This window comes from Magallana gigas, chromosome 1, assembly GCF_963853765.1.
Source record: "Magallana gigas chromosome 1, xbMagGiga1.1, whole genome shotgun sequence".
NCBI lineage: Eukaryota > Metazoa > Mollusca > Bivalvia > Ostreida > Ostreidae > Magallana > Magallana gigas.
In genome coordinates, this window is record NC_088853.1 from 55,392,167 (window position 1) to 55,510,157 (window position 117,991).

Sequence of the window (117,991 nt, forward strand, 5' to 3'; positions counted from 1 at the left end):
ATCTTAAAACCAATATCCGATCTCCTGTATGAAGTAAATTGTGGAAGGCGGGGAAGAACACAAGTGATACATACAGATAGAATTCGCCTACAGCTTCCCCAGAATTTATATGATGAAGCTGATGACACACATTCATTGTCAGAGAATATGTACATGCCGTTAGATGCGGAAAGTCTTGAGACAAAGCTTGAATCGGCAGATGATCTGAATGATCAGGATGAGAAGTATCCTGTTACCGACAAAGAAGAAAGTCTTGTCACAACACGGAAACGCCGCGCGCCGCGCTGGCATGACGATTATGTACTATAAGCTTGCAAGAACTTGCGCATACTGCTGCGCCACAAACAAAGCAGTGTCAGTGATGATGGGCGTTTTACGTGTCGATGTGTATATACGTAGTTGCGCTGTGTGAACCTGGTCCGGTAGAAAAAGACTGGAGATTTTTTATGATTTTATTTTATGGTTATTTTCATTTTGGATGCAACTTCACCTTTTTGTGAAGAAGGGGTCATAGTTTTAGTTTTTAGTTTTGCGAGGACGCAAAATTCTGAGGTGGGGGTAATGAAGCAGGCAGCTATTTTTCATTAGTCTTTTTGTACATGTATTACTGTATTGAGTTATTGCCCTTGATTTATTGATTTTTGATGATTTAATTAATGTTTCCAATAATAACCAATTAGTGTGATGATTATTTGTTGTACAATAATAAATATCCTTTATAAATAAGTTGTTTGGCATAATTAGTTTTGGGTTAGGCCGGATTAATTTGTTTATTTTTAATTTCTAATTTTTAGATACTATGAATTATTTTTAGGCCGGCACATATATAGGGACAGTGTCAAATGCGTTACGACAACGACTGTTTGGGGTAAAACTTGAACAGGTACGGCTAGATTGAGTGTGTGGACATCCCTGCTCTATCTAATCTTCGTGTTATCTAACCTACGATACAGAGTGTGCGGTCATCCCTGCTCTGTATCGCATTAATACAAGTGTGCGGTCATCCCTGCTTGTATTGGTGGTGGTTGCGGCGGAGCACTAGTGTGTGGTCATCCCTGCTGGTGTTCTGGCCTTTCTAGCGCAAGTCCTGCTTGCGTTAGGTTGCGTTGTTGGCGCAAGTGTGCGGTCATCCCTGCTTGCGTTAATGTTGGTACCTGTTCAGTTGCGTAGGTGTGCGGTCATCCCTGCCTGCGTAACGTTGAGTCCCTATATATGTGCAGGAGCGGTGATTAACGCCTGCACTTGTAAATATTGGCAGCAATCAGGGCTATCCGATTCTATCTCGGGTACGGGCCCGCGGGGATCACAGGCAGTGACCCCCTTGCACGTTACAAGAGTAAAATTTGTAACTTTTAAAACAAGTTGTATTTATATCTGGACTTTGAAAGATAAAAATCCAAGGGTGTCCGATGCATGGTGAAATCCACAAGATTTCTCAGATATGACTGGATAGTTTTTCTTTAAATTTTCAGGGATGATAGATAATGATAATATCTCCAGGCGTTTTCTTTACATTTTGTCAAAGTTCATTTTCAGTCGTCCATTTCCTGTCCCGCAACAAAAAGCTTGTCGCATCGAGATCTCTACAACGATAAAGACTTGAACATCCAGACTTTATGTCTGGATGTTCAGTTATCAGTTATGTATGATAGACCGTGTTTAAACTATTTTGTTTTGTTCGTCGTAACTTCCGGTCGTCACCGGAAGCTCTTCAAAAATAATTTTTTAAGCATTAAATATTCTTTACATAGAATTGAAATATATATAAATATTTACATATGTCATCTATCCGATGTTAAATAAACAACAACACTCTACTTCCGGTGAGATATCTCAATTATCTCGGGTAGCTTTATAAAAGCAAATTTTTGTACCCTAGATATCTTAGAAACTGTAAGTGATCAAGACACGAAACTTACATGGATGATAGACATTTGATTGAACATGTGTTTAAACGGTTTCATTTTGTCGACCATCGCTCCCGGTACACACCGGAAGAGTTCAAACAAATTATAAGCTGTTTATCAGTTTAACTGTTTTCCTTTGATAATTTCAGTTAGCTCTATAAACAATCATGTACGATAGGCAAGTATACAATCAATATTAATTTTAATTTTCATTGAGCACTTCCGTTTGACCGTTTCCTATCCCGAGACAAAAAAACCTTATTTTGCCGAGATCTCAAAATCGGTAACGACTTGAACAACCAAACTTTCTGAAAGACTTATGTATGTAATGTGGCTAGTGGATAAAGGACTAAGTGCGGTTTTATGCAATGTTTGCCCCCCAAAATCAAAGTTTTAGAAAGAGCTTTAAAATAAGGTGAAAGATAGTTTAAATCATATTGGAAATAAAGGTGTAAAAGGTTATCACTAGAGTGACGTCATAATGTAGAAATGACGTCATGAATATTGCATTATTTTGATAAATTGATGTTTTGTAGCAAAATATGGGTGTTTTCGACTGGGAAACATCGAGCGCAGGCCTGCTCAAGTACCATTTTTTAGTATAATATGTATAACTATCTGAAGAAAAACATATGTTAAAATCGCACTTGAGCAGACCTGCGCTCTATACTTCCGAATGCAAAATATAGAGCAAAAATGAGAATATTTTCATTTGTTTGCAAATTTGCGGGAATTTGGTCATTTAAGGTGGAATGTCCCTCTGATAAGAGAGATAACTTCTGTAGAAAATAATATCACTTTGTTTCTGTTAACTCACATTTATTTATGCATGTAACAACAAAGGAGGTGGTGCATGGTCCGAATTTATGTTGGAAGGCGATACACTTATTTTAAATTCAAAGATAGAAAAAGAAAATTAGAACTGAACCCCATGGCTCTTTTGAAGCAGGGGGGGGGCAAAAAAGTAAAGAAAACTTTTACAAAATATTACAAGAAATGTATCATAATGATAAAGTATTTATGAGGCAATATCTACATGACTATTCCTCCCCTCTCCCCTCCCGATGGATTTATTCTTTTTTTAAATATAACCAAATGTTATGTACTTGTTCAGTACATGTACGGTACATGTTTGATGTTTTAGGCCAGATAATATTTAGATTGAATATTTTTATTTCTCTATCTATAGCTCGTTCACAGAGCTGAATGAATTATAATTGGGAAAAATGTGACCAAGACAATTACAAATTCTAGACTTAGTTGAAATCGTTTAATTAAAACTTAAAGATTTCATTTTCATACGATACTATTTAAAAATTGGTTGAAATCGGGGGCAGATATTTGACCATACCGCACATAGTCCTGTACATTAGGTGTCCAAAAATTATGTATTCATTTATAGTTTCGGCGTAATGAGTATAGATTAAAATGATTTGAAAAATTGAATTGTTTAATGATTGTCTTCTTACTAATCGAAAGTCAACACTAAAAAATCATTTTTATTATAGGTGGTGTACTTTTTCCTTTTTGTGTATGTCTACAGATACAAGTCTTTTGTCTGTCTTAGATTAAGAAAAACCTCCGAAGTTAAACACGAAAATATACGCAGGACCGAGTGACTGGGACAAGGTGTGAAAACTGACCACCTGTGGGGGATTAAACAGATGTAAATACCGATCGGCGAAATACAATGTTAAAACAAAATGACTGAATTTTCACTTTTAATAAAAAAAAATTCATTACGGCAGGGTCCATGGGGGTTTTAATTATTTAACCCTTTCGCTGCCACGTCAAAAAAGACGTTATTACGCTTCAGTGCCAAGCATGACGTTATCAAATTCATGTTTTGACGTAACAATCTGACACAACGCGCCGTAACATTTTTTTAGCATTGTGGGATGCAGTTTTGTGTTTAATTGATAATTTCTAATTTTATTTCGAAAACAATGGCTTTTTATCTTTTTCTCTGTCATTTTAAATAAGACGTTACGCCATTCTTTTCTTTCTTTTTTTTTTTAGCGTCGCCAAATGAAAAAGAAATGTACAGAAAACCACGTCTTTCAAAAAATATGAATTACCTCATTAATGATGCATTTTCACAAGCTTTAACAAATACGTGCAATTTTTAAAATAATCACTTTCTTATCCTGTCAATCCTTTATTATAATTCACGCATGCGTACATGTGAATTTTTTATCATTGAAATTGTAATTATTCTAGAAGATCTAACGCATATATCTCTTGTTTCTTTGTTTGCAGATATATGAGACATAAATTTCACGATAAAAAATTAATTTTATCTTATTCCTGAGAGAGAGAGAGAGAGAGAGAGAGAGAGAGTTTGTTTAAGTAGGTTGACTTAAAAAAAACCTCATAATTTATCGGATTTCTTTTTTGTTAACCTTATGTCATGCAATGCAAACTTAATCATGTTTTTCACACCAGAGTTTCCCTCAAATTGTAAAAAATGGAACCACAAATCTTCAGTTGATGGGGCGGAATTATCAAATAGTTATCACGAAAGAATATTGTGTAAATAGCAATAACTAAGTTTTTCCCCCGAATAATGTGGACATTTATTTTTAAAACATCTTCATTCGGTCTCGCACCGTATGGGATTTACTGACCATGTACAAACCATATTAGCACAACAGTAAACTATATGTGTAATTAAGCAAACACCAAATGTTTTAAAGCGATTTTATATAACCTACATTGTTTTAGAGCCTGTATGCATCATTAATACGATATTTTTGTAACAATCATTGTCATTAATAGCTGATAATTTTCAAAAACTAATTAATTAGTATAACACAAATATGTTAGTGGTTAAGAGGCGGGTATTGCTGGCTGCAGCTGTAAAGGTTTATCAATATGCAGTTTAAGAAATTCGCAAAAAAGAATTTAATTTTTAATGTGTGTTAGATAGGCAGACAGACAAAGAATGACATTGCTGGATTGGTAAGCAATTCCTTGTTCGTTTTAATAATCATTTCAAATCGCGCAAGCATAACCGCCCGTCCAAGTTTACTCCTACATTCATTTGGTGGTATTTTCGGGGCGCTAACCATTAGGCACATAGCATTATGGAGGGTTCAGCCCCCCCCCCCCCCCCACACACACACACACTTTTTCTCGCAGGAAACATAATTGTTCCTAAATGTACCTTGAAATGATTAAAATATTGAGAAGTTGGAGTCATAGGCATACTAGCCCCCCCCCCCCCCCCCCTCCCACGGATTAGGAATATCATGATCCCCCCAAAAAATATTTTTTTTTTTTGTTGGAAGTTTACGTATCCCCCCCCCCCCCCCGGATTAGGATTTTCATGATTTTGGGAATTAATTTTTAATTTTTTGTTTGTTTGTCACCATTTCTGAGGATAAGTCTACCCCCCCCCCCATTTCAATTTGCTTCCGACCCAAGTGATTTATGTATATAGAGTTTAAAGAAGAAATGACATACATTAATAAATTATTTTGTGATTAAAATCTTCTCGCTAACCTCGGTAAAGGGAATTTGTGTGATGAAAACGCTGTTTAATATTCATTTCTCATTACATTGTATGCTATAAATTGCTTTATTAAGCGAGAAAATTGATACAATGTATGTTTGTAGCCGCATGCGCGGATCCAGAAAACATGTCCAGGGGGTGTCCGAGGGATAATTTTGTTTTTTAAGGTTGGAGAGGGGGTTTGAGGCCTATTTCGGGAATTTTGCTTGGTAATCTTATTAATTTGAATTTTCCAAGAGGACCAAAACAACGTTGTGTATTAAACATGCGTTTTTACACATATTTTACAATCAAGTTTAACAAAAAGTGTTATTCAAAATGACTTTATTGATTATTTCGTAAATAGAATAATATATAGGCTTATCGTGAAATTTTTAAAGCTGCTATGCCTGATTTCATTTAAAATTTTGTGTTCGCTTTTATACGATGGCTATGCTAAGTATGTATATCATAATAGACATTGCAGGTGTTTTCCAGGTCAACTAAGCCATATTTTAATGAATGTACACAAGTTATTTACAAAACAAACGACATAAATTGTATTGATTTCTTTCGTCTCATAATAAAATTCGCTGCTGAGGTCAAGGCGGGTATATTTGTATTACGACTTTGAAAAAAATTCAAACAAAAAATAAACGTCGGTACATTTTATTCACTAATAATTGGAGAAGTGTTTTGTATACAATCGATACATCACATGTGGGTTGAATAAACCCAATCATTCGGGAACGAAACCAAACGGTTCCCGTTTCTAAACATTCCCATGATGGAATTGGTTTGTTTGTTTGTTTTGTTTTTTTGTGTTCCCATACAGAAATTTTTTATGTACGTTAAATAATTCAAACTTTGAAAAGAGACGGATTTTGCTTGTGTAAATAGGCATCTTTCTAATAAATTTGGACTGTATAGAAAAATATTTGATACACTCATGGCCAAAAAAATTCGGACTATGTAGCTTTAAATTATTCGTATGTTTTAAAATCTTCCTTTTCTCGGACAGGTGAACACTATCTTAATTTTTACATTTTATTCCATACAAAGTAAAAACTTTAACCACATCATAGGTGTAATATTGACAATCACGATCGTCAGTTGTAAACGTTTTAACTCGCGTCTCGGAAAAAGATGTATAATTTTGTTCTTAATGGTCTCTAATATCTTAGCTTATTTATCGATACAACTACGATTGTGATTTATATTATAGTTCTAATATTCAAAGAATCAAAAACAATATAGACCTAAGAAAGTTAACGATTACACCTAGTTCATCATCATATGATGAAATATAACAGTTATGAAATGCAAAACATTTACGATTCTATATCTCGATTCGAGCTAAGGAGTTTTTTTTTTTTTTACCAATATGTGATCTTGCAGTTTTTTAGTGATTAAATCCGCTTGACCAACTGAGTTGTCTAAACAATAATAATAATAAAATTTTGTGATTAAAACATTGATATATTTTATATACTAAAATCATACATAAACTGTCCGTGCGGACAGAACCATCCATGTAAAAATTAAATGTCTATGATGTGCGGTATCCAGTTTTAGAGACACAATTGAAATTTAGTTTCAAGAAAGAATATCTCTGTTTGAAATGCTCTGAAGAAGGAAACAGAAGATACGAAAAAGGTATCAATAGGACTTGAAGCGCGCGCGCGGGGGGTGGGGGTGAGCACTAAAGTCTTGATCTCGAACACGGTCGAAGAAGTATCACCATAAAATGCAGTTCTTGGTTTTTCTGTCCAAAGATTCAGTTTTGTTCTTTCACATGCATGAAAACTACCGTAAAATGTCACCAGATGGAAAATTTTTTAATGTTGATAATCTGGCTAAAAATTTGTTCTAGGATCATATCAAAGTAATTTTTCAGTGCCCCATTCCTCCTTATTTGACATATCGCAGTTTATATTGCCGTTCATTAATTAACTCTGAATGAAAAAAAAATAAATAAAAAGTACATGCTTCCTTTGGTGCTCTGTCAATATTTCAATTCTAAGTAAAAAAAACAACACGGTCTCCTTCAAGCGATTCATATTCTCTCGATCTCTTGCATAATATACAATACCAGAGAACGATGCTGTCTGCAGTAGCTTTTTACCCGATTTATGTTTTAAATTTTAAAAAATGCAAGGATATTACCGATGTGTTTTATTTGATTTTTTAATCAGCACTAACGGCAGCATGAAAGTAAAAAGTCGCGCACACTCGAATTATACTCGGCCTTTGGTTGTGGACTAAAGTATTAGCTCTCGCCATGTTAAAGTTGGATTTAAGACCTTTATTTTGACAGTTTTTAAGATTATCCTAAGATATGACAATTTTATGAGCTATGGTGAGATCTTGTGAAAAATATTTGGTCTTAAGATAAATTTTAGTCAAAAGTCAGTTATGTTAAACGAGCCCCAGGTTTATATGGCAGAGTAGGAAAAAGTAAGATTGGTTTTGCTCTTGTGGGGGAGGGGCATTTCCTTTGGTCCAGGTTGTGCATTAGGACAGATATTATTTTCCGGTTCTGACGGAAAATTCATGGGGATCTATTCACAAAAACCATACGCCACCCATGGTAAAACGCAGACAACGAGTTGGCGCTGTGTGACGTAGTGACGTTATTATTATGATGTCATTTTTTACGTTGTGACGTTATCAGCAGTATTTCACTAGACACATAGATCATACGATGTATATTGATACAAATTTTAAAAATCATTAATGAAAAACAGAACCTGAATATATTTAATATTTTTTTTTTATTTTAATGTATATTTTTTTCAAATTGCCATAGGCCCAAATAGGCCCTGTGGCACTTAACGTAGATATTCAAATAGGCCCAAATAGGCCCTGTGGCACAGAAATGGTTAAATCTTAAGTTTATAATTATTTACAAAGAACTACATACATGATTAATTAATCTCTCTCTCTCTCTCTCTCTCTCTCTCTCTCTCTCTCTCAAAGATGGAACTTTCAAATTTTCAGCGATTTACGATTTTATCTTTAAAACGATCGATTTTCTGTTTTATTTTATGAAAATTATTAATCACAATGATATCGCTTTTTGTCCAGTATAAATATACATGTACTGTGGTTTCATTAATATTCAAGGGTATCAATGTTTGTGGTTAAAGTGAAAATCACAGTTTCAAGGATACGTAAATTCGTGGCCAATGACACTATCAATACAAACTGTTAGTAGAAATTGCACTTCAGTGAACATTTATTTTCATGGATAAACTTAACAACGAAATCCACGAAAATTGGTATTCAACGAATATTGATGAAACCACAGTATGTCTATTTAAATTTTTTGATCGTCACTTCCGGTCCCGAGATATATGTATCAAAGATTTCATGTTTTTGTTTGATCACGATTTTTTTTCAAAAAATTTCAATTAGAAAGTTAAAAATTTCACTGATGATTATTACTCTTTATCCGCAGTGCCCTTCACACTCCGAATGTCCATCGTAACTTCCGGTCGTCATTGAAAGAAACAGAATTCATTTTTTTTTTCACCTTTTCTTGTTTTAAAATATTTGTTCAGTCATGTTACCATACAGACCCTATAATGAATGGAGAATATGTATTTTTGTTCTAGAATCTATCCACGTTAGAGTGTAACACTTTTGTCCGGACGACCCAGGTTCAATCTCCGAGTGCCGACTCTTTTTTTTCCCCTTAATTTTGTTTCGATTGAAAATATTATCTCTAAAATTGTGGATTTTACTAATTTCCGTTTGAATTTTATCATAAATCACAGTAATAGCGCCCTGTTGTAGAATTAAGATATGTCTGTTGAAATCTTTAGAGAGGCTTACTAGAATTTTAGAAGGTGTTGAGAAATAAAAGAAACTATCTCGACAGCCTTTTTAAGGTCCATTCAAACGGAAGACCTCTCGTTGCTCGCAACGAGATTGCATCTAGTTATGTTTTTGTTTTTGTTTTTGTTTTTTTTTTTTTTTTTGGGGGGGGGGTAATTCTTTTATTATTTTTTTTAATTTAAGCAGCCTCTACCAATTAGATTGAGTGTGAGAGAGTGAGCACGCGTGCAAGAATATTTAAAAAACTGTATTGAATTTATTTATTATGTTTCTTGAGAGTAAAAAAAAAAAAAAAAAAAATTTCATTAGCATTGCTACACGAGGCCAAATCAAGCATGTATTTTACTGTTTAACATGTTGTTGTTTTTTTTATCTTATAAAACATACAGTCACTGTTGCTGGCAGGAAATCTTTAAAATCGAACGGGAATATAGGGATTTAATTTGTCACTACCATGATTTGTAGTGAACCGTTCAAAACGGAGAAAAAATGATATTATGTACGGGTTAACAAATCTGCAGACCTTCGCAAAATGTTAATTTATACCTTAGAACATTATTCACGTTTATCAAAATGAATCAAACACATACGACCTTGAATCATATAAGTAATTTGACATTTTAAACACTATCCGTCTTAAATTTATGAGCTAAAAATTGATAATTTTTCATCATAGTGGAAAAAAATACAAGCGACCTAATTAGGATAGAATTAACAATTTGTGGATGTTTAACTACTTTTCGAACTTTTCTGGCAACGTTTTTATTTCCGAATTATTTTTAGGTATTATGAATTCATTGTGTATGTTTTGTTTTCTCTATTGTTTATGATGTATATTGATCAGTAAGTTTTAAAAAAGTATCCCTGAATGCTTATATAATGTTAGAAGGTTTCATTTAAGGTGGAGTAATCCTTCTAGCGCCTCTCTCACAGGTGAATGAAACGTGACACCTGTATTCTGATTGTTATCTATAAACGTATTTGAATTCGTTATTCATTCATAAAATCATTTTTTAAAGTCTCGAAATCACTTGCTGGGCATGTTTGTTTAACAATGAATCCCAGGGTGTATATTTATAAGGGCGTTCACAATTCGTAACCGAAAAAAATTCATCTTTCTTTATAAATTGAAAAAACACATTTTGTAAAAAAAATATCTAAGGGTTGAACTTCCGATATACTTACGTTGGGATAACTGTCTTACGGGAATGTTTGTTTTGTACATCAAAAAGCGAGTATGCTAAAATCATATTGACAAACGATTAATAGTACGATTGCCTAGTAGAGAAGTTTTGATGATGTATAACATAAATGCAATTTATTAAAAACCACTAATTTTTCATCGTCATTAGTTCTGAATTAAATTTTTCAACACATAAGCACAATTAAGGTGAAAACCCCCAAGAAAATACTATGTTTTTTTATATTTTAAAAACACCGTTTGGAGACAATAATGACAAAGAAGTAGTTGATTTCCGTTTTGTCCCTCATTCATTTATCTGAAGTGTTGTATCCAGCAGTACAGCGATTTGTCCCCCTTGTCTGCTTTCTACATTCATCCCGTCGCGTTTCTGCGTGTCGGGTTTGCTAGACTGGTGGAAACCCATTCTTCTGGTGGTCTACATTGAAATATCTGAAGTTTTTCTGGCTTTTTAAAAACAATTTTGATATTTTTTGTGCAAGAAAAACGGAAGAACCAGCGCTACTGCGATAACTGTAAATTCGCCGCCTCGAACTGGAAGCGGCATTCTAGATTCATATATATATAATGTGATAAACACACACATAAAACAACAGTGTTGTTTACCTATTTCTCGCGAGATGTCTAAAATGCACCAATTTATAACAAATGTCATCAGTTCCGTAAAATGTATTCAACAGTCTGTTTGAATAAATGTTTCTGTTTGAATGGGATGAAGGAAACCATAAAAGCGATATTAGTGAGCAGTAAAGTCCTCGTTTTATTAATTAGTTGTGAATGAAACATTTTATTCAACTTGTAAATATTTAAAATCGATCGGAGAATGTTGCCTCCAGTTTGAGGCGACGAATTTCCAGTTCTATAATGGCGCCTGTTCTGGCGTTTTCCTGACATCATTAATGTAAATTTATTTGCAAACCCATCAATTATGACAAGAAAAGTTTTAAGAAGTTTTTTAAAATATTGTTTAAAAACATACTATTTGAAACAATGTTTTACTAAACATAATTACATATTAATGTCAGTGAACACAAATAATCTGAGCACACTTAAGATATATTTTTTCACAATTTAATATTTAAGTCGTTTGACTTTGAAATTGGACTTGGCAAAAATCCATTTGATTCTGGTTTCTTAGGAATTCTTGCCAAACTCCATCTCTTTTATTCGTCACCAACCTTTTTGTCGACTTCAGGCACCAGTTTCCTGTGAGATTCCGAGGGTCGAACTGACATTTACAACGGTTAGTATTTTTTTTAGCGTTATACCTTTATTAGTTACGTAGTCGGTTCAATCTTTCTTTTTCTTTGTTTCATCCCGATTTTGCAATACCCTCCTAATTTTTTTAATAAAAAATATCAATAACGATTTTTCCATATGTAAAAAAAAAGGTATTATTTAAAATACCTATTTTTTCAAAGTTACAAAAAGATATTAATCAAAGGCGTCAAGCTGACATTTTCTTTTATATATTTTCTTTTAAATATAGAATATCAATAATTTTAATTTCTTTACTAATAGTCGTATATCAAATATTAGAATTGCTTTAAAAACAAAAATGAATATAGTTTCTTATAAAATAAGTAGTGATGGGTTTTTAATACAATAAATCTTCATGGTTACAAAAATCGAAGAAATTTCAAAGATCTAAAATAAATTGTCTTTCTGCTTAAACAGTCTTTTCACAATTTTCACAGGTTCATAATTTAAATACATTAACAGTGTGTTATAATAATAAATCATACTTTTATTTATTTCAATTCACTCAAGACATTATTGAAGAAATTACATAGAATATCGTTTATGAAAAAAATATGGGATCTAGAATATCCGAAGACGCTAATGGAAAAAATCCCCCCGTCTTTTACTAATAATATAATAATTCAATAGATGTTTGTTAAAGTAAAAAAACATTTTTTTTAAATAAAGTTGTAAATATTTGATATAATTATTTTTTGCGGAAACAAAAATGAGATAAATCAATCATCATATTTGATAAGAAAAAAAATCAGAAGTACCCAAGGGCGTCATCGGAAATATCGGACACAGTGATAAACGGTTTTTGTACACATTGTCTTCTGTACATTTTCGTCCAAGAGGTAGTTATATAAAAAAAAGGCCTCTTTTTTCCTAATCGCAAACTTTAATGTTACTTTCTGGAATATATTGAAAACTTTTTTTTTTCCAATGTGCTTGGAAATATGAGTCATCACCCCAAAGCAGAATTTTTTTTTTAAATCAATCCATTGCTCAGTCTCCAGATTTCTGGAACTATAGATACCAGTTTTTTTTCTTTCAAGCAATTCAATTGCAATATACACAACTAACAATGCAAACACTTTTAAAAATATTTATTAATTTTAAAACATGTCCATTTTCTCCTCCTGTCTGGGGGGAAGGGGACCTCTGTTTATCTGAAATTAAATCAAACAAAATATTGCTAAATTCATAGGAAAAAAAATACATTTTATTTCTTTGTTTTTTTTTTTCATTTATGTCTTTGAAATATTTGTTTGTTTATTTAAGTTTAGAAATTTATTCAAACAAAACACTGTTAAAGTCATGACAAAAAAAAATACATTTTTTTTTAAGTTATATTTAATTTTTTTTGTTTGTTAATTTTATCTAAGAAATTTAATCAAAGACAATACTGTTAAATTCATGACAAAAAAAACAAGATATCTGTGAGCCAATGCTCACTAGTGATACCCCCGCTCTGATGTGAATATGCAAAATAAGCAAAGTCGACATTTAACAGAAAGCTGGCATCCGATTGGTACAGAAATATATCCCACGATATAGCATGCCTATACAAATAGTGTGTTAAAATTTCAAGCATCTGCGATAAACAGCTGCTGAGAAATCTTTGAGGAAAATTTGTTTGAAAATTTTGGCTAAAATAAACAAAGTACTCATTTAACAGGAAGATGACGTCCAATTGGTACAGAAATATATCCCACAATATGGCATGCCTTAACAAACACTGTGTAAAAATTTCAAGCATCTCCGATAAATAGCTGCAGAGAAATCTTTGACGAAAATTTGTTTGAAAATTTTGGCAAAAAATAAACAAAGTCATTATTTAACAGGATGTTGACGTCCGATAGATACAAAAATATATCCCACGATATGGCATGCCAAAACAAATAGTGTGTTAAAATTTCAAGCATCTGCGAAAAATAGCTGCTGAGAAATCTTTGACGAAAATTTGTTTGAAAATTTTTGCTAAAAATAAACAAAGTCGTCATTTAACAGGAAGTTGACACCCGATTGGTACAGAAATATATCCCACGATATGGCATGCCTATACAAATATTGTGTAAAAATTTCAAGCATCTGCGATAAATAGTTGCTGAGAAATCTTTGACGAAAATTTGTTTGAAAATTTTGGTTAAAAAATAAGCAAAGTCGTCATTTAACAGGAAGTTGACGTCCGATTGATACAAAAATATATCCCACAATATGGCATGCCTAAACAAATAGTGTGTTAAAATTTCAAGCATCTGCGATAAATAGCTGCTGAGAATTCTTTGACGGAAATTTGTTTGAAAATTTTGGCAAAAAATAAACGAAGTCGTCATTTAACAGGAAGTTGACGTTTGATTGGTACAAAAATACATCCCACGATATAGCATGCCTATACAAATACTGTGTAAAAATTTCAAGCATCTGCGATAAACAGTTGCTGAGAAATCTTTGACGAAAATTTGTTAGAAAATTTTGATTAAAAAATAAGCAAAGTCGTCATTTAACAGGAAGTTGACGTCCGATTGGTACAAAAATATATCTTACGATATGGCATGCCTTAACAAACACTGTGTTAAAATTTCAAGCATCTGCGATAAATAGTTGCCGAGATAAATGCGACAGAATTTTTTGTTACGGACGGACAGACAGACGGACAGACAGACAGACAGACGGACGGACAGACGGACGGACAGACAGACACACAAGGGTAAAACAGTATACCCCCTCTCCTTCGGAGCGGGGGTATAAAAATTTCATTTAATTGTTTTTTTAATTACATTCAAAATATTCATTTGTTAATTTTATTTCAGTGCATTCATTTTATTTTCAATCATCAACATAGACTTACTTTTCCAATTATTTCTCGGTCTACTCGGGCTCCTCTTCCTCCATCGCCGCGGAGGAGGTGCTGGCCGAGGCCATGCTTGCGTTTCCCTCAAGCGATCTGAAATTTATTGTACAGTGTCATCCCTATGTAAAAAAAAATAATATAAACCAAATAAAAAATAAAAATAAATAAATATAGAATTAATAAATAAATGAAAGAAAAAAAGAATAAAAATAGACTATCTAATGAAATAATGAATAAATATTTGTTAACAAATAACTGTATTTCATAGTTCTTAATTTACATACACGTAAAAATTTATCATTAATTTTCTCTTTCTTTTTTTTTTTTTAAATGAAATCGTTATTATATAAAATAATAACTCACAGCAGTTGTCTCTCGAGACTAAAATAAAATGATTAAAAGACAGTGTAAAGAAAATGTGCAAAATTGGTTAGATAATGTTATACATAAAAGCATGAATAAATAACGTAAACATCCAAAACCATGACAATTTAAAAATGACATAAATATCATACAGTTAGTATTTGATATAACAGTTATTCTATGGTGATTAAAAAAGACATACATACCTATTTTCCAGAAGACAGTTGGACGAATCGGCGCATTGGGGGGTAATCTAAATGATCATGAGAATTTAGGGTCACATTATATTTACTGCATACCACAATGTATAAATAACGAATTTATTATTTAAAAGGATAAAATCAAAATTAATTTACTGACCCAATCGGCACCGACGGAGTGGAGGGACTAAAGTTAAGAATATATGAAAAAATTAATATATACGTATATTTCTAAGATCATTTACAAGAAATTGTGTTTCTTTAAATATAAAATGTACTAACAGGTTTCCCCTCCTCTTTTTTGACATCGGCGTGCTATATATGTACGGACAGAATATGAAATGCTATTAATTTTGGGAAAAAAATACTAACCCTGACGAACATCCCGGTGAGGAGCTGTACGTCCTCTTTCTGGATGCTAGTGGAGTACTTTACATATGGGGGAAAAATGATGATCAATTTTATTTTTTTTAAGTGTAAATCATAAAGAATAAATAAACAGAACGGAGATTTAAATCATATACACTGGAGAGTACGTTTTATTTTTAAAAACAACACAAACGACACTTACGAAGAAAGAAGTGGATTGGCACACTGCTCCATACTTAAACCCCCCAAAAAATGAAAAGACTAATTTACAACTTCGTTCTACATTCTATTACAGAAGACATTTTCACACAAAGTTGCTTCATATTTCAAGTTATCCTCAAATTTACTTTTTTACTTAACAGTTGTCTGGCTGAAGTTCTCATTGTAATGTGTGTTTTAAAAAAAAATTGACTTACTTGTAGCTAACTTTTTAAGTAAAATCGTGTTATTTTTTTTCTATTATCAATTACTCACGGACATGGCAGGTCGTCCAAGTCGCTAATCGCTTGCGCGAGATTTCTCATTACTTGACGCACTTCCTCGCAAGTACAGCGACTTAAAATTATATTTAAGAGAAATAAATAATGTAATCGCTATTTTTCTTGTGCGCAATTTACTAATTTTATTTCTGAAATAAAAAAAAAATGAAACAAAAATCATAGGTAAAAAAAACAAAACAAAAACTTACATTGCCATGTTTGAATCCTTGTGAATATATTCCAAAGACAATTTTATTTACTGGTTTCTTTGGTTTTAATACAGCTTTGAAAATTCACGTGCTCATTATAATATCTTGTATTTATTTCCTCTAGAATATTTCTAATAATCAAATATTTTTCATCTGTACTTAAACTTTGTACATATTATAATAATTACTTAAATGATAGATGAAAGCTAGGCTCATATTCTTCATCTTCAGAGGAGTCATCCTGGTCACAAGTCAGTTCTGAGGCACTCATTGTAATTCTCCAATAGAAATTGCATAAAATATTCCTGAACACTTCCTCTGCTTTTTCATTAATGGCATACCTGCTTCATGTCCTGCAAGATACCCCCTTGGATAAAAAGAAGAACCATGCTGCATGCCGCTGGATATTGTACATGTAGCTGGGCCATATAGTAGATTCCCATTAGTATTTTTTGAAGACAACGTTGCATCGTATCAGTAAACTAATGACTTCCTCTCTCCCGAATTTCTGGAACATATCCAGGGGAGGATACATTTCTGTACCCCTATCTGACCTGAACAACTTCACTTCTCCTCATATAACGGTGAACCGTCTTAATGCATTTATGAATGAAGATGATGACATCTCTTCAAGTGCTTCTATATGCACTGCCCAAGTCACCAGACAGGTAGACAACGCTGTTTGCAGAGAATCAATTTGTGTAATGACGTCACACGGTCCGAAAATGTCTACGCCCACAGAGGTGAAAGGAGGTTGATCTGGAATCAAACGATTTTCTGGTAAGTCAGACCGATTTTCTAGTAGGTCAGACATCTTCTGTGATTAACATTGTTGTCGCCTCCTCCGGGCAATCACACACTTGTGCAAGATTAAGACAACAAGTCGTCTACTCCCCTTTATCCAATATCCACTGGATCTCACTTTGTTCTCTGTGAAGTAACGTCCTTGGTGACGAACTGACTGATGAAACTTGACAATCAGCAGGGTAGCGATATGATGTTTCCAGGGTTTAAGTATAGGTCGTGCGCAGACAACTTCAGCCAGAGCACTCTTCAGTCGTCCACCTACAATTAGAATGCCATTATTATACCCCCGCTCCGAAAGAGATACTTTGATACTGTTTCCTGGAAATTTATTCACAAATGTTTAGATTTTTTAAACTTTTGAGTATCCATTCAATCTTGGATATCTACTTTTCAATGTAATATAGAATCATCGGTCACACAAGCTGAACATCTTTCACAATTTTTCAAACCTAGCAGAGGATGCCGCCAAGGCGACCCGATCTCCCCGTATTTATTCCTACTGTGTGCAGAAATTTTGGCCTATACGATAAAAAGTAATAAGAATGTACAAGGAATAGTAATAGATGATACTGAATATCTGATATCTCAATATGCTGACGACACTGTACGTACTAATTCTAAATGGCTCAGAAAAATCCCTCAGAACAACTATTGATGAATTGAATAATTTTAATACAATCGCTGGACTCAAGATTAATTTATCAAAAACACAATTAGTCTGGATAGGCAGCAAAAAATATTCTACTGAAAAATTATGTCGTGAAATGAATTTTCATTGGACAACACAATTAAAATTACTAGGTATCCAATTTGACGTAGATCTAGCAAATATTCCAAAACTCAATTATGATAAAAAGTTAGTTAAAATTAAAGAAATCATCAATCAGTGGAACAAAAGACATACAACTCCTATTGGTAGGATTACAAATGAATCATTTGTTTATTTCACTTCCAACACCATCAAGTAAATTTATTAAAGACTTAAATGAAATATTGTTTAATGTTCTTTGGAAATCTAAGGTGGACAAAATAAAAAGAAAACAAATTACACAAGAATACTCAAATTGTGGTCTCAAAATGATTGAAATAAATAATTACATCCAAAGTCTAAAGTCATCCTGGATCAGAAGATTGATAAATAGCCCAAATTCAAAATGGAATATATTATTAAATAAATAAATTAATACGGACATAGTGCTGAAGACTGGGTCAGACTTCATATCCTGTATATAAACTAATTTAGTTAGAAACTCCTTTTGTCCTTAACCTTAAGTCCTCTCTGAGTAGCAAGGTTTATCACATGTGCCAAGCACCGTACATGGAGATGCAAACCTGTTAGTTTGCCAGCATTTATAATATTTCGGACGTTATTTGTCACCAAGGCAGGCAACTCTCCATTTCGTTTCATGTTCCATTCTGCAACAACCTTAATAGGACATTCTGACAAGATTTTGTGGTATGTGATACATCCATAGCTGTTGTTTGAAGCAGAAATGAATTTAATTTCCAACCATTAATAAAATAGGCTGTCACAATATTATAACCCTGTGTTGCCTTAGAAGTCCACGAGTTTGTAATTAATGCAAAAAAACTTGCCTGTTTTAAACATTCAGATACTGTGATTTTGCTGTTCTTTTTCGTAGGTTCGGCTCTTGCTGGGGGTTCGTACATATACGGCTGAATTTCTACCCTCAAAGAAATGTCATCGATGTCATGAAACTCGTTTTCCATGTTTAATCAAAGAAATAAATTACGTAAACTTTACGAAGTCACATCTATCACTAGTATCAGCAGTCAGAGCTATTGCTTCTATGACGTCACGGCACCACGTGACACCCTATCTAATTAACTGGAGATTTCGATCGTCAGAGCTTTAAAATGAATCATCTAGTTAATTAATTTGGGCCCTAATTTCGCATTTTTAGGGCCAATTATTAATGTTTACATAATAAGGAACATATATTGTTTTTTTTCTGAAAAGATTAAAAATCTTGATAATAGCCCTTTTAATTACAAAACATTTTTATAATTTGATTTACAAAAAATTATCAGAATAAAAATAAAAATATGTAATAATGATAAGAAGAATGATCTTTAGTTAGCCAGCACAATACGTTTTCGAAACTAGTTTCCACTGTGGTCATAAGAAATTTACATAATGATCTATAGAAAGTAATTGTATACAGAATCTAAAAGAATAAACATGTAAGTTTTAACAATAAATGTTCATAACATGTAGGTTGAGTGCATATATTATGTAAATTCTTGATATAAAACATGTAAGTTGAGTGCATATATTATGTAAATTCTTGATATAAAACTTCCATTACAAGAATGCACACCACACAGTTATCACCAAAATATTCTGTTTAGTTATAAAACATACTCTCAATAATAACCCCCCCCCCCCCCCCCACAAATATTGCCTTTTCATACATATCATCGCACGTTGATAAAGTGATCAGTAAAAGCACATTACGCTATTTCAAACCTAAAGTAGCAAAACTCTTCTTGCATAACTATATATACGCATTGTTACACAGAAGACAATTTGATTTACCATTTTTTGGAGCAGGTTTTGAGGTCTGCAGAAGGAATTCCTGATGGACATTTAAGGGAATAAACATTAACTACATAAACTTTGACGGCATGATTCATGTTTTGTACAACAAATCTTTTAAAATCATCTTTGTCCTCTTGTTCCACTCTGATGGTAGTTTTTACTTCTTTGATGGTGCAGTGGGAGGGAGCGCAATGGTGAACAAGAGGAACATGGGAAAGAACTCTGTGGAGGGCGACTACACCAGTTTCGTTCTTGAAGTGCACAATAGGGCAACCTAGAAATGATGTTGTCTGCATGTGTCCTTTTTCTACAGTAATCAAAAACTTCCTCTGTTTCTTTAGAAGTATCAAATATCCTCTCTTGTCAAAGAGTCCGATTTTAACCTGAATATGAAATTGTAGACATTATTTGGGAAAGAGCATCCCAGATAGCATGATAACAATGCCCCAACAATGTTGGTTATGTTGGCCCATTGTTGGCTATTTACGTTGGCCCAATGTCCTTTTGCTCATCGGTGCACCGTTGGCCCAACGTGATGGGCCTTGGTATGTACAACATACTTGGTTAATATGTCAATGTTAGTACAACGTTACTCCAACATACTAATATATACCTACTAAATTTTTGTTACGTTGGCCCAACGCTTGAATTCTAATCAAAATTAGATAATAAAGTTTGTCAAACGTTGATACAATGCGGTTTGTTAAATTGCCATCGTTAGTACATTATTTAAATATACCAATTGCCAACTGTATTTTGGGTATGTTCTGTTCAGTTCTGTACATTGGTCCAACATTGCGCCTTTGTCTGCAATGTAAATATGAAGTCCACAATGCTGCCTTATGCCATTGATATGTCGACATAGCATTATACCATTGTATAGCTAAACTGAAATTTCGTGCAAGTTAGACTTTTAATGCTTAAATAACAACAGCGGTTCAAATTATGATAATAATGAAATAATAATGACATTGATGTTTATTACCTGTAACTCTATTACTTATTTTCAAAACAAATTGCATGGAGTTAAATTGAAATGTTTGCTCAATGTTGGGTCTGATCCCCTACACTTTGTTGATCAGTCATTTCGTTTTCTTTCTTTTTCTTCTCTTTTCTTACGCCCCCATCCCTGTCGCTTGCGAATCTTAACCAGTTTTTAGCAACTTCGAATATTTCTGAGTCCGTTGCCGATGAACATAATCTGTTTTTCCGAACTGTAGCTGCAAATGGACAATTCAGAATAAATTATTCTTTTAATAAAAATTAATTTCTTTGTGACATTTACAAAGTCACTTCAAGTGTACAAATATTTAAGAATCAAATTATTTTTGATTAGAATTAATGAAACATGAATCAACTTACCTGTCAAGACATTTTTTTTAATTTTCAAGGTAGAAAATGCCGATTTTCCACCCTTTCCGATCCAATTGATTGCTTTTGCAAGATCTGTTGAAAACATGTAGGCAAGAAGTCGTCAAACATTTGTCTTTATGTTTTCTCCTCCAATTGTAGAAAGAGACCTATCCTTTATCATCAGATTAAAACAATTTTTTTTTCATACACGATTCATACTGGGAAATTGATCTAGCTATTAAATATGTTACCATTATTAATTTGAAATTAATAGGATGGTGTTTGCAACAGAGGTTCATTTACTTATTAAGTGGTTTCGCAGCTCAAAAGAAGATCCTCTAGTTTCTCAAGCTTCTCCTTTGTCTTTAGTGGAAAATATATTTTTATTGAGCTTGAAGTTTCTTGGTCCTCACAATTGCGACCATTAACCACTTCAATTTTTGCATTCATTCTTTGAAGCAACCTGGTATTGATGTTTGTCTGCACTTTAAGTTCTTCAACGTTTGTGAGGAATTTCTCCAAACAATTTAATAGTCTTTTCTCTGTTGCTGCTGTAAAATGGCGTTGTATATAACTTCAATTTCTCTACCCATTTCCTTATTTTTATATCAATTTTTTTACTTGCTCCAAAGAAAGTGGAAAGGGGGGGGGGGGGGCAACTCCAAGATAATTCTTAGGCGCGAGACAAAATGTGCATTCTTGAATTAACAGGTCGAACTGTATTTTATGTATGTTTTCATCTCTCCAGGTTAATGAACTGAAATTAAACTGGGTAAAATGTTACATAAATACTAAACCAAACTTCAAGTTTTTATAAGAATTACTTCTGCAAGCGGAATGTGTGCGCACGTGGAAGCATTTGCCGGATGCCTCATATGGACACAACAGTGATCGGCCGAAGCCGATCACATAAAACAATGTTAGAGACAAAATTTTATTTTGACAAGAACTATGAAGTTGGAAAAATATTGAAAACAGGCTTGCACAATAACATAATTATTTCAAAGGCACGTGAAATTGTAAAATACTGTGTACATTTTCCTTGTATATACTCTGTCAACTGGCTCCTATAAAGCTTTAATAATTAATAGTAGCCAGCAACAGTGCCTCTAAGTGACGGCAGATATAAATGGAAACATGCAAAAAAGAAAAACATAGTACATACAAAGTATATGCCAATATATATTAAATGCTTACTATCAAACATTAAAAAAAACATTGTCTTCCCCTTTAGCCATTGTTTTCATTTTTTTTTTTCATTTCCTGTCCATTATTCATATTTACATCATTGTGGTTGACACATATTTTCACACAAAATCAATTCCAAATATCTTTCTACACATACAGATATAAAACTAGTTACACCTTTTTATTTGTCATCCTCTTGTACAATTTAAATTCAATCCGTGTCACTTGCACTACTTTCATTCTCACTCTCTCGCATGCGTTCCAGTCACTCCCTTGAGCTCAACTCCCAATGCGTAAATTTTGATGCCCTACAAATAAACAAATATGCAAAATAAATTCATGTTTTTTTTAAAATCCGATTGATTCTTAACACGAATAAAGAATAATGTAAATGATTTCATGAACGACTTAGCAAAACACAAACCAAATATGTTTATGTACGAGTTTATACTGATTCTATGTTGAGTTAACTTTAATTTAAGCCTCATTTAAAGAAATTGACAAATGTATGACCATTAAAATAATCAACACTGAATATAAAAGAAATTTTGGACAATACTGTGGACAAAATGAATTTTTAACCGGGTTTTCCAACGGAAAAATCCGGTTATTAAAATGGTGAAAATGGCTGATGGCTGCCAAAAGGGTTTCCTCATTGTACGGATGTTTTCAAGATAGGAAATTGTTCTTTTGCAGATAAATTTTACATATATCAGAGGTGTGCATATCGCTAGGTTTTTGATTTCCGATAATTTATAAAAAAAATACCAGCTTTTGAACTTATTCATTTTTTGGCAAAATATTGCATATAGGGTACCCCCATTGTACGAAAAACTCCTCCTACAGTTCTCAAGATAGGAAGTTGTTCTTTTGCAGATCAATTGTACATATATCAGAAGTGTGCATTTTGCTAGGATTTTGATTTCTGGTAATTTATGAAAAAAATACTAGCTTTTGAACTCAGTCATTTTTGGCAAAATATTGCATATAGGGTACCCTCATTGTACGGTTAACTCCCACTACAGTTCTCAAGATAGGAAGTCGTTCTTTTGCAGGGTACTCCATTTCACTGGATAGGGGTTGACATGGATTACGGATACAGTTCACATACCGCTAAAAGAAAACCCGGTTTGCTGTCACATTGACAGCTTTTTACTTGTTTGACATTTGCTACAAGAAAATGACACGTTCTCATGTCTCGCCTTGAAGTGAACCTTCAGTTCGTTTTAACGTTTAAATGACTTCGGACAATCTAGACATTGCAACGAAGACGACCATACGACAGGCCCCGGTTGTACAGCAAACTCGTCTCTACAATTAAAAGGAAATGTATACAGTCGGTTCAAGCATATCTTTTACAACATACACCATAGCATAGCATAGCATTGAAATCTCATAGCATAGCATTGAAATCTCATAGCATAGCATTGGAATCTCATACCATAGCATACAATCTCATAGAATCGTATTCGTCATATCATACCATAGCCTAGCATACACCATTATTTTAACTCGGTTTTAAATGTTGTTGTTTTTTTTTTTAAATGTTCACAGAATAGATTTTTGGTAAACTTTGGCTTCTTATTATTTTATTTCGAAAAGTGTGGAACTCCCCTGTGTATGGAGGCGTTTTTGTTCAAATCTCATAGCATAGCATAGCATACGATATCATTATGCCCTTCATTTCAATTTCTCATAGCATAGCATACAAATCTCATAGCATACAATTAAAATCGCATACCATAGCATAGCATAACATTGTAAAAGATATGCATGAAATAACTGTAACAGATACATAATAGGCTTAAACTGACCATTATTTAAAATGAAAGTTTATGCATTGAAATATTTTTTTTCAATTTAAATTTTCTTTTGTATTTTAGACAACTGATGTAGAAGAAGAATTCTCTGGATATGTTGAGGGTGTTTCTTTTCAACAGTAAGTTAAATTACTTTAATAGAGCATATACAACAACAGTCAACTCTTATAGACCAAACCACACTTTACAAAAGTTATGTCCCTTGGCCGCCATCTTTGGGGAAAAACCCATATATTTCTCACAGTAGCCTATGTAGTTTAGAGGGTTGTAACTTCGTCATTTGACAACAGAAATCAGTTTCCGCTGTGAATTTGGATTGCCCCAAGTTGGGGCAACCCACACATCGAAGCAATAAATTAAATTCCGAGAGATTTCTTTACAGGGCGCCCAAATATTTGGTTGCATAAAGAAGGGAAAAGTTGTGTTTTTCCCTTTTGACCTTTAGGTTGACCCCGCAAAGGGGGACAACTTTTGCAAAGTGTGGAATGGACTATTTGAAAAAACAGTTGCTGATGTTATTTTCTTAGAGAATTGTTTTGGGATCAAGCCATTAAAAGTACCATAATGCATTGATGAAGGCAACCTTTTTTAATTTTCACATTGGTAGTAATGTTATATATAGATATATAGTTATTTTGCAGAGGCAGTTTGGCTATTTTCCTGAATGGAGAAGTGTTGACATGCACGTTTAGACATAATGACAGTCTATTCCCAACGCATGAGTTTATCGAGAACAGTTATGTTGAAGGAAAGAAAAAAGGATGCATTATGACTGCAGTGTAAGTTTTAACCCTAAATAATAGTTCAGATTTTTTTTATTGTAAAATAAGACATTGAGATTAATTTCAATTTCAATGAAAAAGCTAAATTGACTTACATTTGTCAGTACAGAAGTGTGTCATATATGAGTTAAAATGCAGGAGTTGCGTGAGTTACACATGTAAGCAATAAGCTCTCTGTCGGAGCGCAGCTTACAATGGTAAATCGCCTTTAATAATTAATTGATGAACAATGACGTGGATAAACAAAAAAATCTTAAAGAAAACAAAAATATATATTTTCTTTCAGATGCTGCTTCATCTTCTTCCTAAAACTTCTTTAAACGCGAAAAATGGGGGGGGGGGGGGGGTTGTAGTGACTTAATGTGAAAACATTTCCCTGATCAATGGAGGTGTCTATATGTGTGCATTTTTAGGCGGAAGCGCCTATTGCAATTGCTTTCATGACCTTCTACGTCACAGGTCAAATTCCTGCCCTTTTTCATGGTAGCTCTATCTGATGTTATTTAAACTAAGGGCATACAACTCTCTACCCCCCCCCCCCCCCCCCCCTTCACCGTTCAATCCCCGTTTGAACATTGTTTTGAGGAAAAGAATTTTTCTGGCATAATTTTTTACTCTATCCGTTCATAAATATCCATTGAATATGCCCAATAGCAAAGATACAAATGTAGCAAGTGTTACACGAATAAACAAAGGTTCAGCGTTTCTCAAGCACGGAGTCTGAAGTCTGCTCGTCGGAGATATACGGAGACAGCCGAGCGTCTGGTTGAACGAGACTAGTAGTTAAAATTACGAGGGAAAAAATAGTTCGATATAAAATTGGTTGTTTATGAGCAAAGAAAGAAAAATAACAGGAGCACGGTAATGAATGGTTTTTAAAAACAACTATTTGTATAATTCGATTTGAAAAAAAGATGATTAGAATGATACTTTGTCTGTGTGTAAATTATTTGTAAACATATAATCTTGCGCGTAGTAATATCACACACGATTTTGCTGGATGCACTTCAAGTTGTATACAACCCGAAGAGCGTGATTTTTTTTGTCAACAAACCCAGGTTGAGAACAACAGGTGACCGTCCATCGTCGACATACGCAAGGTAACTAACGTGCTATTCTCATTGTTTAAAATTTTGCCTCATTTTACAGATTTTTATGCTTCGATAATGGTGATATCGTTTTCTTGATCGAGAATCTGGTACATACGTACATCAATTTTTTGACAAATTATTATTGTTTGTGTTAGGCTAACTTTTATATTGTTTTATAAATATAAGCATTCTTTGATAATTCTGAAATTGTGTCGGTCAGTTGTAGTAGAATCGCATAACGGAAGATACCGTTAGCGTACGTACATGTATGCCTTTGATATTTTGTGAAATCTCTGTACGATCTGTTGATCTAGGCCTAGCATTATTCATGTTCATAGGGTGATATGATACTCACTGCTACTGTATTGTGTTATAAAGTTTTAAGGTTTCATTTATTCATTTTGCTTACAGAACGTTTCAAAATGACCTCATGAATATGCAAATGAATTTCCTTTGACAAAATCTCAGAATATATCTTTTATACAAGATACATTTTATTGGTTCATATAACAAGATATGATAGATATTGTAGATATATGAAGATATTTAATTCAATTAACATTGTAAAAATATTTGCCCAATTTACCTTTTTGCCTACTATATCTCAGAATCACATAATTATCATCAATAATATATAATGAAAGTGACTAAACTTTCCTGTGGAATTTTCTTTACATCATAATTTATTGGATAATTTTGATGACTGCTTTTGAATATATTCAATATATATGAGAACTTGGTCTTTGTCTTAGATATTTTACAATTTATGAGAACTTTGAATGAACACAATTTTGAAAACTTGGAGCACAACTATTGAGAACTTTGAATGAACACAATTTTGAAAACTTGGAGCACAACTATTAAGAACTTTGAATGAATACAATTTTGAGAACTTGGAGAACAATTATTGAGAACTTTGAATAAATACAATTTTGAGAACTTGGAGAACACTTATTGAGAACTTTGAATGAATACAATTTTGAGAACTTTGAGAACAATTATTGAGAACTTTGAATGAATACAATTTTGAGAACTTGGAGAACACTTATTGAGAACTTTGAATGAATACAATTTTGAGAACTTGGAGTTGGAGAACAACTATTGAGCACTTTGAATGAACACAATTTTGAGAACTTGGAGCACAACTATTCAGAACCTTGAATGAATACAATTTTGAAAACTTTGAACACTGCTTTTGAATTCTGTTGAATATAAGAATTTAACTTTTACCTGACTGTCAAAATTGAAATTTAACATTTTCTAAGAAATTTCGACAATGCATTAACTCATAACTCATGAATGCCTGTAAAATTTTACAATCCATGAGAAATTGAAAAACTATAATCCTGCAGAAATCTGTTTATTAAAGAAAACTTGAGAATCATATTTAACATGATTGAGTGTGAACAGTTTACATGATATTTGTGTACAACTCCATTATTTATCATTTTGAAATACATGGGTTAGAACTACCTGAGCTACAGACATATTGAAACGATTTGTTTTTTGATAACATGGTTGTTTTGTATTTTTTGCAGAGATTTACAATTTTTTTTCTTTGAGTGATTTATTTGAGTAATTTGATCATTAGTATAGTACTACATGTATTTCAATGAGTAGTTTTCTTTCATACAGCATGGCATTCTCACAGAATCACTTTTTTATACCTATTGTCCCACAATCTGTGCTAAAGGCTGACTATAATCAAGCTTCTTTGATTTTCCCTGAGAGTTCTAGAGGAAAGCAATACATGTGCAACTGTTTCATGTTTCTGATGTTAGCAAGCATTGAGGATGTTTCATCATGTAATAAAGAACTTTTTCACAAAATTTTAATTGCAGGGGATTTTATGTACAATTCCATTCAAAAGTCAAATGACTTATTGCAATTCTCAGATTTACCAAGATACATTCATTATGAGAACAGTTATTTCTCAGTTGTGCAGAAACAAACATATGCTGGTTGTATGTCTCCCAATGTTTTAACAGATATTGGGACTAATCTTGAAAATTGTTTGAATTTGTTTTTTGTCAAACAGTGTGGGTGTATTCTTGTTTTCAATTCATCAGCAATAGCCATTTACTTTGACAGAAAGGACAACAGATACTTTGTATATGATTCACACTGTAGGGGTAACAATGGTTTATGTGATCCTGAAGGAAATTGTATTATGTCGACATTTAGTTCATTTGGCATCTTGTGCGACTTTCTGCGCCAATTATGTATGTCAATTTCCTCAAGTTCATTAGAAACTGTGCAGTTTGAAGCTGCTTCTTTCTCTATAAAGAAATGTTCAAAAAGACCACATTAATCATCAATATTTGTATCTTCACTTTCAACAAAGTTGTCTCTTAAAGTTATTCCTGGAAAAACTGAATCGTTTTTTATTGAGAAAACACCTGCTATTAAAAATTTTGGAAGAAAACGTCAACATCCCCGACATTCTTGTAGTGGAAAAGAAGATGTGTGCTCCCAACAAAAACAGTTTTGTTCAAGAAATCAAGAAAGAGTTCCAGTTTCTCATACATCAATGAGAACATGTATGATGATGAAAGATACATGTAGTTTTGCAATATCAGATGCAGAGGAATTTTCAAAAACAGACCAGTTTGAACAAATGAAAACCACATCAGACTACATAAGTGTTGAAAATGTTCCTGGTGTCAGTAGTTGTGAGTCAGACAGTGAAAATATTGCTTTGACAACAAATGCACTTGATGGGGTAAACTATTTGCAAGAGAGTGAATTCAGTGACATTGTAATTACTCGATTCAAAGATATGGTATCTACTGGACCAGTGTATATTTGCTCTTGCTGTACTCAGACATGGTTTAGACAGAATGTTCAGAAAGCAGATACATTACATACTTTACCACTTGGACAACAATGTTTACAAGGTTTAATAAGTGAAGGTAATATTGAGTGGGTTTGTTCAACATGTTGTAGATCAATAAAGAATGGAAAGGTGCCAAGTTGTGCTGCCATAAATGGGTTTAGATTTCCTGAAAAACCCACAGAGTTGAATATTACAGAAATGGAAGAGAGACTCATCACTCCAAGAATACCATTTATGCAAGTAATGGAAAAACCAAGAGGAGGACAGCGAAGTTTAAAAGGAAATGTTGTGAATGTTCCATCAGATGTAAATACTACTGTTAAGTCTTTGCCAAGAACACTTTCTGAATCTGAAACTATTCAAGTTAAACTCAAAGGAAAAACAAGTTTCAAACATCATGTATTATATGAAGCTATTCGACCAAAGAAATGCATTGATGCATTAAAATGGCTCTTACAGAACAGCAAAATGTTTCAAAATGAAGAAATAACCATAAATGAGAATTGGGATATTTCTAGCGAGCAGTCAAGCTGGTATGGGTTTCATCATGAAAATGTTGATGAAATGAATTCTGGTTCTGAAGATCATAATTTGCTAGATGATGCTAATTCTCAGGAACAGGAAGATGGGCAGGGTTGGAAATAAGAGCCCGCCCGACTGCCCGAGACGGTCTGTTTCTTATGCGGGCGGGGGCGAAACTTCAAAAGACAGCCCGTCGGTCGGGCTAATTTTAATAGCCAGTTCCTAGTTTAAAACCGACAATTTCTATTTTTAAGTTACTTACCTCATTCACAAAAAGTACAGACAATGTCGGTTGTTAGGTTTCGTTGAGAATTAGGTAAGCTCTACAAGTTGTATAGTAATCTATTCACTCATTGGTCTGAATGATTGTTGTAGCCAACCAGTGTTCGCAATACAGTTTTGTTCGGCACTATTGCAATAGAAGCAACGTGCTAGATGATGCGCAAGTTTTTGAGTTTGTCGATTCCCAAAAAGCGTTCCTTGATTGACGCTAAGGGGAAAAAAAGTATACAACCAAAACAAAAGGCGCCGATGTACAGTTCCGGGATGGAAAGTAGAATATGAATGGCTGATAAGTTATGAAACACATGGGAAGCTCTATTGTAAACAATGTCGAGGGTGGATAGTTGTACACCACTATTTTTTTACGATATATTCTGACCAAAATTACGCATATTTAGATGTGGGTAGTTGATTTTAAATCTTCTGGCGAAATCTCCCTTTACAACTTTCAAAACAATAATTCATAAACAATTTGGTAGCAAATAAACACAAAGACACAAGAGTTTACTCGAAGACATCAAAGTTACTCATGTGGTTGAAAATCAAGTACAAGCATGTTCATCCCCTGTGCAAGTAATTGGCATAAGAAAATCAAGTTACCTCGTATTTTTACAAAAGCGGATAAATTATGCGTTTTAACCGTTTTTATCTCATTGAAAATAGAGCCCTGTCACTGGCGGAAAACCCCTCTAAACAAAGGAGAAATCTGGAATTATTTTGCTTTGATCATATTTTGAACCTACAGAAAAATAGTGTTGTGAGACCAAAAGACAATTAGCAGTTAAAAGGCGTGCATCTCACCGAATAAATAAATTTTTATCTCATTTATTCACAGTTGTTTTACTTTAACCCATTTCAATATTTGATATCATATTATTGTCAATCTTTGAAATTGTTTGGAAAGTTCATGATTATGACATTGTTAGCTGGCTTCTGAAGGGGGGTTATAATTATATACATTGATGAATAGTTTAATTTTTTAAGCATGTTAAACTTAATACATGTAATAATCATTCTTTGGGTTATGTTTAGATATGGTTTCAAATACTTGTAAAAGTTAAAGATTTCGAGGGGCCTGTGTTACAGATGTAAATATTAAGCTTTATATATAGTTTATTCATAATAATGAACATTTTTATCAGGACTGGCAGATTTCAGACAGGGCTGGTAACTTTTAAAAGTAGCCAGCCCTGTGGCTGGCTGCTATTTTTGGTGAATTTCCAACCCTGAGATGGGTGGACTGAAGATGTAAATTTTGAAAGTAGATTGACTGGAAACACCGATACATTGTTGCACCCTGCAGATGTAAGGTCGTTAAGCAAAGTCTTTTCATTTGCTCCTGGTGAAAACCAATCTCCTCTTGGACTTTATGAAGATGTAAATGCAGAATATCTTGCTTTCCCAACTATATATTGTGGACAGAGGCGTCCTGACAACAAAGACAGACATACACCTGTTACCTATGCTACAATTTGTAAGTGGGAACTTAGATCACAAGACAGAAGATCAGCTTGCTCTATGCCAAGCTTATTTTTTAAGCTTAAAAGACTGCAAATAAAGCAAATCCAAGATAAAGTTGCCCTTGCCATGCGGAAATGCAAGACTGAAGGAAAGAAAATTACAGTGGGTCAAGTATTGGATGATACTTCCTTTGACCAACTTGTAAGATTGAATGAAGGTTATAGAGTACTTCGAACTCTAAGAGGATCACCTGCCTATTGGGAAAATGCAAAACGAGATGTATTTGCAATGATAAGGCAGCTAGGAATTCCTACCTGGTTCTGCTCATTTTCAGCTGCAGAAACAAAATGGGTTAGTGTGCTTAAAATTTTACACAAGACACTATTCAACAAAATTCTAACAGATGAGGAAATTGGAAACTTAACATGGGAGGAAAAGTGTGATTTAATCAGAAAAGATCCTGTTACTTGTGCAAGGTATTTCAACCACAGATTTCAAGTATTTCTATCACATGTCTTGAAAGGTATTACACATCCACTTGGGAAAATAAAAGACTACTTTTATCGTGTTGAATTTCAACAGAGAGGTTCACCACATGTACACATGTTGATATGGGTTGAAAACGCTCCAATTTTTGAAGTTGACTCTGTGGAAGACATTACAACATTCATTGATAGGCATACTACATGTGCCAAGAATGAGCAGATATCTCAGTTGGTAAACTATCAGACCCGCCGCCATGCTCGCACTTGCAAGAAAAAAGGGGAAAATATATGAAGATTTAATTTCCCCTTGCCTCCTATGCCAAAGACAACAATACTATTGCCTCTTGATCAAAATGAATTGGATGGAAACCCAGATGTAGAGAAAAATTATCTCAAAATATGTGAAGTTCTCAATGAAATAAAACTAGACCAATCTGGATGTCATTTCACGAGTTTTGAAAATTTCCTTTCAAAATTGAATATGTCTGAAGAAATAACATTGGCAGATGGATTCCCGCTGTCATCAAGCAAGTCCAATGATTATCATTGGAAGCATACTAGATTAATGTATAAAATAGCAATTCGATCATCCTTGAAGACTCCGAAAGTTTTCCTAGAACGCAAAGTGTCTGAAATTAGAATTAATGCTTACAATCAGACTTTGTTAAAAGCATGGGAAGCCAATTTAGATGTTCAGTATATACTGGATGGCTATGCTTGTGCTGCTTATATTGTCTCATACATTTCAAAATCCCAAAGAGGAATGTCAAATTTATTGCATGAGGCTTGTGAGGAAGCTAGGAAAGGTAATTTTACCTTGAAACAACAGGTCAGACAAATTGGAAACAAGTTCTTGACACATGTTGAAATAAGTGCACAAGAGGCAGCTTATATTCTCCTGCAAATGCCAATGCGATCGAGCAGTAGATCAGTTGTTTTCATAAACACTAGTGAACAAGGAAAAAGAACATTCTTATTGAAACCTGTGGAAATTTTACAAGACATGCCAGGTGAATCTACAAATATCGAGTCAGACAATTGGATAAAACGCTATCAAAGAAGACCCAGAGCACTTCAAAACTGTTGTCTAGCAGATTTTGTGTCAAAATTTGACATTATATTACCACCGAAAGAAAAAAGACAAAACATAAGCGTTGAATATTTACCCGAACAAGAATTAGAGGAGACAAATGAGGATGATTATCTTCTAGAGCTGACTTCAAAGTCGGGATTGATGGAGCTAGAGAAAGAATATATTATGAGAGATGGTTCAATACTAAAGCAGAGGAATATACAAAAAGTGATTCGCTATGTGAGGTTTAACAAAAACCAAGATCCAGAAAATTATTATAGAGAACAGTTAATGTTGTTTTTACCATGGCGAAAAGAAATCGATGATTTGTTAGGAAGTCATTCAAGTTATGAAAGCAAATTTATTCAAAACAAAGACATCATCTTTAACATCAGGGAAGCTTATGCTCTTGACAAAGGTGTTGCTGATATTGTGGAAGACAATGAAATGGTTTTATTAAATGACAATGCCAATGTTATTTCAGCACTTCAGCATTCTGAAGAGATTGATTTGAATATTGAAGATCAGATGTGTTTGGACCATGGTTGCTTTAATCCAGAGACAGCAGGAGTTTCCTATGACTTGGGATTAGATTTGGGTATTACAAGAAAGCAAGTTGAAATAAATGACTTGGTTTTCAACACAATGAATGATGAAGAGTACAGGAAACTTACTTGTGAACTTAATGTAAAACAGAAACAGTTCTTTTATCACAGTTTACATAGTGTGAAGACTGATCAACTTCCATTGTATTGTTTTCTATCAAGGGGGAGCTGGGGTAGGAAAGAAGAGTGTTTTAACAACTTGCCTTTACCAAAGTATTGTCAGATACTTTTCCAAGAAACTAGCAGATAGACCCGATGAAATAAAAGCTGTTTTGTGTGCCCCAACAGGTAAAGCTGCATTTAATATCCATGGCCAGACAATTCACTCATTGTTTTGCATCCCTGCAAACCAAAATCTGAAGTATACACCCTTAGATGTACAGCAGTTGGACAACATGAGAGTAAAATTCCGTAGTTTGAAAGTACTATTTATAGATGAGATATCAATGGTTGGAAACAAAATGTTCAACTTCATCAATATGCGCCTTCAAGAAATTTTTTCAAATAATCAGCCTTTTGGTGGAATTAGCATAATAGCTATTGGTGATCTTTATCAATTAAAACCTGTATTTGATGGTTGGATCTTTGAAGATTTGGTTGAAGGCTATGGTCCACTTGCACAAAATTTGTGGTGTGACTTGTTCAAAATGTTTGAATTAACAGAAATAATGCGTCAAAAAGGGGATCGAGATTTTGCTGAAATCTTAAATAGACTGCGTGAAGGTGTCCAAACAGATAATGACATGAGTGTTTTGAAAAAAAGACAAAAAGGCTTGATAAATAAGCAGACAGTTGACTATGATACCATACCTCATTTATTTACTACAAATGCAGAAGTCAACAGCCACAATATGGAAGCTTATAGTAATGCTTCTTCTGAAAATAAGTGTCATATATCTGCAATAGATTATGTCACAGGGGATGTTTCAAATGATGTAAAACAGAAAATTTTGACTCAAGTCTCAGATGATCATAACAAAACAATGGGTCTAGTAAAAGATCTCTACCTTGTTCTTGACCTACCTGCTGAAGTCTGTTTGAATATAGATGTAGTTGATGGGCTTACTAATGGATCACCATGTTTAGTGAAAAAGTTTGATTTCCGAGTGACAAACTCTATGAGATGCAGTATAATATGGGTTAAGTTTGAAAACGAAAGTGTTGGTGCTGCAAACAGATCAAAATACTCTCAGTATTACACTGACTCTATTTCGAAAACTTGGACTCCTATATTTGAAGTTTCAAAAAAAAATTCAGTGGGAAGGTACAAAGCCTGTCATGTAACAAGGCGTCAGTTTCCATTACGACTTGCTTGTGCAAAAACAATTCACAAATCTCAAGGTTCCACTATGAAACACGCAGTGATAGATTTAGGGAAAAGGAAACAGGAGCATATGCATTACGTTGCCATGAGTAGAGTGCGTTGTCTATCTGATTTGCATATCCTAAAATTAAATGAAGACAAGATATCAGTCTCCCCAAAAGTTGTTGTTGAAATGGCAAGACTTCGTGAGCAAGCTTCATTGTCCTTGTGTTTACGAAATCTATTGCAAATCAACTCGCGGGGGTGTTAAGGAAGCATATGGAATCTGAGTTACATGTAATTCGGTGAAATCACAAATCTGACTAATTATGTACATATTCAAATATCTAAGCAACGAAACGTAGACCAAAAACGAATTTAAAATACTGAATACAATTTCTTTCAGAAATTAGTTTGTATTACGTAGATTTACACATTGATGACGTCATGACTTAAAGTTGAATGTCGTGTGAATTTGATCGGAAAGCATTGTAAACATAGTCAAAATATAACTAATCTAAGAACTCTTATAAAGTATTGTGGTGTGATTTATTGAGAATTGAACATAAGAATACTGGGAAAGAAGTTAGTTTTATCATTCATTCGCGAAAAGGTATGTAAATTTGCTTTTATTTATCGGCCAGGCTTTCCTCTGTCGTTGTTTACGATATAAAAATCCGCCTAGAACAACACTACCCCGTATATATTGAACTTGAAATTTTATACGTATCGTTAGTTTGATCAATGCTTTATTTGAAAAGTGCTGCTAGAATCCCATGTTTTGTGTTGTTTAGATGGTACATACCGTTTTCCCTGCAAACTTTATAAAAGTTGGGAAGGTTTTACGAGAGCCGGATGAATAACTATTTAATCAAGAAGAACATAGAATTCTAGCAGCGGTTTTGATTAAACTGAGATCATTTGCCTTTACTTGGTATGTTTATTTTATTTCAGAAACCGCGGGGTAGTGTTGTTCTATCACATTTTATGTTAAGGAATATACGTAAGCTATTTATAGTTGTCACGTGATAATGCACCAATGTGGCAGTAATGTACTACCCGATTTTATTGCACAGACATCTGATTTAAAGGATAATACTAAGTGTTTGATCTTATTCAAAATATTTATTTAATTTCACGATTTTGAATATAACAGTCAAAATAAGACGCGAAATTGTCCATATGCTTCCTTAACACCCCCGCGCTCTGACATGAAAATAATTTTCCACAATACGAGGTCTCTTCACAAACACTTTCAAGACTTGAAAAATGATAAAAATATCATGTCTGCTGATATCATTGCAGTTTCGGAAAGCAGGTTAAAGATAACGGACAAAAATGATGATTATAATCTGCCAGGATTTCAAATGTTTAGATTTGATGGTTCTGAAAATTTTGGTGTGAGGTCATATAATGGCATAGTCATTTATACCAGAGAAGAATTCATTGATTTGACTCATTGTGTTTTTGATGGAATTGCAACAGTTCTTGCAACTTTTCTACATAGGGGTCAGATGATTCGTATTTTCTTCTTGTACTGTCCTCCTCAAAAATCATCAAATGCATCTTTTACCAAATATCTTCAAACTATACTTCAAGATATTGATGCAAGTTCAGAGCCTGTAATCATTTTAGGTGACACAAATATTGATTTCTTTGATCAGAAGGTATTGTAATCTTCATTGCACAAATTTTAACTAAGGCAGATTATGCATAGTAGTACAACTGATTATGACACATGTTTGGATCATGTTTACACCAGCTGTATGTCAGATTCAGATATTTCATGTGCAACTCTTGAATCCTACTATTCTGATCATAAACCAATTGTTGTCTATTTACCACATTATTAATTTTTAAAGAGAAGTACATGTACCATATTAATTCTTCATCTATGGTACATGATTAATTGCAATTCCAATCAATTCATATACCTGACATTGCATGATTATGTATAATGACCTTATATATGAATATGATTGAAATATTTTTTTTTTATAACACCTGTACATTCTTTCAGATGAATGTCAAGAAACTGATTAACATTCAACGACAAGAGGAAACAGTGAGAGCCCAACATCATCCTTCATTTCTGCTGAAGGGGAGAGTTGCTAAACTTAGGCACACAGCAAAATTCAAACAGAACACAGAAAAAGACGGTCAGATGCTATAAATGCAGTGTAGCATTGTTGAGAGATGCTTCTCAGTTCATCACTGTTAGAGGGACTAACATTGAACGTTTGGAATCAGGGCATCTAAAATATGCTGCCAGCAGGGACCTTCATCTTGGTGACCTTAACACCATTCTCAAGGTGAGTAAATTACAACTTACAGTTGAACCTCAATATCTTGCAACACTGATATGTTGAATACAATGGATATGTTGAAGTGATTTGTAAGTTCCAACTTCTTATTTTTTAAGTATTTTACTTTTGAAATCTTAACTCAGATATCTGAAAGTTTTTAAACAGTCCAATGGAGTTTGAGATAACGAAGTTTGATGATATTTCCTGTCATTTTCTGGTTAAAGTATGAATTAATTATACCCATGCTCCAAAGGAGAAGGAATACACTGTTTTACCCTTGTGTATATGTCTCTCTGTCAGTCTGTCTGTAACATAAATTTTAATAATAGATTTCTCAGCAACGTTTAATCTCAAATGCTTGAAATTTTAACAAACTCTTTGTTTAGGTATGCCATATGATGGGAATCATTTTTGTAGTGATCGGTAATCAACTTCTTGTTTAATTAAGACTTTGTGTTTATTTAAAGCTCAGATTTTCAAACAAATTTTCATAGCAGATTTCTTAACAAATCTAATCGCAGATGCTTGAAATTTTAACACACTCTTTTTTTTTAAGGTATGCCATATGGTGGATTTCATTTGCTAAAAATTCTGTCACATGTAAATGTTTACTCTGCGTATTTCAATTTGTTTATTCACATCAGAGAGGGGCATCTCTAGTGAGCATTGCCTCACACTTATGTTGTTGCACAAATCTTTGATAACTTTGTTAATTGTTCTTATTCTAAATGCAGTAATGAACTGAGGAATTTGAAGAAAAAAACAACTTTTATTTACAGTTTGATCACTTCATTTTCTATTAATTATATGTAATACACCATAATAACCCTACCAAATATTAATATTCTATATCTTGTGATCTTCTTAATAAAATGTTTCATCTTTTATAAGCCAAATACATGTATGCCTATGAACATAAATCCTTTGGGGAAAACAAACATGAATTCAAAATATTTTACAGGGTTTTTTTATTTTGAAATCCATGTTTTTCTTTATGAAAGTTCAAGTATATTGTAGAAATATATTGCTTGAATACATATCCATAATTCATTTTCATCAACACTTTTTAGGAAAATCCTACTGAGAAAGACAGTTGTCAGGGATATGATGGCAGCAAGACGTCATTAGTCTATTGAAATTGTTGTGCAACAAATGGCATATACCAGGATTATACGCTTTCCAAGGACACGTTTACAGCAGCTATAAAAGGATTCTTTGAAAGTGAATGTTCTACTAGTATCATGGGAAAAGTTCTCTTAAACATTCCATTAGTATTGATATAAAGACATGAAGTTCAAATGTCTTCATTATTAGAGAACTGTGATTTGACTGTACACCCTAGATCAATTGTAAAGGACACATAATACACTTATTTGTACATTATTATTAAATAGCAACCTATAACAAAACTTCTAGCAATATCCTTTGACTACTGCACTTTTATTTCTTAACATTTGTATGTTCATGTATGGTCGATCATTGTTAAATGTGTTTTGGTATACAGTACAGTTAGTAAATAAACTTTTTCTGATTTTTGAACATATGTAAAACTTGAGAATATCGAAAGAAAAAAATTGAAAAACATATGAATCATGACCCATTTTACTACACATTGTCCAGATATTTTGTACATTATTCTATTAAGCTGAATTCCCAATGGCTGTTAAAATTGCTTCTCATGTGAGCAATGTGACACACAAGCTACTTGATTGTTTTAAGTTCTATAATCAAATGATTACATATGTATCTTTGTTATTTTGGTGAAACTATATTGTAAAGTATGAAAAACTGCATTTTCCAAAGTTCAGTTTCCTAAATTCTTTGATATTTTTTCATCATTCCATCCAAATTACACTGAATATATTTAACCTATATAATACTCTGGCCCAAGATATTTATGACACACATTTGGACAATTTTTAATAAAATAAACATATACGCGAAGAAAGTGATCAATAAAGGGCAAATTTCCAAGATATCTTCATTGACACATTATCGTTTTTCAACTTGCATATCAGTGTCAACTGGTTATACAAATATATTTTACAAACTAGAGCAAAGCTCGTTGCAAAGCAACGAGTGGGTCTTCCGTTAATGTCGGAAGTAAAGTTGGAAGTTCCTGTAGGAAGCAAAGCTCTTGAGCCAATAACAAGAGTAACTAAAATAAAAAAGATGAAAAAATCGAATTATTCCTGGTACGACCTAACAAAATCCGAATGATTTTAAGTACGACTTAACAAAAACCTTTCTGATTTCAAGAACGACTTAACAAAAAAATCCGAATGTGTTCAAGTACGACTTAACAATTATTTTTGGTACGAGTTAACTTTACTTTGAACATTCACTATTTTTTAAACCAAGGACGCGGAAACAAAATTTCCGGAAAAATCAATTTTTAAATCCCGTTATCTCTTTAATGCATTGTCCGATTTTAAAACGGATTTCAGCGTTAGATTCAGCTTGATAAGCTCTATAAAACACATATTCATTTTTGATTTGATCAGAAAATTCATTTTCTCGAAAAATTTGTTTCACTTCCGGTTTCGACCGGAAGTGACAGATTTTTATTTCCAGCCTTATTGCACATGTAAATTGACAAATTCATAACCACAGAAAATTTCAAGACTCTATCTTAAAGCGTTTTTGAGAAATGTCGCGGACAAAATGACTTTTTTTAAAGCTTAAAAATGACGTAACGTCAAAAAGGAAGTGACGTTGTTATGGAAACTTTGACATCTTTGAGGCATTATAATTGTACATAATCCCTGAAAGTTTCGTTTAAATAAGTTGAAAACTTTTTGAGTTATGAAGCCAAAAAGGAGTCAGAAAAAAAAGAAAAAGAAAAAAATAATAATAACTAGAGCAAAGCTCGTTGCAAAGCAACGAGTGGGTCTTCCGGTAATGTCGAAAGTAAAGCTAGAAGTTCCTGTAAAATGCAGGGTTCTTAAACCAACATAAGAAACTAAGACGAAAAAAATCGAATTATTCTTGGTACGAATTAACAAAATCCGAATGATTCCAAGTACGAATTAACAAAACTTAACGATTTCAAGAACGACTTAGCAAATACAAATCCGAATGTGTAAAAGTACGATTCAACTATTATCGAATAATTTTAGGTACCAGTTAATTTAACTCTGAACATAAAACTATTTTCTTAACCAAGAATTTGGAATCAAAATGTCCGGAAAAATCAATTTCTAAACCCCTTTATCTCTGTATTGCATCGTCCGATTATAGAACGGATTTCAGTTTTGAATTATGAATAATAAGCTCTTATTTTCTGTTTTTATGATTAATAACAAATTATCGCAAAAAAAGGTTATTATGAAAAGTCTTCGTAGCCCCTTTGGCCCCTTATTTGAGGGGTCACTCCTTTTTTCGTGATATCAAATGAAAGGTCTTTTAAATATAAACATATTTTGTTCTACATGTATTCACGAATTGTTGACTGTTCTAGAGATATCCGAACAATTGTGTTGTAGGGGCCGACCCTTAAACTCCTTACCAGGGCCACCAACATAAATGTTTTAGATACCATATCGTTAAGAACATTATTTTAAGCATTTTTTGTTCTATAATGCTTATCAAAATATTTTTCCTTTTCTAGATATTAATGATCAAAGTTTTGGACATATGGCCCCTTGAAAGCCCTAATTACGTATCATATGACATATGTATGGTACCGTATAGATAAACAGATGTACAATGAACATTTTTGGTTCTATAATTGATAACAAATTATTTTTCAGTAAAGAGTTATTATAAAAAGAATTTCTAGCCCTCTTGGCCCCTTATTTGAGGGGCCAGCCCCTTTTTCTTGATATCAAATAAAAGGTCTTGTAAATATAAACGCATTTTGTTCAACAAGTGTTTAGAAATTGTTGACCGTTCTAAAGATATCTGAACAAATGTATTTTAGGGGCCGACCCTTAAAATCCTCACTAGGACCACCAACAAAAATTTTTTAGGGAGCATATTGTTAAGAACATTATTTTAAGCATTTTTTGTTCTATAATGCTTATCAAAATATTTCTCCTTTTCTAGATATTTAAGATCAAAATTTCGGACTTTTGGCCCCTTAAAGCCCCTAATTACGTAACATATGACTTAGACATGGTACCGTATAGATAAACAGATGTACAATGAACATTTTTGGTTCTATAATTGATAACAAATTATTTTTCAATAAAGAGTTATTGCAAAAATACTTTAGAGCTCTTTTGGCCCCTAATTTGAGGGGCCAGCCCCTTTTTCTGAAATCAAACAAAAGATCTAGTTAATCTGAACAACTTTTGCATTACATGTCTTAACAAAATATTTACACATTAAAAGCTAGGGCCGAAAATGTGCGAAAATTTCGTGAAAAAAATTGGTGCCAATTTTCGAGCTCGGGCGAGCTTCGCCGCCTTGCGCATTTTTCAAAATATAAAATAAATAGGATCATCTACAAACATTCATCTACTATCCCTGAAAGTTTCATATTTCTATCGCAATTAGTTTTTGAGAAGTTACGTGGACAAAATGGTCCTCAAAAAATCACTAAATCCTCAAAATCTCAAACCGGAAGTGACGTCATCGGCCAGAAATTTTATAATATCAAGTTCGTTTGATGCTCAATACGTCCTGTAAATTTCATGCAAATCGGTCAAGTAGTTCACGAGAAATAGAGTTCGAAAAAAGTCAGAAAAAAAATAAAAAATAAAATAATAATAAGGAAAAGAAACAATAGAATAACAAGAGGGTCTTCCGTCGGAAACGGAAGACCCTAATAAATATCTTGATGTTCAATTTGCTTTTCCTGTTTTATCTTTAAGGTATTATACACACTTATCCTGGAAGTTACTGAATATTTCCACATTGACCATCTGTACCATATTAGTACATATATTATGTTCTTTATGATTTGTTTACTATTCCTTCACATTTTTCATTTTAAACTGTAATGCCTTCATAAAATCTCAAATTTTTAAAGGGACTTGGACATGATTTGACTTAAAATTTTCAAATTTTATTTTCCCATTTAAATATTTATACTGATAAATATAGAAGTAACTGTTTATAATGCTATGTCAAAATTTGAAACTCAAAACTCAAATTATAAGCAAGATACAGAGTTTATAATTCTTTGTTTTGTAAACAAAGCTCAAATATTGTCATTTTTTTACATATTCGTTGTATTGGTGTAAATTTCAATCAAATGTAACTTTGTTTTGTTTAAAATAGTATTTAAGAATATATTGAATTGGTTTAAATTGTTTTTTAAATGTCATTTTATCTAAGAAATGGTAATTCTCTACATTACATTTTTTGTAAACAGCTATAAGACTTGAGCTTGTAACTTGACTCTAACATTTAATATTTTGGTCAATCATTTAAAATGCACCAATAAACCATTTTAAACATAAAATATAAAAATAAAATTTTTGATCTCTAATTGTGTCCAAGTCCCTGTATCATAATTCTATCCACAATAAAATAAAATTATTGAACCAATATATATCTGTTCTATTGTATCTTAAGGCAACCAATAAGAGAGGAATTTTTCTCATTCATTAATAAATACCCCTTATCAAACTAATTCTGAAGAAAGTAGTCATAATAACATTGACAATATGCAATGATGCTTCCGCCTATCAGTACTTTCAGTACTTTGATTTTTAAATTCCTTAATGTACTGTATTTAATATAAATATTGCTCAGGTTCAGACTTCCCCAAATATATCTCGTATATTTAAGCCACTCCATCAAACATATACACACATGACACAACACCCCTATACACGTGCAGCTGCCCCGCCAGACGGGGACAGTTTTCGGGAAAGATCAAAGGAGGCGCTGGGTCCTGGGTGACTCGACTTTTAGAAAGGGGCGAGGGGGTTGATTTAACGAAACCGCAACGTTTGTATCTTTAATAAATAAAATAAATTGTTTTTCCGTAAGAATTATTTTAATTTAACGTTTATGTCAACTGCGAAATGATCTACTTGGTTTTAATACATACTTTCAAACCTGTGTGTCTCTTTACCCATATAGATACTTCTACTGGTCAGTGAGAAGTTCCATTTATGGGAGTTGATTTTAATCAACTCTCCTATGCAGTTACTCTGGCAAACCGAAAGTTAAACAGTGTTTGGACCTAAGCACAGATCATCACCGCTGACAAGACTTAGTTCTCGGAAATAATCGATAAATTCGCTGTAATGAATTCTTAAGCATTGTTTTTCAAGGAAACCTATTTATTGATACCTTGAAAATAGTCAGATATTAAATGGTATAAAATGTATGTATTCCTACGCTAGAGTTTACAATAGTATCGTTCAACCAGACGTAAATATTCGACAAGCAGAGAATTTCTCTGTCGGAGATTAACGGAGACAGCCGAGCGTCTGGTTGAACTAGAGTTTAATATTGCTTGGATCCCTACAATTTTTCAGAAATATTTCGATTACTGATACGTACGTTGATGGAATTCTTAGTAGCTCTAAATATTTTTTATACACATGATTCATATGGGATTTTCTCGAAATTCTTTTCGAGAGTCCGAGTATTCATATTATAAAAAATGTGCGTTAATTAAAAACATATAAGAAACCGCTTGCCATGCAAAAAATACATTATCGGTGATTCTAAAATAAATAATAATCGATAAAATTGAATCACGGTAAACGCCTGGACGACGGTGCGAATAGGGTCCCTCACATGCCAGGTAATAATATTTTTTATTTATTTTTTTTTGTATCTATGTCATGAAAACATAACAATAATTTTAAATTTAAAAAAAAAACTTGTCAGGAAAATATATCGTCAAGAATTTTAATTTGATTGATTTTATTAAACAAAATTTAAAAGTAAATAAAATTGAACTTTATCTTTCTTTTTTTAGAACGGCCAGCACAGCAGTGGGGTCACAAACAGTATTACGATGACCACCCTCAGGACCATGGAAATAACAGTCATTGCATTAAGTAAGTTTTGAATTAAAAATGAATAAATTTAAATAAATAAAATAATGGATTACATAAATTACTATTGAAGTTGGTTCTAAAGCCACCCTTTGTTTATTTAGACAAACCTTGGATATATGTTATCCTGGCAGAGTGGCAGGGACGGATGTGGTGGTCTTGATTTTTTCGGTGATGATTGTTTGTGCGATCAAGAGAAATTGTCTGAGGAGACGGGTGGACATCGAGATCGAGTCCTAGTCGCTCACCGAGTTCGACACAGTGTTCATGAGGGACTTTAAAAATAAGGAACTTTTTTTTTAGGAATAATTCTGACGCTATGTGTGAGGAGAAGAGTCCACGATGTACCTATTCAAGTTCGACCCCCCACCAGTTATGCCAGCTCCTCAACCAAGACTACTCCGCCGTTTTACAAGGCAGAGGCGCCCACCCAACACACTTATTGATTTCTCCAACCTCCTTTTGTAATGATAAACTTTTTAGCAGGTTGACTTTTCTGAAATTATTTATGTATTTAATAAACGAAATATAAATATTTGAATTATTTGTAATCTTTGTATTAATGTGTCAGTGGTTATTTTGTAAATATTGAGTACATTGCGACAGACTGTTTCAACAGTTAATAGAATTGAAAAAGACATGTTGAATTTGTTTCACATTTCAATTTTTGCAAAAATTGCATACATTTAATTTCCGGAGGATTCTCCTCCCTTGCAGGTCCTGTCTCAGAGCTTCCAAGCTCTCTTCAAGCTTCAGCACGCGATGCTGAATGCTTTCTTCTGCGCTTGTATGAAAAAAGATAAAATACCTGAATACCCTGAGTCAACATTCATTACACAAAAGTAGTTTCGTAGTATAAATGCATAACAGAGGTCACCACACAAGAGAATATATTTCTTAAATATACACTGAATGAGTAACATGTAATTTCGCAAACAGTAATTACGGATTAATAAAGCACATTCGATATATTTAGCAAGACCAAACAAGCAGATATGTGATCTGAACCCAACAAGTGATGTAATTTAATTGGAGACTTATAATAATACTCGCTTAAATATATTTTTTCTTATTTTATATTAGTTTGGACACAATGCTAAAAAATATACAGAAATTTTTATTTAAGATATGCAAGTCAGTGCCAGGCATTTGTATTTAATATCAATTATCATATTGAACAATTGTAAACAACCTTCAAATTTTTTAACAAAACGTATCAATGCATTTTTCCATAGTTTATGGAGCATCAACATTAACTTTTTTTGTATTGATTCATTAAAAATGATTTTCCATTGAAAAAATCAATAAATTTATTGAAAAAAATATGTCCAAGTATCCCAGTACAAAAACAGCATCGAGGATAAGACTTGCAGTGATGACGCCCATAGACAATTTTAAAAACCAAATTATCAATTTTGTTCCACTCTTAAATAATTTCCAGACCATTTAAATACAATGCAATCTTCAACATGATTAGTAACTTAAAACAGTATTAAAAAAAGAACATTTTGTCACCGACATTTTTTTTTTTAAAATACATTTTTTCCAAAAAAAATTATGAAAGTTTTATGTTTTATGAAAAAATCAATATATAGAGAATAAAACATGACAAATCACAAAATCTATATCACATCCCATATCAACCCAAGACTCCAATACATGTATCAGATTGTGGGCCGAAGATTGTTAAGGTCCGAGGTAATCCGAATGAAAAGTACAAAGGTGGTACGAAAGGTGTAATAAAAGGGTGATGATTCAGGGTGTGTGAAAAAAGCGCATGCCACTGCTCATATCTGGGGTGCAAAAACACTGTATATTATACCGAGTATATATAAAGAATAAATTATATTGAACAATTCTTAGATAGCCTAATTTTTATCAACCTCTACAAAAATGCAACAGACGGTATATTCTGAAATGGCCTAAAAATTACCTTCATGAAAATCTTCCATCATGCAAAACAAGCCTTCCAGGCTCTCTTCTGGTGTATCGCCATCTAATCGTGCCATATAAGCTCCTCGAATTCTTTCACATGTTAATTGATCACCTCCTACATGTATTTGTCGCATTTCAGCACTTGTGTCATCCCTAATTTATAAATTACACAAGTAAACACAGTTCTTTCAATAAATACTGGTACATCATAAAAAAAAACAGCAACAAACTAATGTGTCCGATTCATTATCTCTAAAATTGCTTAAGATGTTCTGTAGATGGAGGACTGTTTTCGTTGACGGTGGTAGCTTGCAAGTTGGTCTTTCTGCAGCATATTCCTGTAAAATGGTTCTTTTGTCTATTTCCATTTCAGGCCCCATTTTCCCGCTAGGATCACCATGGACTTGCCGGTGCCATGCGAGGAGGAGTGGACTGCAGAGTGGCACATGGCTGTGAAGTTCCTGGCCCACGTCGTGTTCTTGGGCGCGTACGTGAAGACACGCTGGTGTAGATTCTCGCACCTGTTAGTGGTTGCCAACTTGCAAACTTTCCGGAGACCATCATCGCGGAAATGCTTGCAGATGACGGACTGAATGGCATCCATGTCGGCAAAGTCCAGGTCCAGGTGTTTTCCATACGGAAAGTAGTGTAGCCAGGAAGATGGGCACAACAGGTAAATGAACTTCTCCTACACTTGTCTTGTATGCCCGAAAAGCAGGGTAAAACAGCATTCTGTGTATGACGTAGGAATGTAGCATCCACCCTGCACAGTCTGCGAATCTTCACCAGCTTATACCTGATCCTGGCACGGATGCAGGTGGCTAGTCGCTGGATAAAGGCTTCTCGGTCTTGTCCCGCAGCCAGTCTGGTTTTGAGTCGAATGCTTCGGAGATTCTTCTGGAGGGTCCTCAGCTTGTGGATGAAGCAGTGGTAGTGCTTTATGTTCAGGTTGTGGTCCTCCGAATAGTCTCTGATGTTTTTTTTCACTTGGGCCGAGGCATCACTGGTAACTGAGCGGGGGGTCAAGATATTCTTGTTTGAATTAAGTCCAGATTCTTCCGCAGCAGTTTTGCTTCGCTCGAGGAAATGGAGTCCTCGGTGTAGTAATTATTTTTACAGTTGGTGTGATTTTCACATTTCCTCTTGCAGCATAACTTGTTTGCAGTCTGCAGGGACACAACCAGTTTCCTAGGTGTGCTTGCCTCCACCATGGGACTAAAGCTCTGCGTCGCTGCTTCAAATCCAGCCTGGGGCCGGTTGTTGTATGAGGTGTCCGTCTCCAGGTCCACGGCGTCCCCTTCACCCCTGAGTGTGTTTACCCGCCGTACGTACTGCTGATTTTCCACCATGGATGCTTTGTTGATCGCCTCCACCCGGTCACACATCTGGTTCAACTTGCGCTGCAGACCACGGCCGTCAGGTGGGTTGATGTTTAGGCAGCTCATCACCAGTTTCGCGTCCGCAACTTCAAGTTTGGATTTCGTCAGGGCCAGAGCGAGTCCGTCATTCAAGGTACCGGTTTCAGGCCCTCTCTTTTTCTTAAATGTGGTATGAAGCTTCACTTCTGTGGACTTGAAATGGCAGTAGGAGCACTCTGCTCTGCCAGTAATGCATAGGCCCTGTCTCTTTGTGATGTAAAAATTCATTGCTGGATTTTCACAATGATGATCACTATAGTTTTGTAACAGTGACCCTAGTGACTGTATGTTCACAATAATGTTCTCTTCACAACTTATGTCTTCTTCTAACCTAAAATTTGCAGACTTTGCTGGCCTGAGTTTGGTGGGTCGGAGGGAGTCGTCACCCGCTGACATATGCACCGCATCCCAGTACTCTTCAAAGCTTGGACGAAGCCACTGTGGCTGGTGTACTTCTTTGCCGCCTGATGCAGTACTTGCTTGGACTTCGTTTCCAGAGGCTGAGACCCGAGGAGGTAAATAGGTATGTCCCGCCTTAAATTGGACTTTCTTTTTCCTGGACTGATTTTTCTTTTAACTGTTAGTCTTCATTGTTAGAGGTGTGAAATGGTCATTTAAAATGTCGATTCTGTTAGGGGGATGCTTGTGAGGCTGGGGTTGGATGTGTGGACATTAATATTAGTTATTCTAAGATAAGAACTGAGCTTGATTCAGATAGGATGTTCATTGCTTGTCCTTTTCAAAACACATTTCCCTTAATTTGGGCATTAAGGAGATAAGCTATTTCAGTTTCAGAGACTAGTCTTGTCAAGGTCACGGTGGCGGACCACGTGATACGCGTATGATCAGTTCCACGAAAAAATGGCGATTTGGAGTTCCACCTGAAGGAAAATTTAAACGGTAAGAAACACTTTCCTTTACGTTTTTAATCATTTTACCTTCACCAAAGTGTAATAATTTCAGCAATGGATACTTTGTTATTCTCAGAATATCATAGTTTTGCGCGTACTGCTAGAACATTCGTGCACAATCCCCGGCTCGATCAACATTTCACGGGATAGTATCCACGATCATAACCTGATTGACAATTTATTTCCAGTTCAATCGTATTCAAGGTGTTTAATAACGTGAAAAGTACAAATACTTTACCCTCTTTGTAGTGGGGATGCTCAATATATTTAGATTTTGAATGCATGATATGAAAAACACGTACAAAGTTAGTTTGATAAATATGATCAGTAACCACGATACGAAATAGTAAAGATCAGTTCCACGGTCGATTTAAAATATATATGTAAGAATTGTGCGTGTAAGCACGACAGAGTAAGTTTTACATTATTTTATATATTTTGAAGGTTAAATGGATAATAAACTCTGCAAGTTTTGTGGAATTTAAGAGTAGATCTGCTGTATATGACCATGAAAAGGGACACGTAGGGAAGGCACCATATATGTCTTGCTCCAAGAGGTTTTACAGCAAAGCTAATCTTAAACGACATAGGTAAGAATATATTGTGCCGATATTTGACTCGAACATTGAAATCTTCATGTGTACAACTATGTAAATCTAATTTCTATTATGAAGTAAAAAACGCGTTTTGTCAGAGAGGCATCAGTTTATTCTCTTACTTATTAGAGAGAGAGAGAGATTCAGAGAGAGAGAGAGAGAGAATATTAATTTAGTTTTAGCGAGAGAGATTAGGTGAGGGCACAGCGCTGGCGTTGCTATCTTAGTAAATGTCATTTGAGGCATTTCATAATAATATATGGATGAATATTAAACGTGTAAACATGTATCTATCATTTTCTATAGTAATATGTGTTTTCTTTTAAACTTTACAGATGTGCAGTGCATGATGAAGAAAAAACATTTGCATGTGATCACTGTGGAAAAAAGTTTGCTATAAAAGCAGATTTGAACCGACACATGAAAAGCCATGGAGACCCCCAGTTTAAGTGTGAAATTTGTGGGCTGTCGTCAAGAAAAAAACAGGAGCATAAAGATCATATGACAACCCATACTGGCGAAAAAATTCATAGATGTCCTTGTGGTAGATCGTTTAGGCATCAAAAAAACCTATATCGCCATAAACGAACGTGCAAATCAATCTGAATCTGACATTTTGTCCATTCATGGTCTGGAATGTAAACTCTTCATTAAAGTAAATGGAGATGTAAACTTTCGTTATTACTATTTGATAAGTTAATATTATTAATTTTGTTTATTTACATACAGATTTGACCAGATCTGTTAGAAATTTTCAATGATATGCTATAATAAAGTTTGTAGTAATTTATTATAGACTCATATTTTACATGAACTTGTGCAATTTTATACATGCAACATGAAATTACAATAATCCCATTTTAACAGTTGGTAAGATTTTTGATTGATCACAACGTGCTTTTTCCCAGCGAACACCCAGAGATCCCTTCTGTAACGAATTTCGCTCTGTCAGGACCGTTCCCTCTTTACGTTTTCCACAAACGCGTTTCCGCAGTTGTGTATCAAAATGATGATCTCTGAAATTAAAGTGAAACTATCTTGAAGAAAATGGTCTCAATATCAAATTGATTATTGCAATGAAAGTTTGATTTTAAGAATATGTGATAATTGAGAGACCTACCTGAATGTGATATTTGTTGGTATTTCATCCAAACTATTTCTGCTGTGGTCTTGAATGCTTTCCATCTGATCTACAGAGTCAGTATCGTCAACCAAATTGTAGACTGTAGCCCTCTTAGTACGATAAGAGAATGTCCTGAAAGGTATGTTATATAGATGATCAAAAAGATAAAAACAAGAGCGTTATGTGTGACCGAGAAATAAATTGTTACTATAAAAGATAATCGATTTTTCAAGCTCACCTTTCTGGATCTAATCGAATCTGAACTTGTTCTATTGTATTTCCGATGAATTGACCAAACTCTTGACAAGAAACTGTTCCCTGTCCTCTCCTATCATTCATGGTCAGTTCAGAGAAAAATGTCTCCCCTATCATACTGCTAAATGCTCTAACATTGTAAGTACCTCCATGACAAAAATAATACAGCCATGCTTTTGCATCTATACTGGAAATAATTGCTTCCCACAACTGACATGGCCACCCCCAAATGTACATAGTGGGTGGAGGAAATTCGTTGAATTTTACATGGTTTAAGAGCCGCGTTCTCAAGTTCATTCTCATATTGTGCCTTTTCGCTGAGCTGATTCCTGGTTCATCCTCTGCCTGCCACCACATGCGTACGTCACGGCAAAGATCAGCGCTGGCGATATCTCCGTTTAATCTCATAACTGATTCTACTTGTTCTGAAAAATGAGTTATAGCCATTGACGCTGACATTGGGTCCACAATTTCTTGAATCATTACTGGGGTCAAGAGAGTCTTCCCTGAACGAGCAACTTTCATCCAACCATTGTTGTTTAAGTTCTCTAGTCCTCCTTTACAACTCTTGGTCCTCGTTCTAGTCAGCAGATGTGTAGAGTCAATACATCGCACCTCATACTGATTTCTGGAAGGGCTGAACTCCGGTTTATAGAACCAATCGTATTTATTACCTTCAACTGTGACATTCTTTACATCAGATGCCCAGCTTTTCATTTTTTCAGGCCATACCATCTCTGCATAAATAATGTTTAGGAAGAATTTCGGTATTTTTGAAACAGTAGAAGCAGAGAGCTCAGAAAGAGTATTGACTTTCTTCGCACGCATGTTGCCCTTGGAATTTTTCGAGACGTTGGGTGAACTTTGGGATGTCTCTAAACCAAGAAGAAAGGCAATGTCTTGTATTTTCATTGATTTTGCAACTGATTCCTTTAATTAACATGATTTTGATTTCTTTAGATATCGTATTACAGCGCGCAGCTCAACATCAAGAAAACAAATTAGCTTCTCAGTCGATGAAAAGTATTCAAGAAGTTCAGCTGGGGTGACGCTGTTCCACTTTTCTGTTTTATTGCAGTCTTTGGTTGTTTTGAAAATGTTTAGCATACATTCCATATTTTGAATATCCAAATGAAGGTTTTCCGTTACTGTTTTTTGTGGTTCTGACTGAGGACATAATTCGCTCCGAGTTTCTTCTTCATTTTCGTTCAAAAGGGTATGATCAGTGTTTTCAAGTGAATAATAATGACATCTTTCTAGTTCTGATGCCCACTCTTCTGCAGGTATATTACTCGCAAAAACCCTCACTTATCGATGTCATAGCTAAGACACTGTCACCAATGTTGTGCACTTCCTTAACTGCGTCGGGAATTACATCAGCAAGAGTTGAAAGTTTTGACTTCATTGATTCCTTTTCTTTCCTTTTAAAGTTGTATTGCATCTTGTTTGCTGGATTTCTTGGGAGTCTTATATCGCCATTGGAAAGTTCAATTACCTTCCTGCCAATATCCATGTCATTCTGAGCACTAAATTGCACGTTGCATTTAACATCTTTGTTCATTTGCTTAAAGTAGGCAATTATTTCATTTTTCTTTTTCTGTTCTGCTTCTTTCCACACATCTTTTTGCAATTGCAAGATGGTCAATGGGCAACCGTCCTTTGTTCTTGTTACGAGCCCATGCCATTGTCCGTCGAAAGACTTGACATGGAATATGAATTCCGTGACTGTGGCATTTTTTATGTACCTCTTCTACAATCAAGCGCATGTTTTCGGTGCTTAAACTATACCTATTTGGAAACCAGCACACCGGTGCACTTCTGATCTGGTTCTTTTCCCAGCTTCTATCAAGTCCCGCAACCAAAAAGACCATAGCTTCACTTGCTCGCTCTCGTTTGAGTTCGTATTGATTTTTAGTGAGGTTATTGATATCCTTCAATAGTTTCCTAACTGTTCTCAGTTCTATCAAATTTTCTTTGCAGTTGTTACTTTCACTGTCAGTGGCAAATGTCGACGTAAATCTCGCAACAAGGGGAATTTCTTTGCTTTTGTTTGCGATCTCTAATTTTAATAGTCTTTGGTCATCGCTCAATTTTGTTGGTTTCTTTTTGTTTTCACAATACATTTGCTTAGATATCATTAACGCTTTCTCATAAAGGCTTTCATCTCGCCTCACCGTGAATACATTTGTTTCTTGAGGTGTCCAACTTACGAAAACTAAGTTTTCTACTTCTAATGCCTGAATTTCACAAAGACATTGCAACAGATATCGTGGTGGGAATTGAGAGTGTACTTTGTTGACAGGGCATTTTATCTCCACTGCTATTTTGGTAGAACTAAGGGAGGTTCCCTGTCTCAAACTACCATCTGGTGAAACCACCATGATGGGCTTCTCACTTTCTTTGATAACAACACAACCCTCTTCGTAAAATGTCAGCGTTGGAAAAAATACAGGCATCACTTTACCAACAATAGTTGCAACTGCATTTTCCTCATTCTCAGTTCCATGTCTCATAGCCTGTTTTACAAAATCTGACGGTTCTTTCTGCTTTACTCCACAAATAACACTATCATAGTGATCCTGGAGTCTACATAGCCCGTCACATCCTACTGCAGTATAAATAGTGCTTCCCGTAACTTTCACTGTTTTTCTAATCTGAAACCATTCATCTGATCGTTGTTTAACAAATCTTGTGTTTTCTGTTGTTTTTGCCGTGTCAACGCACTTGTACTTGTCATTCTCTGTTAAATTAACTTTCGTTCCTTCAGCAAAGTCGCTATTGTTGATGTACGCCACAGTCAAAGCAATTCTACCTGTGATGTCCGAGGCAATATCCAAGTAATTATCAATGTCGTGAATAAACGCAATTATAGCACTTATTGCGTATACATACTTTCCTTTTCTCCTACCAGACTCTCCTCCTCTCTCAATAAGCTTTGCCTTTGCGTATTCTTTCTTCTGTTTTATTTCCTTTATTTGAAAGATATCATTCGATGTAGAAGACAATTCCATAATCAAAACTCTCTTCAAATTTAATGTACTTGTCTCGTTAAGATATTTCAAATTTCCTTCATGTAGTCTGAGTTCTTCTAAAACGTTATCGATTTCTTTCAATCGCTTCAGTAATCTTTCCTTTTTGTCCCTCAGGGTCTCGTTCATTTCAAATCCAAGTAAGTCCACATCACCCGATTCTTCGAGTAAACCTTGTTTTATTTTCTTTCCATCAAAAGTTAAACATGCAGATTTATGAAAGAGGTTATTTTTCATGACGGCTATTATGTCTTCAAATATGCCAGGTTTTCGTTCCCCTTGAACTTTATAGGGGTCAAAAATTCTCAATATATTAAGGTCTGGAACAGCAAAATTTATTTCAGAGGAATCAGGTGTGTGACTGGTTGAAAGGTTCTGTAGAAATGCTCCTTCATTTTTATATCCACTCATAAAATGAATAAATTTGGCACCAAACAATCTTCAGCCAAGCTTCCAGAATTTCTTCGACTCTTCAGAGTAACGCATGCTACATGTTTTGCTACACGAAAACCATTTCACAACTTCAGTCCAGAGATGAAGTGAAATATTGTCTAAAGGAAATTTTTGCTCTGCAACAAGCCTAAAGAAACTTAGCATTATATGGTCCATGTTTCCACTTATGGAAAGATTTTCCATAACTGTAGGCGCTAGTTTAATGAGCTCTTGTGTAAGTGACTGCTTTTCCTCGTTTCCAATGATATCGATCATTCCACCCAAAGGCCGGAACTCGTCTTCTTCAGTTACTGTGCTTTTGTCTTGCGCTGCGTTTTCAAACAAAACACGGGCTGCATCTCCTTTACCTCGCTTTGCCAGAGGTGAGGATAAATATCTTGCTCTGGACAATGCAAATTTGGGAGTAAAAGGAGATTTCGTTAGTTTACGTTTTATACTATTTCTACATGTACGTGGTGATTGACAGTTTTGAATGCCGTATGAGGTAACTGTTGGACTAACAAGCGGTGATTTTAAAGAAGAGAGATAAATTTTTCTTTCTTTTGCGAATGTCCGCCACTGTCTTTTAGGTCTATTTAATGATAGGTTTGACTTTTTTCTCATTTCGTGGGCTGAAAAAGAAAAAGTTTAATTTTTTATAAATCGACCGTGGAACTGATCTTTACTATTTCGTATCGTGGTTACTGATCATATTCATCAAACTAACTTTGTACGTGTTTTTCAAATCATGCATTCAAAATCTAAATATATTGAGCATCCCCACTACAAAGAGGGTAAAGTATTTGTACTTTTCACGGTATTAAACACCTTGAATACGATTGAACTGGAAATAAATTGTCAATCAGGTTATGATCGTGGATACTATCCCGTGAAATGTTGATCGAGCCGGGGATTGTGCACGAATGTTCTAGCAGTACGCGCAAAACTACGATATTTTGAGAATAACAAAGTATCTATTGCTGAAATTATTACACTTTGGTGAAGGTAAAATGATTAAAAAAGTAAAGGAAAGTGTTTCTTACCGTTTAAATTTTCCCTCAGGTGGAACTCCAAATCGCCATTTTTTCGTGGAACTGATCATACGCGTATCACGTGGTCCGCCACCGTGAAGGTGATTGTTTAAATTACATCCCTTTGACCTGTAGTTGTTCTTCACACATCTGTAGTATTCTCGATCAAAAAGGACCAGGGAGGAGATTTAGGTCATAATTTGTTGATAGAACAATGTCAGAGAGTTGTTTGCTTAACAGGGATTCTTTTATTTGCTCCATTGGAGTCATTAGATGAAAATTTATGAAGAAAAAGTAATAAATTAGCTCCATTTTTTTTGTTCAGCCTGTCGTTTTCCTCTTTTCTGGTCTCCTTCCTCTCCAAAGCATCTTCAGATTACATGTGCAGTATGTAACACTACATATTAGGTAACATATACACTACATGTAATTTACATGTTATGCTATTTGTATCTCTGAGAGCTGATAATGTAACCCCACCCCCTGTGCACAGAACATAACACAAAACACACAAAAATAGGTGATTGTTTAGAGTTTTTATTAAAAAAATACGAATAACGGTAGGAATGATGTTTTGGTTTTTCTTTACTCGGAATGGACTGAATTTCTTAAAACAGGGGTAAAGGGCCATTTTAAAGGGGTTTCCTGAAAGTTAAAGGTGGCAGGGGATAGCTTCGTATCAAAGACCTGGTCAATTTTTTTAAAAATTAGTGATAGGTGCTCTTTGATGAGATATTTTATGAATAAAAATGAATGAAGTAATTATCAGATACATTTCATGTATATCGGAGTGCTTGCTGAGAAAAATGATGTGCAATATGTAGGTGTCACTATGATGCTTAGGATAGACATAGATGCAAATGCGAAACTAATACAAGCTGTGAGATGCTGAGGAAATTCTGCTGGTAAGCAGTAGGGTTTAGGAGAAGGTCTGTATCTCTGAACGAAGGTGATTGACCCCAGATCGATTGGTGAAATTTCATCAGGGCATACAATTATCTACCAAATGCTTTGTAATTAATCTCCCTCGCTCGGGACTGGGAGAGACTGTAGGGGTGCGGATGAGGCCCAAATTTTGAAAAATCAAGCCAAAATCTTGCAGGGCCCCCAGTGTGTTTTTAGTGCAACTGCACTGCAATATGTAGATTACATGCTCTGGGTGGGTCTATTATTTGAGCTAGGGGTATATGAAGTGTAATTAACCAGCCCTCATGAAACTCCCCTACTGGTTTTCGGGTTATGCAAATGCATTTTATCATCTTTGTCACATTGGTGGAATTTTTCATAGCACTTTTGTTTGGTATATTGAATTACAAATCTAAAATGTTTAATGTGCATTTTTATTTATTTATTGGTGTGTTTTAGGTATCTGGCATTATACAGACGAGACAAGGAGGAAGATCATAACATTGTCGGATGGCAACGCAACAGCAGAGTTGAAGCTGTGTGGCGATTTATCAGCGCTGAGGATACATGAGGGATCTTTTGTTGAGATAACGTGTATGATTGTCGATCTTTACCAAAACAGGAGATCGATGAACTCGTCCGCCAGCACTAAAGTTAAGGTATTATTGGTAACATGTTTTAATGATATTTTGTAACATTTGACAAGTGTTAATGTATGTTGAGAGTTGAACGTGGACCAATTTATTCAACAGTGGTTATGGTATCTATATATACATGTATCTGTGTTGTATATTGTTGTAGTATTTGAAATACATTCTTTGTTTAATGCAAGTCTCATTTTATTTATTTGCATATGTTGTACATGTATTTACACCACAATAGCATTTTATTAACATTTTAATCAATGTGAGACAGATATGTGTGTTATTCTTCCATTTTTTCTCTTATAAATGTTTCATTTAGAGTGTAACTTTGAAAATGGAAAATCTATATTCTTCCATTTTTTCTCTTATAAATGTTTCATTTAGAGTGTAACTTTGAAAATAGAAAAATCTTTCTGTCATTAATTTGTGTTGAAATTATAATTGTTTTTTGAAATATTTCTTGTCCAAGACTGTCATGTCAAAGTATTTTGAAAGTTTAATAACTTGAAAAGCTGCTTTCATTGATGAAAAGGTCAACTTTCACATGTTATGAATTGGTATTGTGGTAAAAATTTAACACACATCTTTATGAAAGATTTTTCATTTTTTGTGAAATCGCATGAACGGTACAGTACAGCTCACGAGTATCCCGACACCCACCGTGTAAAAAACACGGTGGAAAACGGTCTGTGTTGCACCGTGTACACGGTGTGACACCGTGTATGTGTATTGGAAAATTCAAGGAAAAGCACCGTGTCGCACCGTGGTCGCCCGTGTAACTCCGTGGCCACTGTGTTACTCCGTGGATATCGTTACCTGAGACGTTGATAAAAATAGCGTATTTTTAGAAATAAATAAATTATGGCTAAACAAGGGTTGAAACATATTTATCTTTTTCATATTTAAAAAAAAAGAATGTTGACTTAAGTTGCATGGACCCAGAAAATTGTCGGGGCTGTCAACGTGAAGTTAATTTTTTGTGATCTGAAAACTTGACGTAAATGGGTACCTTTTAATTCATTTGTTCTTAAAAAAAATTGAAATTAATTCACCAAATATAATCAATTGATATATAATCAAAATTCAAATCAATTTAATTCATCGTGGTTTTTTTTCTAAACACACGCGATGTTGTAACTGACGATCCGATTAAAATGTCGGAAGCCTAAACGTCTTATTTTCTGTTATCTGAAAACACTTTCTGATTTATTAGTTAATTTACATCCTTACTTTAAACCAATTAAAAATGAGAAATGAAAACATTTCAAATCATGTTTTTTTTTAAAAAAACATGTTGATGTGTTGTAGTAAATAATAACCCCATTTTACCGGTGACTCGAATAATTTGGACTTCAGCTATTTATGTAGCAATAAATAAACAAAAAATCACTTTAATATTATAGATTTATAGATTATAGATAAATACATCTACAAACTCTTGTTGAATTATATTCAAGCATTGTACATGTACTAAAAATATACCCGCATTTCATAAAATAACTTTCAACTTTATTTCCGTATAGCTGGTAATGGCCTCGTGATTTCACATGAAAAAAACACTCATGCGATGAACGGAAGCTGATCAGATACACAGCATTGTCTTTCATCTTGGGTTCTATACACAACAGGTGTTATGTTGTCCGTCTTGTTAGGTGTCATTGTAATTTACAACTAACTGTGTGTATATTTGGATGTCTGAACAGGTGTTCTCGAGATGCTGTTATTCACACCTTACCACGGACACCTGTTTGGTAACTCATCACAACCCGTCGTGTGTATGGTCTGAATATATCTTGCTTCTACTTTGTTAGTTCCATGATTTTTCCTAATCTCTAACAAACAAAAAAATTGTGTGTAGATATGTACTAACACAACTACACGTAAGACTATCGGCGCGTGGATCCGGAAAACAATTCAGCAACTCTATAAATCGGGAATTTCACAAAGTATTAACTTGCGATAAGAAATTATTTACCGGGTACACATACATGTATGTACAAAAAAAAAACTAATTGATTAAAAAGATGAATGAGATAATACCGGTAACTTTTTACAAGCATTGAGAACAAACACAACTTTATTTACTTTATAACCAATCTATGTGTGATGTTAAATAGCGCCGAAATTGTAACGAAAAATCTTATCAAATCGTATACTTTACAACCTTTTAGTCATTGTGTTTAAATCGTTATTAAAACCATGGATCTAAAATAAAAGAATTAAATTCATACAAATAGAACTTATAATTCTAAAATGATTGCACATAAGTACACACTGAGAGAGAGAGAGAGAGAGAGAGAGAGAGAGAGAGAGAGAGAGAGAGAGAGAGAGAGATTTTACAACACACTATTCCAACCCTCATACATGCAGTATAAGAATGAAGAAACTAAACATTTCAAACACTAAATACTTCATTGTTTAACATTTTTCTATTTTGCGGACTTAAAAAAACAATAATCTGAATAGAACGACATTTTTTCCTTATCATGTAAGGAGCACGTGGTCTATCTCGCGGGCGGATTTGATTGACAGGGATAGCACGTGGATAGCATCTGCACAGATTCTATCGCAATTTTAAGGAAAAGGGTTCAATATAATGGAAACTATATATCTAACTTATTACACTGAATTACAAGTAAAATGTACTTAAAATTAAACTCATACTGGTATTCTCTCTCTCTCTCTCTCTCTCTCTCTCTCTCTCTCTCTCTCTCTCTCTCTCTCTCTCTCTCTTATATGACGATCATTAAACAATCAAACAGTAATTATTGCAATACTGAGTAGTTTCTTGGAACACAAATAATTTCCAAGCTCAAGTTGCTTATAAAGGTGAAATAAAAAATTATCAAGTACCGATCCACGGATTCTAAGCGCTATGAATCCGTGCGGTATTACATGAACAAGTACATCACACATAATTATGCATAAAAGAAAGAAAATTTGAAAATATATTAAATATAAAGCTGTATAATTATATCATTTAGAGAAAGTACATTTGTTTTCAACAACCCGTTAGATTTGTTATCGTTGAGTAGAGTATAAGTGAAAAAAGATCACAGTATGATTCTATGCACTATTGAAACTGCCAAACTACAGTAACTACGATTACTACTACGTTTAAAAACGGACTCAAACAAAAACTTTTGGAACCATGTATTTGAATTATAAAAAGGAAAAGAGAGTGTTAGTGTTTTTATTGATCAAACCTTTATGTGAGTGATATTGATTTTTTTTTGTTCTTAATATCAACAAAAATCAACCGTAACAATCGCATACCTCTGAAAATTGCGTGCCTAAAAATTCTATCTATTTATTTCTATTTCTTTGTCTTTTTCTTTAATGCTCTTACGTACATCAATAAATATTTTATTCTTTATAAGTTTTATTCCTAAATCCTCTTTTATCACAGGTAAATACCGCGTGTTACACCATGTAACTGTCCGTGTTGCATCGCGTTGCACCGTGTCGCACCGTGTTTTTTCTCGTTTCGTGGCCGTAACAGAGAACAATAGATCAAAGGTACCGACACTTCCACGCTCAGCGTGGACTTTCAAACACGGTGGTCGGTGTTTTTGTCGGGATACTCGTGAGCTGTACTGTATATATTTTCCTTTGTTATTGGCAGATACTACTGGGATAGTTATCGATGGTTGTCATATTTATTTGTAGTACATTGACGTGGAAGATGACTTTAGCGGTGTAATTGATGGGGTTTTTATTTGAAGAGTAAGTTGTTGAAAACTCAATCTAGATAATGATTAATAACAATTTTAAGCTTTCATTTAAATGTATTTAAATATTGGATTGTTTTTTGCTTTTAGTTTTTTTAATAGTTTTTTTTAATGTTATTTTTTGGAGTTGAGTATTAAAGATATATGCAGGAATATTATGATTTATACTTATGGGAGTTGTTAATACTAATTATTAATTTGTTATCTTTTATGTTAATTTTTCCAGGTAAAAATTGTGAAGATTTTCCCCTTGTTTCAATTTGTCAGGTATTTGTACCGGTATTATCTTTAAAATTCATAAAAAATGGCTGGAAACTGTAACATGAGACAGACTATATGATATATACAAGAATATGCTGCAAATTATTTATAAATTTGCAAATTTTATGTAGCTTAACAATAACACATACAAAAATTTGGGGGGGTGGGTTTACAATATGCTGATATTTTGATATGCTGTTCATTTTCTTTTTTTAATTGATAAACATTTCCTGTTGTCAAGTTCATTTCCACAATATTGAATAAAAGTAATTGTACAGTGTAGTATAAAGAAATTCATTTTCATTGTTTTTTTTAATATAGTTAAATATTGGATCCGCACCTGTTGGCCAATTCGAGTTATTGCCCTTTATTGAAATAAAAAAAAATAAATAAACAGCAAACGTTTATATCACATAGAAAACAAGGTATGATTAAAATTAATAAACAACATTTATCTCTATGTGTTCTTTATCTGAAGTAGTCATACGAAGTTTTTCTCTCGTCCTTTTGTATGAGTTTTTTTGTCATTTACAAGAACAAAAAGTGAAAGAAACTTTTTTTCGTTTCATTATGAAAAGTTTATATACAATTTTTTACTTTAAATGGCATTTGTCCATGTTTATAGAATGTTTGATTAGTAATTTAAACCGACGAATTAAAAATGGATAAGGAAATAAAGAGTATAACGTTATATAGGTAATGCTACTCTGCTAGATCAGAGCGTGTTGGTGTATATGTACATGGGTATGAGAGTAGAAGGACGTTATGAACTTGTACGAAGCACATAAAATAAACTGTCTGTTATAAAACTATACATGCCTACTATATACATGTATACACTCTATGACTGATATTAACAAAAAAGTAAATAAGCCAAGAAGAAAACCGACATGACTCCCTGAGTGCTCAAAATGTGAACAGGGTGACGTGACTTTTCTCTTCTCAAGTTTGTTTAATTATATTTATTAAAGGTTACAGAATATATTACATAGAATAATGAAAAAAAAATAACTCACCTTCAACTTTTATGAATCCAGTAAAAAGGTTTGCTTTCTTTCGTGTATTCGTTACATAACGCTATTCTTTTGATCTTGACAGCTAACAGCTTCCAGACGACATCTTTGATGTTGCCGCGAATGTTGTATTTATTTTTTCCCGATATGACCACATTGTTTACGGCTTAATATTTTGAATGTAATTTATTCAATTAAAGGTATATCTTTATTTTCTGTAATAAAATTGAGCCGTAATGAATGCGCTCTTGGTGAATTTTACGACTGAATTTAGTAAAACTTCAAGGTTTTCCCGGAAAATGGTGAACCGGGTAGGGTTTGGGCAATTAGTGTTCATTTGCAAACATCCGGTGAAAGGAAACTAGTGCATATTTTGATTTGGACTCTGATATAGATGGAAAATATTCCCTTAGAAATGTTCTAAATCTTTGAGTAATTTTTTCAAATTTACTAGGCCAAATGAGGGATGTTGTAGACCGAGTTCTTTAGTTGATATCGGACCAGTTGTTCTAAAGAAGATTACCTCCAAACAAACGGACGCCGGAGATAAAGTGATCAGAAAAGTTCACTTGACCTTTCCGCAGCTCAGGTGTGAGCTAAAAACGTCCAAAAGGCTAGTGAAAATATTGTTTTTAATATCAATACTGTATATATGTGAATAAAATAACCAGAATAGAGGAGGAAAAGTTTTCATTCTCAGTTACTTGATTGAAAAAAGCTGGTCCATAAAAAAGGTATTTTTGGTACACACCTTTCTTCTTTCCATTCATTATTTGTCCTAAATACTAGATAATAAAATCAGATGAGAGTATATAATTTTTTTAGTAACTTCGCAAAAGAAAGAAAAATAGTTAACTAGAGGATATAATTTAAAACACATAAAAAGAAATTGTTAGTCATTATTTGTTCACGTTTGTGATACACAAAGGCCACATCTGTCCATTTTTTTTATAAATAAATAGGCAGAAACATGAGAAGGCTACTAACGGTCTTTCAAACCACGCGTAGTTGTCTTTATTGTCTTCTGACTTTGAGCTGTGTCTCAGCGAATAAGAACCATTTCAGACATGACAAAAAGTGATCAGAATAGCTAACTTGAGCTATAAAAATGAATCCCACCATGTGGCATTTCTAAAACGAGGGTGTTAAAATTTCAACGCGGGTAGGTTAAGGCAACTTTTAGTTTAATGACCGTCAAAATTATGATCTATTTGAAAACTGTTTATTTTTATGAAAACAGTGCGGTATATTAATACCAAGTGAATGTGTTCACCAAGATATTATTTTTCTACTTCGGAATAGACTGGATCTTTGAAGCTGCCGTGCCATGGTATCACGTGACAGTTATAAATAGATCAATTTTTTACCTTAACAAAAAATCAAAAAGTATAACACTACCCCGAAGTTCATTTGTCTGTTTGTTACAATAATTCGATCGGCAATTAGTTCAGGTTTATTAGTAATACTGCTAGAATCCTATTGTTAATCGCATAAAATAGATATTGTAAATATTTATCGGAAACCCCCTCAACTTCTATAATTTCATTGAAAATATTACGTATTTTTCATTTAAAACAACAATTCACAGGATTCTAGCAGCACTTTTCAAGTAGTTAAGGTCATACACCGTTGATATTTAACAAAGTCATCTTTCATAATATCCGGGGTAGTGTTACACTTTTGCCTTTTTTTGTACACACTGACAGAGGAAAGGCTGGTCAAGCCATATAAATGTCGATCTGCTTACCTTATAACACTCGCTGATTAAACAAAATATCCATGCCTGTATTATCCTGATTATATTCTAACTGACACTCATCTAAATCTTAGGTATCTGTATTAAATAAGTCTTATTTCGGCATTGTTTACACTGCATTCCGATGATTTGTCTCCCGACATGATCTTCTCTATTAAACATGCTTGTGACGTCATCAATGATAATTATACGTAATAGAGAAAAATCAAAGATATATTCAGTTAGAAGAGTTTTTAGTGATATTTTATGCCTGTAGTTTTTATAATTTAAACCAGAGATAAAGGTAAAATCGACATGTTTCTGAGTAAAATATGACATCATGCTGCTTATTGTGACGTCATTTCGATCAGAGGAAATTGATCGCTGAGAGTTGCCTTATCATACCCGCGAAGCATCTGCAATTTACATGATTAACAGTTGCTGGGGAAAATGTGATAGATTTGTTCAGTACAGACATACACAAAAAGGTAAAACGTAACCCCCCCCCCCCCCCCCCTCCTGCGGAGCAGGGGTATAAAAATAAGTACTATACATAAGAGTTTCCAATTTAATAATTGTGCCGTGTTTATGTGTCAGCATAGAGATAGAACATATCTTTATAAGAACTATAATTATCACTAAATATGTGCCATTTTAAAAATCAATTAAAACTTCTCAGAACCTACTTTCCTTATGCAGAAAATTTTCGCATAGTTTGTCTTTGCAAATATTTCTCAGTGCGACCCTGTCTTTGTCATACGGTTGTTAGTCTGGATAAAGCTTTGTCATGAAATTAAGTCATCATGAACCAGTTTATTAGAAGTAAAATCGTGAAATAAGGTCACAACAAATAAAAGTTGGTTTACAGCATCTCAAAATCTATGACACTGGTCTTCTGACCACTTAAGTTTTGTTAAGATTACACCATAGTTCTCTGAATATGCCATTTTAATCTATTTTATTATTTTTTTTTTTAAATCTTCATAATTTATCTGACAAAATAAAATCTGTTCAAACATCTTCTAAACTGAAACCATTACGGACAGGCAACTTACCTGGTATAAAAAGAAACTTCAAGTGCATTCATTTAGGGACGTTAAACAAGTAAACAACTTTAAAAGTAAAACTTACCGTCAATTTCTGAAGATCTTCAGTCAAAGGGAGAATGGTTTCCTTGTTGAATTTCAAATCGTTCATATTCTGGTGAGCAGTGCCACTATAATTCGTTCCATTCCGTTGAGTATAGTTCAATAAATTCAGCTCTTTTTTCTTTGAATATGGAATTCCGATTCCTGATTGCCTGGCCCCTTTTCAAACTTGCGAGTTTCTTTAGCAACTGCCCCAATTTGAGAGCAGAAGAAGGCCTAGCAAATACCTTGGTTCCACTTAGGGAGTTTTGATTCGTGATTTCTGCAATTTCTTTTACCCCATTCACACACGAATCAAAAAGCTCTGGTATCAAGAAATTTTCATTATGGGCATTTTCCATTCCAGTCAGTTTTCTGAGAGATAATTTGAGTCTTCCTGCAAGCCGTAGTTTTTCTCTAACAAGGGAGGCTTTCTTGGCCCCCAGTTTTGAGAATTGTGTTTGTTCAGAAAGTAACAACAATGGGTCCGATTTCACTGTTCGGCTTATTTCATCTGCATGCATGGATTCTACAACACATCATTGGACCTCTAAAGCATTGTCTTCACCCAAGTTAACTGCACATTGCAGTAACATCTTACCAGCTTTCATGCACTCTTTATATGTAAAATTCTTTATTTTCAAAGGATCATGCGGATTTGTCCGCAATGAACATTTCTTTTTATGACGCCAAAGGTCAGTTGCAACATAAAAGGTTAGACAATACTGGCAGGGAAGATACTGATCTGCACTGTAAAGTTTATCATCTTTCGGTCTTCTACCAACAACGAAATTTCTACTCTTTTGCAAGAAAACTTCGATGTTGTGTTTGAAATCACCAAGACTTGTCTAGATTCTTTCTATTTCCATTACCTTTAGCTGCAATTTCTAAATTCACTTCTTGATGCTGTGACAAAAGGTGTCTTGAATTTGTTTTCTGAGGTTTTAGGCAGAAATGGCAAAAATGCTGTTTTGTATAATCACGACCTTCTTTAGCACTATCAATACACTGTATTTGTATGCAGTTGTTGCTGGAAGTTGCCTCGCCTATGAAGAAAAAAATAAGAAAAAGGATTAAGGTGAAAAGAAAATAAGACAAGAGGCCCATGGGCCACATCGCTCACCTGAACAGCAGTTCCATGTAACATTCTAATTCGTAAAATATGCTATTTCTATTTTAAATTTTGAACCCCTTTCTGGGGCACCAGTATTAGTCTTAGGTTTATTGTTGGCTTTAACAATTTAGAATTTACACTATTTGAGGATACTTTGCATAGTAAACTCACAGACTGTAGCATTATAGTTCTCGAGAAAAATATTTTAAAAACATTTTTCATATACAATTTGTTGTTTTCCGCGAATTCAATCGATTGCGAATTCAATTATGTGGCCCTTCATTTGAACAAACTTGAATCCCCTTCACCCAGTGATGCTTTGTTCCAAGTTTGGTTGAAATCTGTGCAGTGGTTCTGGAGAAGAAAATGAAAATGTGAAAAGTTTACAACGACGACGACGACAACACCAACGCCGACAGACAACAGACAAATGTTTTTACACCATGGGTGTCGGGATACTCGTGACCTGTACTGTATAATACTAAATATAATTGTATAATTAAGGTATGGGCATGTAACACTAAACAGTGTACATCATGAAACACCTTTTGAAAAAAATTTTAAATGTATTTTTTAAAATCAATCTCAAATGTTTTACTTCAATCTATTTTTCTTTAATATATGTTTTTATTGTTTTGTAAATGTGTGCCATGCCATGAATGTGATTGTATTTTTTTTTACTGTTTTTGTATGAGAATTGTCTCCCCTTTTTAATGTGATTGTCAATTTCATAAAGGTTTTTTGTATTGGTAACATCTGTGTGTTTATTAGGGCCCTGCAAGGATTTGCGGGTGTCGTATAGTAATCACTCTGTCCGTCCTTCTGTCTGTCCGTCTGTCACTCTTCCGTCCACAAATTTCCTGTTGTTTTCGTATAACTTTTTTATGGTTGCCCAATCAAGTTCAAATTTGGTATGGTAGTTCAGTAGGCAGAAATACATATTTTGATGCTAAGTTTGGTTCTCTACGTCTTCTGGTTTGGAGCTGGGATGGTGGGGTAGATTTCTAACTATGCATAAGAATGAATGGACAAAGCGAGATAACTGCTGAGAATGAATAGGCAAAGAGAGATAACTGCTGAGAATTTTACCATTGTATACATGGAAGGCTGTGCAATATCTGTCCTTTGGGATTAATTAACCTTCCACAGGAAGAAAATCATAAGCTTTACCTTTACCTGTCACATTGAGATTAATTACTTCACTGCCTGTGTCTGCAAATGAACTTTGTTTTGAAGTTAAGGTCAATTTTGAATGATGTGTAGTATTGTGTACATTCTTTGAAATATGGATTTAAAATATAATATTCATATTTTATTTTGGTTAAAATACCGTACTCAATGATTTATGATAATTTTATTGAATTCTTAAATCAAGATATATATTAAGATATCCTTTTTCACTATTTTATTTTTATTAATTATTCATTTTATTTTTTTCTGCCTTAATGCTGTTAATTTTAACAGGTAATCAGATAATAACCCCATTCTGTCATTTCTGAAGAAAAAATCTTATTGTAAATTTAGAAGAAAAGGATGAGAGCAGAACAATTAAACCCCTGGGATTAATTATCTTGTCTGCTGCAGTAAATTTAAAGGCTTATCTCTATCTGTCATATCGAGATTAATGAACACCTTTGTCTGCACTGATGTTTGTTTTGAAGCAATTTAAACTCTCATTCCATGAGCTGCACCCTAATATTTTTTCCCCTCAGTTTAAAGGATGGTATTTGATAAAGAATATATTTCATTCTAGTCCAAATACTTATATTCTGTAAAATAAAACAAAATATATGAATTACAATAAATTAATTTTTTTTTTTATTAGATATCAGTTTTTTGATTCTTTTGTTCTTCTTTTTTAATGGATGTTTTGTTGTTGTTGTTTTTGGTTGCTATGTTTATATTAAAGGAAACTTAAGAATAGTACCTGAAAATGTTCCTTCTGTAAGCCCTGATTAAATTCAATAAATGGATGAGAGCAGGATAATTAATCCCTTGAGATTAATTATCTTGCCTGTTATCTAGGTCTGTCTTTATCTGTTATATGTATTACCGTTCACATGTGTCTGCAAGTGATGCTTGTTTGAAGTTGAGGCAATACCTAGGTATCATTGCATTGGTATCAATTCTTTGTTTTTTAACAAATTTTATTTCATCCCATGTTAACCCCCTTTATCCCGTGGATATGTCTCATTGGATATTTTTTTGATATCCCACAGTTGTGACTTTACAATAGGATTTGCGTAGGCATAATGAAGTAAAATAATGTGGAGTTTTATAAACAGTGTAAACATTGATTGTGGTATATAAAACATGGGATAAATAGAATCTCATATGATTTGTAGTATAATATGATTTTTATCCAACTTGTGTGTGTTTTATCCCCTCAGTAAGGCTCAAGAAACACTTTAATCGTTGGATGAAAATCATATCCAATTACAAATCACAAGATCCTATATATTCCAGTTCTTTACATCTTCTGCCGGGCATTTATGTTTCATCATTGTTAATATAAAGAGGATGGAATTCAAAGTTTTTTTCACTTCTCTATATTAATTGTCATAGCGGGGCCCTTCCTGACTGGTCAGTTTTGTAGTTTTTCTAATATTTGTTGTTCATTGTCTTACCAGATAATCCAAAAATGTAGAGTTGGGGTCTCTCAATGAATGACTGCACGTCAATTTTTTTCTTTTCTGGATTTCTTTGTTTGAATTCTTCATCTGTCAGAAAGTTGATAGGGTGATAGAGAAAGCATGACATAAAACTTACATAAGAGTGATTCAATATATCTGAGTGGTCATGCCATCTTTAACATTCATTCCTTTTTCTTCTGATGTAGTGTGTCTGTGGCATTCTCAATGTCTCCAGGTTCTGACATCAGCTTGCAGAATTGTTCGACTTGTTCTTCTGTCGTGTATTTGTAGTTGGTGTGCCTGACAACACCAGCTTTTTCAAGCCGGTCGATCTCATTCTTGACAATTGTTTTAAGGAGGATTTTTCTGCCATATAGTTTCCGTTCATTTTTTTTGCAAAGGATAAACATATTGAAATGAAATTTGGTATACAGGTTTATCATGATAATATCTAGGTCAAGTTCGATATTGGGTACAATCAAGTCGTTTTCGACAGAGTTATGGTCATTGGTTGTAGAAAATTCCAGGTATTTGCATTTTCCGTTCATTTTCTTCGCAGAGGATGAACATACGCAGGACAGTTAAGGCTACATCGGTAGAAGATATGCTAATAAGAGGATATTGAGATGTGACGTAACTCTGCTATGCTCCGCCTCTTTTACCAAATATGGATTCCATGCGATTTACAGGATTATAGAAAACAATATATTTTATGTTCTTATTCACCAGTTCAACCGAACATAAATTATTTATAAAATAAAACACAAACACATAATTTATAGGATAAGCTCGCATGCGCGAATGCAACAGACTTTAATAATCGTATAATGTATTATATAGTACAAAGTAAACGGCTCTCAGTCTCTTTACTTTCATAAACAAGTTCAAGAATACTCATTCTACAAAAGAAGAAAAAATCATGTAGATACAAAAAACTGACAGAAATTCAATGTTATCATTTGGGAGGGGTGGGTGGGGATAGTCTGTTGCAAAGTGGCATCGAACTTCGAATAACTTAAAAAACCCCGAATTCTACTTTATATGTGTACAATTCATGCGTAGCACGGAATAATTCACCCTATTCACCCGTAAACAGCCAATCGATATGTAATATCGACACGCCCACTTAATTCAAAACAAACACACGTGTTTTCAGTAACTTTTATAAATATATTTATGTTCTTATTCACCAGTTCAACCGAACATAAATTATTTATAAAATAAAACACAAACACATAATTTATAGGATAAGCTCGCATGCGCGAATGCAACAGACTTCGACAATAAAGAAAGCAAAAAATTGTCAATGATATAAACAACCCACCCCTATATCCCAATATGTTTAGTTACAATTAAATGTTGCTCTAAATTTTCTTTAACATAGCCATCTTTAGCTGATTCTAAACGCCAGCGACCGTGTTTTTTGAACAGCCTATCACAAATACCAGCATTTGCCGCTGCAGTAGCGCCGCCGGCTCGAAGACTATGTAATCCGAACTGACGTTTATCCAGTCCAATAGATTCAAGTGTAGACAAAAGAATTTCTCTAGCTCTTGTATAAGACAAACTTTTGTGACCCTTCAGAATATATGATTGAGAGCTTTTACAAAAACAAACAGATCTAAATATGAACTCATCTGAACATGCACTAATATTAGCTTTTTCCAAATACCTCTTAGTGATCATAATGGGACATGTAATCTGCCCAGTACCAGAAATGTAAACAGTAGTACCTTTCTTGTATCGATCAGTTTTACTTTTCTGAACATTAAGAGTCAAATAATCATCAAAAATTTGAATGTCTGACCTTCTAAGATTAACAAGCTCTGAAAACCTTAAAAATCCGGAAAAACTAAGAACGCACATACAGGCAATTCTAAGATCAAGTAAATTACAGCTGTTGTTACCATACAATAGACAAATATTTTTAAGAATGTCTGGAGAAATAGGTTCCTTTTTGTTTCTCCCTCGGTGTCCAATAGATCTGTGGCATCCTTCCCTTGTTGAAATAGGAAGGAATGAAGTACAAGGATCGGGAAATCCACACAATTTATGTGTCCAACTTATAGCATAAAAAGCTTCATCTATTGTAGCTACTGAGTTACATGTATCGCTGAGATGAATCAAATATAGGGAAACGTTATAGTCTGAGGCTGGTAGTGAAGAGATGTTATAACGTGAACACCACTTACAGAATCTATTGAATGCTCCGCTGTACCTTGTGCGTGTATTCTCAGCTTTTGATTTTAAACAAGTTTCCGGAAGTCTGCTAGCCAATGGCTCTAAGGAAGGTTCCGCGCACGCCCAGGAAGTAGTCCATTTTCCTTGATTAAAGATATCTGAAAAACTTGAAGATAAAACCAATCAAATAAGATAGCTTCAATTATAATCGTCAAGTCTCTATATCCCATTTTTCATTCAAATCGCTGAATAAATTGAACAGTACTAGTCCGTTTTTAACTGTGTACTTAGTTTTCCGTAACATCTACAGTATAATAACGATGTAATCGGATATATAAAAAAAGAATGATCAACTGTGAAATCATAATTTTACAAGACAATTACAAATCTTAAATAGTTCATCTATACATAAACAAAACCAGACCGTGCCAGCTTTATCAAGAATATAAATAATCTTGAAAGGGCCATGTCTGAATACATACTAGACCATGCCATCTTCAACAGTTACATATCTTGAAAAGGCCATGTCTAAATACAAAAATACTAGACCATGTCAGCTTCATCAAGACACAAGTCTTGAAAGGACCATGTCAGTAATCACAATGATAAATAATACAGTTTCTTCACAGCATTAGATGTAAAACAATCATAATAGACCGCGCCTGCTTCATCAAGATAGACATCTTGAAAGGGCCTCGTCTACAACTGCTCAGCGCAAAGCCTTATTGCCAAAACTTTAGAGTTGAAATTATCTGAACCGAATAAACCATTTTTAGTATTAACTCCATGACAAAACACGTTTTGGTATGGCGCAAATTCTAATACATCAGTAACATACTCTCTACATTTCATTTCTGCATCGAACAGCAGTGTCCAAAAAGGAGCGGAAGGCCACTTCGGCACAATAAGAGTTCCAATAGCTCTGCAGTGTAATATATGCTTGATCACTCTGCTAACTAAATTAATTGGAGGAACTAACCAATTATTTTCAAAATGCCAAGACTGTGAAAATGCATCGACAGCTTCAGAATTTGGATACCAAAACAATGAATTAAATCTCTGTAATTTAGCATTTTGAGCGTTAGCGAATCGATCCACTGTATGTGGACCCCACATGCCGTCTATAAATTTAAAAAACTCATCACTAGTTTGCCAATCATCAAAATCAATAACATTTGATAAATAATCAGCTTTTGTATTGTCCTCTCTAGGAATCCAAACTATGCTTAATGAAATAGCAAATTCGACACACTTCGAGAATATATTAAAAGCTAAACTCTGTAAATGAGGCTTTGTGCTACCTTTTTGAACAATTGTGACACAGTTTTGGTTATCTGTGTGCCATCGTACTGCTTTTCCTGATAAAGAAGCTGCAAAGTAATTTAATGCTAAATCAATCGCTTTTAACTCTCTCCACGTAGAACTCATCAATGACTCAGATTCTGACCATGTATGGTGTACGATTTTTTCGTCTACTTCAACCGTATATGCTCCTGCTGCAACATTGCTAGCATCTGAAAACACTAACACAGAAGGCAAAGATTCTGCAATTAAACGTTTATGATTCATTTTTACCAAGTTATTTGTCCAGAATTCTAACTCTGTTTTCACCAAATCTGGAAATGCAAGATTTATTACATAATCCCAATGACCACGGCTCTCTACAGCTAAATAAATATTTCTCGTCATTAAGCTGCAAACACAACCATAAACAGGCGATAAGGAAATAATCTGTCCGGCAAACTTTGCTAGTTCTCGAGCTGTAAAATTAGGAAAAGAATTAATCAGGAAATTCAAAGTCGACTGAACTTCTTCTACTCTTCTGTTCGGAATGAATAAAGAATAACTCTTAGAGTCCCACAGCAAACCAAGCCACTCTATGGACTGCACGGGCTGAAAATTTGACTTTTCTATATTTATCAATAACCCAGCTTGCATTAGAGAATTGTGAACAAAGTTTGAAGCTTTCCGTGTGATTTCAAAATTTTTACCGAACCCCAGGCCATCGTCTAGATATAAAACAATATCTATGCCGTGGGTTCTCCAGTGTTTAACCAATGGCCTTAAGCATTTTGTAAAAATATACGGAGCTGAGGTCAAGCCAAAAACTAAAACGTTGAAACAATAATACTGACCCTTCCAATAAAAAGCAAAATAAGTAAGTTGTTTTCTGCAAATATCGATGTGATGGTAACCAGATTTTAAGTCAAATTTGAATAAAAAACAATCTTTGTTGAAAAAATTTAAAGCAACATTCCAGTCTTCAAACTTAACTTGTTTCTTATCTACAAATTTGTTTAATTCACTCAAATCTAATATTAGTCTCTTTTTACCTGAACCTTTGTTATGTGCAACACTGAGTGGACTGACAACAAAAGGCTGAAAAGGAACTTTTTCTATACAACCGCTTTCCAAAAGATCTTTTATAGATTGTTCTACAAATTCAACATTGTCAAGAGCAGATTTGTTGTTCTTGAAATTCATAGGAGGAGGAGGTCTCTGAAAAGGAACAACGTATCCATTTTTTATAATATCAATAACGAACTCGCTAGCTCCAATACTCTGCCAATACTGGACATTTTTCGCCAGACTGCCTTTGACGCCTTTGCTGCAAACAGAGCTATTTTCAAAGTAAGCAATATGTTTCAAAAACAAGTTTATTTGATTATCCAAAAGCGATTGATTTTGATCAACATACTTCTCTACAGATCTATTTGTTAACGCCAACACTGGAGGCGCTGGACTGGACTGAAGGCGCTGTGCACTGGGATTTCCAGTGTCCGTATTTTCGGCAATTGTAGCAGATATCGTATGGCGAGGGTTGTCTACGTTGCTTTGTGTAGGGACGAAAGGAACGCTGAAAGGACGTAGGAGCAGGACTGCGATCGTCAGAAGGAGTAGAGACAGTTGCAGAGGGTTTCTTGTAAGGACGATAGCGCCGTCTCTCTCTGAGCGTGCGGAGTGCACGGTTTTCAGCTTGTCGCATGCGCTTCTCATCGTCCGAGTCGGAGGCAAGGTCGTCACTTTCATATTCCCGCACTGTTGTCCAACCGGCCGGAGACTTGTCAGCAATGCGAATGAGTTTGTTTCTCCTAGACAACTTTGTTATGATAGAAGAAACAACACTGGCCGATGACGAATCTTTAACAGACAAACGTTTCTGTAATTTCGATAAGTCACTCAATATTTCTGAATTGAAATTAAACTGAATTTTGTTCCCTTCGTGATTAAAGTTAACGGATACTTCTTTCTTTATTTGCTTAGCTAAGGAGTCAAAATCATTACCAGTGGAAAGCTGGTCCTTCAGGTTCTCAAGTTTGGAATCCATATAGGATTTGAACAGGTTAAATGTGTCAGCAATATCCGACGTGGCCTCTGGTCTGCTGGGCGCTGTATTGAAATTCCTGGTGCCGTAAGAGTGGAGGGCTCGTCAAGAATAGAGTCGTCCATAGGCTGGTCTCTAATTTCAGCTAGGAAATCTGTAGTCTGCCTCGACGACATAGAGTTAGATTCTCGTAGTCTGTTGCAAAGTGGCATCGAACTTCGAATAACTTAAAAAACCCCGAATTCTACTTTATATGTGTACAATTCATGCGTAGCACGGAATAATTCACCCTATTCACCCGTAAACACCCGTAAACAGCCAATCGATATGTAATATCGACACGCCCACTTAATTCAAAACAAACACACGTGTTTTCAGTAACTTTTATAAATATATTTAATTTAGCTCGTCAACAAGTTTGACTGTTAATCCTAATATTTTTTTTTTCAATTATGAATAAGAATAATGTACATCTTTTATCAAAACGTCCTTTTTGCGAGTCGTTTGGTGCGACATCTGTGTCGGTCAGGCGCTTCCGCTGCGCACTTGTCAACACAATGGCTGGAGGATTGTCAACTGAGGACGCGCTGCTCAAAATCTCAATTTTCAGACGTTTCAAAGAAAAAATAACGTGAGTAGCTCAGATATTATTTGAAATATATCAATGTTTTGTCTTTTTGTGTGTATATTTTAGGAAGTCACCGTAAATTTAATACGAAAACTGTTGAAAAAGGCTTAGGTAAGAAAACCACGTGTTGACCCAATTACCAGTAGCTGTGAAATTCGTGTAGAAAGTATATACGCACAGTCTTAATCTTATTTTTAAACATAGTAAAACTGTATCACAATGAAGTAGATGACAATTGTTTTGTGTCATTCCATTTATTTATGTGCAAAATTTATAATTGGAGAACTTTCTGCGATTTAGCATAAAAACGTGCAAGTAGGTCAGACGACAGATTTGTTGTATCGAGGCTCGTCATTTTAGAATGGCATGTTTGCAGACTATAAGATCACGGTAGGCCTAATAAATACTTTCCTTATATATTGTTTGAACCCTTAAACGCAAATATTAAGCTCTTAAAGATATATGTATCCGCAACTCTTGACAATTTACAAAATGTGTATTTTCACCATAAATAGCTAGTCAAACCAAGGTGCATTACAAAAGCCAGAGACGCCGGGTATTTCCCTGGCAGGATTTCCCCTGCGTATGCTAACACATAAAGAGAATCCTGACTACAAATGTAATGAACTTATACATGATGGGGCTTCTGAACTGTCTAATGGGGATGTTACCTCGCCATTTTATTTAAAATCTGTCCCAAGATGATTATTCACAACATTTTTCCAATCAATTTAAAGCTGCTTGGTCCGATTTTATATCAAATTTTATGCACGCTTTTGAACAATGGCTATGCTTAGTATATGTATCATAATAGACATTGCAGTAGTTTTACCCGTCAAGTATGCCAAATTTCAATGAAGAAAAATACGTACAAAATTTGCTAACAAAACAAACGACATTAAAAGGTACCGCGTTATTTCGCTTCATGTTAAACTTCACCCCTGACGACGAGACGGGTATGGTTGTATTACGAATTTGACATCGCTTTAAATAAAGGTCGAAATGATCAGACAATTTACAAATAAACATGTGTACGTTTTTTTCGCTTATATTTCTGAAGTCTGCTTTCTTTACAATCGATGCATAGCATGTGGGTTGAATAACCCCAATCATTCGGGGACGAAACCAAGCGGTTTCCTTTTCTAAACATTCCCATGATGCAATTTGGTTTGTTTTTTCGTTTGCCAAAGAGAAATTATTTTTATTTACTTTGAATATTTCTAACTTTGAAATTAGACTGATTCTGCTGGTGTAAATAGGAAAAAGTCCATAACTTTCTAAGATAAATGATTTGAATGGAAAAAATGTTGGTACTGTAAAAATAAAAAAATCGGACGAAGCAGCTTTAATATTTAATATACAAATTTCCATGTCAAAACTATAAACAAAACAAAAGCTGGAAAGATAAAATGGCATTTCATTTTACCCAGTGATATTTATAAAAACAAAAAATAATTATTACAGAGATTTTTTCTCCTTTATGAATTAATTGGGGCAATTTGCACAATTTTTCAACGTTATCATCAAGATGTTTTTGCAATGCAAAATCCTCATAGAGTTTTAAAGTTTGATTCTGTATTGAAACCTGAAGTGGGTGGGAGGGGGAATTCAAAACAGAAAATCTGATCATTTTTCATTCTAGTGGAATAGTGCATTTTGGCTCAGAGGAATTTATAATTATCAACATATTAATCAAAGAGTGAGGGAAAGGATAATCTGGGACAGAGTATAGAAACCTTGATCTTGACTTTTAACCTAAGCCATGCTAAAATGTTTTAAAAGTTTTTCATGTGGTGGAAGATTGGAAAGTGAAATCAGTAATATTTATACACAGGTCTGAAAAAAAATCATAAATTAAATAAAATGGGAATTTTAGATTTTGATTTTTTGTAAATCATCACAATTCATGATGGTACTTTCAACATTGCAACAAAATTAGCAAATGTTTTGGTAAAATTGTTTTAACATTGAATACATTAGGGCTGGGACGATACTGTACTTAGCCGATTCGGTACATATCACGATACATGAGATGTGATACGATACATATCAAGATACATTGCAACTAAATGAAAACATGAATAACGGTTAAAATGTATTCAATCTGTAGATGCATTACCGCATGTCTAAAGTTATTTTGATATATTTAAAATGAGCGTTGCACAATTTACAAATTACTTTAGTCTCGTATACACTACTTTTTCATTAACAAGTAATCGAAAAGTTTTCCACACTCCAGATTTAGCTTCCTAAAAATTTTGACAACTTTATAAGGTTTTCCGCCATCTTTGTACTTTCATATTAGGCAGAGGACTAAAAATAGCCAATATCTGAAGCTCGAATATTTTTGGAAAATAAAAAAAAATCGCTTAGGTATCGTTGTATTAAGGTAAATGTATTGATCCAAATATCGTCAAAATAAATACCTTGATTCACCGGTGCATCGGTTGATCGTCCCATCCCTAGAATACATGTATTATACAAGTTTTCCTGAAGTGTCTCTTTAAATTATCAAGAAAGGAAACAACAATTTATACAAATGTATTTAGATGCTATTAATTTATTTGAGATGCTGGCATATTAGAATTCATTGATTGTCAATGATGGAATATATTGACAAGTTGAATAAATTCAAAAATGATATATTTTCCAATGTGTAAGTAAGGATTCTGCCAATTTTCTTTTTTCTTCCAGGAGAGGATTATTCTTAGTTTCTCTCTGAAATTTGCTGATGGCAATCTGTACTTTGGCTAGTGCAGCATCATAACACTTCCTGAAGCTTTTGTCATTTGTCATGAGGGCTGGTTTTACACAGTCTCTTTGTAGTTCGTGTACTCGGCCACAAGCTTTGGGTTCCCAAGTAAGGCATTCAGAATATCAGCCGTTGATTTTGGTTGATCTACAGATTTTATTTTTAAAATAAATTTCTTGCTTAAAAATTCCTGGATCCATTAAAAAATATTTAAAATATTCCAGTGAATTACAGTAATTACTGGTGTAAAAAAATCTTATTACATGTATTTTTAAAATATAAATAGTATAATAAGTGTATTTTGCTTAAGAATTGTTTTAAAGAATTTTCTTGTCAAACTTTGTCCTTGTGCTTTTCCGTTATTGGTCATTTTAAATGTTTACCTTTAACTTCAATGAAAAGTCTCTTTTTGCAACTTTTTGGTTGAGGGTCTGAAAAAAAGAGTTTACAATGTCAAGTTTTGTCGGTTAAAATGGTAACTTTTGATTTTTGTTATTATAATAAACACCATTAAGCAATTTGTATCAGATACTTTACCAAATTCAGCTACAAGCGAACGTTTCTTCCGTGGAAGACTTTCTACCGGTAAATGTGCATCAGAATCTCTTGTGCTAATATATTCTGTAAAGATAAAACGTCAATGAAAACTTTAAATATGGTTTTAAAAAAGAACGAAAATTTAACATAGGCCAAATAAAAAAAAAAGTTGCGTTGCTGGTAACATGACAAAAACATTTAGAGTAGGTAGTTAGGCAAGAACTTTTTTTAATTTTTACTATTTATTTTAAATACATTGTCTTTTGTCAATATACATACACATATAAATAAAAACATGCAACAAAACAAATGTGAACTCTTTAAAGTACAAGAACAGACACATTCTATGATGCAGGTATGCATTTTAATAAATACTGCATGAAAAATATGCATGCGCTGAGTAGTACATTTCCAAATCCAGATGTGGAATAAAAAATTGAAGGGTCGTGTGTAAAAATTAGGGTATGTCAGGTTAGAGGAAACACTTTTTTTCTCAGCCTTACCAATATTTTGATAATTCATTTAACACCTTGCTTTTTTTTTTATTGTAGCATTGAAATTGTAGGTTACCTGATTCAACGACTCCGAGTCCTCCCCTTGTCTGCATAAAGGGTCCTGTTCTGTCACCATGTTGGCGCAAGGATCAGTTGTGTCTAGAGGTAAAACATGTTATTGTTGTATTTTTCATTTGCAAGGTTAGTTAAGTGCTGTTTTGTGACCATCCTCTGCACCAGTATTGATTTTTTTTAAAAAATTGTTCTTACCTTCCTGAGCATCATTGGGGCAAGCCTCTGCCCCATTGTCATTATTGTCATTATTGGGATGTGTCTCTACAGCATTGTCATGGTAATGCTGGAAACATTTTCCTGCATCATTCTTCATCTATAAAATACACATGTTTTTAACACTTCACATCAAGCATATAATTAACTAGAAAACTGACCAGTCAGGAAGGGCCCCGCTATGACAATTAATATAGAGAAGTGAAAAAAACTTTGAATTCCATCCTCTTTATATTAACAATGACGAAAAATAAATGCCCGGCATAAGATGTAAAGAACTGCAATATATATAAAGTGGTAAAAAAATTATATGAAAACTATAAGTAACAACTGCATTTTTAAAATTTCAAGATAATTCCTGAATGTCCAAAAACTCTAAATAGTAACCTTGTATCTGTATAAAACTTATGAAAAAAACTAAATTAAATGTGTATTTAAAAAAGATTTAAACAAGTGTTTTATAAAATGCAAGCCTTCAGTGAATGCAAATACATTGTATCACCCAGGGTTGACCTCAACTTCAAAACAAACATCAGTTGCAGACAAAGGTGTTCATTAATCTTCATATGACAGATAGAGATAAGCCTCTAAATTTTCTGCAGCAGGCAAGATAATTAATCCCAGGGGATTAATTCTTCTGCTCTCTCATCCTTTTATTCTTAATTTACAATAAAACTTTTTTTTTCAGAAATGACAGAATGGGGTTATTATCTGATTACCTGTTAAAACTAACAGCATAAAGGCAGAAAAAAATAAAATTGATAATTAAAAAATAAAATAGTGAAAAAGGATATCTTAATATATATCTTGATTTTAGAATTCAATAAAATTATCATAAATCATTGTGTACGGTATTTTACCGTAACGAAAATAAAGTATGAATATTATATATTTTAAATTCATATTTCAAAGAATGTACACAATACTACACATCATTCAAAATTGCCCTTAACTTCAAAACAAAGTTCAAAGATAAAGCTTTTTTTTCTTCCTGTGGAAGGTTAATTAATCCCAAAGGACAAATATTGCACAGCCTTCCAAGTGTACAATGGTAACATTCTCAGCAGTTATCTCTCTTTGCCCATTCATTATTATGCATAGTTAAGGAATCTATCCCACCACCTCAGCTCTAAACCAGAAGATATAGAGAACCAAACTTAGCATCAAAATATGTATTTCTGCCTACTGGACTAACATACCAAATTTGAACTTGATTGGGCAACCATGAAAAAAGTTATTAGAAAAAAACAGAAAATTTGTGGACGGAAGAGTGACAGACGGACGGACAGAAGGACGGACGGACATAGCGATTACTATAGGGCACCCGCAAATCCTTGCGGGGCCCTAATAAACAGTAAAATCAGAGAAAAGCAAACAGATGCAAGTTCTTTTGTACAAAGTTGACATTTAGCACCTTGCCTTTTTTTTAAAATTTAACATTGAAATTGTAGGTTACCTGACTCAACGACTCCGAGTCCTCCCCTTGTCTGCAAAAAGGGTCCTGTTCTGTCACCATGTTGGCGCAAGGATCAGTCGTGTCTAGAGGTAAAATTTTATTGTTCTATTTAGGAACTAGTTACAATTTAAGTGCCACAGTTAAAGTTCAAAAACTTTATTTTTTTAATAGCAAGGAAATGTTAAGATATGTATTTACCATTTAGTGGATATATGAATTTTGCTTCCTCTTCATAGTAGACCCTGATTCTCTTGATGGGGAGTTTGAGGAGACCTTCTGCAAATTTGTCAACACATGTTTTTCCAAACAGAGGCCAAAAAGGATGTTTCTCTGTGCAGATTGAAGGAGGTAAAGTTGTTAATTCGTGGACCTTCCTGTTTCCTGCAAGGCTCATCCTCACCATCATAGAATTCAATGCCGCCTTTTTTCCATGACCACCATACAGCTTTTCCTGCCAACATGAAGTCCGAGATCCTTTCCAGATGGGCTTGAAACAACTGGATTTTTTTTAACAAATTCATTTGAGAAAATGGTGTTGCCACGTTTCTCGAGGAGCTTGGATTGATGGCTGATCATCGAGTTTTGTTATTTTAGAGTGTCCGGTTTTGAGTTAATTTGTTGTTGAATTGTAAATCGTAGAACAGCATTGTCCACCACATATTTTGCGTGTCTGTTGGTTGTTTGTAGGGAAAGACGCCGCAGATCCCCAAAGCTTCTTTCTTCTTGTTCCGGTATGATTGACTTCAAACAAAATATTCTGTAAGTTTCTCGGAGATGGACAGTTATCCCATGATAATGGCTTCCAAAAAAATTTCGAGCTGTTAGTTTTGCTGGTTTTCAAAAGATGAGTTTTGATAGTGTTGCAAATTTAAGACATTGGTTATATAGTCTCAGGATCTGTCTCGGGTTTCTGTTTTTGAAATTTAATTGGAATATGATATTTGAATGATTTCAACTAAGCTGTTTACAAGGAATAGGAAATCTTCATGGATTTTGTTTTCTTCATATTTTGTACTGATAAAGATTTGTTTTACGAGTGAATGCAGAAAGCTCTAAACTTAAACATTACAAAGAAGTAATGTTTGGTGTTGTACCCCCCCCCCCCCACCCCCCTCCCCTTCATCCCCCCTTCCCCTTCCATAAATATTTCACCACCTGATAATAAGTTAGTGCGTTCTGTTTTTTGCGCAGAGGGTTAGATTGTCAGATTTTCATTAGAATAAGGGGGTCACAACACCCTTTCATATTGAGAGCAAATAATTAATTTGCAGCCAAATAGATTATGTCATGAGTGGGTAGAGAACAATACTGCATTGTTTCAAATATTAGTAATAGGGGTATCAGAATAAACTCCTAGATCAACAAAAAACGAATCAAAGTCGAATCAAATTGATATAAATAAATCGTAGGAACTTTTTCTCTTCTCTTTCCCGCAAAAAAGTTACCAAGTGGAACAGTTGAATGTTATTCACATTTTCTTTTCATAATGATTGTGATAGTTATTTTACATGTATTTCTCGGGATATGTTTGTCTTAGCACACTCCACCCTGTGACTGTCAAAACGAATTAGAAATTGCCTACTGTCGCCATGTACGGGCATGTCCAGAATTTGTATCAAATGCCCAGGTGGAATGTGCGATAATTGAAATAATTTTGAAAGCAAACACGTCGCTTGACCAAGTAATGATCCACGGGGAATGTAGCAACATGTCGGTATACAAGCGATTGTGCATGTATGCAATTAAGCAAATAGTATTGCGGTCTACCAGAGAAAGTTTCCTTTGTGCAGGTAATTATATACTTAAAAAACTGAAGTGATTGGTGAAGCAAAATTACTGTACTCGAGTGTTAATTTATCTGTTAAGGTGATATTTTCGATTTATTGTGTACGTAAGTTAATATGAAGACCTATTTCGGAAACAGTTAAGTTATTGTATTTCAGAGTTGAATTTTATAAAATTTGCGTAAAAAAAATTATAAAAAAAATTTATAAAATAAAAAAAAATTCAAGAAATTGGATTTCAAAAGTTTTGTTACTATTCGATCGGAATTAAACATTTTTGGGTCACATGACCTCTTCTTTTTTTCTCAAATCTGCGAACCTTCCTCTGTGCAATCACCCGTGTGACGCGTGACACCGTTATCAGTCATTCCCTCATGGCGTGTTCACTGATGAACGGACGCGTGTTGTGTAAAGGTACAGAACTTTTGTTTAATCTCACAGATCATTGTAAAATTCTGTCTTTTATGTCAAATGTTTAAACGCTTTTATGAATATCAAATCTCTGATGCAAATGAAGTGGAAAATTAAACTTTACCTGTAGATTTGACCACAACGATGAGACCGCTGTTGGAAATCACCAGCGAGAAGCGTGAGTAATCTCTTCTTTTTGTCACTGTATCTTCTTTTTTATTAATACTTTTAATTGGGCGATTTTGTTTTAGATTTCTGTTAAAGTTTTCGTGGGAAAACTAACATTGTATTACAGGTTTTTTTCCCACGCGTACGATCGTTTCGATCGAGCGCGCACACAAACAGGGTAAAAATGAAATATTTTTATTTTAGAGATTGATTACAAAAAGAAATAAAAAAAATTATGGACAACTTTTTATTGCTGATGTTGTGTATACACTCCTCTGTTCGTGTGAGTGGAGAAGAGTGCAATTGATTATTATCGAACATGCGCGGATCTGAAAGGGAGTGGGGTGGGTTGGGTCCCGACCAACCACTCCCCCCCCCCCCCCCTTCTATTTGGAAAATGAAAAATTATTAAATTTATATGGTAAAATTATTGCATATATGCCTCGGACCCCCCACCCCCGGCTAACAATTATCCTTCGGAACCACCCCCCCCCCACCCCTTTTGGAAAAAAAAATTCTGGATCATCGCATGCCAGAATCCATTTTTTATTTTGCAAATAAAAATGTGATTTTTTCCCCCCTTAAATTTAGATTTTACACTCGGAAGGGATTCGTCACGGACATACAACAACTTTTCAACGAGTGACGTAACCGAACAGCATGCTATCAGAAGCACACTTATTAATGAATCTTATGCATTTAATAGTACACCAATCCCGTATGAAACTACTTCGCCCGAAAATGAATCCCTGGCATTGTGTCCTATAACTACTGCTAATGTTTTAACAGCGATTATGCATGACAGTACTCCGCTTACGCAATCAGTAAAACAGACCACCCCCCTTATTAAACACTCCACAAATAACAACAAATGCCTCTTTAACATCTGCAGCTACTTCCTCTTCACATTATTTTACTGTCACCTCAAATTTGACGGACTTGACGACTGCTGACATACAAACTCGTATAACCACCATGGGAACGAAAAACACTGAGTCCTTCGGTACGAATCCCGACCAACTGCTTTACATTTTATTTTGTGTACCTCTTTTAATATTGGCATGTTTTATTTATATATATATTATTAAAAGAAATTTTAATCGTAGGCGAAAACACTAACATGCAACTCAGCACGTCAGTGATTGGGAAAATGATGATACCGATGAAGATTTTTTTTTTTTTGCATGAGGTGTGCATGGAAATTAGACAAGTAAGTAATTTTATTGCTAAAAACCTTTAACAAGTTAAAAATTATTTTAATTTTATGAAGTATGACGTTTGATGAAAATTTAAAAATCAGTCATGAATAATTATACATTTTCATCGAAATGAACTAATATTTTTTATGTAATTTTTAATGGGGGTCATTGATATGACTTAAAATGATTTACATTCTTATCACAGTGAAGTAATGTATTTTTTACAATTTTTTTAGTGAACGAAGCCCTTAGTATTGCCATTACGGCCATGATCATGGCCGGCTTGATCGGCCATGGCATTCTGCTGCGGTATCTCCTGAGGAGATACCGCAACTACATTTTGCGGAGGGGGAGGCAGGACACCCTTACGGCTGCGCCACGTGAAGTTGCCAGGGCAGACCATTCATGCCGCCGGACCCTGGCCGCTGCACAGGAGCTGGAAGGGGCCCCCTGACAACCATTAAGAAAGAGCCGGTGACTCCCATTCCTGCCACTGCACCCTGGCCGCGGCACAGGAACTCCACCACGTGCAGGCGGCCATCAAAAAGGAACCGGTATCCCCCTGCTCCTGCCGCCGGACTCTGTCCATGCCGGTGATCTCTCCGAGGAAGGACCCCTACCTCAGGGACGAGCTGATTGCCTTGTAATCTTAATCAACTGATTAAACCCGATAACAAAACTTTTAAACTTGCTTGGTGTTTTTTTCCCCACTGTTTTCCTATATGATGAGACGAAAGAAATATCTGCATTTGTTTTTGGCTGATTTCTTTCTTTCTTTTTTTTTTGGTAACTATATTATAATTTTAGAAATTAAAAAAAAATGTTTATATTTCTTAACGTCTCAAAAACTGTATGAAAGTTTCAAGCAAAAACAAAAAGAATATGCCTGAGGCAATTTAATCAGCTGAAAAATGAAACGATGGTTGAGAAAATCAAAAATAGTCTGCAAGTTTGTCTAAAACATTAAAGACCATTTAGTATCGGTATTTATCTCCTGTTTGTCAAACAATTATCTGAACGACGTAAAGGACAGTCTATTGAGTAGAATTAAAAAGAAAACAGATCATTATATTAAAAGATTCAAGATATAAAAGCATGGTCAATATTTAAACGATTTTGCAAAGACACATTTTTAGCTCACCGAGACGAAGTCAAGGAGAGCTTATGCTATACCCTCGGCGTCGGCGGTGGCGTCGGCATCGGCGTCGGCGTCCGGACCTGGTTAAAGTTTTTGTTGCAGGTCCTGTATCCAAGCTATTACTTGTCCTATCTTCACCAAACTTGCATGGATGATGCATCTGGACCTACTTATGGAATTGAAAGACTTGGATGCTGAATCTGGGTCCTAAATTTTAGATGCTGGAGGAGTTTAAGGTTGTTGGACCAGGTTAAAGTTTTTGTTGCAGGTGCCCTTTGATAGCAATATCTAAGTTACTGCTGGTCCGTACTTCACCAAACTTGCATGGATGGTGTGCCTTATGATACTGATGCACCAGACAGGCTTGAGTGCTGAATCTAAGCTATAGGTTTCGGATGCTGGAGGAGGTTAAGGTTTTTAGAGCAGGTTAAAGTTTTTGTTGCGGGTGCCCATTGATAGCAATATCTAAGTTACTTCTGGTCCTAAATTCACCAAACTTGTATGGATGATGCGTCTTATGATACTGATGCACCTGACAAGCTTGAATGCTGAATCTGAGCAATAGGTTTCGGATGCTGGAAGAGGTTAAGGTTTTTAGAGCTGGTTAAAGTTTTTGTTGCAGGTGCCCTCTGATGATTATATCTTAGTTACTACATGTACTGGTCCTAACTTCACCAAACTTGTATGGATGGTGCATCTTATGATACTGATGCACCTGACAAGCTTGAATGCTGAATCTGAGCAATAGGTTTCGGATGCTGGAGGAGGTTAAGGTTTTAAGAGCTGGTTAAATAAAGTTTTTGAAACAGGTGCCCTCTGATGATGATATCTTAGTTATTACTTGTCCTAACTTCACCAGAACTTCCATGGATGGTGTGTCTTATGATACTGATGCACCTGACAGGCTTGAATGCTGAGTCTGGTTTCGGATGCTGGATAAAGTTAGGTTTTTAGGAACAGGTCACATGTTTAATAGATGATAGTACTATTTCAAACTTGCATAGTTGATTTAACTGTAATATGAATGAATTGCAGGAGGTAGCTTCAGATGCAGAGCTTGATCTCCATTATCAAGGATGCTAAAAAATAAATCTTAGTTATTACAGGTCCTAACTTCACCAAACTTGAATGGATGGTGTGTCTTATGATACAGATGCACCTGACAGGCATGGATGCTGAATCTGAGCCATAGGTTACGGATGCTGGGGGAAGTTAAGGTTTTAATTGCTAGTGCCCTCTGATGATGATATCTTAGTTATTACTGGTCCAAACTTCACCAAACTTGCATGGATGATGCGTCTTATGATACCAATGCACCTGATGGGCTTGAATGCTGAATCTGAGCCATAGGTTTCGGATGCTGGATGAGGTTTAGTTTTTTGGAACAGGTCACATGTTTTATAGATGATAGCTTGCATAGTTAATTTAACTTTATTATAAATTAAATGCAGAGGTTGCTTCAGATGCAGAGCCTGATCTCCATTATCAAGGATGCTAAAGAAATCTCCTACCTCACTCAAACCAGCTCGATAGATAAATGTGTTTGTTGATAAATGATATAACATGATTTCTATGATATAGTTTGTATGATATGAAACAATATTGTTTGATATGATACAATATGATATCATATGTTATATTATAAAAGTTATACGATACGATATGATATTGTTTCATTTTTTTTTTAATTTTATGATATTGTATCATGATATTGTTATGTATAGTATTGTATATTATGATACAATATTGTATAATATTATACTGTATTTTTAATTTATTATTTTATCACATGATACAATTACATAAGATATTGCAAAATATTATATTGTATCCTATGATACAATATTGTATATTCTATAATATTGTATCATACAATATTGTATAATATGATATTGGTTACAGTAATGTAGAATTATATCCCATGAAATTGTATTATATGATATTCTAATATTATATAATATTGTATCATACGATATTGTATGATATGATATTGGTTTTTATGATATATTATCTTGTTATACTTTCATGTTAAATACTGAAATCTGATTGGTTAAGACGCAGTTAATAATATTTACTATTACCCTCAGCGTTAGCAACGCACTTGGCAACGGGTAACATTAAAAAATGTTACATGCGCGAAAATTATGCGCGTACGGTTCGCTGTAGAATTCACGTTATTCCTATATAAAAGCAGTAAAATTTTCTTAAAAATTTTAAAAAAGACATTCAGTATAACAAAATAAATAGTGCCTGTTTGGGAGGATAACAGTTGAAATTGACACCCCTCGAAAACCATTGTCAACCTCCGCTTCGCGTCGGTTGACAATGGTTTTCTCGGGGTGTCAATTACAACTGTTACCCTCCCAAAAAGGCACTATTTATATAATATCACATGAAATTGTATTATATGATATTGCAATATATTATTGTGTCATATGATACAATATGTATAATATAATAATGTATTTTATAATATTTTACTTTATCACATGATATTGTATCATTTGATAAGATACAATGTTGGAATCAAATTATATTGTATTAGATGATATAATATCATATAATGTATCAAATATGTTTCAGTGTCATTCAATACAATATCATACTATATTATACAATATAATATCATGTTTCAATGTTATGGTGTATTAATAACAGTATTATGTAATATGATATTGTAATATAATACTATATTGTATAATATTTTATGATATTGTATTATGTGATCAAATACAATAAGGTATAACACAATACAATGTCATATTATATGTTACAATATCATATCTCATTATTGTTTATTACGGTATTTTATTGAATTATATGATATATATTATAAATATGACATGATGCAATATTTAATTTTATATCATTGTATTGATTAACATATGAACATATGATTATCATAAAAAATTTTATCAGATGATAAACGATATTTTGTCAAAACAGAATCCATGAATATCCAAGATCATAAAGTATGATTTTCATATAAAATGATAAAGGTGGTCTTATGTAGGTGATGTCTCATAAGGGTGATGCTCCGTCTCGGTGAGCTTAGTAATCTATGATTACCTATGTTTGATAATTAGCTTAAAAATTTAAAAAACAATGACAGACTCAAGGGGAAAATCGATATTTTTGAATGGAATGAAAAATTGAATACGCCCACTTATTTAAAATCCAATCAATATGAACAATTTGAAATGTTTTTTCAGTCGCCAAAGGTAATAACCAATGAAAGAATTAGATTTTCTGCAATAAGTTCAAGATTATTTTCTTTCCTTGTAGTATGAATTTAATTTACTTAGTGTCCGCATGGCATTTTTGGAACTTTTTTTTTTTTATCAAACTCTGTTAAGCTTTAAACAAGATGTATCAGTGTGGATTTTGCCATTTGATATTCGATTCGTACGACAGTATGACAAACCATGAGTAAGTACACGAAAACAATGTGAGGTATGTAGATCTATTTTTTTTTTTACATGTGTACGTTTTGTGTGCAAGCTAAACGCTTACTTTACAATGCAAGAGGGATAACTCTCTCTCTATCTCTCTCTCTCTCTCTCTCTCTCTCTCTCTCATATTTACAAGAGATAATGGACAAAATAACTTTATTTTAGTTAAAAAATTCAAAACCTTTAACTCATACTTTCAGGTAAAAAACAAAATCCAACAAATCAGCAGCTATCTGTAGGTTATTACACTAAGGATATTTCAGATTTTGATCAATGCATTCGAATATCGAATAGTGAATTACAATAAAAGTTTTTTTCTCTCTCTCTCTCTCTCTCTCATATTTGCAAGAGGTAAGGAATATAACTTTTTTATTTAAAAAAAAATACCATGTACCCTTAGGTAAAAAAAAAAACATTAACAACAAATAGTAGTTATCTGTATGGTATTGCGTTTCAAGGATATTTAATATTTTGTCAATTCATTGAAATATCTAATAGTGAATTACAGTAAAAATTGTCAAAGATTTTTAATAATTAATTAATTAGTCTAAATCTATAGCGGTATATTTTATTGTCTAATATTTTATTTTTTTTATTTCGTTTAGTTCAATAGTTCGCGAACAGAATTTATATCAACAAATTGAAGATATGAGTTGGAGCGAATTACTGACAAGTAATGAAAATTCAGTTCCGAGCGGTACAAGTCCTGTGGGTCAAGGAGACAGCAATTCAACGATTGATTTTGATGACATAGCAGATTCTTCGTTTCATGGATATCGTTCTCTACTGATGAACGACAGTACGAGCAAATCGATGGAATTTTCCGACATTGCCGATTCCAGTTTTCGCGAAATAGAAAATCTATCTTTGGATGACGATTTACGCCTCGCCGATGACCTCATCAGAAATCAAGTTGGCGCGGGCCAAGATGACTACAATATAAAGCTAGTCAACGAGAGAACCCTCAAAGACATGAAGGCCGTCGACGTCAATTACCAGCTAACGTTCAACAACAAGTTTTTTCGCGAAAAAAAGAAACTTAACGAAGTCAAAGAAATTGTTCGTGATGCATTTGAAAAAATGATCGAACACGTCAAGAAAAACCTCCGTCCCGGCGACATCATGAGGGCTGCCATTCACAAAGAAAAACTAGACTTGCCTATCTATGTTCCATGCCGTCCAATGGAAGAGATGAACGCCGAAGCCATGATGGAGAGTCTAGTAAATGTTCTTAACAGTAACGAGGACATTCCGTTTGACTCCACCTGTCGTATTGATATAGGAGCTATCAAGTATCCGCGCGGTGGTAAAGGTTAAAAAATGACCAACATCGATGCAGATATCATAACAAAAAATCCAGTGGTGATAAAAAATACCGATAATCTATGTCTGTTAAGAGCTGCTCTTGTGGCTTTTTGCAGTGCTTGTAGAACGAGCAACGACGAATACAGGAGATTGAAAAATTGGCATTCTACTCTCACCCCAGCCGAAATTCTCATTCAGTTTGAGAAATGCCCACAGTGGTACTATAGACAAGTGTGTCAAAATATTGATCAAAAGCAGGACACCCTCACTCGGTCTTGTGTCATTCATTGGCCATTTCGAAAGACCAACCGTTAACGTACTCATTGATCCCAAAATTAGAGGATTATTTCAATGTAAACATTTACGTAAAAAGCTCTGCTTTGAGTAACGCATTTTCATTCATCAGTCAAAACTGCGATGAGGAAAGAAAAAAAATATTTTTATGTGGTAGACAAGGGACACTTTCGTATTTCTGTTCTTCGTGTCAGACCCCGTATGATCATAAACATAAACATGCTTGTAAGAATCATTGCAGCGTTTGTTTGTTGGATGATTGTGAAAAACAGCAGGTTTGGATTTGTCAAGATTGCCACCGAACTTGCAGATCTGCGGAGTGTTACAAGAGGCATAAAATTCGTACCGAAAGCGGTAGAGTACCATGCGAGCTAGTATACAAATGTCCGACCTGCCACAAAATCGTGGAACAATGCGAGATGAAGCCTGAGGATCACAAGTGCGGGTACTTTACGTGTAAATCTTGCCTTCAGAATGTAGAACCGGAACATCTCTGTTACGCGAGAAGCTACCCCCTTCCGACAACGGAACGCGACGCTACATTTTTGCCGATATAGAGGCATCGCAGAGGGATGAAATAGTGCAGTGTGAATGGGGATATGCCCCTCGCCTTGACACAAACTGCGCTCAATGTATTCAAGAGGAAAAGACCTGTTTGGATTGCCGTCGATGTCAGCATTGTCTCCAGTCTTACTGCGGAAAATCAAGGCATTCTGTTGACTTAGCCGTCTGTCAGTCCGCCTGTACAAAGTGCGAAAACATTGTCATGACTCCAGAGAGCACATGCAATGAATGCGGAGATCGGTGCAATCGTTGTGCTAAAAGAGATAAAAAGACCAAACGATATATCAGAACCCCCTGTCCCGGAAAGTGTGAATTCCGAGAGCGCGTGTTTTAGACTCTGTACGACTTGGGTAGATGGATATTACACGAAAACCACAGAGGGTATACGGTCGTTTTTCACAATCTGTCATACGATGGTCAATTTCTACTTCAGTACCTTATATCGCAGACTATACGACCTTCCTTTATTATCTACAGAGGTAGTCAAGTGCAAATGTTTAACGTGAATGCTTTACAGATCAGAGTGATTGATTCATTTAATTTTTTACCCATGGCCCTGGCAACCGCCTGAGACTTACGGGTCCGATGGCATGTCAATCAAAGGTCGGGAAAAATTCTACGAGTAGTATAGGGAAAAAATGACAGCGGAGAAATGTTTGATTTTCATAGCGAAATGGTGAAATACTGTCGAAGCGACGTCGATATACTGCGGCGAGCCTGTATAAAATTCAAACACCTTCTACACGAAGCGACTAGCAGAGACGGAGGTCGCGCCATTGACGCATTTGACTCCTGTACCATAGCATCTCTTTGCATGGAAGTTTACAAGCAAACATTTCTTGAAGAGCAGTGGCAATTAATCGTCAAGGAAAACGACCAAGAGATCCGGATAGATGCTAAAAAAATAAACGGAAAAACATTTGTCCTCTATCAGAACGTTTAGAAGACTGGAACGAGTTTAAGAAAAATTAATGAACATGGAAATAATCAAGGAAGTTTTCGTGAAGTCCCCCATTGCTCGCCAACCGCCGAACGGATATCAGGTTCGCATACCATTCAGCAGAAAATCCATAGCATGGCTCGAATTGTTAATGCAGCGCGCCCGCACAAACGGTCAACACCTGGATATTTGCCATGCATTAAACGGAAGAGGGGAGTACCGAGTACCGGAAACTCCCTATCGACTAGATGGTTACGTAGCACCTACCACCGAATTTCCCGCCGGAATTGCTTATGAATTTCACGGCTGTCGTTTTCACGGATGTCCCGCGTGCTTCAAAAACGGAGGTGATATTTTACTTCCAAACTCCGAGTTTACTGCATCCGAGTTGCTTGCACGGACCTGTAATAAAGAAAGAAAGTTAAAGAGTCTGGGAATGAAACTTGTCGTCATCTGGGAACACGAATATGACAACATGATTAAGGAGGACCCTGACGCCAAAACCTTTGTCGAAAACCTGGATTTGACTGAGCGTCTAGACCCCGGGATAGTCTTATGGTTGGACGTACAAACGGATGTGTGTTGTACAAAAGAGCACCACGAGATACAAAAATCAAATATGTCGATTTTACCTCGCTGTACCCTTTCGTTAACAAGACGGCACGATATCCGACCGGACATCCCGAGATCATCACTCGTGAGTTTGACGATATCTCAAAATATTTCGGACTGGCAAAGGTAAAAGATCTCCCGCTTCGAGGACTTTTTCATCCAGTGCTCGGTTACCGCTCGCAGGGAAAGTTAACGTTTCCGCTATGCCGATCGTGTGTGGAGCGGCAACAGAAAGAACCTTGCGCTTGTTCGGACGCGGACAGAGCATTGACGGGTACTTACGGTACACCCGAAATTCTCAAAGCCGTCGAAAAGGGGTACAAGATCCTCAAAATCTACGAAGTCTACCATTGGGGCGAATCGACTCAGTACGACTCTGTAACCAAGACGGGTGGACTATTTGCGCCTTATATCAACATGTTTTTGAAAATTAAACAAGAGGCCAGTGGACGACCCGACTGGATCAAGACGGAGGATGACCTCGCTCAATATATCGAGATGTACGAGCAGAGAGAAGGTATTCGTCTAGACCCCGACAATATTGAGCACAATCCGGGTCTACGTAGCCTGGCAAAGCTTCTGTTGAATAGGTTCTGGGGTAAATTTGGACAGAGAATGAACCTCTGCAAAACGCAGATTCTTCACGACAGCCAAGCTCACGTGTTGTTTGAGCAAATGGCCAATCCAACTATAGAAATTCAGGATTTTAATATCATAGACGACAACCATTTCATGCTGTCTACTAAACGTGCCTCGGAGGACATGTGCGACCCCGGTCACAGCAATGTTTTTTTGGCTTCATTTACTACCTGTCGGGCCCGCCTTAAGTTGTACGAATTATTAGATTTGTTGCAAACTCGCGTTCTGTACTGGGACACAGACTCGGTAATCTATACCCAAAAGGAGGGGGAAATAGAACCCACCTATTGGTGATTATCTGGGTGAACTTACAAACGAATTGAAAAAGGACGACTGGATTACCGAGTTTGTGTGCAATGGTCCTAAAAATTATGCATACAGAACTCATAAAGGAAAGGAGGCACGCAAAGTCAAGGGATTTTCCCTAAATTACATCAATTCGACAATCCTTAATTTAAACAGCATGAAAGACGCCATGTTCAATCGCGAGAATTCCTTGGCGGGAAACTACTGCACAGTCAATCCCAACAAAATCAGTCGAGAAAAAATTCATAGCGAACTTTATTGCCAAGAAGAAATTAAGAAATATGCATCTGTGTATACGAAACAGATCATATAACAGCCAACAAATCGCTCTAAAAAGTCAAAGATTTCTAAGGAACATTTGATTTAAAAGACAAAGTTGAATTTAGACAGTCATCAGCACTGATCTTATAGCATGTCAGAGAGCAAAAGCCTGTCGTCCAGCTGTTCATCTTCTACCTGATCTTTCTTTACTTGCTCCAGATCTTCCTTCTCCATAGGCATCTGCTCCTCCCTGAAAGATTGTTAAATAAAATTTAAATTAAGAATGAAACCATTTCACAGCTTGACATTTACCCTAGTCAGGAAGACCAGGACCAGTTTAAATAAAACGTATTTCGTTAGTCATTTGTTTACTTGACATGTGTAAATTTATCTAAAAAAAGTTTCAAAAATTAAATAGAGAAAGGACAGTTTGGTAATAAGTTTATCTCTATTTTGTTATAACTTTATCAATGAATTAATTTGAATTTTTGATCAGTTCATCAAATAGCAATGCAGCTGAATAACTGTTGATTCAGATTGTATTGAACTAATTTCAATATTGAAGTATAAAGGTGTAGATTTTAGTTCTTACAAAGTTCTGATTAACCTGACCAGACAAACCTTAAAAAAAAAACAATAGAAAAAAGTAGTAAAGGTAAAGCAAATTGTAAAGTAATATCTTCCATTCATTCAATGAAAGTTTTAAATACATAACAGAATGCAATATCACAAATATTTAACAATATAACAAAATTTAAACCTCATGCTAAATGTGTAGGAAGATATACCATGACAAAGCTATGCTCAAATATAATGTTTAATGTTTTTGAACAAATTGATTTATGAAAAACATTTAAGTTTCTATTTGAAAAAAAATAAGATTATTAATAATAGCAAGAATAAAAAAACAATAAAGAACTATATTTTAGTAATACAGAACTGCAGTTTTCAACCTGTTTTGATGTTAAATAATGAAGAATTTTCAGACAGTTGAAGTTGAACTTTGAAAATGTATATCTGTTGTTTAGTTAACTTCATAAACATGAAAAAGAAGAAAATGTACACCCTCATTTCAACTCATATGATGACACATTTCTGTTCTGAAAAATTTAAGTCAATATAACCCTTTCATAGAAATTAAAGTTAATCTCAATGTCAAATTTTACAATTAAATCTGAACTATTATTCAGGGTTAAAACTTACACTGCAGTCACAATGCATCCCTTTTTCTTTCCTTCAACATATTTGCTCTCGATAAACTCATGCGTTGGGAAGAGACTGTCAATATGTCTAAACGTACATGTCAACACTTCTCCATTCAGGAAAATAGCCAAACTGCCTCTGCAAAATAGCAATAACATATAACAATTTGAATAAAACTAGATCCAGCATAAACAACATAAAACCTAAAAACATATGCTTTGTAAATTTGCACAAACACAAACGCTCAAGGCACACATTATACTATTGTCACAATATTATATACTTTTCAAACTTTGTAAATTAAAAGTTATCAGTTTTCATCTGTTCATGGTTTGATTATCAAAAATAGCACCATAAAAATACACTAAATGTTTATAAATTTCCATGATTTTAAGTGTTTATTTTGAAAAGCAAATTCATACAAAAATGCCAATTACTTAAAATCAAATGAAATTACTATCAACGTGAAAATAAAAAAAGATTGCCCTTATCAATGCATCATGATACTTTAATGGCTTGATCCTCAAAAATATTCTCTACAAAAATAACATCACTGGCAACAACCATTTTTAGCTCACCTGAGCTGAAAGCTCAAGTGAGCTATTCTGATCACATTTTGTCCGTCGTCCGTCTGTCCGTCTGTCTGTAAACTTTTTACATTTTGAACTTCTTCTTATCCAATTTCAACCAAATTTCAACAAAGCATCCTTATGTGAGGGCGAATATAAATTGCAAAAATAAAAGTCCGATCTGTATTCAAAGCAGGGTTGGCCGGGAAATACCAGTGCTGGGAATTACCGGTGGTAAATACCGGTATTTCCCGTCCCGGTAAATACTACTGTTTTCCACTAAACTGGGAAATACTGGGAAATACAAATTTATAATCTTTATTTCTTTAGTTTGTCCAATGTTAAACTTATGTTTATGATAAAAGATATTAACAGTAAGCATCAAAACCCAATTTTATATTATACTTCCCCATTTCACTGTCAGTTTATAAATCTTAAATTCACCAGATCACCTATTCCAAAAGATTTCTATAGCTGCTAATGTACAAATTTTAGTCCAGTTTTTTTTAACTTCAAGTTTTGTGTTTTACAGATTTATAATTCAATGCAAAATAAACTGTTATAATTAGTGTAGGTGTTGCAAGTAAAAATTCAATAATCACACATGTTGTTTTAATTAATAATTACATTTTACAGTTTTGCTCTCCTGTTTTGGGGAGATATATACTATGAGTGGGGCTAATTGGCTTCTTCTTAGGTGTGTTGCATACTTAGGTAGTGACACAGTCACACTTTATTTTTCACAATTTTCTTGCCCCATTTTCATATTCACCAAATAACCAGAAAATGGAACCTTTGATATCATGTTTATGATAACTGTGTAGATGTACCTATACCTGATTTAAGCCTTAAAAACAAATTACAATGGTATATGAATGAACCATGTTTTGAGTATTCATAAGAGATAACCAATGCATTACTGACCAGTCAAAACTTGTTAAAATCAAAGACCATTATAAAATGTCATTGCTGACAAGATGTACTATTGTCTACATCCCTACAGATTTAATTAAGACAAATGTCTTAAGTATGAAGTACTATATTATGTAGTTGTACTTTATTTCCCACTATTTCCCGGGAAATACCAGTAATTCCCGGGAATTACCAGTATTTCCCACCGTCCTGGGAAATATGAGTATTTCCCGCTTTTTTGCCAACCCTGATTCAAAGCGGAGAAAACCTTGAAACTGTAGAAAAAGGGGGGTGCATTTTAAAAAATCTTCTTCTCAAGAACTACTGATTCCAATTCAACGTAGTTTAGCATAAATTATCCTTATGGGAAGGAAAATATAAATTGCAAAAATTAAGTGCTAATTCTGTTTCAAATCTGAGTTATTACGAAAATAATAATAAAGGAGATGCGTGTTTCAATCAGTTTAATAGCTTCGGGTTCGGCATCCGGTAATCCGGCATCCGGTAAAATGGGTAGGCAAGACTTGGTCTGGGCAAAACAGAGATTGGCAGTTATTAATCTGCCAATCTCATTAAAATTTCAGGATATTTGATGGACTAGTACATTTGTATTCGCTGTAAATATTGCTGCAAAATAATGCATATTTGGAATTGACGATTGTCGATCTGCCTTGGCTTTTATTTTGCCACGGCCCGGGTTTGCATACCCATTTTACCTAGACTCGTATTCCATACTTCTAAAACGAGGTTCTTTGTTTAAAGCAGCCATGACATTATACGAAAAAGGGTCGATCTGACTATGATGAACTTGCTTGTTGTGCAATAGTTCGCGTATGAAGGGAAATTTTTGAAACATGCAAAATATATTGTTGCCGATTTTGTGAAGTAAATTGAGGCTAAATATTTCAATGCGTTGACAGTTTTCACACATGACGTTGGTGTTAGCTTGTTCCGATTTTCGTTTCGTTTTCATTATTTCTGCTTGTAACCTGGGAACTATCGTCTATATTATTTCGTGATTTTTACGTATCAAATCAAACAGAGACTTTGGTAAATCAAACAGTTAACTGTTTACCTGCGCAAATTAAGCAAAATCTGATGTATCAAAAAATAATGAAATACAATTCATTCTATCGGTAATTCGATCGGCATTATCTTTTGCGTAATGGTAGATTAATGCAATAGGTTTTGTTGCGATGCTCGGCATTTTCTCGAGTTTATTCAGTTTAAATAAAGTTTGACATTGCTGACGGAAATATGTAGGTATATACATGTATATATATGATTCATTTCGAAAAAATAAATTGTGTTCTTTATTTGTTATAGTGAATGTTTCTTGTGTTTAATTGTTTTCAATTTCTATTTACTAACCATATTTGAGTGTTAAGCTTCAAATTATAAGCAAGATACAGAGATTTGCTCACAATTCTATGTTTGTACACAGATCTTAAAAACTAAAGATTAAAAAAGTAAAAAAATTGTAAATATTTATTAAGAAAATTTTCAAAGTCTGTTCGTTCAGAAACCAACTTTAACATCTTATTGTATTGTAAACTTAACCTTTTTTCGTCATCATTACTCCTACTGTACATGTGATCCTTCACTGTGTTTGTGTACATTTGTATAAACTGATTTTGAACCTCAAATACCAGTGAACTGGTCTTGAGTGAATAAAAGAATATAAAATCTTAGGCCATTCTTTTTTTCCATTTTAAATGCTGAATAGGAAATACCAAGTTAAAAATCATAAGCTGAATGTAATAAACTCATGTGAACAAAATATGAATCAAACCTAGGCGAACTGTGAGCTCTGTATCTTGCTTATAATTCTACAATTGACGCTGAAATTTTGGTTGAACATTAGAAAATCTCTATGAATTAGAGTATGTTAAATACTTGTACAAACAAAATAAAAGAATGATACTCAGTATTCTGTATATATCTACTCTCTGGGGCCCTCTCTTTATACAATAAATAATGTGAAATCTACATCAATTTTGATAGTTTTTCAGACAAGAGTAAATAAAAACGACATCTTAAACAGTTTCCTTATTTATGACACATTTCTGTTGCGGGGAAAAAGTAATTATCGCTATTCCTAAGAATATCACAGCGGAAAATTATCCTGGTTTGTTCGCGAAGTAAATAACAGTCATTTAATTATAATGGAGAAGACAAATAAAATTTTTGAATGTTTTTAATTTGAGGAATTGAGCACATTGAGGTACAATTTTCTTCTTCACATCTATACATGTAGGGTTTTTAAAATAAAAAACAATAACTATTATGTTTTTTTTAATACAATAACTAGTAAGTACTGAGTAGTTGATGGAAAAAATGTACCTATATGCTCTCATATATTTTGATCGCTTTACAAAGTGGGGGGGGGGGGGCAGAACGAAAATATAGGGATTTGGAAGTTAACAACTTAACAGTATACCTCTACCAAATGTTTAGTTTTATATCTTGCGTAGAAATTTCTTATTCTGGTAAAAAAATAGTATTTCATGAAGGTACAATGTCAAAGATTACATGTATACAAAAAAAAGTGTAAAATTCGAAGACTTTACAATATTTATTTTTTGTTTTTCTACCGAGGGACCATATGGCACAATATCTTTTGAACGCCCATTGTTGCTCAGGTGAGCGATGTGGCCCCATGGGCCTCTTGTTTAAATAAGAATTGACTGTTGTTGTATTTGCTCTTTAGAGTAAGTTAACTTACTGTTCAAAAGAAACTCCCTCCACTTATCAAGAAAATTTCTCTTCTACATCAGTTATCTAAAATACAATAGAAAATGAAAATAAAAATAAAAATAATTTCAATGCAGGAAACAATGTTAAAGGGACTTGGACACGATTTGAGATCAAAAATTTTATCTTAATTTTTATGTTTAAAATGGCCTACTGGTGCACTTTACAGATTCACCAAAATATTGAGTGTTATAAGTTATAAGTAAAATACAGTCGTAAGAATTGATTGTTATGTAAACAAGGCTAGGGTCTTATAGTTCTTTACAAAGTTTTAATGTAGAGAATTACCATTTCGTAGATAAAATGACATGTAAGAAACAATTTAAACTAATTGATTCAATATCTTCTTAAATACTATTATCAACAAAAGAAAGACACATTTGTTTGAAATTTACACCAATACAACACATATGTCAAAAATGAATATATTCATGATTTGTTTACAAAAAAAAGGATTATGAACTCTGTACCTTGCTTATAGCTTGATATTTGACTTTCAATTTTGTCATACCATTATAAACTTCTATATTTATCAGTATAAACATTAACAAGTGAAAAGCTGTCAATGTGACAGCAAACCGGGTTTTCTTTTATGTAAACTGTATCCATAATCCATGTCAACCCTTATCCAGTGAAATGGAGTACCCTACATGTATATGCAACATTTTGCCAAAAAATGACTAAGTTCAAAAGCTAGTATTTTTTTTATAAATTATCGGAAATCAAAATCCTAGCAATATGCACACCTCTGATATATGTACAATTGATCTGCAAAAGAACAACTTCCTATCTTGAGAACTGTAGGAGGAGTTATCCGTACAATGAGGGTACCCTATATGCAATATTTTGCCAAAAAATGACTAAGTTCAAAAGCTGTTATTTTTTTCATAAATTATCGGAAATCAAAATCCTAGCAATATGCACACCTCTGATATATGTACAATTGATCTGCAAAAGAACAACTTCCTATCTTGAGAACTGTAGGAGGAGTTATCCGTACAATGAGGGTACCCTATATGCAATATTTTGCCAAAAAATGACTAAGTTCAAAAGCTGGTATTTTTTTCATAAATTATCGGAAATCAAAATCCTAGCAATATGCACACCTCTGATATATGTACAATTGATCTGCAAAAGAACAACTTCCTATCTTGAGAACTGTAGGAGGAGTTATCCGTACAATGAGGGTACCCTATATGCAATATTTTGCCAAAAAATGACTAAGTTCAAAAGCTGGTATTTTTTCCATAAATTATCGGAAATCAAAATCCTAGCAATATGCACACCTCTGATATATGTACAATTGATCTGCAAAAGAACAACTTCCTATCTTGAAAACTGTAGGAGGAGTTATCCGTACAATGAGGGTACCCTTTTGGCAGCCGCCCGCCCGCCATCCGCCCGCCCGCCATTTTCACCATTTTAATAACCGGATTTTTCCGTTGGAAAACCCGGTTAAAAATGGAAGAATAAAATTTGAAAATTTTAAGTCAAATCGTAGTTTAATCTGTATCTGCAATAAAAATAAATAATTTTAACAATAATTACATAAAAAATTATCAAAGTTCTGACTTTACCTGGATCACTGTTCCTCCAGTTGAGTTGAGGGACCGCTTATTTTGGTACAGATCGACATGGACACATGTAACCACAATGGTGGATCCCTCATGGATACCAGTCTCCGCAAGTTCACCCACAACTTTACATCGATTGAAGCTTGACCATCGGTCAAAGTCACAACTTTCCTCTTAGACTTTGTCCCCTCAATTACGCTCGACACCTTGAAAGAAAAAAGTAAATTGAACATGCAATCATTTCTATTATAACATATATATTGATCCAAAATCTGAATTAACCTGATAAATCACAATTTCCATAATATGTCAAATTAATTGTTCAGAGTTTAATTATTGCAAATAATTGCACTGTATTAATTACAATGTAAATATTATACTCGGCCAAATCAAACGACAAAACCATCACAAAAGTATCTTTCATTATTTTTTTTTATTTCACTCAACCTGGCCATCAAAAGAAAGTGTGAAAAAATAAGGCTCACCTTCATTACTTCGCCTTTGACACTAATTCTCTTCTTGTTCTCAAACGAACCAATTCTGCATAGCTCCTCCACAACATCAGGTTTCACAAACGCAACAATCATCTCTTCTGTTAAGGCATCTGGCCTCTTTGTTTGCATAACCTACATAAACACAGAAAATCTCTAATGATATATATCCCACATATCATGAAGTTTTTTTTTTTTTGAGTCTCCCATTATCAGAAACAAAATTAAAACAAGAAATTATACCAGTACTTAGGCCTAAGAAAAAAATGATCTGTTCCAGTTTCCTGACCGACCCAAGCTTTTACCTCCTGACTCAAAACTTTTCTTAAAGGATTTTTGATGGAAAATCATTTATTTCCGTTTTTATCCGATTTGGAAAAAATTACTCAAAATTTTGGTCACAAAAACGCTTGAAGCAGTTAAATCTCTTCAAATCAGTGTATCTCAAACGTTTTGTTTCAAAATGGCTGTATGTTTCCATGTGTTGTAGATTTTACTAATGCTCTCGTCGCTGGCAGAGGAAGTATCTGATATATAATATCAATTTTGAGTTTTCTTAAGACCAGCTTAATAGTCAGGAATGATATTTAAAGACCAGCTAAATATTTTCTTCATTTGAAGCATTTTTCCCTGAATACGATCTCCATGAAAACACAACTAAAACATTTAACACTACAAATACAATTAAAATGATTATATAAGCAAAAATTTATAGTTTTAATGAAAGATACAACCTCAAAAACAATCTGTTGAATATAAAATATCACATATTTATCATAATTAAGACTTACCACAGTTTGTTGCTCAATTTTCAAAGTTCCATCTTCCAACGCTGTATACATTATCACAGCATAGGCACTCATCTTCTTCATAACTTTAACGTGTTTTTCATGAACAATGACCTGCTTTAAACTTTCAAAGCCACTGTCACTGGATAGCATCCAGCTGGTTCCAAAGGTCTGCTCTCCTGTCGCATACTTTTTAACAACCAAATCTTCTAGAACAAACATCGTGATGGGTTTGGGACCCTATATCAAATAATATAAAATTCAATTAAAAACACTGTGATATGTTTGTTCTAAAACTATAGTTCATTACTATTTATTCTACATGTACATTAAAAACTATAGTTCATTACTATTTATTCTACATGTACATTAAAAAAGGCCATTGCAAGTTTTTTTCTCTGTTTAGCATCCACCCAAAACTCAAAAACATGTCTTTCTATCAGGAAAAAAACAAACATTAGAAAAAAAACAACAACTTTAAAGGTTCAACAAAATAAAATTTGTGTTATATATTTTGAAGTATTACAACTTTAAAGGTTCAACAAAATAAAATTTGTGTTAAATATTTTGAAGTATTTTCTTATTTTTGTAACAAAAATAACAAATACCTACTTTATGATTTCCATTTTGAATGTTTTGATATTTGATTTCTGATTCGGATTTAAAAATGCGATCCTGAGTCCGTCGACATATGAAAAAGCGATCTAATTTTATTCTGTTGTTGTTTTTTTTTTTACATCTCAAAACCTAACTAACCGCAGACACAAAACGTAGCAAAAACTTGGAATCGCCTAATATACATAACGTGCAGATAGTATTATTTAAAGTCAAAAAATGTTTCTAAAAAAAATATTAAGAACTGCCAAGTTTTACATATTAAGAGATTTACTGTTACCTGTAGAAAAATATATTTTTGAAACACTTCTGCCTCCTACCTTGGTAAACAACAAAAAAAAAATTAACAAACTGCAAAAACGTGGTATTTTCCCCAGTCAAAATGGCATAACTATGCGTAATATTGCTTGAATGCAACCAAAATCAAACTTGATCTACACATTTTTGAATAAATCTGTATACTGAATTCCATTGTAATATGTCCAACCTGGATACATCAGGCTGTATTTCGGATGACTTGGGGGTATAACCTGGAGACGTCGGGCTGTATTTTGAATGACTTAGGGGTATAACCTGGATTCGTCGGACTGTATTTCGGATGACTTGGGGTTATAACCTGGAGACGTCGGGCTGTATTTCGGATGACTTGGGGGTATAACCTGGAGACGTCAGACTGTATTTCGGATGACTTGGGGGTATAACCTGGAGACGTCGGACTGTATTTCGGATGACTTGGGGTTATAACCTGGAGACGTCGGGCTGTAATTCGGATGACTTGTGGGTATAACCTGGAGACGTCGGACTGTATTTCGGATGATTTGGGGTTATAACCTGGAGACGTCGGGCTGTATTTCGGATGACTTGGGGGTATAACCTGGAGACGTCGGGCTGTATTTCGGATGACTTGGGGTTATAACCTGGAGACGTCGGTATGTATTTCGGATGACTTGGGGTTATAACCTTGAGAAGTCGGTCTGTTTTTCGGATGACTTGGGGTTATAACCTGGAGACGTCGGGCTGTATTTCAGATGACTTGGGGGTATAACCTGAAGACGGCGGATTGTATTTTGAATGACTTTGGGGTATAACCTGGAGACGTCAGGCTGTATTTCGGATGACTTGGGGTTATAATCTGGAGACCTCGGGCTGTATTCGGATGACTTAAGGGTATAACCCGGAGACGTCGGACTGTATTTCGGATGACTTGGGGGTATAACCTGGGGACGGCAGACTGTATTTCGGATGACTTGGGGGTATAACATGGAGACGGCGGATTGTATTTTGGATGACTTGGGGTTATAACCTGGAGACCTCGGGCTGTATTTCGGATGACTTGGGGGTATAACATTGAGACGGCGGATTGTATTTTGGATGACTTTGGGGTATAACCTGGAGACGTCGGGCTGTATTGCGGATGACTTTGGGGTATAACCTGGAGACGTCGGGCTGTATTTCGGATGACTTGGGGTTATAATCTGGAGACCTCGGGCTGTATTTCAGATGACTTGGGGGTATAACCTGGAGACGGCGGACTGTATTTCGGATGCCTTTTGGGTATAACCTGGAGACGTCGGGCAGTTTGGTGGGTGACATCAGAGTGAAAGTAGATCATGTTTCTGTGCGCTTTTCAACCACCTCGTATTTTTCATTGTGTTCCTTTCTGTAAGAAAAAAGGTGGAACATATATAATAACAAATATAATTTTTTATACATTAATGTTTCTTAAAGATTTGTCTTTTAGAGTATTTTTAAGACTTCAAACTAAAATGAGTTATAACAAAACCATTTTGTTTACTTCACTGAATAAGACAACTATACCTAAATGTATTTAACAGTGGATCCTCCTGACTCCTCTGCTGAGTAAACCTTTGTTTCGCCATTTTCCTTTAAGAAAATTCAAATTAAAAATATTAAGTTTAATTTCATGTTAAATTCAAATCAGCGTGTCTTGTATTACAGAAAGACACTCCAAATGTGTATTTAATCACCGATTTGGAGTTTAAACTACACTAGGAAACACTGGCGGATCTAAAAAATACGAAGGGAAAAAAAGTAATTACATACTTTGACAGAGGTAGCGTAGCAGGAATGATAACTCTGGGTAAAGATTAAGTGGAGAGTAGCAGGAACGATAACTCTAATTAGAGATTGATTAGTTCTCAGAACATATGTTCAAACCTTACCAGAAGTTAAATTAGTTAACGAGAGAGAGAGAAAGAGAGAGAGAGAGAGAGTATTGTTTACTGAAAGGTAGGATAAGTTTACCTTTGAGTGAGAATTATTGAATCCGCCGTCTCGCTTAGTTTTCTCTTTTTCCAACTTTTTACCGGATCTTCATCATCACTTAGATCAAGGTCTTGGGGGAATTCCTAGTTTATAGTATTTTAAAGATATTTGGGTGAAAAGAAATTTAAAAAAAACAAAATTTGTAATTTGAAATTAAAGAATAAATTTGTAATTAAAAAAAATGCTTATAGCTGTGTGTTTTAAATCTGATTTCATAAAGTAATGATAGCTCTTAAGGAAACTGGAACATTTATTTTTTTATTTTTTTTGTAAAATATGTTATAATAGTTTTGTATGTATCTTAAAGTAAAACCTTGAATCAAATTGAAACAAACTTAATTTTTTTCCTTCTGTCATTGTTATAGAAAATCACAATTTCAACATCAAAACAAATAAATGTCGACATCAAAAATGACATCTATTACATGTATAACTTTGATAAGTTATAATTTAAAAAAAAAATTGAATTAAAAAAAGACGTACTTACCACGAATCAAACACCACCTCAAATTCTTTTCCCAAATCTATAACCACTCTTCCTTAAAATCGTCAAACGTCTTTAGAAATGCATCTGCCATCTCTTTTCTAAAGGATTTGCTCTGAAGACTGTGATTTACATTACATTTATTCATTCTATTTATACTGATTCTTGGGGGTGATATGAGCAGGGTTTGAGGTTTATCAATTGTTTTTATGTAAGTTAGAAGTGGTCTCATATAAATTCCGCGCGCACGCAATGATCGTGCACGCGTTTTTATTATTTTGTATGTGGTGTACTAATAAATCGTATATGCTATAATTATTCAATACATAATATATTATATTATTTTATATTGCCAATCAATTACCCTAAAGGAAAGAAAAATAATATTCTATGCGTATTAAACTTAATTACACGAACAAATGAAATGCTGTCAATGTGAGAGCAAACCGGGTTTTCTTTTATGTGAACTTAAATTCCTCATGCAATTTACTACTGATATCGCTTCTTTATTTGCCTCAGACTTTCATCGAAACACGCTACCGACCTCGGAAAATCAAGTATGTTGAATTTACATCGAGATCGAGAGTCGCCATTTTTACATGTAAACAAAGTGCACCACATGAATTTACGGGACTGGTGATGGTGTTTAAAAGACTATCCGAGGCAAGTGAACAGACGATATCAGTAGTAAATTGCATGAAGAATTTATTGGTACTAATTGTTTTTACAGAATTTGCGTATACATAAGGTAAATCAGTCGAAAACTAGCGCACGTTTTTCTGCGCAATAAATATACAATTTTTTGAATGGGTGGCCCTGTAGCTCTCCGGTATGTCAATATTTTTTTTCCCGGAGAGCTACAGTTCTGCAGCTAATGTGAACTGTATCCAAAATCCATGTCAACCCATATTCAGTAAAATGGTGTACCCTATATGCAATATTTTGCCAAAAAATGACTAAGTTCAAAAGCTCGTATTTTTTAACCGGGTTTTCCATTGGAAAAATCCGGTTATTAAAATGGTAAAATGGCGGGCGGACGGGGGGGGGGGGGGCGGCTGCCAAAAGGATACCCTCATTGCTATAACTCCTCCTACAGTTTTCAAGATAGGAAATTGTTATTTTGCATATGAATTGTACATATATCAGAGGTGTGCATATTGCTAGGATTTTGATTTCCGATAATTTATGAGAAAAATACCAGCTTTTGAACTTAGTCATTTTTTGGCAAAACAATTGCATATAACGTATTGACTGTGTATATTTATTTACTAGCCGCAACTCACAATTTAATTTGCTATATCCCACGGAAATACACAATTTTTCTCCAGTTCGATATCTTGATTCATATTGGGTGCCATCTTTGCTGTATTGAAGCTAAAATTTCCGGTTGTCAATTAAAGTGCTTATGTAACAAAAATGGTAAATGAAAATGGGTGAAGAGTACCGAGAGACACTCTAAAGTCGCAAACGCCCGATTCTTTTATTGTTCCGAGTATCTCAGATCTCGTGATCAAAGGGTATAAATATGAGATGACTTGAGTTTGCAGTCAGTCGCAGTGTAGACGCTGAAGTGAATACTTCCAGGTCAGCTTATTGTTCGTAAGTCAATATTGCTTAGCGATTTGCAGAACAAAAAAACTGGCGTATAGAAGCAACTTGTCTTCGTGAGCGTTGCTTGTTAGATTCAGCGGGTGGACGTTTGTTATCAGTTACGAGGGTGCTTCGTGGGGTTGTTTTGAAGTGACCGATAGAAGCAACGGGTTGTTTGAAGCGACCGATATAAGCGACGGGTCGCTTGAAGTGACTGATACATGTAGAAGCGACATGATGTGTCGGAGCGCCGCATAGAGTGCGGCTAGGGCCCATACATTAAAATATTAATATTTAATTGAGTTTTGAATCAATAAACGCTAGGGAAGCGACAAGGAAAATTATTATATATCTTAAACTATTATCATAAAAATCAAACACCTCAGCAAGGTATCTGAGGGGACCCGTAATAGATATTAGCGTGTTTAGGCAGACACGTTACACTTATTTGCATAACCCATATAAGGTCGTGTTTACATCGCTCCTCTATAATGGAGGAAATTTACAAGAGGACATTGACAAACGTTTTAACGAAGTTTAAGTTCGAAATTAAGTTAAAGGAGGAACAACACAGTGTTTTTTTTAGCATTTAAGAGCAGTAAGATGTCTTTGCCATGCTACCAACTGGCTTTGGCAAGTCGATGATATACATTTTGATGTCATTGCTTGCAGACGAGGTAAATGTGTGCTTGTTTTGTGCAGCTCGTTTTTTTTTTGATGAATTATTTTTTTATTGAATCACTAATACGTGAATCGGGATATATACAGGCACGTAACATCAGGGACGGTGCCCCCTTGATCCACTTTTTCTTTCATAATTGAACTATCTTGCAGTTGACCCCCCCACCCCCCAAAAAAAAAATTAAAAAAAATTGTGGAAATTCGTTGTAAAAAAGTAAAAACAAGAAAATAAACAGTGAATTCGACGTTATAATAGGAAAACGCACCCCACCCTAAAAGGATTAGAGTTTTAATGACCTCCTCCCCTTTTTAGCCTTTCGAGAATAAGTTGATACTATGTGCCTTGTTATATTTAAAGAATAAATGTATTTAGATTTCAAAGATAACATTTTAATAAATAGGTCATTTGTTTTAATTAAAACGGGGAACACCAAGCCACACAGCGCTTGTTATTTCACCATTAGGAACATTAAAGAGAGACCAGGTTGAATTTTTAGAACAGCATTTTATCAGTTCCATTGCTATTATGGACATCACTTAAGTCAAAGGTGATTGTATATGTATACAACTATATCTATACAAAGGAATGGTAAAGTTTGATTTTAATATGGAAATAAAAATTATTCTCCATGATCATATAAAATCTAGTAGTGTTTCTAAACAGCAAGTCCATATATATATATATAGCATTATATTAAACTTTTACAGATGTTGCGGACACGCAATACAGTGTGATGTTTGCATCCCCAGAAGCAGCTATACACCAAAGATGGCGAAAAGTACTAAGGGATTGGCTGAAACCAAGAGTGTGTGCTAGTGTTTGATGAAACTCACTGTATTTCATCATGGTAATGACACATACACTTAATGTAAAATCTTGGCAACTGGTTCTGAAAACATGCAATGTGAATTGGATCTAAAATGATGAATCATATATCTGTTATATATATATTATGATTTTAGGGGACTTGACTTAAGACCTGCTTATCGGAAGGTAGCAAGATTACAGAGTGTTATCAATACCTGTACATTGATACTTACAGCAACAGCAACAAGAAAGATCCAAGAGGATATTAACATGACCCTTGGCTTTGAAATTGACACCACGAAAGTTGCTGCAGTCCTGCTGGATAGGTGTGCAGGTTTATTGCATACTTACTTGTTTCTCTTTAATTTGACCACAATTTATTGTTATAATAATTCAAAGCTTAAAATTTCTCTTCCTTTACAAGCTAAATATTTTCTTGAACATGAAGAATTCAACAGAAAAATTTGAAGAAGAGTTGGATTGGATGGTAGAACACGTAATATAAAGGGAAATCAGAGTCAGAGACATATTTTGGTTTATGTCAGATCAATTAACAAATGTTATAACATCTATTTGTGGTTAATATCATAAATTAAGGACATAGTCTTTGTGCATAAAATGCCATCCCTGGAGAACAGAAGAGTAGAAATATATCATGCGAATATTGACGAAGAGAACAAAAGCAGAAAAATGACTGAGTTTTTGAAGCCTCCAGGAAATGTGCAAGTAGTCATTTCTACAGTTGCTTTTGGAATGGGGATTAATATCCCTTATGTTGATATTGTAGTTCACTGGGGGCTGCCTACTTCATGTTTAAGATACTGGCAAGAAGTTGGGCGATGTGCAAGGGACAGCAGAGTTGGACATGCAGTATGTTATGGGTTCAAAAGAAGTGTATCCAAATGTGAGGACGAAATGAAAGACATTATAAAACTCAACTCATGTGTCCGTTTATCAGTACTGAAAGAATTCCACCTGCGTGGAATGAATACTAGTTTGATACCTTGAAGGAGAACATCATCTGCAATGGTGATTGTGAGGAAGTTTGCAATTGCAAGAAATGCCAATGTTGCAGTGTGTGCAGCAACCTTTGCAACTGCCCCCGCCGCTCAAAAGACCACCTTAATAATTAATACCTTTTTAATCCCCCCCCCTCTTCGAAGAAGGGAAGGCATATTGCTTTGCTGCTGTCTGTCGGTCGGTCGGTCCAACAACAGTTTCCGTTCATTTTCTGGTCTGACAATGCAGGTTGCTACAAAAGCTCTTATACCCTCTATGCCGTACATCAAGAACTCAAACCTATAAACAAGTCATACAACTTTTGTAAAGTGCAAGATAGAAAGGGTCTATGTGACCGAAAGGCATCGCATATCAAATCTGTCATCAAAAGATATGTCAATGAAGGAAATGATGTCCTGGATTCTTTTCAAATGAAAAAGGTAAAAAAAAATATTAAATCAGTAGAATGATGATTTTATTAATTTCAGAAAAGTTAATTAAAAGTTAATTAAGTTTGGGCCTGCATGTAAATGCATCCAGATGATAATTATAAATACTTGTGCGTAACAGAAAGCTAGTTAAATAGAACATTTCTTAAGAAGACGTAATATTACCTCTTCCTAAGAAATGTTATATTTGACTAGCTTAATGGATTTAAAGTGTTAATGGTCCATTGTTCCATTTATACGTATAAATTCCTAGCTATTGACACACAGCAACATGGTTAATAAAGGGTCTAAGTTGTCATAGATGTCAACGAAGACAAATGTGCTATAAAGGTCATCCCAAACCTTTCCCTATTGAACAACTTTGAGTTCAGTCCTGATGGTTTAAGAGTATGGAAGGCTTACAATATTGGTTCAGGTGAATAATAATTAACTACATAAACAATTTACGTATTTAAAATCAGTAAAAATTAAGAAAATAACTCATAAGTGAAACAAATTATTTCCAAAATGTCGTAGGAAATGTGTTTATCTCTTTTAATGCATGTGTATATGCTTTAATATTTATCACACATTAACAGTGCTCAAATATATGCATAGGGTAGTCTATTTAGGGTAGGAATTTGATAACTGACCATAATAATAAACTTCATAAAATCAATCTATTTAGGGAAGTTATATCCATGGGTCAATGCCAAAGTTCCTGTTACCCAGTTGAATATCAATCAAACCTGGCCCATAGATGTTCATTCTGCTCTTCTTCCACTAAGTATGTAATACATAAAATGATAGAATTTTATTTTGTTCTGGGTTAAAAACCTGCATTAACTAACTTATAGGATTTCTACCATGTTCAAATTGCCTCAAATTTTAGTTGAAAGAAATTATTTCATATCTAAAAATTAAACAATTCGCTTATTTGGGTCACATCGAATTTGTTTCTACAGCCCAGCTTTTGTGTTATAAACTGCACCGCAAAGATTTTAGTTAAATATTTGGTTATTATTCCATTTAATTCTTTTTTGTAATTTTAAGCTGATCTGCATGAAATTCGATTTTTAGATGACAATGAAAGTCCTGAAGGCAAACAATCATGGAACCAGTTCCAAAGAAACAGAAAACACCTGACAATGTTTTTCACTATGCCAATGAAAGTGTAACTGTAATTTCTTTTGCAGCTTTATTCCCCATTCCATCAATAGGCTTGAGTACCGGTTATAAGGATGTAGATGTTGATGAAGGTATTTTTAAGGCAAATTTAAAAAAAGAAAAGAACAAAATTTAAAGCAAATAAAAAAAAAAAAAAACAACAATACTGATTTCTGTCATATTCGCCCGAAATGGTAATGCTTTAGATAGTTTCTTCTCTTGCAGATGTGCCCCCCTAAAAAGAGGCCTGAAATACAAGGAGATGTAAACAAAGGTATTTCAACACACCGTGAGACCTCTCTCTCTCTCATCAGCAGAAATGGAGTTAACTGTAATAGAAATCTTGCAGCAGTACCTCCTAAGAAGAGGCCAATAGGGAATGTAAATAAAGGTATTTTAAAGGGGCATGGTCACGGTTTTAGTCAAAAATTATTTTTCTGATTTTAATGTTCACAATGCTTCAGTAAGGCATTTTCAATAGGCAGCAATAATTTGGTGTCATTCGTTGAGTTATAATCAAGTTACAGAGCTTGCAATTCTTTGCTATGTAAACATAGCTTTTGTTTACATTTTGAATTTTGAAGTGAAAATTCCAATTTTAGGCCTAATGAATGTGTTAAACGTAAGGAATTGTTTATTTATGTTTACAATGAATAAGAAGATAGACAAATCAGCTTGAAATTTTTTTTACTGGTATATTGAACCTATGTAAACAACAACAGGGCACGAGCCTTGTTTACAAGACAAAAAATTGTGAGCCCTGTATCTTGCTTATAACTTTACAACTGACCCTCCATTTGATTAGTAGAAATGCTTACCTTAAGCAATGTAAATAATGAAAACAGAAAAATAGAATTTGACCAAAATCGTGACCATGCCCCTTTAACACTAAAATAAATCTCTCTCTCTCTCTCAGCAGCAGAAATGGAGTAAACTGTAATGTAAAGTTTCTTATCTTTTCTCTTGCAGCAGTAGCCTCTAAGAAGAGGTCAATAGGGGATGTAAATAAAGGTATTTTAACACCCTAAAATATTTTTTCTCTCTCTCTCTCTCTCTCTCTGTCTCTCTCATGCTTCTGGAAAATAACAGAAGTTAATTGTAATAAATTGTGCCAGGTAAAAAGAAAACACCAAGAATGAAGAAACAAAATAAGGGTAGGAGAAAACAGTTTAAGCAATAGGTTCATCATAACCTTTTTTTTTATTTAATAAATTGTTAAAAGAAACAGAAACAAAGATTCCTCTGGTACTTATCAAGGTTTGAAAATTCAAAAGTTGTATAAATCTGAATGTTTTGTAGAAACAACTGAAGACAACATTGATAAGAAAAAGGCCAGAATGGAGAATATGCAGCGGCTGGCCAAAGAAATGCCCTTTTCATCAATAAAGGTATAATAGCAGATAGATATAGATTATTACATGGCAATTTTATATCGCATCCTATATTAGCCCGAGGTCCCAGTAGGATGCGATATAAAAATTGCCATGTTATGATTTTTATATCATATACTTATAGAAAATATTAAAGAAATAATAAAAAACATCATGTGATGAATGATTATTGTAAACAAATCGCTCCGTGTCTATATATTCCATCTCTGATAAACTTCCATGAAATTTTTGCGCCAGCTGTTTGTATACTAGGTTGACGTCGACGTATCTTTTTTACGTCATACTCGGAGATCATAATAGCCGATGATTAACGGAAAGGGGTGTGATATAACATCCGAAGATTGCCGGAGAGGGGTGTGATATAAATCTTATATCACACCCCTAGGGTTTATATCGCACCCCTATGCGAATTTTCGGTTTATATCGCACAGGGCGGAAAAGAGTATATTTTCTATAAGTATACGATATATAAGGATATCAGCAGTTACCAAAAAGTACTCATAAAACATTTTGCTCAACACATTCCAATAAAATGGTTGCTGTGAAAACTATTTTTTGTCAGAGTGAAATTTACAATTTTATAGGATATGTTTCCTTCTTTTATATCTCATTTTTTTTTTATTGAATATACGATTTAAATAGTGCAACAATTGATTACAAAATAAAATTGATTTTTTTGTCGTATATAAATAAATTTAAGCAGAAAAATATATTTTTTTTCAATGTTTATCTTATTTATATTAAAATTAAAAAGATTTAAAATTTTAAAAAGGGCTGGAAAAAAACCAAAAAAGAAAATAGATCGGGAAATTAAAAATATTATTTCTATGGTTTTGTTAAAATACGAAGATGTGGGTCAGATTAAAATATTAAACTGGTGTAACCTAACTGTTATTGAATACATTTGTAGGACAATCAACAATCTGACTCCTCAGAAGAGGAAGAGCTTCAACCAAACAAAGTGAGTGTTTCCAATATTAAAAAAAATTATTTGTGTTAACACTGTTAATGATAATACATTACTGGTAAATAAATTAACATATCATCTGAGTATTTTCTGTCCCTTTCAGTTTTTGAAAAAGGTGGAAGACAATAGGGTTGACAACTTTCGTGCCCTAAATGAAATCATGGGGAAAACAATAACAACACCTTAAGTCAGGTAAATATGTCAAAAAACTACTTTGAAGGTACTTTGGAACTTCACCTTTTTATTGAAAAGAAAAAAAAATATATTTGAAGAATAAAAACATGTTTAAATATCTTTTAAAGACAAGGGCCCATTTCCTAAAGTCAAGTAAGTTTGATTGCAGTCTGAAATAAAATAGGATAGCTTAATTTACAGTACATTGATATTTGACGATCATACCTGCAAGTAAGTCTAGTTTTTAGCTTAACTGAGCTGAAAGCTCAAGTTAGCTTTTCTGATCACTTTTTGTCTGGCATCTGTCTACCGTATCTGTCTGTCTGTCCATCTGTCTGTCTCTAAACTTTTTTACATTTCGACTTCTTCTCCAGAACAACTGGGCCAATTTCAACCAAACTTGGCATGAAACATCATTGAATGAAGGGGATTCAAGTTTGTTAAGCAGAAGTGCCACCCTCTCTTTCAAAAGGGAGATAATTAGGATTTATTTAAAATTGATATTTTTAAAAAATCTTATTGTGTGGAAGCATCCTTATATAGTCTAGAATCAAGTTTGTAAAAATCATGATCTCCAGAAGTAAGGTGGGACAACAGTGGGGGGTCCAAATTTTACCCCGAAAATGAACTGGAATGCTCAATATGTGAAATGACTGTAAACTCATCCTGTGACCAAAAGGCTTAATGATAAACAGAATATCAAGGGGAAAAAATTAAATTTTTAAATACAAGATCTGTTATACAACATTGTCCAGATATTTTGTATATGACTCAATAAGCTGATTTTATGATGTCTATTGTTGCTCAGGTGAGCAATGTGGCCCCATGGGCCTCTTGTTATCTAGGAAAATGTTTTGCATTTTTAGAAATTGAAATATATAGCATAACTGCAGTGCTAAATATTGTTTAGAACACTAAAGGTAAATTTAACCCTATAAATGACCTGTCATATCCTGTTAATTTTACATGTGTTTGCTCAAAGTATTCTCTGGGATGAATTTTTTTTATAAACAAAATTAATTTTTTCTCCTAGCATCTGCAACTAGGTTTAGACAAAATGACTTACCTGATGTGGATAGAAAAACATTACTGAAGGCCCTTCAGAATGTGGTTACTTATGCAAACAGGTAAGTAAATGCGGTATATCATGTAAGCATTTCTAGATATACACTTGAATTTTAAAGATCAGAAATTATACATGCATTATAAATAGTATATGTTAACTTCTTTGTTTCAGAGATTATGAGAAAATGTAGACTATGAGGAGACTGCAACAGTTAAACCAAAAATGAACTTAAAATGCCTTAAATTGATCTTCTGAATTAAAATTTTTGTCAAAGTTATCAATATTCCGTTTGTCTGTAGATCATGCCTACATGTATTTCGATTTAAGTATGTTTTAGAGGGTATGTTAAAAATATTAACAGTCTGCTAGTGGATCCACTGCATGCAGTTTCTATGCTGACAAAGTACTGAGTTATTGCTGCAAAGGTATTAAATCATTGCTGAAAAGGTACTGACTTCATGCTGAGAAAATACTGAATCTATGCTGAAAAGGTACTGAATCCTTGTTGAAAATTTACTGAACCCTTGCTAAAAAGGTACACAGGATGAATGACCATCTTTAAGTTCTCCTTAAAGATAGCTTAAAGATGCTTAAAGGTCGCTGTGTTGGTTAAAGATGACTTAAAGAAAGCGTAAAGATGGCTTAAAGGCAGCTTAAAGACTATCTTTAAGCCACCTTTAAGGACAACTTATAGGTCCTTAATGTCCAAACTTCTTTAAGCCACCTTTAAGCTACCTTTAAGCCACCTTTAAGCCATAAAAAAATCTTTTAATACTATACTGTGCTCAATTTACCATCAAAATATATTAACTATATGAAAATGATAGAAAAGGTATTAAAAACGGTTTTTGTTCAGAAAATAAAATGAAAAAAAAAATAATCATAACTTTTGATGCAAATTTTGATGCAAAATTCGTATCCAATTTTCGAGCCAAGGCGAGCTCAAAGAAGTGACGCCAAAAAACTATGTTGTGCACAACTTCAAACTACATGTAGTCCGACTTGTTTTAACTGGTGATACATTTTGAATAAATCCACATATGCTCGCTTTTTCTTCAAGTTTAATTTTCGTGGCCATTCTTGATTGCTTGGCGGGAAATATACAAAGAAAATCCGATATCATCCGAGGAACCACGAATGTTCAGGGCCCGTAGTTTTGTACTTTGCTTTAAGACTCAGTATTGAATGTAATTTTATTTTATTTAAGTTTTACCTTACACAATCAAAAACTTCTGTTAAACTTTCCAAACATCATTAATTTATATTCATTAAGAAACACATCTAAGAATTGAATTTGCCTTCTTCCGTCACTATTCGGATTGCCCTGTCCTCTCATCCCGAGAATTAACGAAGACGTGTACACTTCGACTGTGCATGATTTTACGCATCTCTTTATTTTCGTTTAACTTTTTCCTGAATGTTTTCATATAAAATTTACATTAATATGTAAAATATAATGACACATTGCAGTTTATAGAATTTAAAAAGGTAAATAGGATAAAGCATTAAGCTATATATATAGCGCCTATGAAAAACTAACGTACATTATGATTTGCTTATTCGAGACAGCAATAAATTTTAATATTACAATTTATCACAGGTGCTTGAGGAGAGGACCGCCCCCCCCCCCATTTCCTTCACCCCCACCCTCAAGTGTCATATATTAATGGAAGAAAATCATATCCCCTTGATATAAATACAATTGTATTTACATATACGGTAGAAGGGGATATGATTTTTACTTCAAATGTTTGTTTTAATTTTGTGCAATGATTGTATACATTATATTATAAATATGTCATATAAAGATACTTTTAAAAAATTAAGTAAAGTCCAGGGGCTCTAGATACCTGTGGCTGGGGGATGAAAGGGGGGTGGGTTGGTCCTGTCCTTAACTCAAGCACCTGTGGAATTTATTGACATGGTGTGATTGTGGGTTGTCCCAAAGATAAACACATCTACTTAAGGGTTCTTCATTTATTCAGATACATGGATTAAAAGATTAAGTTATCAGCATAAAAATAATCAATTTTTATAATAAGTTTCAGCATAAAAATATACAATCATATTCAAATACATATTCATGACATCAAACTTTTTGTAAAGAGGGATAACTCTGATTATAATGCATCCTAATTTTAGTGTCAAGAAGAGTTACTGCCCTTTAACACAACCTGCAAAAATATAGAAATATGCTCTATATCTTTATCAATATCAATATTTAATTAAATAAAAACAAACTTTCAATGTAGCTTACATTATATCAAGATACATAAATTGAATATGAGAATATAACTTTGCAACGATCCCCTGTTTATGGAACAAGGTTTCACAATCCTAATTACTCAGATTATGTTCCTACTCTCTAACTTCAAGTATTAAAATGGTTCCAACAACTAACCTTTCACATTTATTAAAATGAGATACTATAGCTTAGTTATCAAAACTGTCAAGTACTTGGATACTTTATAAAATACATTCTTTCATAAATAAGGTATTATATCCTCAACAAGTAGAATTAACCAAATAATTCATTAAAAATCTCCTCCTCTAAACCAAAGACATACATAACAGAGATTGGCAATTCTGTCATTAGCGTGTTTTGTTGAAACATATTACGGGACCAACCTTGCTTTGAGAACTACATATAAGTAAACTTAAATAATGATCTTAACCAAAAGTATATTGTTTTTATGAAAAATGTGAAAAAGTTTTAGACATTTTTTAGCAACAAAAAATTGAAAAATAAGATTAATAAATAGAAAATACATTGGTCAACTATAAATCGTTGGCGAAATCTCGGATGACAAGTAGCCAACTGCCACCTAAAACTCCTCCTTTAATATTTTTATAAGACAAAAACTCATGAAAATATAGTATTTTTTTTTTTTTTTTGGTAATAGGGCTTAGCTGCCTAAATTTCGATATAATTGTTTATTAGAGAGATATACTGTTTAAAACTGGGAATACTTAACAATAAGGACCGCGTGGTTTCGAACAGTTGCCAATCTCTTCTATTTATGTCTCTGTCTAAACCAATCAATTACACATAAAAGATGTAACTCACCTGTATGTAAACATCCTTCTCATGTTGTAAAAATTTCAGAATGTTCAAATAATGATCCCCCACGAAAAAAAGGCACCACATTAGGGGTTCAAGTTTATACATAGGAGTTATACTAAAAAATCGTTAAAATGTTATCCTCAAAAACTACCTGGTCAAGTAAGCTAACACTTGTGTGGAAGCATTCTCTGGTTCTGTAAATTCAAAGTAATTCAAATAATGATCCCTGCGTGTAGAATAGGACAACAATTGGTATTCGATTTCTCACAGACATAAATATATATATATATATATATATATAGAGAGAGAGAGAGAGAGAGAGAGAGAGAGAAAAAATCTTTAAAAATACTCTTTACTCAAAACCCGAATGATCAGACAACCTGTAAAAACTTGAGTGAAACAACCTCAGGGAAGGTTAACTTTGTCAAAGTCATGATCTTTGGGCATAGGGAAAAACTAAGTAAGAAACCTAAATTTTTATTTATAATTTTTTTTAAATTATTTCAAAATCCATATACTGTAGAAGCAGAAATATTCGTTGTGGATTTAATTTCGTTATTTTCGTTGGCCATATAATTAAACGAAATTAAATCCATGACGAATTTTTAACCCAAGTATTTATGAATGCAAAGAGATTACGATATGACGAAATTAAATGCCAACGAAATCTTATTTGGTTTAAAAACAACGAAATTTTGACCCAACGAAAATATATGTTTCTACAGTAGTTATTATATAGAGTATTACATGTGCTTATTTCCAAACATTTTGACGTACTGTTGATTCTGGTTGTTTACACTTCAGAACCCTGCACATTTCTGAAAATCATTTTTACAGAATATATTCTTCTACAAATATTTCATATATGAATCCGTATGTCACAAACGTGACCTTCTCATGTTGCTCATGTGAGCAATGTGGCCCATGGGTCTCTTGTTTTAGCAGTGGTGTTACTTTTTCCTCGAGCATTCCATTTCCAGCAGATGTTTCGGATTTTTTGTGAAAGCTTTTTGTTGAAGTATCCCTGTGTAAAAGTAAACTATTTTAAAAATATGTGGAAAAATTTTTATGCATCACATAAATAAATATGAATTACCCATGGATCACCAAAAGCTTTATGTCCAATGCAAGGATAGTTCTGCGTACATTCCCCTACTTTCAAACAGAGCAGGTCTAGACAAGATAAAATATGCAGTTTCTTGGTCAAATTTGTCCCATTCTTTAAAGATCTCTTCTTTACTTAGAAGTTCCTTGATCAGTGGAGAGTAAGTAGGGATGAAGGAAGATACATCAGTATAATCCTGAAGTAAGGTCAACATTAAATACATTTCTTTTTAAAACTTTATTATTTAAATAACTATGAGATTTAAAAAAAAATAAACTTATCAAACTAAGTTAGTTTTACCTGGCCTTGAATACTGGCGTCATGTGTTGGTTTTTTTTCCAGGGGTTTGAGTTTCCACCTCTTCGACTATTATTCCTCTATATTCAGAGCATTGGTTTGTAGTGTTTTGGTCACGATCCTTTGTGACTTCATCTACAACAATTCCTTTGTATTCCTTTTTTTGGACGTAGTGTCTTCCTGAATGTGGTCCCTTGACGCCTCAGGTTCATTGGATTTTTGCTGCTCCTTTTTAATGTACTGTAAAATCTTCCGCGCAGGACCAACCTTCCTTGGAAGCATCCTTAATATATCCTCTTCCGTTAGGTATAAAAGACTGAACCCATCTATTTCGTTGTCTGTAAAATCA

General features: G+C 34.1%; 2 protein-coding genes and 5 long non-coding RNA genes across 7 annotated transcripts; 5 read left to right on the top strand and 2 right to left on the bottom strand.

Moving 5' to 3' along the window:
- Positions 1 to 14,537: 14,537 nt before the first annotated feature.
- On the bottom strand, positions 14,538 to 15,378 carry LOC136275278 (uncharacterized). Its single transcript, XR_010713864.1, has 3 exons — positions 15,110 to 15,378; positions 14,904 to 14,921; positions 14,538 to 14,633 (listed from the first exon to the last, which is right to left on the bottom strand). It is a non-coding gene; the product is annotated as an uncharacterized lncRNA (long non-coding RNA).
- Positions 15,379 to 25,648: 10,270 nt separating this feature from the next.
- On the top strand, positions 25,649 to 38,045 carry LOC117685116 (uncharacterized). Its single transcript, XR_004598808.2, has 3 exons — positions 25,649 to 25,773; positions 36,351 to 36,642; positions 37,707 to 38,045. It is a non-coding gene; the product is annotated as an uncharacterized lncRNA (long non-coding RNA).
- Positions 38,046 to 46,281: 8,236 nt separating this feature from the next.
- On the top strand, positions 46,282 to 56,149 carry LOC136276508 (uncharacterized). Its single transcript, XR_010715063.1, has 3 exons — positions 46,282 to 47,048; positions 47,299 to 47,477; positions 55,697 to 56,149. It is a non-coding gene; the product is annotated as an uncharacterized lncRNA (long non-coding RNA).
- Positions 49,300 to 51,034, bottom strand: LOC105340448 (uncharacterized). Its single transcript, XM_034479790.2, has 3 exons — positions 49,823 to 51,034; positions 49,582 to 49,716; positions 49,300 to 49,477 (listed from the first exon to the last, which is right to left on the bottom strand). Exons 1-3 carry the CDS (start codon positions 50,749 to 50,751, stop codon positions 49,306 to 49,308), a joined length of 1,236 nt encoding a protein of 411 aa, XP_034335681.2. The 5' UTR covers positions 50,752 to 51,034; the 3' UTR covers positions 49,300 to 49,305.
- Positions 56,150 to 73,451: 17,302 nt separating the features above from the next.
- LOC117685675 (uncharacterized) lies at positions 73,452 to 79,918 on the top strand. Its single transcript, XR_010712196.1, has 4 exons — positions 73,452 to 73,632; positions 77,470 to 77,577; positions 79,152 to 79,245; positions 79,396 to 79,918. It is a non-coding gene; the product is annotated as an uncharacterized lncRNA (long non-coding RNA).
- Positions 79,919 to 90,448: 10,530 nt separating this feature from the next.
- On the top strand, positions 90,449 to 91,956 carry LOC117685679 (uncharacterized). The gene is made up of 2 exons (XM_066086825.1): positions 90,449 to 90,976; positions 91,069 to 91,956. Exons 1-2 carry the CDS (start codon positions 90,449 to 90,451, stop codon positions 91,954 to 91,956), a joined length of 1,416 nt encoding a protein of 471 aa, XP_065942897.1.
- An 18,829-nt stretch (positions 91,957 to 110,785) lies between these two features.
- LOC136274164 (uncharacterized) lies at positions 110,786 to 112,128 on the top strand. Its single transcript, XR_010712478.1, has 3 exons — positions 110,786 to 110,966; positions 111,880 to 111,930; positions 112,040 to 112,128. It is a non-coding gene; the product is annotated as an uncharacterized lncRNA (long non-coding RNA).
- The last annotated feature ends 5,863 nt before the right edge of the window (positions 112,129 to 117,991 follow it).

Coding starts and splice junctions, on each gene's coding strand:
- LOC105340448 (XM_034479790.2), bottom strand. CDS start 50,751: ATGAAAATACAAGACATTGCCTTTCTTCTTGGTTTAGAGACATCCCAA. Junction 49,717..49,822: donor ATTCGATTAGATCCAGAAAG/GTGAGCTTGAAA, acceptor CATACCTTTCAG/GACATTCTCTTATCGTACTA. Junction 49,478..49,581: donor CCAACAAATATCACATTCAG/GTAGGTCTCTCA, acceptor CTTTAATTTCAG/AGATCATCATTTTGATACAC.
- LOC117685679 (XM_066086825.1), top strand. CDS start 90,449: ATGGAAATAATCAAGGAAGTTTTCGTGAAGTCCCCCATTGCTCGCCAA. Junction 90,977..91,068: donor GGATAGTCTTATGGTTGGAC/GTACAAACGGAT, acceptor TTCGTTAACAAG/ACGGCACGATATCCGACCGG.